We start from the raw sequence: 141,889 nt of genomic DNA, 5'->3' as shown, positions 1-141,889 counted from the left end.
AGAGTTTACCCTCCATGTTGCAAATTAAACTGCAAATACCCCAATAACCTTTTAAAGTAATAGCCTACTTCATTTCAAAATGCAATGTCTCCTAATAATGACGATTTAATTTGCCAATTAAATGCATTCCCCATTTTGCACTTTGAAAAAATAGCACATGGCTCATGCACATGGGGAAAAAACATGTAATGGGTTTGCTAATAACAATCAAGCAAAAATTCACTTTCAAATAGCAACAGCATTCCTGTCTTAAACATATTGCACAAAATATACCTTGGGTTTAACAAGCTGCATACTGGAGCAGTCTTGTAATTCATTGTTGAGTACATATCTTGTGTCATGCTATTCTCTTTGCAATTATGGTAAGCAATTATGTAGGAAATCTTATGAGAAAGTCACAGCAGGTAAGATTTGACACTGGATAAATGTACAGACTGTTCAGCATGCCTTACAATTTCTCTGTTGAACTACCCAACTATCAGTGGCAGTAGAACTGAAATCATCATCATCAGGCAACAGATGAAGGCAGCTCCTCCCTGTAACACACCAATACCTCTGTAAAACCACTGTCTGACATCCTCAGATGTGAACAGAATGTTTTTTGCACGCTTAATGTAGTAGATCTAGAACTGCTCGTCATGTTTGACATCAATCAAGTGTTCTTGTTCGTGCAGTGTAGAAGATTGAAATTTTGCAGGGCTCACTTTAAAGTGAGTGTTAAAGCTCACTTGTAAGGGTGTGTTTAGGAGACCTATGCAGTGTTGAATACAAAAAAGTCTCATTACAGAAAAATGCAGGCTGAGTGTTAGAAACTACCCTGAGTTTGACATATTGAAACACTAGTGCCTACTTTGACAATTTGCACAAAACACTCTGCACAAAATAGTGCATAGTGTAATGTCACCTATATATTACAGAATGAGTTGTAAAATTCCGTTTCAACCTTCTTAGACCATTGCTGTGTGAAACTCAGTAGGCATTTACAGGCATCTACCACACAAATGTAAAAGGAACTCTTGCAGCAGTTGTCTGGGTTTCAGGAGAACTCCCAGAAAAGAGGAAATAGTAGGTACACAAACAAAACAGCAGACTTAGAAGGCCACTGATACACTTCATCTACACTTTTTACTTCTGGGTAGATATTTATCAGTTTTCATCCAAATTAAGTAATTAGAGACTATAATTATCCCTGTTCAAGAAAACTGCTAGTCATTGATAAAAAAAAATACATAATATAAGCAATGAGAATAAATGTTGCGTTACTGCAAAGAAGTAGAGAACCAGGTTCTGCATTTGGTACTTTAAATCCCTCTAAACTGTAATACTAAATTTATTTATTTTATTTTTAAAAGGTCTATGATATAATGATGATCATGTTTGTTGAAAAGATTAGGTAGTAATGTTTGATGTAATTTTTGTTTTTTGTAACTGTTCATTTCACCTTGCTAAAAGGCTGATTTAAAATTTTTCGATGCAGTAACTGAAGACAATTTATTGAAATCACACACTTAACAATAAAAACCATCACTCAGGTCACCCAGTCCAGGGTGACACACTGGCCACTTGACTATGACAAATGGCTTGTTTAGCACAAAGGTTCAAGACAGGATTTGGTGATTTCATTAGTGCAGGTTGGTATTGCTGTGACATCTTTGTTATGTTCTTGGAGACATTTCTTACTTGGGTGGCACTTTTTGCAATCCAGCGCTGAAAGCAAACTGCTGACTTCCCTTTGTTGGAACTAAGGGGCTCAAACTGGTGCACCTATGCAGACCTCAACAGTGAAGCTTGCTCCATCTTTCTCTTTACTCACAGTCGAGTGACAGTTCTGGATTTCCCGTCATTGCAGCAGACATGGGTAAAGCTGGCACTGAGACAGCCATTTGCAGATTCATTCCCACAAGCAATCCAAGTCAAAGTCAAAGGCACAGGCAAGACATCAAAAGAGGAAAACCAACAGGACCAAAAACACACAGAGCATAAACCAAAAAGCAATGTCAAGCAGAGTGCAAAAAAAAAGCCTCTTGAGAGACTACCACATTTGTGAGACTACAATGTCTCACAAATGCATACCTGAGTTGGCAAGACTTCATAAATATAGCTTGCAAACAGGTGTTGAGGAAACCAGTCAGTATTCCAGGGATGATGACCTCTGAGGGTGAGAGCTGGAAGTGCACCTGGATGCTTGCACAGGGCACACCTGACTGCATGCTGATACCAATGGTAGACACTTCTGATGATAAGGTGTAAATAGTTTGGCATTGATCCTTCTGGTAGAGGATTTGGGGCTTTTATTAAGTTATTATGCCAGTCTTTTTATGTGACTGTTTTTATGTGACTACACATTTCTACTTACATGATTTAGGCTCAGACCGGATGGGCCCCCTGCTCCCTGCACTTTATCCAAGACCATATACGCTCCTGAATTCTGGGACTCCTGTGACAGATTCAACCTGTCATGTACAAGAAGAAAGAGTCTTAAGAATACTTTTATTCTACTTTTCATTGGTTACTAATGTATTCAGAATGAGTACAGAAGTAAATCTCACTTCTGTTAACCACACCCTTAACCTATTGTTTATTAGGAATGAAAGACTAATATTTTATCTACTAGTGTAACCACATATTAATTTATATATGTATATGAATGTGGGTGTGTATGTGGCCTGTGATCTTTTACCCTGTTTGTGATATTTAGTTGTTAGTGAAGTAGTGAATAATAGGTGAGCGAATAGTAATGAATACCTTTTTGCCTTGTTTTGATGGGAGGGTTTTGGTGTTTTTTGGTGTTTGTTTGTTTTTGATAAAGGGCTAAATGATGACAATGATGGAGATGTCACGTGTAGAGCACATGACAGGCTGAGGATATGCAGGGATGATAAACTGAGGTCATGCAGGGGTGATAGCACTACTCTTTACATGCTACTTTGCTACGATGGGGATCATGAAGAGGGTCTCTCTCAGCAGATCGCTTGTACAGTCACAGCATGTCTGTGACTTCACAAAATTGATACTGACTGCAGTATCACTGTTGAAAAATATCACAGATCGAAGTGTTCAACTCGTGTAGGTGGACATAAGAGCAGACTTTAATAACAAGGCAGAGAAATACACAATCACAATTCACAAAATCCACAATAAAGTGCAGGGACAACTCACAAATAGAAATATAGGCAACCAACTGCAAATTCATAAACCCAGACAGAAAAATCCAGAAATGAGCCACAGAATAAGTAGCACATGTGACAGCAGTGCTTAAAGTCTATTCAGGCGAGAGTATAAAATTGTGCTCGAAGTGGGCCAGTACTCACCAGTACTCGTACAGGGGCTTCTACATTTTATTCTTTGGCATGCCCTGACTTTTTCTTCTCACAAACTTCACATACTCTCCACCCCCCCCCCCCCCTCCCCACCCCACTCTGGCACTGCATGAGGCACTACATACTACCTCTTCCTGTTCTCTCTACAAGTCTAGTACAAAACAAGTCATGTTAATGCTAAATAACGGTCTTGGTCTGGCTTCAAAGGGGCACAAAGAGTCAAAGACACAACAGAGCTTCAACCAGAACCAGTACTAAATATGGGCCGGGAGGAGAATGCTAATGTTAGCACCATCCTAGCAGCAAGGAGCGTGTTGACGTAGCATCAGCAAAAACACCTGAAGCTACAACTACCACTACTAAATACGACGTTAACAATAAAATCAAAGGGTCAAATGATGTGTCTTTGTACACACACACACACACACTGTAGTATTTACATTTACATATTATTCTGTATTACTGTACATGATAAAAATGAATAGTTTGGCAACTCATTATCAATTTGTGCAAATAAATTAATGTTGCATCAGTGATATGGCCTGCAAACCAAGTTGCCATTTTTAAAATAATGTTTGAAACAGTTTTACTGTTTAAGTATTATTATGTATTATTATGAAATTATATATAGGCAGTCAACATATTGACCACATCAGGAGTTCTGAAGTCCTGTCCTGGAGATCTACTGCTCTGCAGAGTTTAGTTCCAACACTAATCTAATATGTCTGATTCAGTCTAAATGCTGACCTTTTCATTTTGTGATTGTAAAGATGATACCCATAGATGATATGGGGGGGGGGGGGGGGGGGGGGGGGGGGTTATGCAGGGATGTGGTTCTGTGAATGGGAGTTCATTCACCCTTTCACAGAAACACAGTGATCTGATAGCCACGGACTAAGCAGTGCTACAGCTGCACGTGTCTGGCCCTGATGATCCAAAGCTGAAGATCTAATGAAGCATGAAGATCCAACCCTAATATCTAGCACACCTTACTCCTACGTTAAGATGCTACTGAAGGTCTTGATTATCTGGATCAGGAATGTTAGTTTAGGACTGGAGTTAAACTCTGCTTGGTGGTAGCTCTCTTTGGTATGATTTCAGATACAGACCACTGACATGTGCATACACAGTGGAAGGGTTGGTATAACGCTAAATGAACGTTGTGTTCTGGGAGCATGCAGATGTCATTAGACTCTTGTTGAGTAACTCCTTTATAGATGGATATGAAGTTTAGGATATTATTTGTTATTCAAAATAATGAATTGTAAGCTATTGCCTAAAAGCTTTGCTTTACATCCTCTTCAAGCAGAGCAAGACTGAGCAGTGATGACAGAGGGCTCCAGCTTGCCCCGAGATAAGAGAAGGAGAACAAGTTAGGGATCCATGTTCTCTGGAGTCCACATCTGTTCCACCTGACAGTTGAACCATGGAAACAGGAGGAAAATGTGAGCAGATTAGGCATCTTTTCTTACCATTAAATGAGGGCCCTCAGTTGAAGCCTGTGTATCAATACCCTTGTACAGGAGCACTAGTTGGTCCTTAGGAAGAACACCCTACTACATACTAGAGGAATAGAACAATAACTTCCTCCTCAGGGAACCTCCCAGATTGTATATAAGGATGTATTACTCCCAGCCCTTATCATGAGCCTGGGCATAACTTTGGATAACCAGTTGTCATTCAAACTCATGTTTCATACCTGACCCAGTCTTGCAGATTTCTCTTTTGTAACATACCAAGGATTCGGCCCTTTCTCTCACAGGAAGTTGCCCGGGTGCTTGTGCAGTCTCTTGTGATCTCAAAGCTAGGCTATTGCAACTAACTACTTGCTGGTCTTCCTCTAAGAGTTATCAGACCTCTACAACTTATCCAGAATACAGCAGCATGACTGGTATTCAGTCTTCCAAAGTTCACACCACTGCTGCACTCCATTCATTGGCTTCAAGTAGCTGTCCACATCAGATTTAACGAGTACTTCAAACCTCGATTACAGCTTGGCTTGAAACACCATGCTGTCTCTTGAAAGTTTAGGGCTGGAGCTAAACTCTGCTTGGTGGTAGCTCTCTTTGGTATGATTTCAGATACAGACCACTGACATGTGGATACAGAGTGGAAGGGTTGGTATAATGTTAAATGAACATTGTGTTCTGGGAGCATGCAGATGTCACTAGACTCTTGTTGACTCTTACAGCACTCCCTCCCCATGCTGAGAAGAACTTCCCTCCCTCATCATCTTACATGCGGTATCACTGCTGCTGCCTGCCTCCTGTCTTACACAGAGAAACCCTACTCAACTTCCTTTATATATATATATATATATATATATATATATATATATATATATATATATATATATATATATATATATGTTAAGACCTAAACATTATATATGGTTAATAAATATTAAAAGATGTTGACAGAAAAGTTCCTGAGATATTTAATTGGCTTGTATGGGTTTAATATGAGAAAACCCACAACCTGTCATCAACTGCTTGAGGTGAGTGATTACAGCTTGCAAAGTCTGAAATGTATCTGAAGGCCTGGAACACTCTGACATATGGCTCACTGTCAGGACTACTTAGTCTGTGAGGGTGAGCTTTAAAAAGACACCTGATATTTTATATAGTACAACATGTTCATTCAGAAATAATGTTCAGTGTAATCAACCCCATGGGAAACTCTAGTAAATTTGAAGTCCTACCTAAATGTCATCAGAACACATCATTTAATGTAACAGACTGTATTATAGCATATAAGTGCCCTTCTATGCCTACTTTGACCCAACAAGTTATTATTGTTTTATACTTCAGGAAATATACACAAAAATGATGCATATCTTCTGAAATCTAAGCTCAGTGATTACATAGCCTAAGCTTTTAACACTTCTGCTATATTCTACACTTCAGAGAGTTCACCTGCTCTCGGTTTTACTCTATTATCTGTTACATAACACTTTAGATTGTAATCATAGTGTAAAGCCTGCCATTTATAATAAATTATAATAATAAATAATAATAAGTCCAGACTGAACCGGGGCTGTAGTGATACCAGTCAGGATACAACAAGGGTGACGTCTCATCAGCATTTACTGCATGACATGGTAACGTCCCACGTTGAATCTGCCCTGATAAAATATTTCAAGCTTTCCTAGTATCTATGTCAAGAAGCTCTGCCCACACGGCTACTGGATTTCCTCTCGGGCTGCCTTGCTCCCAGGCTAGTCCAAACCAGTTTTTGTTTATCACGGGAACAGTAGCTCGTCTTGAATAAACAGAAGGAAGGGAGTGTTCTCAATTGGACCTCCAAAACCTCAGCCAAGCCCTGCTAAAATTAAATAAATAAATGATGGATTGTGTGTGGTGTATTTCAGGGTAAGGCACACAAGACAAGCTATTATACCATTCTGCCTGTTCCTTATCTTATCAGTCAGATCCCTTAAAGTTGCATGAGAATAAATACACAAATGACACTAGCTATAAAAATATAGGAAGCAACACATTTTTGGGGCCATAAGAAATATTGTTATGCACCATTAGTATGAAATTTAAAATTATGAAACTCCCACAGTCCACAAAAGTCCAGCCAAAGACGTCATGCAGAGGCTGATTTGCTTTTGGTTGGGGTGTGACTCTGATGAGGCATGCCTCTGATGAGGCATGGCTCTGAGGAGGTATGAGTCGAAGGTAGTGTGGCTCTGAGGAGGTGTGACTCTCATGGCACACTGACTCATCTGAAAGGTAGACAAGGAGTATCAAGTGCATCAATTTTGTCCCTTTTAATAGCACAGCAATGGACAGGTGTTAAAGGGCTTGAACGGTCAAACCTTGAACGGAATCATGCTCTCCCCTTACTACCCCTCATGCTCCCAGCTAGGGTTATCATTAAGAAAGTGTCCTGGAGCTCCACATCCATTTTTAGATGATTACATAAGCTCAGAAAAGATAATACAATCTCTGTCTGGAACGGTGGCTTAGGGAATATGAAAGATGATATGTCCAATTTTTCTTGCAGTACACTGCTACAAAATTCCACTTACATTTTTCTTTCATGTTTGGATGTTTAAATCAAGTGCATGTTCCTACAGTATACATGCCTACATTCATAAGAACATAATGCAGTTAACATAAACATAAAGACTTCATGAGAATACATATAGTGTGTGGTTTTCTAAGATGAGTGAAATGCTGCATGACATAGAGACACTAGGAACACTTAAACTTATTTAACATGTTTGTTTTAAAAGTAGGGATGACATCCTGGTCTTATCTTTCTTCTTTTGGTCAGCTTCATATATCATAGAAAATACAGGGAGTAACTCCTTTATAGATGGATATGAAGTATAGGATATTATTTGTTATTCAAAATAATGAGTTGTAAGCTATTGCCTAAAAGCTTTGCTTTTACATCCTCTTCAAGCAGAGCAAGACTGAGCAGTGATGACAGAGGGCTCCAGCTTGCCACGAGATAAGAGAAGGAGAACAGGTTAGGGATCCATGCTCTCTAGAGTCCACATCTGTTCCACCTGATAGTTGAACCATGAAAACAGGAGGAAAATGTGAGCAGATTAGGCATCTTTTCTCAGCATTAAATGAGGGCCCTCAGTTGAAGCCTGTGTATTCAAGAACATCAATACCCTTGTACAGGAGCACTAGTTGGTCCTTAGGAAGAATACCCTACTACATACTAGAGGAATAGAACAATAACTTCCTCCTCAGGGAACCTCCCAGATTGTATATAAGGATGTATTACTCCCAGCCCTTATCATGAGCCTGGGTATAACTTTGGATAACCAGTTGTCATTCAAACTCATGTTTCATACCTGACCCAGTCTTGCAGATTTCTCTTTTGTAACATACCAAGGATTCGGCCCTTTCTCTCACAGGAAGTTGCCCGGGTGCTTGTGCAGTCTCTTGTGATCTCAAAGCTAGGCTATTGCAACTAACTACTTGCTGGTCTTCCTCTAAGAGTTATCAGACCTCTACAACTTATCCAGAATACAGCAGCATGACTGGTATTCAGTCTTCCAAAGTTCACACCACTGCTGCACTCCATTCATTGGCTTCAAGTAGCTGTCCACATCAGATTTAACGAGTACTTCAAACCTCGATTACAGCTTGGCTTGAAACACCATGCTGTCTCTTGAAAGTTTAGGGCTGGAGCTAAACTCTGCTTGGTGGTAGCTCTCTTTGGTATGATTTCAGATACAGACCACTGACATGTGGATACAGAGTGGAAGGGTTGGTATAATGTTAAATGAACATTGTGTTCTGGGAGCATGCAGATGTCACTAGACTCTTGTTGACCCTTACAGCACTCCCTCCCCATGCTGAGAAGAACTTCCCTCCCTCATCATCTTACATGCGGTATCACTGCTGCTGCCTGCCTCCTGTCTTACACAGAGAAACCCTACTCAACTTCCTTTATATATATATATATATATATATATATATATATATATATATATATATATATATATATATATATATATATATGTTAAGACCTAAACATTATATATGGTTAATAAATATTAAAAGATGTTGACAGAAAAGTTCCTGAGATATTTAATTGGCTTGTATGGGTTTAATATGAGAAAACCCACAACCTGTCATCAACTGCTTGAGGTGAGTGATTACAGCTTGCAAAGTCTGAAATGTATCTGAAGGCCTGGAACACTCTGACATATGGCTCACTGTCAGGACTACTTAGTCTGTGAGGGTGAGCTTTAAAAAGACACCTGATATTTTATATAGTACAACATGTTCATTCAGAAATAATGTTCAGTGTAATCAACCCCATGGGAAACTCTAGTAAATTTGAAGTCCTACCTAAATGTCATCAGAACACATCATTTAATGTAACAGACTGTATTATGGCATATAAGTGCCCTTCTATGCCTACTTTGACCCAACAAGTTATTATTGTTTTATACTTCAGGAAATATACACAAAAATGATGCATATCTTCTGAAATCTAAGCTCAGTGATTACATAGCCTAAGCTTTTAACACTTCTGCTATATTCTACACTTCAGAGAGTTCACCTGCTCTCGGTTTTACTCTATTATCTGTTACATAACACTTTAGATTGTAATCATAGTGTAAAGCCTGCCATTTATAATAAATTATAATAATAAATAATAATAAGTCCAGACTGAACCGGGGCTGTAGTGATACCATTCAGGATACAATAAGGTTGAGTGTCATCAGTATTTACTGCATGACATGGTAATGTCCCACATTGCATCTGCCCTGATAAAATATTTCAAGCTTTCCTAGTATCTATGTATGTGATTTAACGAGTACTTCAAACCTCAATTACAGCTTGACTTGAAACACCATGCTGTCTCTTGAAAACAAGCATGGAGACTCTTCTGTGTCCTGGACAGCTGAGTCCCTTGCAGTCTTCAAACACAGACTGAAGACCTATATATTTGCGGAATATTTAAATGACCATTGATCTTCCACTTATGTTGGGTAACTGAAACTCTAGTACTTATTATAGGGTATTGTTTGTTATTGCTCTTATCATTGTATGAGAGTGTGTATATGTGTTTTGCACTTCTAGGCATCAGCACTGATTCCTGTGTTTCAACAGTTCAATTGTATCTTGAACTCTAATCTACTGTACTGTCCAGGATACATTCTATGAGTAAATGACAAAGCACTTTAGTAATTTTGGAAAAGAGCATCTGCCAAATGCTGTAAATGTAAACGTAGATGTTTTAGGAATTAATCTTGCAAATGATAGACCCCTCCGGTCCCCAACAACAGAAGCAACAGCTTACACAATTAGGCACTTGGAACAGTGACAACAAAACTGGAGCCCAATAAGCAGATACCCCCAATTCATGAAGTTTCTATTTTTGTGAAACTCTAAACTCTTGCCTGATCACTGTTTTTACAGCATTTTCTTAAATCCTTTGTAGAGACTTGTAAGAAACTTATTCATGTATTCATTAGATGTGCTTGGAAAATGTCACCTACCTTTGAGTGTAAATGTATCAAATCAGACAACCGTTAAGCCATTAGAAGAAATAAACAAAACAGTGCCCCATCCACATCCATCAATTTAGTGGAAGAAAAAAAAAAAAAAAAAAAACATGGAGGGGAAAAAAGAAAAATGCCTTTTTTGTAGAAAACACCTTATTTATTTATCTGTTGAAGACAACAAATAACAAACATTCACTGTGGCATAATATACATATTCTACAAAATCATGATACAAAAGTGAGCAACATGCCAAGATACAAAACTGTAAAAAGACACAAACAAACAAAAATATATTGCACCTTTTATCTAACTTTAGGAGAAGCTTCAGTTAGTTCAGACCCCTCAGTCTGTGAAATCCAACATAAGGTAACATGGAGATGGAAGTCAGAATCGATAGCTATGGACCTGCCAAACTGAAATGCATATCTTACTTCAACACCATCTTTCAGCGGATTGTAATTACCTGGAAGTACATTTAAAAGAATTCGGAAACAAGGAGCAATACTTATGCAACTGAACACTAACTCATCTTGATCAAACACAACTGCAAAATAAAGGACACTCATTTTGGTGTACATTTAACACCGCATAACATTCCCTTCTCAACCAGGTAAATACAAGCACACAGTGTATGAAAATAAATGTGGAAATATCATGAAAACTGCTATAACAAAATGAATGTTGATCATTTTTACCAAGGCCACAGAACTATGTTCTATCACTCAGAATAAATAAGCATTGGGAGTTCCCTCATTGGGAGTTCCCTCATCCCTCATATGCAGTACATCTGTAAACGTCTTTGCATACAATTTGTCCAACTTCTTTTTTCTGCTTTTTCCACCATCATAACTGCTAATTTATTAAAATCGATTATGTTGCTTTGCTCTTTAAACCTCAATTGTCATTCACTGAAAAGTGCTACTTGTAATTAGGCCAATCATACTAAAACAGGCCATCAAAATTAAATGAGTTTGAAAACAAATGTGACACTCATTTAAATTGTTATAAGTTAAATTGACAAAAGAGGTCTGGGGTGCTGATTGCCAGCTCCACTGACTTGGGGGGGAACCAAAAAGGAATGTAATGCCTCACATATCTGCATGGATTCTTCAGTCTTTTCTGGTGATCTTTTTCTCACCACTTCAAATATTGCAGTTGTATGACAGAGAGACTAAAAGACCACCTGAATGTAAGCCCTCCACAGCCAGTAGATGATCCACTCATGTTACCTGCATGTTTTGTGCTAACCAATCTCACCACATACTGCCGGCTTTGTCAGGTTCACCTCACCACCAGTATTTGAAAACTGAAAACAGAATGACATTAAAGCAACCTATCCACCTTGCCATTGAGAAGACCCATAAAGCATCAATTAATACTCTACAGTTATGCCTTTGTTTCTGTACAGCATTATTCATAACTTTTAGTAATGGAATTATGACATATAAAGCCAGTAATCTTGTTTCAGCATATATGGGCACAATACATTATCATGCTGATTGGTAATATATCTCAAAGAGCAAAAAGGGAGGATCAGGGCCTAATATTTTGGGGCACTGATTTTGAGCACTCTTGGATTATTTTCAGTTCATCTTGATTTTCCAAACTCTGTCGATGATCCAAAACCATGGATAGACAAGAAGATCGCTTGAGACCTTCAGAACTTGTAATAGGTCATTGGGCTTGATCTGATCAGGAGGACAACCTCCACACTCTGCCACATCTCCTTGAAGCCAAACTTCTACAGTGCAAATTAGTCTGGTTCTCCAAGTCTCTTTATGGAGGAAGATCAAACCCCAGTAGTGGGACAGCTACAAAACCCCTGACAAACCAGGTCAAGTTCTGATCTTCCTTCATCGAGAGGGACAAGCATCAGACCTTCTGTCCTGAGTGATGGTCTCCTGCTCTGGATTGGGGTCGATCTAAAAAATAAATAAATAATCATGGTGTATCTCTGTCTTCATTCAAAGCATTCTGGTGAATCTTTAGTTAGATTAGACCTCTTCCATACCTCAGAGTACAGGGGAGGAGGATGGAAACGGAACTCTTGGATGTAAGCATACAGTGGTCCTTCCAGTTCATCCCTGCTGGCAGCTCGTGTTCTGTTCTGCCGTTGCTCGTTTGTCACTATTTCTGAGTAGCTTGGAGGAGCTGAAGGGAAAGAAACAAAGAAACATTAAATCAGAATGAAAATGGTAAGATGTTTGATCCAAAGCCTAGCTTATAGTTTCTTATAAATCATGCATAGTATAATTTTCCATTTCCAGTACAAACCCCTAGGTCCTACTGACCTACAATTTAATTCATGTGGAGTAATGTATACCCCCAGGAGGTTCTGAGCTGAGAGATGTATATCTGTGTCTTACCCTCCGGCCTTTCTGGTATGGCCATATTCAGCCAGCTCATGGCCATGCTGCATTGGCTACTAACAGAAGAGGTACGACTACCAAAATGGTGGAGAGGTATGGTACCAATCACTAGGGGCAGAGTTAGGGTCAAGTTCACAGCACGTGGGATGTCCACATATACCTGTGTAGCAGACAAAATTAGCCAAGAATATCTTTGACTTTATTCTTACCAGTAAGTAATTGTAGTCATATTAAATTTTACATTTTGAGCCAAGTACTCACCATGAGGGAATATTCCACACGGATAATACCACAGTCCAGTATGGAAGGGGAGATGGGTGGGATCTTCAGCAACTTGCCATCCCATGTCTCAGTTTTGCCAGATGGTAATGAATCCCCACGGAGGTTAGCAATGAGCTGTTTGACCTCCTTTACCTTTCCTTTGGCATAGAAGGTTTGGGTTTGGTAGATGGCGGCTTTGGGTACCACTACTCGAGAGGAGCAGTTCTCAATCTCAGCAAAGATCTGGATGGATTCTCCTGTATGAAACCAAACAGATTTATATAAACTGATAGTGTCTTTCAGTTAAAATAAAGCACACAGAACAACTGATTGATAAGAATTTTGCATCTTACCTGGAGTGTAGCCTTTCCTCTCAATTTTAGCACTTAGTGAAACAGGCCCTGAGGTGCAGAACCAGCAGCAAAGCATTTTGTCTTTTGTGCCAGCCTGGGGTGACTGTAAATAAAATAAAGAAAGAAATTAGGAAAGAGCAGTATATAAGTCTTTAAACCATATTACCATGCCAAACTCCCTCAACTGTATTTCACTTTCTAGAGATGGTGTAGTGAATTCCTCTCACCAGCAACAGTGGGGTGTTGATGTCGATGTGCTCGAAGACAGTGAACTCCTTCTTGACTTTCATGGGCAGGAGCCAGGGTCTATGCAGTTCAGCCTTTACCCAGTAGCGCACACTTCCATGCTTTCCTTCAAATGATGTAGCCAGAGGCCTGGGAAGGAAAAGACATTAGTGATACACGTGAGCATCTCACCATATACAAAATATGTATATACTGCATTTGATAGTAATATTGAGGCTCTTTTTGGTAATTTGGCCCAAATAATAAAATTATACACATTATAATTATACATCATTATACACATACAAGGAAGCAGGTCAGTTAATAAGAACTGAAGCAATAATTACATCTGAGGGAGTTCAAAGCTGAAGGGATACTCGTGTCGCCCTGAGTGAAGTACATCTGAGCCCTCTTCACAGTTGTCATCATCTACAACAAAAGAACATCACATTCTATATACCAAACCAGGAACATTCCTAATTCCTAAGCACAAAGCATACAGGGGAAAATAAAAAATAAAAAATTATATATAGACAGCAATCAAAAAAGGCATCACATGAACCCTGAGAGTAAAGAAAAAACTGTTCAAAACAAACAAAATGGGTAGTTTCAATCAGAGCCAAGTATTCAAAAAGTAAACCAGTTCAGAGAATAATTGTGTGAGTGATTCCTAAAATTATGAACATTTGTGACATTGTATTATCAGTTATTTCTATATGCATAATAGAATTTGTTTATTTGTGTAACTAATTTAATCTTATTCATACACTACAAATTTCTTATTTTTTATAAACATTTTTTTCTTAACTATTTTTCCTGCCAACTCAGCAATCCAGGACAACCCAAAGAGCAGCAGTATTGCAGTAAGCAGCCACCAGGCCGATACTCAAAGACAGCCAAGAGCTAGAAGAGACCGGACTAAACCGGCGCGAGCAGCCGCCCTCAGCCGGATTTCCTCGCCAATATATTACAAGGCAGCATTCAGAACAGGTTTACAGCGCCCTCATAAGGAACAAGCATATGTACTGCAAAATGCCTTCAAAGAAAAGCTTGTGTTGGCAAATACGAGCACAAATCACACCAGGTTCTACACACTTAAATAATTACACAGAGAAAATATATTTCAGTTTACTTTTATTGGTAAATGCTTAATTACAGAGCTACATATTCAAATGTTTGTTACATAGAGAAAATGTATTTAAAGCATAGATGATGAGGCAAAATCAGACCACGTTAATTATTACAACGTCCTTGAAAAGATTTCAATTGTAAATTATTAAATTTACTTTTTTAAAAATGTGAAATTTGTGGCATTCGAATGTTTTATAGGTTGCCTAAATAAACTGTGGCACGTCACTGAATCTGACATTATGTCAAAAGTTTATTTTTGGTCTCTTATAATAGAAAGACATTCAAATGTGCCTTTAACAGAGGTACACAGCTGCAACTAAGTTGTAATACAGTCTTGACACTAATGCAAAGGTATGAGGTCATTCGACACACACGAGTACTTCCACCAATCCGAAAGAAAGGCTTGTCCGCACAACCCCCCTCTCCACATCCAGTTTCTGAACAGGTTTAAACCGCTTCTAACAAAGGGTAGAAACTTACTGGAATGCCCCAAATATTAAAGTAATATAACTAATTTGGAATTTTTCTACATTTAAGTCTCTTTTATTAAAGAAAGATAATCAAGAATCGAATACCTCCAAGTACTAGCATTAAAACAGTAAACGGTTTAGAAGTAGGCTAATGATTTTCAGGATGGTGTTTTGTACACTAACCTATCACCACCCCCGCAGTAAATTTGGGGGAAAGGCATTTCAGTATCGATGTGGTTTTAATCGAACTGTAGAAAAAATATTTGTATCCATGGCCATATTTTAAGCATTTCGAATAATTCTGTACAACAGCCTACTGGCTCTACTCTTTTGGGAGTATCCATTCATTGGACCAAACATCACGTCTCTGCATGGGTTGTTTTGGAAACCTTTTAATTCCGTTGGTCATTTTCACATTCAACCAAAACATGAATTTTAACAAGGATTTCAATAACAGATATGATGACTATGTTCGCTATTCACATCAAAAAGAGAACTAACCAAACAAGCCCACGCAAAAGCACAATAAGGAGCATCTGTCATTGCAGCGCTATGAGCATCGTTCTGACAGCCCATTCGCTTCAAAAAGTGCACAAGTCGAAATGCTCCTTACCTCTGTAATGTCCGATTAAGACGTCTCTATGGTTTAAATACTCCACTTCTTCTGTATAATTTTGTGTATAAGCAGTGTTGGATCCAGCATTGCGTGATTCAGTCCACCGAACTTTCGCTAGACCTTTGGCGTGAATGTTCAAAGATTTCACACGAATTTCTCCAGTGACTTCGATGATCACTCTTCCTGAGACATAATCCCCACTGGCAAAGACAGGGACATTGCTGTCATTGAGACAGTCATAGCTGACGAAGAAGTTCTTCACCTTTCCTAGCACCATAGTCTACGACTGCCTCAAACGAAAAAATAAGATAAATGAAAATTTCACTAGTTAAGAATGATCTTTATGCACTGACCAGTTATTTTGCCATGCAGAAATGCTGCAGGCTGGTTCAGTGCTACAGCCGCAAGACACTCATCGAGATATCAAGTCTTCAATAACAGCACTTCAGGCTGTTACGAGTTGCTGGCAAACGCAGCTGCCTGTGCTCGTGCAGATCCTCGGTCCCGAGCCAGCTCTTATACCAGTTTGGTGAAAAACAACCTTCTGAGCATGTGCAGTTGGTTAGGCTGCTGCGTCTTCCGCCTTTATACTTCTCATTAATTGTTGCAGTACACAGTGGAAATGGATAAAAGCTACACATTCACAGTCATTGATCGTCGAACTTTACTAAGAAATCTGAAATACCGCTATGCAGATAAATTAATTCCATTTGAAATTAACATCTACTTTATCATAACTGTATTTAAGATGTTAGCCTATTGATTCCGAAATGATCAGATGCAAAAGAACATTTGCCTGTTTTAAATTACTAACAGTTTGGAATTAAAGAAAGCAACTGTCGATGGGTATATATGTAACTTTAATAGCAAAATAAATATAAATTTATTAGGGCTACTAGCCTCTAAATAATAATCGCAATACGTTTTTATGATGGATCAGCTCTAAGCAAGCTATCATACTGATTAAAGGAAATGTGTGCAATTTTATAAAATTATTTTATGTATATTTACTTGATACGAGACTAACCCCCTTAAATGGAGTTTAAAGATATTTGTGAAAGTATCGAACTATGGGACTAATGTAAGCATGATCAAAGAGTGCTAGGATAAACTGCAGTATAGTATAGTTTTGTTCAATTACAAGACAAATACGAAAAATGTCAAAAGTCTAGTAACACTACCAAGTGAACACCAACAATGAACCGTCACACCTTACAATATAAAATGCACCTTAGAATATTTTACAAACATCCTTGAAAGTTATCTCCCCGACAGATTAGGTCCACATTCCAGGACTACAGTAATGGTCCACTGGAGATGTCCTCTAAAGAATACTTAATTTATGGCACATAACTGCCATCTGCCTGTTGATAGTGGTAATTACATTATTTGAAATATCATGAATTAAATATTCTTTCATTCCATAGTAATTCGAAATGTACACACTCACCGGCCACTTTATTAGGTACACCTGCTCAACCGCTCGTTAACGCAAATATCTAATCAGCCAATCACATGGCAGCATCTCAACGCGTTTAGGCATGTAGACATGCTCAAGATGACCTGCTGAAGTTCAATCTGAATGCTGAAAAAAGGTGATTTATGTGACTTTGAGCATGGCATGTTTGTTGATGCTTGACAGACTGGTCTGAGTCTTTCAGAAACTGTTGATCTAGTCTGGTTTTCACATTCAACCATCTCCAAGGTTTACAGAGAATGGTCTGAAAAAGAGAAAATATCCAATGGGCAGCAGTTCTCTTGGTGAAAATACCTTGTCTGGGGAGAATGGCCGGACTAGTACAAGCTGACAGAAAGGAAACAGTAGCTCAAATAAGAATTTCAACCATAACATGCAGAAGAGCATCTCTGAATGCACATGTCTTATTTTGAAACAGATGGGCTATAGTAGCAGAAGACCATGCCGGGTGCCTCTCCTGTTAACTATGAATAACTAATTAATTTAAACCAGCCTACCTGAGTATTGTTGTTGACCATGTCCATCCCAGTGTACCCATCTTCAGATGTTACTTCCAGCAGGATATCGAGCACTAGGCTCAAACTGGTTTCTTGAACATGACAGTGACTTCACTGTACTCAAATGGCCTCCACATTCACCAGCTCTCAATCCAACAGAGCAGCTTTGGGATGTGATGAAACAGGATATTCATGTCATGGTTGTGCAGCTGACAAATCTGCAGCAACTGTGTGATGCCGTCATGTTAAAATGGACCAACATCTCTAAGAAATGTTTCCAGCACCTTGTAAATTCTGTCATGAAGAATTAAGGCAGTTTTGAAAGCATTGGGGGGTCCAACCCAGCACAGATGTATGTGTGTGTATTTGGAGAATTTTTAAAATAAATAAATACTCACCCTCCCCTGGGTAGTCTTGTTTTCCTTTCAAGCTCAGGTCCTCTCCCAAAGGCCTGGGAACTTAAGGGTCCTGTGTAGTATCCCAGCTGTTCCCAGGACTGCATGCTTCTGGATAGAGATCTCAGTTGTTGTTCCTAGGATCTGCTGGAGTCATTCTCCCAGTTTTAGCATCCTGATTACCACAGGAACCACAGTTGCCTTCACCTTCCATATCTTTTCTAGCTCTTTTTGTGTTCCTTCTTCCTGGTGTTGCTATCACTTGGGATTGCCACATTTATCACTATGGCCCTCTTCTGCTGTTTATCCTTCACTACTATGTCCAGTTGGTTAGCCATTACCATTTGTCAGTCTGTATCTGGAAGTCCCACAGGTGCTTAGCTTGGTCATTCTCCACCATCTTTGAGACTGTTTTCCACTTTGACCTTGGAACTTCCAGGCTGTACTCATCACAAATGTTTGTGTACACTGTGCCAACCACTTGGCTATGGTGTGCCATGTACTCTCTGCCTGCGAGTATCCTGTTATGTCTCAGATAGTCTTGCCTGGTGTGGTAGATCCCAGCCTCTATTGACCTTTTATTCAGATCTTGTTCCTTCCTTAATTAATGCCTCCATTCTGTTTTTCAATCCAGCCTTTTCCAGCCATTTGGTAAGAGTTTTCATTATCAGCCACTTCCATTATCTGCCGGTGGTACATACCATGCAGGGTTTTTTCCTACCATGATGGTTCCTGTTCCTCCTCAGGTTTCTGCTGTGTGATGTACTCACTAAGCACTTCACCACTTGGGGACATCTTCCTGGTGTACTCTTGGATCTTGATCGTTTCATCCTGGATAGTGGCTTTGACACTCACTAGTCTTCAGCACCTCTACTTCTGCTTTAGTGTACAGCCCCCGAGTACTGGATTTGGGATGAAACCTTCCATGCATTGTGAGGAGTTTCCTTGTCTTGATGTCAGTGGCTTCTATCTCCTCCTTAGGCCATGTTACTATGCCAGTGGGGTATCTGATGACTAAAGTGTACGTGCTGATAGCCCAGATCTTGCTCTTCCCATTCAGCTGACTTCTCAGGACTTGCCTCACTCTTTGTAGATATTTGGCTGTAGCTGCACTCCTTATGACCTGTTCATGATTCCCGTTTGCATGTGTAGGTATTTGTAGCTGCTCTCAGCATCTGTTATGTTATCTTCTAGTAGTACAATTCCCTCTGTTCTAGCTACCTTTCCTCTCCTTCATCAGTGCAGAGCAGCAGTGGGTACGGGGCATCTCCTTGGTAAATCTTACATTTGATGGTGACTGATCAGGCATACCTGATGTGGAGTATAGATAAGTCTGTTCAAATATTAGTCATAACGCAAAATGAATACTAAACAAACCCGCAAAGCGGCCATACTAAAGGTTTCAAGACAACTTGTAGTCTTAAGAAATCTTACAAATCCAGATTTCTGAAGGAAATACAATCACTGAAGGTCTGATAATAGCAGCAGAGGGCAGTATTAGCTTGCTCAGAGATTTACCTGAATGGCATTTTCAGTGCACTCAGATCCACAGTATGGTTTATGAATTCAATAAATAAACATGCTGAAGATAATAACATGGGTTCTTTGCATTTCTGCATGCAATTTTAAAATTTTGCTTTGCCAAGAATCCAAAACTCCACTGTTGTAATGTTTGCTGGTGGTTTTTCTAGAGTAAATTGGTTCATCTGATAGATCTCTCTTTTTTTTTTTAACTTTGTATTATTTGTATTGACACATGTTTTCAGTCCTGTTTTTCTATTAATTGGTTCTTGACCCATTGGATAATGATTAAAGTCAAATGCTCTTTATAATGGGAGCCAGGGGAGGGTGGGGTCAAAGTGATGGCCATGACTGTTGTGCTGGATCAATTGCCTCCTCTTATGCAATTAAATTTGAACAGTCTTATGAATTCAATCCAGCAGAGTGGAAACTCTTTCTCTCTGTCAGGGCAGAGGTCATGAGTCCTAGTTCAAAGGTCAAATTTTGTACTGAAATGTCTCCCTTATGAAATTTTGATGTGGAGATTCCCTATTATGCTAGCAAGATTCCAGATCAATGCAAAATGCTGATGTATCATGATTTTCCCTCATCCACGAGTTTGTTCTATGAGATCTTCTCCCCTATTCACACACTAAACCAGCATTTCCTTCGTCTGCTGCTTCAGGGGTGTTCTAAAGAGATTGTTGGAGAAGAACAATGGAGGAGTGAGAAAGCTGATATTGTTCCCACATTTAGAGGCTGCTGACAGCCTGGGAAAGCCACAGCTTCCATCTGTCAAAGCGGGAATAAGGGGGTCACATGACCTGATGCTCATTTATCTCTCTATAAACATGTAAGACAAAATTGGTGATACAAATAAAGTAAACCATGTCTGTGCTGCTCTCATACAATGCTCTGTGACATGATTATACAGATTATTTTTTCTGGATTAAACAGATCAGACTGATGTCATTTTAAAGAAGTGACTATAACACAATGAAGGTAAATGTGCTGCATTAACTCCATTAATTTCTTTCATTTCAATCAGTCTTTCAGGGCATTTTTTATTTCCACATTTCAGTGATGTTCTGAATTGGCTAATACATAAAAAGATCTGTTTGCTGACAGGGTACTGGACTTACCAGTGATTTATTGTTTTACAGCACCCATATTACAAGGGCTAATACTGCTTAATAGTACTGAATAGAGGTCCTGACCCTGACCTGACCCTTCCTGCTAAACATAGCAGTCAGAGACACTGACCAATGTTCTGGAAAGCTACATAAATATTTGGCAGTTGTTATAGCCACTCAAATGATTGGTCATTTCATATGACTACTATGTGTTAAATAAATACAGGGGTTGGAATGACTAATGGGTATATAAGAGCTGACAATGACTAATCTTAGTACATATCAGATATCATTATTTCAGTATAAGGTGTTAGGGTTAGAAATAGTGTGTGTGTGTTCTGTCACATCTCAAATTTTCATGAGCAGAAAAGCTTTAAACAAGCTGGTAAGAAAATAGTTTGATTAATAGATGAGGGTTTCCAAGACCAGGAGCCTTCAATAAAAAGACTGTGTCTAATAAACAGGCATATAAAAGGGGGTGATGGTGATAATGATCCAGATGACATCATAAATGATCCCAGTATCAAACTATCTGTAAACATACACCTGCTATGTATTATTTGGCACTAGCACTCGTACATCTCCTCAGAGAGCCATCTGTTTGAGGTTGGATTCCAAAGAAGTCTGGACCTTGCATGGGTCATAAAGGTCACACATCTGCATGTGAAATGTGACACCCTTTGACACTGCTAGGCTGCCCCATCGCTGCAGTGACCCTTTGTCACATGAAACATCAGTAGCAGGCACAAAGGAACTTAAATGCTAAAATGCTATAGATTTATGCACTGTTGTAAACATAACTTCAGGTTAATGCCAATAATAGAGGCGATTCATGAAAGATTTAGCAGCATAGTCATGTAATCTGACTAAATGTTGTCTTTTGTGTTCTTTTTTAATTTTATTTCAGTCATCTTTATTTATTTTTTAGTATAATTGTCTATGACTGAATACAATAACAAAGATGGACATAGAAACAAAAAACATAGGAATGGAAATTAGTCTATTAAACACTGGGTGGCAGAAACTTACAAAATTACATGTTCCAACTTACCTGGAAATCTTTTTCACACAATGTATGTAACAATGAACATACCGGATAGTAATCTTAGATTTATAAGTGTTAAACTAAATATGTAAAGTCTAATTCAGACTCACCGGTAAATTACTTTGGCTGTTTGCATTTTACAATATACATACATTATTTTAATTTATATCATATTTTAAGTCATACTCATATTGTCAACAGCAGTACTCCCCTAATCTGACCTTTCACCTAGGATTTAGGAGCTACTTGTTTGTGCCTATTGTATCTCTTGAACCTTCTGCAACCTGTTCACAGACATGTCACCTACTCCTCCCATGTCACGTGACCTGGGTTCATTACTGAAGCCTTGAGATTCATTAAGATTTGACCTCACTGAAATTTTCCATGACTCATGGCAAACAATACATATGCTAAATATTTTAGAAATAGGATAATTCTGCTTTGCACATCTACTTATGTGTTTGTTTTTTGGTTGTTGATAGTAGTTCATAATTGCTTGTCTTAAGCAAATTACAATGTCACTTAACAGCACACACTTCTGCTTTATGAGGAGCATATCCCTAGTATACTTTATTCTTCCTCTGTACTCTGTACACTAGATGGCGGTCTCCTCCGTTTTTCTCAATTTGCGTTACTCAGAATGTTTTTCTGAAAGTATCACCCTCTTCTAGAAAGGTTTAGTCATTAATAGGAAAAAAAAATATTTTCAAATTATCTTTAAATGTCTTAAACGCTGAAGCAACTGGAAAAACGCATAGGGCTGTACTGATGTCATTCAGCCTAAGGCTGTATTAATTAATTGACACTTCGAACCAGTCATTTGTTATGAGTTTTCTACTTTTTTCAAACTTTTTTCATCCCCAAAATTAAAAATGAAATATTGTACACACATCAACAACAATTAGCTTTGTGAACTACGAGACAAGAGATGTAAGTTAAACGGCCAATCAAACTGTGCGTTCAAGCTTGAAGGAGCCTCCCACTTCGCGATTACTACCTGACGGGGTCCACACTCAGTCCTCCATAGCCACAGTCAATGTTTCCTGACCACAGAGCAAGGTGTGGTCATTTCAATAGAGACACCCCCATTTCGACTATCATGTCAAAGTTCATCCATTCTTTATTTTCGGATGCGCGTTTCGAAGGCACTGTTTCTTTCTAATACGTTAGTTTTGAGGGAATGTCGAGTGAAAGATTTTTTGCTACATCTGTACTGATGTCATTCATTTTGTTTGAAGGCTGCGATGCATCTTGATGTTACATCCAACGAGTCTAAGGACGTACATTAGGTTTTTTGATCTTGGTGTTTACCCGTGTAGCCTACGACTGGACGCACTATTTACTACGGAGTTCCTTCAGACTTTTTCACTTGACTTGATTATTGATCTACAGTATCTGTAACAGTCGACAGGAGTGAATCGCAGATTTTATAGCGTGTATTCGCTGGTGTTTTATTTGGTCGTCTGAATGGATAGAAATCGATTGTTCCTCATTTCTATTCTAAATGCCAATCTTCTGTATTCCTATGTAGAGTAAATCCTACGGTCTGAAAAATCCTCAGTCCTTTACAGCCATCAGTAAAGACATGGCAATGTTAGTCAGTGTGTGGAGAGATCCACAAGAGGACTTAGCAGGGGGATCTCTGAATGGCTCAAACACGCGTGATCAGCCAGGCAGAGAGCTTCGCCTGGCATCGGCAGCGTCTCACACCGTACATACAGGAGATCCCTTAACGCAAGGATCAGCGGAGGACAAAGGACACAGCCAGACCTCCGGGCAAAATCAGCACATAGAATGCGTGGTCTGTGGAGACAAATCTAGTGGAAAGCACTACGGACAGTTTACCTGCGAGGGATGCAAGAGTTTTTTCAAAAGGAGTGTCCGTCGCAACTTAACATATACATGCCGCGCTAACAGAGCATGTCCGGTGGACCAGCATCACAGGAACCAGTGTCAGTACTGCCGGCTCAAGAAATGTTTGAAAGTGGGCATGCGACGAGAAGGTAAGTCAGTCAGATATTAAGCAAATAACAAAATGTCTCGTCCACAGTAACGCATTCATCTTCAAATTAATAATGGGCTATTTTTGGTTATGGTTTGTTTGCTCCTATGAGAAAAGCCTAATTTAAATAGCCTATTGACCGTTAAATGGTCGAGCTAACAGTTATTAGAATACAATCCTGCATTAAATATGGATGAATGTTTATTTTCCTCTGATTTTCCTTTTTTTTTAAATAGCGGTTCAGAGAGGAAGAATGGCTCCGACCCAGGCGAACCCGGGCCATTATGGACTGACCAATGTAGATCCACTGAATAGTCACTGTTTTCTGTCTGGGTTCATATCACTCCTGCTTCGAGCAGAGCCGTACCCAGCGTCTCGCTATGGTAATCAATGTATGCAAGCTAGTAACGTCATGGGGATTGAGAATATATGTGAGTTGGCAGCCCGTTTACTCTTCAGCGCCGTGGAGTGGGCCAGGAACATTCCCTTCTTCCCCGATCTTCAAATAACGGACCAAGTTTCTCTCCTAAGGCTGACGTGGAGCGAGCTGTTCGTCCTAAACGCTGCTCAATGCTCCATGCCTCTGCACGTGGCTCCGCTGTTAGCGGCGGCGGGACTTCATGTCTCTCCAATGTCCGCGGATCGAGTTGTGGCTTTCATGGACCACATACGCTTTTTCCAGGAGCAAGTTGAAAAATTAAAGGCTTTGAATGTCGACTCAGCTGAGTTCAGCTGTGCCAAAGCAATCGTGCTTTTTACATCAGGTAAATAGATGTATATCTGTGTCACTTCATTTACTTCACAGAATACAAACATATACGTAGAAAGATCGATAATCAGGTTGAGTCAGTTCTGTAAAATCGACATATTTAAGGACAAATCTGTCAAAAGCAGTCTTTTTCGGAAGAAAGGCCGAGACTCCAACAGGAACGTTTTAAATTAATATAAATAAATAAATATATATATATATATATATATATATATATATATATATATATATATATATATATATATATATATATATATATATATATATATATATATATAAAAATTTGTTATAAAGTGAACTTGCAGGAAGGAACCTAGAAAGTGCTCAACGTGAGATTCACTTTTACCGTCTTTCAGCTGTGAGCTTGCAGGAAAGATGTGACCTGAGGTCCCGGTCTCAGAACTTTTATGCGAAATTCCCAATTTGTTTATTTACAATATAACAATAAAATCACGAAAGGCATAGTTTAATATAACAGGTTAATTAAACTGGACCTAATTTAAAAGCCACCTGCAAATTAATTATAGTTAATTTGCTTGTAATTATACATTTTACATTTACGTTAAATCTTTCAGCATCAATCTTTCCCTAAATTAATCTGGCTACATTTACTGGTTAGCCAAATTGATTTAGGGAAATATTGATTCTGAAAGATTTATCTTATACCTTACCAATAGAGAATGAAAAAGATGTATTTAATCACGTCATGTCTTGGAATGGGGACGCTGTTGTTTCTTTTTCCAACTTTCAATAGCCTGTAACTTAACTCACATTCATAAGTGGTGCGTAAACCTAGTGCATTCTCTTTTCTACTTCTTTAAAATATTAAAATTGTTGAACAAAAATGCATCATATATATATATATATATATATATATATATATATATATATATATATATATATATATATATATCTCGCAAGGTTAAAATGATTTCATTGTATCCTAACCATTTCAACGATCGTGCTGCGATCTGTTTTACTGTCTACACCTGTCATTCATAGTTAATGTCCGAAGTGTTCGTGCACATCTTGATAAACGTGCTAATATTTAATGTTTCGGACTTAATCTTTGCGTGCTTTTGTTGCTTGTACAGATGCATGTGGTCTGTCAGATGTGCCTCACATAGAGGGTCTGCAGGAGAAGTCGCAATCTGCCCTTGAGGAATATGTTAGGAGTCAGTACCCAAACCAGCCCACGCGCTTTGGAAAACTTCTTCTGAGGCTTCCCGCGCTTCGTATGGTGTCATCCTCTGTAATCGAACAACTCTTTTTCGTCCGGTTGGTAGGTAAAACCCCAATTGAAACGCTAATCAGGGATATGTTATTGTCGGGGAGTAGCTTCAATTGGCCATACATGACGATTCAGTGAAGTCCCACAGGAAGATACCAAGGACGGATTCACCTGCGCTAATGGGAGACAATTTAATGAGCAAAACCATGATAATCGCACGTGGAAGGTGAAAACATACAGCAATCTGACCGCATACTCTGTCAGTGTGGATTTAGACCTTTAAACAGAATAAAACTTCATCAACCTCATCAAGAGTTTAAGAGTGGTAGTTTCACTCGTATCTATTATGTAAAAATGTCTAACTTTTACCCTCTTTTTGTGTGTCATATTTGTCTAAACTTTCACTTCTAAATAATTGCAGTGTCAATTATGCCAATTTAAAGTGTTATGTGAAAAGAATATGTTTATTTAGACGAAATATTTGAGGTGCTTAAATGAAAGACGTTGCCAAAAGATTGCGGTCTTATTTCTAAATATCCAACGATCCAAAATGTTCTCAATTGTAATGTACTTTTATATGATATTTGATGATAATCTGGATTATAATCCATTATATTCATGTTTCTTCATTAACGCTGAATCTATCGAATTATTTATTTCTTAGTAAATATTTATTTTTATTTTGTTTCGTGTATTTTAGTCATGCATAGTCTAAATAATCAACCACAGCACTTAGGCCTAAGGTAGCAGTTACTTTAAATAGCGTGCCACTTTCGAATAAAATTTTTGTTAAGTGATTTGTGGTAAATCCCAGTACAAACTGTCTTGCCTAAAATCCAGTTCTATTTGTTGATATCTTAGGTTACCTAAAACGATCAGGCGAATGCGAGACCTTTTTGAATTTATGTATAGTACAGCATTTGATTAAAATACTTTAATAAATGATGACCTGAAAATGTTCCGTTCTTTTTCTTGTCTCTTCCTTTTTCAGTGAATAAATGTAAATTGTCTACGTATGGTTTTGCGACATAAAAGTTTATGGCATCTGTATATTAAAGGAAAATATTCTGCTAATGCTCTAATTAGAAGCCTACTGCTTCTAACAGCTAAAATCTGTTCTTCTTACTATACAGACACTCTGGAAACTGGGGTTGTACCATCTTTTTTTGGTCACCCAGGTTCCTTTATGATAAGCAGTAGCATATTCACCAGTAGCAATTCACCTCGAAGTTATACAGTGTAGACATGCAAATTTACCATGTGAGCTAGTTCAGAGTGACGACTGTTAGTTTACTGCATCTACCCCCTCCCTTAACATCTCTTCGCTAGCCCACCCTGAAAGTGTTTTTGCTAGATTAAAACATGCTCGTCCCACTTGAATTCTATCAACGAGCTCAGTTTTTAGGACCCAACCACTCACTTTATTCACAGTACATTCACTGTAGGTCTCAGGCTCCATTCCGTGATACCCTGAAACAAAATTTATTCACACACACACACACACACACACACACACACACACACACACACACACACACACACACACACAAATAAATTATATTATTTTAGCAGGATAACTTGTTTAACTGCCTTAATTAAATTATTTTTGTACTTTGGAGACTTATGAATTAAAGTTACAAAACCGGACTAAAATGTAAACGTTTATGATTCTGTCTTCAGTTTCACAGAGGGCTGAATATGTGCAAAGCACAGTCACAATTTAAACGAGTTGTTAATATTTTAGCTTTATTTTAATAAAATTCTTAATATAATTCTTTAAATTCTTAAACCTATAATTTACGTTTTTTTCTAAAATCACATTATTAAATGTCATGAAACTGCAGTAGTCTTCATTTTCCAAAATTCCGTCATAGAACTGTGTAAGAAAAGAGGGGATTTGGAAAGAAGCAGGACTCGTGGCGGTGGGAATATGTTGATTAATACACGTCTTGGTTTTGGTCAACAGTTCTAGCACATACTGACTACACAGCTAGCTCTGGCGTCATCAATTTAATTTCAATTTAGGCAATTAAGAAATGAAGGCTATAGAGTTCTAAAGGCTGCGAACGGCCGTGAACGCCGCAGCATGCAAGAATGTGGTGAGAATTGAATGATCAACTCCTGATTTCTAAAAACAAGTCCAGAAAATGTCAGTCAGGTATTGTGTTCTCATTTCTAAATGTTTTCAGATCAGAGGTCACAAAAGCGCTGTCCATGGTCCTGTCCATGGTCATGCGCTTTTATCAAGTACAACAGAAACTCGGAACACTGGGTAAACTGACTCAGAGGTTCGTCAACTTGGAGATCGGCATGTTAAGTTTTTAATAATTTAATATTATTATTATTATTATTATTAATAATAATAATAATAATAATAATAACAATAATATTCATAGTAATCATAATAATAATAAGAATTCATAATTCATAAACACGGCAAACATCTGTTACTCTAATGTATTCATATATATAATATATATATATGTGTGTGTGTGTGTGTGTGTGTGTGTGTGTGTGTGTGTGTGTGTGTGTGTGTGTGTGTGTGTGTGTGTGTGAGAATATTTTAAGAAGTTACTGCAGTGCACTATACAAAAAATCTGAAACCTTGTATTGTTTGTGTTGACTGTCTAATGCTGTGGTTACTAAACATTTTAAGTTTGTATTTACTCGTTTCATATAAAAAAACATCTACATCAATTAGACCAATAATAATAGAATGAAGATTTTTGGTGTTAGGTTTTGCATTTCCAGAACTAGTTTTGCATTTATACAAGTAAAAAACAGGCATTTACACAGGTATTGGACATGATTACTGTATTTAATTTAAAATGAAATATTTCTTAAATACATTTTAATTTGCTTGTAATTATAAATCATAAATTGAGTCAAATATGTACACAGACTAATGGTTAGTATGGACAAAACAATATTTTTGTTTATTTATGTAACTGAGATATAAACAGATGTCAGTAGAGTCCCATGTTCTATTCTTTCGATTAAAAAAGTTTTATTTTTAAATTCGATTGAATATAATAATTTGTTGTAAGCTTTCACACTTTTTAAAAGATACTTCAATTTATGTTTCCTTTTTGTTTGTCCTAGTTGATTTTCTGTTCAAACAGATCAGGGCCCCTTGCACCCAAAACCGTAGTGTTCAGATTATCCTGAATGAGATCGACAGCATTCAGGGTTCTACGATAACGTTTGTGTTACAATGTTCCTGAAAAATCTGGCCTATAGTATTTTGGTATAGTATTTGTTTCTTACAGTAGTATGTCGATTAGCTATCATAAGTAGTTTAATTTGAAATAACGCTTCAGATATACTTTAATTTTAATAGAAATAACCATGTATTATTATGAAAACCCAGAATAATCTTCAAACCTTACAGAGAACAATCTGTGAACTAATGTACAGGATACTGTAAAACACTTCTAGCCATCTATGCTGTGTGTGTGTGTGTGTGTGTGTGTGTGTGTGTGTGTGTGTGTGTGTGTGTGTGTGTGTGTGTGTGTGTGTGGTTTCATTCCTTTGTGTCTTGCCTGCCATCTTGACTCTGTAGTCATCACTACCCTGTGTGAACTCCCTGACCTCTTCACTCTTGCATCATGTGAGATTCTTTTAGTTCATCCACACAGTGGACACAGACAGATCATGAACTCCAGCTCTCGTATGACAAGGAGTAGTCAGCACCAGTGACAACCTGCTTGGCCTAGCCATGACCCAAGAATACCTGAAGAGGGGTAAAGAATCCATGACTTTGATGGCCACATTTCAATATTGCATTTTTATAGGGCAAGAGGATTTTCATTGCAGTAGTATGTGCTTAAATGTGTTGATATTCCAATTATGGGTGATAAATATGACCCAGTTACATGTTGTATAATAACCTCCCTATTTTTTCATTAAATAAACACAAATTGTTTCATGATTTACTATCCAAGAGGCCATCCTAGCCACCGGTGGCTGGGTGAGACAGCAGTCGATACAGAGGACAAATTCAAGATGATACACATGCAGGAACAGCTGCAGACTTCTGGGTAAGTTTATGTTTGTACCTTTGTGACATTCACCAAAAGTAACAAGAGATTTAATCTCTTGCAAGCAAGATTACCTGTGCAACCTTTATCTGCGGGCAGAGGTAATAGGTAAGTTAAAAAAAAAGATGCTGCACCCATAGAGGCAAACACCACATTTACTACCTGACTGTAAATAGCACACAGGTGAGCCACTCATAGTAATAAGAGATGACAGAATCCATTGGGGAAGATGGCTGAGATAGACCATTGTCAACCTTCGGTTTGCACTAGTGAATAATATTAGATTAGAGCATGGCAGTACACTGACAGGACATGTTCTGAAGTTAAGTGAACTGCACCCAGCCACAGTGGATCAATGTAAACCAAAGAAATGGCCTGACACCAGGTGCTTTCATATTTTTATTCTGCTATAGTGCTCAAATCATTCAGTCATCAAAACACCAACAAGATGCTTGAGTAACATAATTTCATATTCATGTCAAAATTTTTAAGTAGTGCTTTGTACAACAGGTATGATCACAAAATAACTTTACAGATATCTGGGTCCAGAACCCCAAATTAAGACAAAGGCAACAGTGGCAAGGAAAAATTGCCTAAGAGCATGAGGAAGAAACCTTGAGGGGAACCAAGACTCACAGGGGGGGCATCCTCCTCTGGTTGACAACAGACTGCTCAACAGAACATATTAAACAATAAGTGCAAAATGAGCAATAGAATTCTATTCTAGATTCCTAAAATTCCTAGTCCTAGGATTAAGGAACATAGGTGTGTCCAAAATTCATCTGACACAGGAACAAATCAGGAATAGCTGGCCAATATTCACCTTAGATCCTAGATCCTGCTCCATGTTCTAGGAAGGGGAGGGAACCAAGGCAGCAGAGAAGTGTGTGTGTTTGTGTGTTTTAATACCAGGCACCAGTCAATAATTGAATCTTGGTTCTTCTCAAGGTTTCTTCCTCTTGCTCTAGGGAGTTTTTCTTTGCCACTGTCACCCTTGGCTTGTTCACTGCGGCCTTGAACTTGGACATCTGTAAAGCTGCTTTGTGACAACAGCTGTTGTAAAAAGTGCTGTATGAATAAATTTGACTTTGACGTTGACTTTGACTCAGATACTACAATGTGTAAAATATGGGTACATAATGTGCAAGGGTGGACACTAACTATGGTAGCTCAACCAAAACTGTAGAGCTAGAATGTTGCGAATAGAAGGTAACACAGGAACGAGGGTTCCCTGGAACATCAGCACCCTGCCGCTCCCAGACAACAAATTTGAGTGAAATGAAGGAGGTGAAGTGACAGCATAAAACATCCCAGTTCACCATAGCTCTAAATACCCATCAACATTCTACCCATTTAATTAAGATGAAAAGTATTTAACAAAATGCCAGAGTAAACAAATAAATTTTCAGCCTAACCTTAAGTACTAAATAAATTACAGTAGTCCAATCTGGAAGTGATACATGCATAGACTAGCTTTTCTTTGTCATGTAATGATAATATATTCACCCAGAACTAGCATCTATAAAGAAAAAAGCAGGGGCCCTAGATCCAAACTTTGAGGGACCAAAACTAAACTTAGTGGATGCTGAAAAGTCAACATTTATGTATACAAACTCAAAATGGACAGTTAAGTAAATTCTAAACCAGAAGTGGGCTATTGTCTTAATCCCAACATTTTCAATCCCATCTATCAAAATGTTGTAATCTATAGTATCAAACACTGCACTGAGATCAAGCAATGCAAGCAAAAATACACAACTCTGATTGGAAGCCCACAATATCATTAATTATTGTAACCAATTATTGTAACCCTGACTGAAAGCCTTCATGCAACAGGTTCTGATGCAGGTATGATCTTAGATGCTGAGCTACAGCTTTTTCTAGAATCTTAGAAACAAGAGGAAAATTTGAAATTGGCCTATAATTTGTCTTGGTTCTGGCACGAGGCTGGCTTTCTGGAGTGGTTTGATAACTGCTAGTTTGATTTAAGCACATGGCCAATATTGTGGGAGGATCTTATTATATTTAATATAGGTTCTATTATTAGTAATAATAGCAGTAGCTTTAGTAGTAGAAGTAATAGTTCTTCAAGTAGGAGCAGGAAGCATGATACACTATTGCCTGTCCTGGTGTCCTTTCACAGGCTTGACGTTAAGATTGTCCTGTTGTTTTTTAAAGCTGTGAAGGGGTTGGCACCATCATACTGTGCAGAGATTCTGCAAGTTTAAATTCCACTGAAGGTTCCTAATATTTTTAGAGTCTCCCAGGTCTGAACTCAAGCGCAGAGGTGATTGAACCGCAGAGACTGCCCTGACCATTTGGAACGACTTGCTTTCCCAAATTAGGACATTTCATAAGACACATCTCTCTACTTTGGAATTTAACACTATTAAAATGGTGTAGTGATTTTAACTGTTTTACTGTGTGTTATATGTTTTTAAAATGTAGCTTTTACTGTATGACTCTGTTTTACCTTGATATGATAAGTTTAACATACAGCAATACAGTACAGCACTTTGGTCAACAATGGTTATGTGAAATGTGCTATATAAATAATTTTAGCCTTGCCTTGCTTTGCCTGTGAATGTAGTGTGTTCTTGTACTAATATGTGAAAGTGGAAGTTGCCATAAGCTCTGAACAGTGATCTGAAAACGTGTGTGTGTGTGTTCATGTGTACAGTCAGTATAATTTGATATACACATATAAAATGCCATGTAACCTATATAACAGATCAATTTTGCTTTTGTATGACCAGTGTTCACCACGCTCCCTGCCCCTCCTCCCTCTGATAGGCAGTGATGTTCACATGCTCATATCTATAATGTCAGAAATGAACTCCACATGGCAGCATCTATGGGAGAGCTGCAAGTGAGCACACTTTGAGGAGCAAATCAATGTCAGGAGGCAACCTTGCCCTGGGCTATGTTAATACAACACCATCAAACAGCATAAAATGAAGTACTGACATGTATCATTCATAAACAGCATACAATGAAGCACTGACATGTATCTTTCATAAACAGTGACTATAAGAGTGGTCATGTACAAAAGGCTTATACTTTAAAAGTCCAATGTCCATATGAATAGTAAAAATAACAATAGTGATAATAATAATTACATAATAAAGTGATAATTAGTTTGAAATAGCCATACAAAGTTTGATACAAAATTACTATTAAAATATAGAAATTAATGTAAAAAGAACAATTTGAAAAGTCCCTTGCTTACATTAAAACAGAGAGGCAAAAAGACTCTTCACTAAGGAGTAAGAGAAGGAGCCTGCAGACTAAACCAAAAAGTTGGCTGATGGTTTCATGGCATTATTCCACAGAAATGTGCTGTGATCTGGCATTTGAATTGGAACAAAGGAACAGTATTCTTACTCTTAACAACTAGACAGAGGAGGGTTTTGCAAGTAAGGTATGAAGGAGATCACAGTAAAACTAACTAATCACAATCTAGTCACATGTAGTAGATTTGATAGACTCCATAAAAGCATATTAATGACATTACATTTTTTATATTGAGATATATTGATATAATTAAAGTAACATTTTATGCATGAATATAACCTCCAATAATCCCATAGAGGGAAGTTCTATGACAGACTCACTAATCAGAGGTCTGTGTCTTTTCAGTAAGGCCACACACACGTTTCCAGTTTCAGAGCTAAGCAGGTAAATATAATTTTTTATTTAATTTTAAAAAGATGTTGAAATGCTAATTTTACACTCAATTAACTGAAAATTGTTTTGCCATTTAAAAGCATAAGCTTAAATAATTAATATTACTTGGTTTATTTTATACCAAATATAAAAGTTACATCTTAAAAAGTAAGAAAAATATTAAAGAGAAAATATGAGTATGTAGAACAAGAAAATTAATTATTACAAGATAGATAGATAGATAGATAGATAGATAGATAGATAGATAGATAGATAGATAGATAGATAGATAGATAGATATTCAAAATTGCTTCCAGAGAAGCAGTACATTTTGACAGAGGTCTTTCATCAGCTGTGTTTCTGAATTAGTGGTAGGAGGAGCCAGTTTATATATGAAAAAAGTAGATGTTTAAATCATAACATTCATTCCATGGGGTTCTAAAGTTCAAAGAGTGTAGATCAGTTCTTTTTGCTTTGAGTTTCCTAATTTAATTTCTGCCATAGCAACAACTGGCAATGCAAACAGATATATCATTAATGCAGCATCCATTAGTATTAGTATTAAAAATGCTTTGACACTGGAAATGACAAAATGACAAATCCTTAATTCTGATGGTCTGAAGGTGTTAAACTATATATATATATATATATATATATATATATATATATATATATATATATATATATATATATATGATAAATAAGTAAATTATTTGTAATTACATTCATTTGTTTGTTTTTTTGAAAAGGCAGTTTTCAATCTAATCCCAGATGATAAATCACAATTAAGTACATTTATGCTTTTTCTTTAACACAAGTATATTTCTTTGAATTCTGTTAACTCCCAAGAGAATTTATTATGAGGCTCCAGTGTGATGTCAGCAGGCTTATTAATGGTGAGGAACTTTCTTAAGTACATACAGAGAAAGGAAATCGATCGGGTCACACATTTTTCATCACAGTGGTCTCCTCAACATTAAATAATTAGATAAGTTAAACATATATGGTCCGTGTATAAGAAAAGATCAAATGTATCATAGTTTTTAAGTTTTTTTCCTTCCATAAGGCATGATATGAGAACACGTTTGTCATTGTCCTCATTCTGTGTTATGACCTTTATTGCAACAAAACTTTGTCATGTGCTTGATGTTCACACATTCTCACCCAGCCATGTCCTTGAGAACCACCTGTTGCCCATTATTTGAAAATATTTCTTACCCATGAATCATTGAAGTGAGTAATTAATCAAACTGTCAGGTGGAGTGCAGAGGTCATGTGCGAGGTGAACAGTCACATGTGGGCTTGGGTCAAGTTAGTTCTCCATTCTGCATTATCAAACTAAGATGAGAGAGTGAAAGAGAGAAAAACAAATGTAAAAGCAGATGATATGGGGTATATTTCAAAGAGATGAGAGAAACCTGCAGGAAATGGCAGACAGAGGTAAGCCAAAGTCCAAGCAAACAGCCCTAATATGAATGAGCATCTCAGTTTTTATTACATGCCTTCACAGCACATTACTGATACATCAAGGACTTTACTCACCTGTCCTGTGGTATATGATGTCTAGGCTCTTTGCTCTTCCATGCTCTGGATATTGTCTTGTCTCATCTTCTCAGGGTATTTTTAATTTTTGATGCATTAGGATCCGTTGCTAAAAAGTCCCAGCAAGAATTGTTAATCTATAGAATCTAATTAAATACTATAGTTAATATGCAATTGGGGTTTATGCAATGATGCAACTATTTAGATCACTGCTGCTAATCCACACATTTAGCATGCATGAGAGCGCTGTAGGTGAACTGTATGCCTGTGTTTTTTCCTCTCCCCAAACCTGTCCTCTGCTGCCCCCTGGCAGAATGGGCTCTATTCTAATCATGCAGAAGCTACAGAATACAGTGTAAAGCATATGCAGCATAATTGCCATTTAGTTTTATTCATCACTGAAATAGTTGAAAAGTAGAAACATAATGAATGGTCTTCATAGTGGACACTATTTGTCGTGCTGGAAGGTTTAGAATGATAGTTAGGACCTGAGCTCACACCAGAACTCAGTCACGCTTCTTTTTCTTTATCTATTCTTCAGGTTCTAAAACGTGTTATAACAGGTTTCAGAACTATTCAACACCACCTGGTAGCTGAAGTTAGAGGTCCATCTCCTCCTCACACAAACAGATGGACCGATAGATAGATAGATAGATAGATAGATAGATAGATAGATAGATAGATAGATAGATAGATAGATAGATAGATAGATAGATAGATAGATAGATAGATAGATAGATAGATAGATAGATAGATAGATAGATAGATGGGGGATAGGGGGATAAAAATGGAATCTCATTTGTAGGATCACTGAAGAATATTCTCTTCTAGATAGAGAAAGACTCCAGGTATGCCTTATGCCAATGGCTAAAACACATTTATTTAGGGGGAAAACACATGAAAAAGCAAATACTAGCTATAATGCTGCAATCCCAGTATTAAATATAAGGGGCTTTTGTTGAAGGGGGTGATTCTTATAAAAGTAACACTGTGTTCTGTAGACAAAATTAAGTTACATTAAATTAGAATTCCAAAGAAAATTTAGCCAAGACAAAAAGGCAGAAAAAAGAAAATGCTCTCTACTCACCCTTTGTTGTCACATCTCAACAGGGCCATGTCAGTGAAACAGCAATGCTTTGAGCAAGCAATCACTTCACCAGAGATGAGGAAAGCCGAGAGAAGGCAAGGGGGAGGGGCAACTGCTTAATTAGCCACCGGCATGTTCTCTTTAATAATGCAGCATAAAATATCAGCGTATAACCTCATATAGCAAAATACACCCCACACTTGGGTTCACACACAGACACACATGTACACACATGCGCTTGAGTTTTTCAGCATGTACTGTCAGCAGCGCCCCCCCCAAAAAAAATGGAAATGACATAATCAGGAGGAGTCTGGATAAGACCAACCCACAGTTTGACAAATGACAGGAACAAGACACACATACAGACATGAAATTGAAGAATCCATAACTGAAGATCTGGGGGGAACAAAGAAGATATGTCCACAAATATTGGATTTGTCTCCTTTAATAATTGACATGTAGCACAGATTTTAATTTCTAAAGAAACTTAGAGGATTTTCATTTTCATCATATCTGATTTTAAAACAAACATAAAGGTTCCAAAATCTTCCCCAATGTTTTCAGGGCTGTTGTGTTTACCACTTGTTGCCAGAAGAGTGAAGTTTTCTATTTGATGTCGCCACTGCTGCTGTACATGTACACTCACTGAACCCAGACTAAAACGTCTTGAAAACCAAAACCAAAACCATTTTTTTAATGTTCTCTCACTACTTATTTTGCTCTTTATTGTTTATATTGTTGCTATTTTGTTGTCCGTTGTCAGCCAGAGGAGGATGGGCCTCCCCTTTGAGTCTTGGTTCCTCTCAAGGTTTTTCCTCATTCTCTAGGGAGTTTTTTCTTGCCACTGTCAGCACTGGTTTGCTCACTGCTGGCTTGGACTCGGGACAGCTTTAAAGCTGTTTTGTGACAGCGGTTGTTGTAAAAAGCTCCATATAAATAAATTAGACTTTGACAAATCAATAGAGACAGTGCCATAGATCATAAATTGAACAGCCCTGAACATGCTGTACAATGGTGTTACACTTATGAAATCAAGTAGTTTTACTTCATTTCTTTCCTAGACAGCATTTATGTGGCCATTATGATGTTGCAGATTTTTCATGACAAATCATAAACTTCTATTAGCCTAAAAGTCTTTTAAAAAGTAGAACACTTATAATCTTTATTATGTTTACATAATGTTCCCTTAATTCAACAACTGAAAATTGCCAGTATTAGAATATGCATAATTTGTAACTACTGCTAAAATACAATAAAACTTTTTTTTTTGGGTGTGGGGGGCGGTGTTTTTTGAGGGGTGTTAGGAGATTGTGTCCCCCCCCAAAACTCAATGGAGAAAATCCCTTCCTGTTGTGGTGAAAGTTTGCACACAGTTGTCAACACGCAGCCATCAGATAAGCATTGTGTGTGTGTGTGTGTGTGTGTGTGTGTGTGTGTCTGTGTGTGTGTGTGTGTGTGTGTGTGTGTGTGTGGTGTGTGTGTGTGTGTGTGTGTGTGTGTGTGTGTGTGTGTGTGTATGTAGGCAGTGCAGAACTTACAGAAGGTCTCATGGGGCTGGCAGCTGTGTGCTGGCAGCTGTGGGCTGGCGGCTCTGTGCTGGCGGCTGGCCCAGAGTTCAAGAGAAGCATGCACTATCACACCCTCAGAACTGCATGACTGAACACACCAACACACAGCAGACATGGGAAATTTGAATCTCCTGGGTGAGGACTTTTGTTTAGTATTTGTTTGCTGAGGTTTAATAAAACATATGTAGGTTTTTCAAGATGTAATTGAGGTTCAGAAATTTAATAATAATACTGATGGACAACAAAGGATATATCAATAATACATATAATGAATTTACATTAACTTAAGAAGCACTGAACATGACAATAAATGGGTAAGGCTGATACATATCCACACTCTTACAAGCACATGAGAGAGTTACAGAGTACAATTAGTGCTCATAACATCAGCTATGGCTGCTGATATTATTTTACATATAGCATCTTAGAATCTTATACACAGTGGACAACACTACTTGCTGGAACAAAACTGTCAGGTGTTCTGGGGTGAACTCTGACAAAACAGAAGGTTGTTTGGTAACACCTACAGTACTGACCTTCCAAAGCTTTACCCCTGTAATCACTGTTTAATTTCCTAGTGTTTCATTCTGCATTCGTTTCATTGCCATGCTCATGAATATTTAATTACTCCTCTACATTATGAATAAAAGATGAAAAAGGAGAAGGACAGAGCTTGAGTAAGTGGCACTATATGGAACACTAGGAGTTTGCACAAGATGAGTTTCACCAAGACTATAATTGTCCTTAAAAGGATGTCAGTAGCTTTATGGAAATAACAAGAACAGATTCTTCAACATTTTTCAAAGAAGTCATGCGGATTGTAGTTTCAGAAGGAAGCAAACATTTATGTGTACAGAAGCCATTGTATGGCAGTTTGCAAATGTAACTAATACAGGAACTGAAAATAAGCAGTAAAACAATTATAACACAAAACACTTTAAGAAAAAAAAATGGTACAAAATGCAATTGCTGTTGCAAAATGGACCATAACATTTAATTTTACAATTTTGCAGCAATGTCTGTTTTATGTGTAATCATATTAAATGATTGTCATCATCACTACAAAGCAATTTATTAGCTATTAAAATAGTTGTTGAACATCTTGCTTTGCATGCCCTGATTATCATGTCTGATGGCATTCCTCAGACTCTGCCAGAACCAAATCTCAGCTGAAGGGTTCCTGGGCCATTCGAGAACACTATTTCCACACAAGCACCGGCGCAGCTGCAAGATTCGAGAATGCTTGAGCACAGGTTGCAACAAGATTAACACCATCACATCCATACCTTCCTCCAGAAGCCTCTGCTGAGCAAGGTAAGCTGCTACCTTAAAAATTGCACTGACTACAAAGCCTTCTGTTAGCACAAACACCGTCTTCCTGCTCCATCGAACACTTTGGTTAAGGTTCTCCAGGATGGATGACCCAGGGGTCCAGTCCCGTTCTTCCAGACACAGGGGCCGGACTCTCTCGCCCCTGTCCTCCAGTTCAACTCGCAGGTGATTCAGGACCCAGTCAGAAGCCCATGGGTCTTTGGTGTCATACATAACAAATGCATCGTAAATGCACTCTGTTATCTTCAGGTTGTGGCTCCTCAGTTTGGCTTTACAGAGCATAATGACATAGGACACATCCCAGTAGAATTGGTGTAATGTGATGGCAGCAAACATTGTGACAAGAATGAGTGTAGTTGAGAAAATATAGAGTATTTGTGCAGTTCTGTCATCGTTGCAGGCATCTTTAAGATCATGGTTGATCATGGGCTGCCCTTTATTGGAGACTGGTAAGTTGCATAAGACCCCTGTTGCAAGATGTGGAATCACTACCTCACTGCTCTCCAACCATAGAACAAAGTCCAGTAGGTCACATGTACAACTGAAAGGATTATTCTCCAGGTACAGTGTTTTTATATAATTTCCATTATATAACCGCAACATAGTCTCGCTGATCATTTCCAGTCTATTAAAACTGAGATCCAGAGTCCAGAGGCTTGTGGCATTCCTGAGGAAGTTGACTCCTAGTGTAGAGATCATGTTATGGCTCAAGTCTAAGATTTTCAGAGAACTTGTTTGAACTGATAGTCTTTCGTTTGTAAAGTGCAACTTGTTCTTGCTTAAATCCAGTATTTCCAAATTAGGTAAAGATTGAAGATTTTCAAAATAAAAACAAGCAAGTTGATTTCTGTTCATGTTGAGGTATATTAGGTTTGGGGGAAAATAGCTCAATATGTCATTTGGGATTTGTTTGAGTTTGTTGAGTGATATATCAAGATGTGTTAGGTTTGTAAGAAATGTGAAAATCCTTTTGAAACCTTTGTCCTTCTTCCACATAATGTCGAGTCGATTCCCTTGAAATTGTAACTCGTTAAGAGAGCTGCTATTCAGGGTCTTGTTACTTAGTGTATTTATTTCATTCCAACTGAGATTGAGCACTTTTAGGTGCTCAAGGTTATTCAAGAATTCTAGAGTGTGACTTACCCCAGCTATCTCAAAGTAATGTTTGTTGTGACTTAAATCCAAAACTTCCAACTCCTTTAATTCACTAAATGCAGATTTTAAGCATAGGTAGACTCGATTATATGACAAGTCCAAGTATTTTAGTTTTGAGAACTGAATAAACTCAGTGCCATTGAAAAATGAACTAATGACATTATTGGAAAGATTAAGACATGTAATATTTCCCACAGCTTGAAATCCCTCTGAACTGATGTGGTATATGTTGTTCCTGCTGAGGTCCAACACTGTCCCTGTTGCCAGACACTCGGGTTTTATGAAGGGAGGATAATACCGGAAGTCTGTGTCTCTGTGAATATAGGGATTAGGCCTGTGATGTTCTTCCTCAGAGTCTTCATCGCTAATACATATTCCATCCTGTTTGCTGGCTTTCATCCCTGTGAATGTAAGCCTATTCTCAATCAAAGAAATGACAGATAAATTTTGAAAATTTTCAAAAAGAGAAAGATTGATCTGCTGGACAAAGTTTACCCCCAGATTTAGAACTGATAGGTTTTTTAAACTAAAGAGAGGTTTCAGGTCTCTTTCACAAAGAGTGTAGAACACGTAGCCCTCAAGATGCAAGGTTTTCAGTGACGTAAGTTGTGAAAAACCTTCTGAGAGTTTTAGTCTTCTAGAAAATGTTTGTAGTGGGTTATTGTATGATAGATCAATGACTTCCACATGGGGTAAAACAGAAAAGAACCCACCACTTTCGATTTCACTAATCAGAAAGTTGAAGGAAAGATATAAGTATTTTAAACTTGCAAGATTCTTAAACCATGATGGATTCAGTGATTGTAATGAATTTCCTGATAATCGTAGCTCTTCCAGTTGGGAGAGATGACAAAAAGCTTGTGCATCAATCTGCATTGCATTATTTTTTGTTTTACAGGGACTACATGGAAAAGGAGCATTGTAACAAATAGGACAGTTTCCAGATAAATCAAGAATTCTTAGCTTTGTTAAGTGTTTCAGCTTGGATTCTTCAACATGCTCAATCATGTTCAGGTGTAAATAAAGTTTTAGGAGAGATTTGGGTAAATATGGTGGTATCTTTTGCAGTCTGTTTTCTAACAAACTAAGGTTTGTCAGATTATTTAAATCAGAAAATGTTCCATTCTGAATATTTAAGGACCCTTGACAACGTCTTTCATGATAGCAGTTATTACTCAAATTAAATTCTGTGATATTTTTCATTTTTGCAAAGTCTGAAATTCCAACCTTCTTAATGTTATTTCCATTTAGGCTTAGACATTGTAATCCAGGTGGAACATCTGTTGGAACAGTTGTGATGCGATTACTGTCAAGTAGCAATACTTGAAGTCTGTCTAAACCAGAAAAAAAGAGTTTGTCTTTATCAATAACATTCTGTATTACATTGCCCTTGAGGTTGATGAATGTTACATTGGGGAGATTGCAGAAGGAGTTCTTTGTCACTATCCTTATTTTATTATTACTCAGGTTGAGATGAGTGGTGTTCCACAGACAGATTTGTGGAACTATGTTTAGTTTTCTTCTTGAACAGTCTAAATAAACAGAGGTGTTAGATAATGTAATATCACAGGGTATACTCTTCCAAGAGCAACTAAGACCATGTGAAGAATAAACACAGAAAATCAAAATTAAGGTGAACATCATTTTTCTGGAGATGTAATGACCATGACCTGTGGATAGGGGGGAGAAATCTAAAATAAGATTTGCAACTCTACATTGCCTGTTAAATACACACAGATACCTCACAGAGATAAACATGTCAGCCTGGAAATTAATTCAGATATATTGTTAAATACATGATTCATAAATACTTATTTCATTACCATTACTAAAGGGCCAATTTTAGAATAAATCCTTCATGACACTTGACAAACATTTATAAATGCTTATTCCAAAAACATGTCAAATCGGTCAAAAACATCACTAAAATATCTTACACAGCAGTTTTCCATGTCATTATTATGACAGTACAGTAGATACAAAACATCTTTTTAAGCCCTCACTTTTGTTACATTTTACCAACAGCTTCACTTGACAAGATGTCTCATATCATCTTTATGTCACCCTGACATACCAACAAACACAGATGCAAAGTCAGTTGTCAAAATGCTCACACAAACTGTCTTGACATCATATGTCACCAAAAATCTGTGACAACATTATTATGAGAACTTGACACCAAAGTTGACAAAAGCATCTTTTATGACAGCTTATGCATGTTGGAATAAGTATTTATAAATGCTTTTGTATGTTCACATCAATTGTCATGAAGGGCTTATGTACATCTACATCATGCATTTCAGTAATGTTACCCATATGTCTTTGCCAAAATTAGCACATATTTTGATGATGATAACCCTTATTTCCCAGAAAAGAAAAACATGAAACAACATGACTTTTGAGCTCGATCAGTTACAAAACATCTGTAATTTTTGTATTATAAGCAAAATTGAATGCTTACCTTGGCAGCCTTTCCACATTGTAAAATTAAAGTATGACTATTAGCCAATTTAAACTCTCTCTTTAACAGAACCTGAACTTCTCTTTTCCAGTTTCGGAAGGCAACTTTCAGTATGAGTAAAGCGGATATTGTGTATGAAATGCTGGCAGAAAGGTGCCACTTGCCACTTACACTTGCCAGGTGTAAAGAAGTACTGGGGAGTGAACAGGACCAAAATCACATTCCCAAGACAAAAACCAAAAGAACAGGCTAAGGTTACAAACCGAAGGAAGAGAGAATAAAGGTTCCAAAATGCCAAAATCCTCCTGAGAAACAAAACAAGAAGAGAAAACTGGCAAGATCAAAGAGAAATCAAGATTTTTACCAAGCTTGATCAGTGTGGGCGTGACTGATCTGTGTGGGAGTGGCTGATTGGTATGGGCATAGCTGATCAGTATGGGTGTGGCTGATTGGTGTGGGTGTGGCTTACCGTTATGGGAATGGCTGATTGGTGTGGGTGTGGCTGATCAGTGTGGGTATGGTGATTGATAGTCAACGATGGAGCTGCTTGATGATGTGAAATATTGTTTTGATATTGATATTCTTCTTTTCTTCACACTACATCAGCAAATATACAAATGGACTTTATTTAAAATAAGTCAGTGTTATTTTTCACTTCCCTTAAACAAACAGCACGAAGTAGGCTGTTGTCGACCTTGTGGTCTCGAACTGTGAATTTCCCCTAATATTCCTGTTACATGTGAAAACTGTCACTGAACGAACAATGTAACTGAGCACTGTCCAAACAGATGTTAGCAAACCCAGACATGCTGTAAACCTATTGCTTAATAATAAGAACATGTAGTTTTTAATCAAGGTGTGGTGGACTTGCATTTCCACAATAGTTAATTTCTCTCCTCACAAGTCCAAGCACCCTAACACAATGAGTATTGTAGTCATTTTCTAAGCTTATACAAATGAAAAGTAAAAAGAACACAACAACCAAAACCAAAAACAGACAAACAATCAAAAAAGATTCATTTAACATATGTCAATTTGTTGACGTAGTAATTTTCTAAAAAAGAAAAATTTCCCAAATCACTGTTAACAGAGCCAGCTATGTTCAGGCCATCTGCAGCAGTGACTTCTCAGCACTCACATCTCAAAGCTGCTGTCGTATTAGTATGCAACAGAGAACTGGTGACTGCAAGTGGACACTCCAGCAATTAGATGCATAGCACTCTGGCTGAACCCACAGTGGTGCCGGAGCTCATCTTCTCTGCACCTGGGGGCAGCTTTCATGTATCGCTTTTCAGCTGCTGCTACGTGTTTCACATGCGGATTGGACAGCTATTAATTTTAAACGTGTTGTATCCACGCAGCCAAGTCTACTCCTGCACTTAGCAAAGATAAGAGATAAAGAGGCCCCTCGGTTTGCCACTGAAACTTTTTTTTCTTAAAGCCTCAGTCATTCACTTTTCCAGTGTGTCTACATTAAAGTGTTATATTTTATAGGAATGAGACTATCGTGAGCTCATCATACCTCAAAAGCCATCCTTGTTATCGTCTGGTGAACTGATCTGCTCTGGATTATTTCACTTCACTCTGTCCTGTGAGTGGGAGTTTTGCGCTTGAGCAGAAAAGTGTTTGAGGATTGAGAGTCCATGTTGAGAATCAGTTCAAAGTATCAGGCTATTTTTTGTTGTGTGTAATGCCTACAAGGATTTCACACCTGGTTCTCAACCCAAATAAAACCCAGGAGGGTGTTTGGCTCTTATGTGTGCTTTGAAATCTCAACATCAAAACATGTAGCTTATTAGAACTTGCTGCCGGTAAGCAACCCAAACAAACAGACTGCAAACAGACTGCTTCTTCAGAGTTGGCATCTGATGTTTAGAGTCACATGTAGTGAATACTCAGGCTTTTGATCCCATGGTCTTTGTAGAATTGGGCTACGGCTGTGTAGTAGAAACTCAAACAGTGAAACAGGAAGCCCTTCTGTTCTGGCATGTTCTGCTCATTCCTAAAGTACTGTGTGGGAACAGCAAGGGTAAGGGTCTGGATCAGTTCTGCCAGGACACTGGGGGAGAGTGACGTTTTGCTTGCTTTACTGCATTTTTGCACCTTTTCATGTCTAGCAACATTTTATATGAAATACGTTTCTCTAAACGCTAAAATGCAGAGTGCCCCAGCCTTTATCTGCTTTGTGCTGGATGAGATCATGTGATCTTTCTTTTTGTCCAGTGCAGTGGACTGCACTGTCCATTTATGCTTTTGGAGTGCTATAGCTGTTGAAGATACAAATGAGCCAGGGTTAATACCTGACTTTTTAGCAAATACAACACCTTCTATAAAAGTCCTCTACTACTCTTTAGAAATATCCTGTTTAAAGTGTCATGATTACAGTTTTTACATTTAATACTTTATATATTTCAGATATTATGTTAATTACTTAATTGAATCACATCGACATAAATTGGTCTTTCTTAGTAAATTTTGCTTGATGCATGAATTTCAGCAGATATAAGTATTAATGAATGGAAATGTAAAGAACTTGGAAGAGTGTCAAAAGAGAGGAACCTTATATCATTTTATATGCTTGTTAAGCTCAGGCCATAAGACAGCCTGCTCTTTCACGCCTTTAAAAAGATGTCCTTCATAGCTCAATTAGTCTGCCCTGATTCCCAGAGAAGCATTTATTTAATAATGCTCAGGAATAAAGAGGCTAATTATAAGCCTTTCTTTTGTAACAGGGAGCCCTTGTTTCTTTCCCTTGGTAACATTGTGGGGTGTTGGATGTTCTCACAAAGCCCATTCTGTACAGTGCTTCATCTATTATCTGGTGCCTCTACTACCCCAAAACTACCCAAATATGGCAGACATCCCTGCAGAGTGTCACATGCAACTTACATGAATGCTCTCACTGGAAGCACTGAGGGTTTGCAGTAAAGAAAAACTGGAAAAATGTGTAATTAATTAAAAATGATGTGCCAATTGCTAGGATTCAAAACAGTGATTTAATAGTCAATATTCAAATTAGGCCTTTTTGTTTTACATTTAGATTCTTGAATGTGTCCAGTACACTGAGTCATGAACTGTTTGTCTTGCTTGATACTGAGTTTGAACTTTCATTTAATAAGAAATAGGTACAAAAAGCCTTAAGAGATATTAGCTTATATCATAACTCAAGTGACAGAAGTTTCTGTGTAACAATAGTGATAGTTTGACAGCATAATTATTCCCCCCAATTTGAATAAATCTGAATATTTTAACCTTAGGGAGATGACAGCTCAGTACCGTATTCTTATTCCAAGAGTTACTGAATGACATTAACAGTGACCATGACAAGTATTCCATTGAAAATGATTCTGTCCTAAACTTTGTTCTCATAGGCATTAAGTTGTTGTCATTCACAAACAAAAGACACTTGTTTGAACATTGTATAGAAGCAGTATACTGAAATCCCATGCACACACAAGTTCATATATAGATGCATAAATAGTATATATAAATATTTGTATATTATAAACATATAGTCAATGACATGATTCCCTTAAATCCATGATTCCGTTAAATGTGCTTCAGATAAAATTTAATTTCTCAATATTATAAGTATATTATGGGAACTGTACACTTGAATGTATGTCAAAATAATAAACTCTCCTATTATATAGGTGTAGGCAAAATGCACTAAATAAAATATTACAGCAATTCAGTTCTAGCTCTTGTTTTAATTTTCACAACAGTGGACTGACTAAACACTAACCTGGGTACCTAGAGCCAGAAGGCAAAGCTGAAAACAGACAGATGAAAGAGTGGCAAAAACATTTTTGACACTTAAATAATAAATAAAATTTGGAAGACTTGGAAGCAAAAGAACAAATATGACTAATCCATGACATTAAAGGTCAAAATCTTAGTTGGCAGTGCTTTTTTTCAACAGTGGAAAACATGCACACTTAGCCCCAATTACTCTCTCTTACACAGTCCATGGTTTGACCTTCGCTTGCTGGGGCTTTGTCCAGGTTCCACCTTCAGCTCTTTGTACTGAAGCTGGAAAGGACAGATGACATACAAAGTTAGAGGAGACCTGATGTTGGCACTGCTGGACTTTCAATCCTTTTGTCAGTTTGTTTATGCACAGGTGCACGGTGAGCAGAGGGTCACTAACCACTTGCATGTCCGATGGAACTCTGGAGAGGAAGTCCAGCAGTTCGTTGTTATCAATGAGGTAGGGGTCACGAAGTTTCTTGGTGAATTTATTGACACCTGCATGAAATGTGTTGGTTTGGTTACAGACAGCACTGAGCCTCTGTGTGGATGCCCAAACTCTGGTTAATAGTTTAAAAAAAGGCATGTTGCATTTTACTCCAAGCTAACCAAAACAGTCAGTAAACAGTGTAGTGACAGAACGCTTACCCCAGACTAACACAATGTACCTGAGAGGAATCAAGTACATTAAGAAAGAGGCGACACACAGTGCTGCTATGGCTAACCAGCTAAGGAAAGGCACGGTCCAGTTAAACGTACTGCAGAGAGAAACAGAGGAAAAGAGTGATCCACACTACAAAGCACATCTCCAACCTGCACTGCCTTAAATGAAGAACACCTACCATAACAGATCCAATCAGCCAAAGACCAAACTGTGCAAAAGTGATAACTTACTTCTTTATCCTTTCTCCACAGGAGGCCACCTCATCTAGGACTGTCTGGACACTGATGCAGATATCTTGAATGGCATACAGCTTGTCCAGTAAGCCCTTTTTATCACAGTGGCATTCAGTTAAACAATCATTTAGAATATTATGTTCTCCAAAATGAAATTAAATCTTAATTAATAAACAATATATAGTCCACTTATCTCTCTACCAATTCTTTTGACCAAGTGCCATTTTATGAAAGAAATGTAACTGTATTAGTTTAATTTGACAATCAAGATGAAAAAAAAACAATAGCTTTCAGAAAAAATGTAAAACAACAGACTAGACCTGGTCTTTCTAAGTGACATAGGTCCAACAGAAACCTGCAGAAATCCAAAATAAAAAGAAAATGACGGAGACAATGAGCGGCAAAGAAAGTGAGATGTGATTATAAACATCCTGTTGGGATGTTTCCAATCACCCCACCAGTGGGGTGGTTCCCTGTGTGAGCTCTCATGCCTCTTCTGGGAAGGAGTCATATGCTCTGATATATTACACAATAGCACCACATCTCTGGCAGCAGCAGTAATGTCAATTTTATCTCATAGGTTTAATCAAGTGCAATGTTTCTCAAAATACAAGATTAGTCAAGAGAACAGAGTTTGAACAATGTGCATCCGAGGAAGTTCTTGCTTATATCTTCTACCACTGAATTAAGTAAAACTGTAGTTCTTTTAAATGCACAGCTCAAATTTAAGGTTGATTTTCTTAGCCATATAAGCACTGTGCTGGCTGGTTGTGGTCATAGGGAATGCTGTGACATATTGCCTGGTTTGACCTTTTGCCTTTATCTATGATGACAGCAATGGAGAAAATGAGGGCAAAGGAATGAGGTTATGTTATTCTTCCCCCCGGCAACAAGTGAATCGTCCCCTATATATTAACAGGGGCAATTTATGGAGGCTAAGAGAGTGATATCTACCCTTGGCCCATTTTCCTAACCAGCCAGCAGTTTAAGTACAAACACATGCCAGGACTAACTCAGTGACTGTGTGGACTCCCAGTTAATCAGAAACAGGTGCTTGTGTCATTCAGGCCAAAACAGTCCCATTAGCCCCAAGGGCCAAAGGCTTACCAGCTAATGGCTGCCTTGTGGTAGACAAAGGGTTACTGGAATTAGGATGCAACAGCTGGGGTTAAACATCTGAGATACGTTGAGCATAGCATAATCCACAGGTGCAATTAAAAGATAGCACTGACAGATATATTATGGGATGTTTTGTTCCTTTTGGCACTTCCTTGGAGCCAGCTGCTGAGTAAAAATGAAATGATAACGATGTAGGCTGAACAAGGTGTCCTTTTGATCAGCATTAAGTATATTGCTGTATTATACAGTATAATATCCATGAAAGATAAACTACAATTTTTTTCTAGCAGGTCTTCTTGGGGTGATTCCATGAGAAGTAAAATGAGCATTGAGGAAGCGCGTACTGAGAATTTTAATGTCTGCCATGTCCTTGGCCTTTGCCCTTCTCACAGTCAAGATGTTGTTTGACAGAGACTGAATTGGATAAAACACATAACAGCATAATATATAACACGTACTGTGACCTATAATACATTCTCACAAGCTTTATCATACCTTATCATCTTTATCAAATTCGTCATCTTCATTTTCAAAAATGTCCTCGATTGCTTGCTGTTGGGTACAATTTTTTTTAAATGATCAGATATTATTCAAGCAGTCTTAAAGAATGTTTACAAAAACCTGAATCTGAATGCACAATAGATGAGTTTTCATTCATTTAAATATCAGCATCAAAATCAAGTAAATATACTCTGTGTAGTTAATACTGACATTAGTTGATATTTAGGAAAAATACATTGTAGTAGACCTAGTACATAAGATGACAAAACAGTGACTCCTAAATTCTTACTGTGATACAGCACCACTTCTATTTGCAAATATGTATCTATATTTAACAAGGGTACTATAATAATTAAGAAACACAAAGAGCTCTTGAATAATAAAAAAAAATGTGTAAGAACTACAAAGGCTCTCTATTTCAGCTAAAAACGTTTAATTTTGTAGTGAAGAAATATTATTTTATTGTTTTGTGCCTTATCTGAAGCATAACATATCCAAGTTCTTTAGCTGGGGGTTTCTGAATAAAAATGTAATAAACATTTTGATGGTGTAGTGTAATTGGCAAGTGGACAACCTCTCCAATAAGGGTGCTTATTAAAATGAATTAGGACTCATTCTATGTCTCTACAATTAAACCAGAATCAGTTTTCATATATACTTGCCTTGGCCACATTCACCAAGGCATGAAATTACTTTGACAAATTTAATTGGAAGAAAAAGTAAATAAACTTGGTAAATGGAATGACGCTTTTAAATGCAAGTATCTCTTCTCCCTTTTTTAATTATCTGAAGTAAATGGAATAAAATATTATTATACAAGTACACTTTTGAAAAGTACCCATTCCAGTTATAAGATGACTTCTTTATTAACTGGAAATGACTGACTTTCCAAGTATTGCTTTCCAAATGGTCAAATTATGTATTGAAAAATAAGTTTTAAAAAATAGTAAATAATAATCTTCTATGGCAATTTTACACAATGTCAACTGCAATATATAGCAACTTATTTGAAGACATTTGAGGATGTTTTCTATGCATTGTAATGAATGTGAAATGAATGCACCAAGACATTTTGCACTGTAAGACTGATTAGCTGTTGTTTCTGTTCAGTAGTAGCATACATAAGGTCCCACTTTACGGCTGATTTGCTCACCATGTTTCTTTCAGTTTCCCTCCCAGAGGCCAGCATGTAGTGGCCCCAGCCAAGGAGCACTAGCAGGGACAGTGGAACCATGTAGAACTCAAAGTTCCACACCACCAACACAAATGCCTGCACAGCACACAGTAGTACACAGTCTCAGAGAGCACACATCACACTTTAAACATTTGAAACAATGTGCTACTTTCGGTTTTGAACAGGGTTCTTACTATTAATACATAAATTGTGAATATAATCGTGTGTAAAAAAAAAAATATGGTGATTATTATAGTGTGCTTGTATTCTGTAATATTTAATTTCCATATTCCAAGTACATATGACAGCTAGCCTGAGGAGGGATGTTGTGAGGAATGGAAAGTGCAGACAGCTTAGGAAGACAGGTACATTACTGGAGCTCAGTGTGTGCACAAAAGCCACAGAAAGAGAACTGTGGGCATTGAACTGTAGTGGGCTGTGGAGCTCGGCCTGTGGGCCGGATCGAGAGGTCAACGGCGGGTCACACCCAATCTGAGCAGCACAGATCAGCCCCATTCTGCTCGGCCCAAAGCTGAGAGTACTCCCATCAACCCCCAACCAGAAGAGCATTCCCATCCCCACCAAACAGCCTTAATGTTATGCAATTTGCCCACAGCCATACACAATACCCCCCTCTATTGCTGAAGTAGCTTGGCTGTGAGAATGTATATTTGTGTAATTGTGCATACATATGTGTGCATGTGTGCAGTCATGTTACATACCAGGAAAGCACAAATGCTCCTCTGGGTCGACTCCCACTCAACACAGCTGTTGATGTATGAACCCACAGTAATGAGAAACATGATGCAGCGCTTTACTCTATTAAAGTTCCGCTGCAGCACCTGTGAAGACGGGAGGGGAGAGGAAGAGGAAGATCTGAATATAAAACTGTAATGTTAATGTTATGCTGCTGTTCTAGATTTTAAAAGTGAGGCATTCTGGGATGATTATTTAAAAATATTCACAGTGAAGGATAAAGAAAAAGTCCCCACATGGATCAGTCAGACTCCACTATCCTCCCCACCCAGAGAGAACTTCAGTTGACACCATGTGGCACAGCTGGGACTCGATCCCAAATCGCGCCTCTAGTAGTATGCTGAACTGCTTATTCCATTTCAGATAAATGAATTTAAAGAAAGGCTCTCAAGCTAGGCTTTCAACAAGTTAAAGAGACAACATGCAAATTCCGGGCAGTGGCAATACTAAAATCATCAGCAGAGTCTGCCGTCCTCATTTCGGTACACATGTGGAATTTGTGGGCCATGGTATTGTGAGGACTCTCAGCACTGAGCCCAGCAGGCAAGCCGTGAAGTTTGCCTGTTCGCCTGAAAAGCTGCCTTTGGGGCAAGGCTGCTTCAGCCCAGCCCCTCCAATTCAGGCCCTTTTGTTGTGCAGGCACATTGAGATGGTGGACAATGGGCGCACTCCGCAGTGGTGCCACCGGCCGCCCTTCTGGGGTGGCCCTCTCTTCTCGCACCAGCCGGCTTGACATTTCTATTGAACGGCCAGAGCGGGTGAGGGCGAGGGGCTCCCCCGCCGCAGCGCTGTCTCGAACGGTCCACACCATTGTGTGATCGCATGGGCCTCACTGACCCCCATTGGAGGAATTCTCCCAAACCTTCGCGCTTTGATTTGAGCCATCATGACAGCCTGTTGGATTAGGAGAACGCTCAATGCAGGGTTCAAGTATCCCTACCTGCTTCGACACTTTGCATTCATCTTCTATATACTTCTGTTCGAGCGGCACAAAGGTGCGCAAGCTGGCTTTCACCTGAGAGACCAACATAAGCGAACACATGCAATTAGTTACAATTTGCACTGGAATATTATTGTACTCTCTCCACATAATTAATTAGCATTTATTAGTGCATGACAGTGCCATGGAAACGAAAGAGAGCGTGTGTGTGAGAGCGAGGGTTGTGGCAGGGAGTGTGCAGAGGAGCACTCACACTGTTGAAGATAACGTCTGCTTCAAGGAAGATGACCCCCTTTGTTGGCCCTGTCAGCTCCTTGTTTTTCAAGACGTAGGCCTTCTGTTCGCCACTGTGAATCTGCAGGAAGAAGACGTGACAGCCTGCTGTCTGGCAGAACCCCAGAGGACCCCCCCCATCCTGACCCTTGCCCCGCCAACCGCGGCAACATCAAACAACCACCCCCACCCAGCCCAACTCCTCCCCCTCCCTAGTCACTCCACCACATCTCTCCCCAAACTCTGACAAGTACCATCTCATTACCAACAATCCTCTGTCACTGAGACATTACCCAACTGCCAGGAGGGTTCTGCCACCCAGCTGTGGGCTGTTTACAAGTGTGATTGGACGGGTAATCAGTCCCAGGCTGCAGTGTTAATGTTAAGCTTTGAACATGCAGAACTGCTGAGCACTGCTGAGACTTACATTTAATAATGGAATGGCCACTTTGCCCAGAAAATCAGCACTTCGGTCTCTGTCCTCATCATATACAGAGACCTCCAACACTGAGTGGATGTCTTTCACATTCCTGTGTTAAGAGCAAATTCAATAATATGTTGTCAGAGGCTTAATTATCAACTGCTCTCACTACAAGTACACTCTTACAAAACGGCTCTTAAAAGGCTGATAACAGGGTTGTTGGGATTTTTGGATACAGATATAAAAAGAATCTTTCTCAGAAAAAAAGAATTGTTGAAAAAAGTGTATTGATGCATAGGGATAAGACAGTGACATAACCATGACAAAAGATCAGAGTTTATTCTTCTGTTAGGCTTCTTCATATATCATGGAAGACGATACTCCAAAATAGACAATACTCCAAAAAAGCTATAATAAAAAAGATAAAGAGAAATTTCTAACAGGGCTTCTAGCAAAACCTAGAAGGTTCTTTATAGGACCTCCAGGCAAAAGCTTACCTGACAGCATAAGCATTTCCCTTACAGGGGAAGTCTGTATGAAGCCCATAACAGATTTACAAGCATTTTTTATGAGTGTAGTTTTTGGAAGAGATTAAACCATTCCATCATAGTTATATTAACACTGAAGATGACAATTCACATATTTGATTAATGTCATTTGAAATAGCTGTGCAGTTTTCCTAGTCACTTACAAAGTAAAGACTTTATTCCACTTAGGGTTTAGATTTTTGTATACTGTATGTGTCTGCAGACGATCATTACATAGCTCCACTACACAGAATGGATCACTTTTCCCTGTAACACAGACAAACATATTTTGTGGTTTTAAAGGTCTGCACAAATGTACAATAATTACAGTAATGAGAGAAGTATGTTCATTAAAACAGAAAAACACTTCACTGCATTTCTTGAATGCCTTGACAAATATGGGGACTCTGATCATAGCTAAAGTAAATGTTGGTTTTTTTAACTATTACAGTTGTGCACAGAAAAAAACATTAAAAACACTCTATCATACACCTGAATTTTATTTTATTTTTGTTTGTGTTTTCATGTTTGTGTATGCATGCATTACTGTGCAAGTGTGCGTGTGTGTGCACGTATGTGCATTTTTAAAAGGCCTTTGTCCATCTTTGCTGGAGTAGCACTAAGAGGGGAGTGTGAAATCAGAACCCAGGAGGTGGGCTCCTCCAATGAGAGACCTCCAGTAAGCCCAGGGTGAGTGAGGCAGCACTCCCAGTGGAGGAAACTCTCATCTCAGGGTCTTGCAAGCTAAAGTATTCCAAAAGGATTTTTGCATCATGATTTTAAAGGAATACTCTTTTAAAACATTTTTCAACATTCTCCACCTACTGCATCTGTAGCCTACAATTGATTACCATAAAAAATACATTTGATGTGTTTCTCTGTGAAATACCCTTAGGTCTCACTCATAAGTGTGCTTTTCCAAATTTAGTGAAACTAACAGAAAATATTGTCTGTGGTAATTGATAATGAAAAAATATGTTGGAGTATAAGTCTCAAATTGCATGTCATAATACTTACCATTTTGTCACTGTAATTAAAACTTTTAAGTTAATGAAAAACCTTTGTTTTAGTTATTAGTGGACCTCAGACACTGTTCACATATAGAGAGTTACACAAGTTAAATATAAAAAAGCTACTCTCCTCATGAGAACTGGCAGTGTGCACAACTCTCAGTGGTGGCAATACTAAAACCATCTTGCCTTCTTGTATCAGCACTTAGAAACAAGCTTTCAACCGTTATGCTTGGATCTGAAGGTAAAATGTGGCCGATACATCTCAGCAAGACTTTAGTGAGGTTATGCATGTGTGCCCCTCTTCCACTTTTTACCTGTGATGTCAGCAGCCATCAGACCCTCTGCTCGTAAGATCTTTACTTGAACAATTCCAATATCATTCAGATTACAGAAAGACCTCAGCAGTCTCTGAAAAGGAAAGAAAGGAGAAAAGCAAGAAATAAGAGCAATGGTGGAATTGTAGCCTGCCAGCCACACCTGAGCAAGGTCAGGAACCTCTTTGAAACTCTAGCAGGTCCTGGAGACAGATGCCAACCAAGTGTGAACCTTGTGGGAGAAACCATACAGGGACAAACGTCTGTGCTGTGGGTACCTACAATGAACATTGTGCTGCCACTTCAGATTATCTGTGGGCTCTTAGCAATACGTCTTCATTGGACTCACTTTTTCTCAAAGAGGGTCAGTATGCAGTGGTGATGAGCATTCTGTAAAGCATACACTGACTGGCTCTCCAGGGAGACGGGCAGAACAATGGCTTGCGGTGAATAGAGCTCCAGCGAGGCTTAGCATCGGCTGAGATATCGTTCTCTTTGTTCAGCACAGCCGCAGCCCCCACCATAATCCTTTTCCAGTGGAAAGCATGATGAGCTCAGACCACACTCATCTGTCAATAATCTAGCTCCCCCATCTGGACATTTAGATGAACTGCGTGGTAGGGATCTCCAAAGGAAGTATGCATCCAGTGAAGTGTAGCATTTAGTTTCAGGTTCATTTTATTAAAAGCTTTGTTTAGTTATAAACAATTTTTTTACAAAATAAAAAAGAGCCAGATTAGTGTTGAAAATAAATGGTGCAGGAAAGGACTAGTGATTGACAGTGTTCAGCAGTTTAAGGGACTGTGCCACATAGTCATGGAAAATAACATTTAGAATTAGAAATATTGTGATAATGTATGCTAGAAGCAAATGTGTGCATTTATTGGCAAAAGACCAAACAGACATTATTTAAATATTTCATGATAATAATATCTTAAGAGCACTGGAAGAGACAGGAGTCACTGTGAAAGGTGTCCTCCACTCACATATCTGTTGAGAATCTGTCTGCGACTGTGGGGGTCATCGAGCAAGCAGACAGACAGATCGGAGATGGAAACGGCAGCAGTGGCTGTGAGAGTCACAAGAAGCACCAGCTGTCCTTTCCCACCTTCCAGGTCCAGCTCCAACTTATGAGTCTTTTCCTTACTCAGGGTGCACAGATCCAGGTGACACCTACAGAGCACACACCCACACACACCCACACACACCCACACACACCTGGCATGTATCTGTGAACTGAGGCAGGCTTCCCTCACATAACCACACAGGTCGCCCAGCTCTTAGATCTGAGCTCACCGGCCAATGAAGTCGTCCCTCTTGCCCGTGTCTTTGTCCCAGACAGAGATGTCAAGGATTCCCCCTTCCTCATCAAACACATGCAGATCAAACTGTTCCCTCCACTGAGGGTTAAGGCTCTTGGCTATGGTCTGCTTTCACATGAGACAGGAGCAAACATATGCTGCATTCAAGCTTCTGCTTCTGGTTTAAATTGGCTAGTTCATGTCAGCAAGAGTGTGATATATATATATATATATATATATATATATATATATATATATATATATATATATATATATATATATATATATATATATATATCTTATATATGTCTTATATATATACTTATATATGTCTTATTTATATATATATATATATATATATATATATATATATATATATATATATATATATATATATATATATATATCTTTAAACATGGAACAAGTTGTTATTCTGGTGAAGGATATTCTAAAATATCCTAGATGTAAGTTAGTAAATATAATAAAGAATTTACCACTGAATATAGCAGAATCAGAATTAATACCATTAATACCTTGCTCCTGTACTTCTCATTGCCAAGTCTGAATTTGACATAGGGGTCACTAAGGCCATTCTGGTCCATAGGAACAAGGTCACGACCCTCGATGAGACTGATACTCAGCATACTCCTCCAGAGCTGATATTTCTTGTGCAGGTCAGACGGCCACTGGCTCACCTGCTGTTGCTGTTTTAACACAAGTAGTCCATCAGAGACACACATACACACACACACACACACACACAATAACACAAAAATGCACACACATGAATGCATCCACTCCCAAGCCCAGAGGTGCACACACACACAAAAACGAAGGATTGAACATGCATGAAACCATACAGATATGTAACATCGACCTGAAAAATGACGTTTCTGAAAGTGATCCCAATGTTGATATGATGACTGGCCCTGCAACATGGACTCCAATTTGAGATTTTAACTTATAACTGAGGGTTCCCACAGAGCATATGACCATATAAATAATAAGATCATATTACCTGCAGTGGTGCTGAGAGCTCTATTTCTTCATTGACTAGACTTTGCCCATAACATCATTCCCAGTCCAATAATTAGGACTGCATTCAGAACATCAAATCAATACAAGTTTCCTTAGCTACAATAAGCACAAAACCCCTCATTCCCTGGTAAATCTCTACCATTCCCTGGTAAATGACTAGATTTAGAACGCAAGAAGTTAGGCAAATCATTCCAAACATTTTATATCTTTCACATGTACAGTCAGATTAGGCCATGGACAGAAGGAAGTATTCTTAGGGCCTGTATGGCACTTACATACAGAACCATGTCAGTGAACAAACGGCGGATGTACCTACTAGAATGAACACAGACATAATGTCAATGGACAAGACAAACATGCCTTTCTGCACAGAAGAACTACTGTCCCATTTTACCTTAACAGATCTCTTCAAGCTCGTTGTCAGTAGTGTGGTCTAGAAATAACACACATTTTTAATAAGCACTCGCCATTGTGACAGAAACGCAAGGGGCCAAGTGAACAATATTGTTCTACAACCAGAACATCAGACACTGTGAGGATAAAAAATATCTGATTTTTCCAGTTCTGAGGAAGCATGTTAAGTTAGAATGATCCATGCTCATCTTCCCCATGTGTTGTCTAGTACTGTGTCCAAACTGTCTGGGTTTCCCAGTGTTCACTGGTAAGAGGAGTTTAAACTGTTCCCTCATGTGTAATTCAGAGGTGCTCTGGGTATTATGAAGACCACACTAATGTGCTGTCCAGCCCTGTGTTTCCCTCAGAACAGGACAGCGTGTGTGCAAGAACAGTAAAAGACCTCTGATTTATACAACTAGAGGTACCACAAGGGGAACTACAGTACAGAGGAAGAGGTGGGTATACCTGAAATTAAATCTAATTTCAAAACTTTGGAGACAATTTAAAGGAATTTGTAGGAATTTAAGCCAATACAGCTGGCATGAATTCCTACAGTTAAGAGAGTTAGGACTTTAGCAGTCATAGCTTTTCTTACAGCCACATTCAAATGAAATCCAACAATACACTGCTAGTAGAATTTCTATGAAATCTGCATGCCAGTACATTTACATTTAGTAGACACTCTTATCCAGAGCAACTTACAAAAGTGCTTTGTCATTTACTCATAGAATATATCCAAGTACAGTACAGTAGGTTAGAATTAAACATACCAATGAACTAGAATACTGTAGAATACAGGGATGAATGCTGATACCTAGAAGTGCAAAATACATAAGGTGTATCTTAAACAATGATAAGTGCTATAAAGTAATGGGGAAGATACATGACAGATCTCTGTGACCACATGTACTTTACACTCTCCTTACCTACATATGGCTTCCTTTGTTGATTTGTTTTAAGCTTTTTAATTTGTGGAAGAATACATCAAGACCATTCACACTTTATCAATTCATGCATATTATGTGTCAGGATAAAATCATTTGCAATTTTTGAAGCAGCTATCATTATTTATGTATAACACAAAAGGAAAATAGGATCCACACAGGAAGTTGGTTGTCAGGTAGTATTAGCAGACATTCATTTTTTATACTAAATAGAAATTGAATTTCAATAGGAGACACATTTGTGTGCATAGTGTAAATGTATGTTCCATATCTTGTAGAAAAGCATATCAGATACAAGACTCCTGAAAAGAAGACGATTAACATGGTGGTAGAATATCTATCCTAAATCATCCGTGTTTTACAGAGTTCCTTAAAAAGTGGTTTTGTGTAACAATATTCACACAAATTCTGTGAATACAAAATTCAAAAAAGATATTACATATAAAACAAATGTGACTTGGCCTTTTTCCTAGAGCTATTTTTTACTCTACAAACAAATAATTTAAAACTTTTAAGTAAATATAATACTGAATGATTTATATTGATTATTTAATAAAAGTATAAAGAACACATATATGTACAAAGTTGCAAACTCTAATCTGTATTGTTGTTACAGCTACCATGAAGTCCAACACTACAGAGATGGTCTAATGTTAATATAGTGATTAGCATTGATCACGTAACTTGGAAAACTACAAACATTGGCCTGTTTTGTTGCTCATTGCTGCTCATATTTAATTTTTCATAAAACTTATACATTAACAAGAAAAAGGCAAAGCCATAATTGTAGGATGAGACACTCTTACCATCTCTCCATCTGCTACATCTGTAGGGGTCAGGGTGACTGCAAGCTCGAGAGTACCCAGGTCCTGATCAGGATACTGGGAGTCCCGGAGCTGCACTCTGACATGGAGAGGTCTGGCACAAAAACACAAACTCATTCTGGAATGTGCACAGAAAAAGTTTTTAAAATGCATCATTCAAAGTTTAGCTTAAAGTAGAACTCCAACAATTTTGCAAAATGTCTTCATGTTTCAAAAGGTTTAGATGTAATCAACGTAATTAAGAGTGTTTTGGTGTGAAATGCACCTTTCTAGATACATTTCCCAAGTCAGAATTGTTTACAACTGTAGTACCAGGAAGCAGGCATTGTGATATCTAACCAAAACCTTATAACAAAACCATCACAAACCATTGTATCGGGAATCAAGCAACATATTCGTAATCATTTTGTGGCATAGCTTAACTGAATGTAGTTTTTAGAGCCATTAACTGCTTTGGACATCTGGTTTCTTCTGCTACAATAGTGAACAATTATGACTCAGTACATTTCTCTAGTTATAAAGGAACATTTCACACATTTAACACTCTTAAACACTCTTAAGTAATGTTTACATCTAAATCATTGAAACATAAAGAAATTTTGAAAAATTGGTGGAGTTCCTCTTTACCATGAAAGACCAAATGTGACTAAGTGTGCAGTCATGAAACTGCCGATGTGACCACCTGCACTGCTCTATTGAGTCCAGGTACAAATACGTTGACCCCATGAAGTCATCTGGGCGACCAAAGTCATAGTCAAACACCTGCAGTGAAATCAGCAAAGATCATTTAAGATTAAGTACTCTGTAGCTTCATACATTTAATATGAAGTGACATACATTATGAGGTACTCAAATCACTGCCCTCAGAATTGGGCCACTACAGATTTTGTACCTGCTTTGGCCTAACATTAACTGTTCAGTTAACTACAAGATTTAAATTCAGAGCCTATCAAATTTGATGCACAGCCCTTATGCTTTTGGAGAGAGGACTAGTTCTGGCCTAACTCATATGATGGTCTTTTTGTGTACTGTACTCAGAGCTGCATTTGGAGGGCTGCTGAGCTTTAATTTGGATTCTAAACAATAATGTAAGGTTGTCTGCCATCTGACAGGAGGTTGTGCAGGGTTTATTCAAGGACTGCAAGACAGGATGACAACACACACACCCCCCCGACACACATACACACACACACACACACACACCTTTACTTGGTGAACTTTACAGCACAAAGACACTTTTGATTGATGTGACTCAGTCACAGTGGTGCAAAGTTACTCTTAAATTTTATTCTTCACTCATAAGGAGTATTTATACTAAGTTAAATGTATTTGGTGTATGGATTATTTATACTAAAGTGCTCCTTGCTCCTGTTGTACTTTATGTACTTTCAGCACTCTGTGTTTCATACATGTATGCATATATCTAGCTCCAGGAGAAGCATTATTTTATTTCACTAAAGTCAAGATCTACTTCACTTGACTTTAGCTTTGTACAGTACATGGACTACCATGCCACCAGATAACAGCACATAACACATATATATTTAGAATTCACACAATTATATATATATATATATATATATATATATATATATATATATATATATTATATATATAGTATTTGCTTGGTGCTTATGGAGTTCTTAATCATGTGGTTGAGCAGTGGTGAGTAGCACAGTGTGACACTATCCATCACCTTTATATAGAGAGGCTCATGTAGATTGTCTACCATCAGGCAAATTTGTTCATCCCACACCGGATTAAGGCTCTTGTGGACAGTTTTGCTGCGAAAAACTTCTTTCCTGCATATTTTGAACTTTACATATGGGTCACTTGTTCCTAAAGATGAAGCAATAACAGGTGATTACAAATCTTTCAGGTTTCAAAATGTGCTCATTACAATATGAAGCATTGTCCAGACTTTTTGGGAGGGACAGCTCAGAGGCAAGCCTTACCTGTTCTGTCCCTAACTGCTAGATTATGACCCCTCCTCAATACAATGTCCAGCTTGTACATTCCTGAACTAGGCACCTCAGGATGCGTGATGCCATGTTCATCTGTATTAACTTCCTGCACAAAGAAGCAACATTACAAAATAATGTACAAGAGAAAAACTACATAAATGTTAGAAAAGGGGGATAGATCATATATCTTGATTGTAACATGACTAAGGGCGACTCTTTAATGTCTGTCTATATGTCTTTAATTTCCACATTCCCTCCCCTCCGCTTGCTACAATTGTAATGGTGAGCGGTAAGGAGGCGGACGCATGTGCGGAGAAGAGCGAGATTTATTCAGGGAAAATCCAGAATCAGAGTCGGTATAATGGTCCAGAGTCAAACTACCAATGCGGAGAATACGGGGATACATGATTAACAAACAAACACACGTAGGCAAACAGGAAGCAGACTATAACAAAAGACACAAGGAAAACTCGGGGCTAAGAAACACAAAGGCACGGAGTACAAACTTAACAAGCACAATGATTCAAATGTAAATGCACACACGGAGTCAACAAACAACCACAATGAGCAGCAAAAACTAAGGGAACAAGGCAGAGCTTAAATACAATCAACTAAACGAGAGACAGGTGTTGAAAATCAAACGAGGGGCGGAGAAAACAAAACTATGGAACGGAGAATAAAAGACAAGGAAAACACAGAACATGGAAGGTGAGAGGGACTGATCATGACAACAATACTCTCAACACGCTCTCAAAAAACACTATTACTAATTTAGAACCTGTTCAGAAAGCACCAAACAGAGGCCTCAAGTACCAGAATAATGGATTTCATTACATCACTTTTTAAAAATCCCTTTATTGCCAATCCATATCTTTCAGAATTGATTATAAAATTATTTAATTAGGTTTTAAATAGTCTTACCCTGTCTATCTTGGCAAAATCATTACCAGATATGTTCCAGCTAGATCACTTAGGTCCTCTTATAGTAATTTGCTGATCATCCCACACCTCTGGATGTTACTTTATTGTTTAATATTAGACTGATTTTGCCAAAGCACCTTTCCTTCCATGGCCTCTTATTTTTACTAATACCACAATACCATTTTACCACCATATGACATTTCTATTCATTTGTCATTCATTTCTATTATTTGTCTTTTGTTAACTTTGTCAAATGTTATCTTTTTATTTAGAAGTTTTCTTTCACTTTATTTTGTTCTGTATTTAAAATATTTGTATTATAAATTGTTTGATTCACTTTGTAAATGACTTTGTGAACTTAATCATCATCATCATCATCATCATCATCATCATCTTAATCACTTATTCATTTCATTTAGCAAATAGGGTGAGCAAAGAAGTACAGGTGTCTGTGTCCTCAACCATTTCCTTCAGGTGTTCCTTGGGGATCCCCCGGTATTCCCAGGCCATAATCATAGGTGAGGGATGGGACATAAATCAACTGGTAAACTGAGAGCTTCACTTTATATATCAGCTCCCTTTTCACCATTACAGAGAAGTACAGCAACTACACCAGTGCAGCCGCTACACCCGACCTGCACCTATTGTCAGTCTTATGATCCCTCTTTTCATCACTTGTAAACAAGACCCAGAGATAATTAAACTCTTCCATTTGGGGGAAGTTCTCAGATATCATGAACAGGAGTGGAAACGAGGCATATTCATGGCAGAGTTCAACACCCAGACTGAACAAGCTTGACCTGCTGAAGATGTGAACTCAGCTCTTACTCTGAGGTTACAAATATCAAATGGCCCACATTCGCTGCCTGACACCTTGTACACCCAGAGCACCTCCCACAGAACATGTGGTGCACAGTCACACAGTCATATGCTTTTTCTAGATCCACAAAGACATAAATGTATACTTGTATACTGGAGTGGCTAACTCCCATGCCACCTCCCTCACTTGTCTGGGAGAGGGTAAACAGCAAACACAGCCGGCATGGAATCGGCTTTGTAATCTTTAAAAAATAATGTCTCCCCAGGACCAGTCCCGGAGCATCGTAAATGTCATCTGCAAAAAGTGGTGGGTGGAGTCTTCAAAAAGAAAGAATGAAATTCAGTAAGTCCTTGAGTTGAGAGCAAAATTCTACTCACTAGGACACTTAACTCAGAAGAACTTGCTTCAGGTTCTAGAATGCCAAGCCCACACATACAGCATACAGGTTCTAGAATACCCAGTTGGACCAAGAGTCAAAATGCTCATGTTGGTCCCCATGTGGAGCTCCAAATTACAGAGAGGCAGCCCCTATTGCTCTGGCATGAGGGAGGTGTCACCAGAGGTTCCCAAAACCCTCAATCCCACTCCAGGAATGGTTGTCCGCAGCCTCCTGCATCATTACCTTACACAAAAAGAAAGTGGTTCAGAGTGGGTTCAGGGTTGTGTTCAACACGGGGGTAATTGTGGAGTTATACAGTGACTGGTGCAGTCCCATTGATGGCACCAATTGCTTCTGTGTTGAATATAGAAAAGTCAATGGAATGCCTGAATCTGAAGCCAATGCTGCATACTGTACCTAACTATTCAGATGTCTGCAGGACTGGCTCCCTGGACTGAGTCATGCAGAAGAGGTATAAGGCAGCAGGGCCATGGCTGAGCAACGTCTGCAGGGTGTATGTGTGTTAAAATCCGGGCCATGGAAGTGCCTGATCTGCTCACCTGCTGGAATCATCATTCAGTGCATTGCTGAGGCCTCGTCTTGAAGGTCTCTGCACTGTTATCTGCCAGCTTCAAATTTAAGGAGCTGAGTCCTGTCAATATCAACACATGGCTTTTATTCATAGTATCACTTTCACTGACAGCCATTATCTAATGACCTGCCACTCAGTGACTGAACAGTAAACACAGGTAAAGGTGGACAGCTGGCATCAAAGCATGCTAGGTGTCTTTCACAATGACCACATCTGCTGCTATGTGAGAAGATTAGACATGACACTGATTGCCAAAGGAGTAAATTTACCTTGAAAACTATTCCATAAGTAAGCCAGACATATGTAAGTAAAAACATGAACACACATTCCTACATACAGAAGCTCATAATTGTTAAACAAGCTATTATAATGGATGATTGAACAAATGAGCTAAAAGTATTCTCTCTATCTGTTTCTCTCTCTCTCTTTCTCTCTCTCTCTCTCTCTCTCTCTTTGTCTCTCCTTGTTTCTGTACATATGTTTCTCTCTGTCCTCTCCCTTTCTCTCAGTCCCTCTCTGTCACTCTTTTAACGCACCTCCCTGTGGTTTTAGGTCACTTCTTTTACTGTGAGGAAAGTGGTTTCCTGCCATTGCTTCACAGTTTCAGCTTCTAAGAACTGCTTGGGTCAGCCTCTTTCATACAGCACTCCACAACAAGAGATATAACATGTTTAAGAACATCGTGCTAGGGGCATATTTTATTACTGCAGCATTCTGAGCTGTAGAGTAGACACACAGAGGAAGATCTAAGGCCCATACAGGGTAATCCCTGTAGGCAGTGACATACACACCACATATTAAATGTTTAATGGGACCATAAAATAATTCATTTCATACACTATAAGTCAAAATGTTTGTAGACACCCTTCCTAATGACCGAGTTCAGGTGTTTCAGCCAGAGCCACTACTAACAGGTGTGTAGCTAACATGCACATCGCCATGCAGTCTCCATAGACAACTACTGGCAATAAAATTTTACTCATACTCAGAATCTAAGTGATGTAAATGTGGTACTGTCATAGGATGCCACCCTTGCCACAAGTCAGTAAAATTTCCGCCATGCTATATCTGCCTCAGTCAACTGTAAGTGGTATTATTGTAAGTGGAAGTACAACAGACGCACTGGAAGTCCTAGTAGCAACCACAACAGCTCAGCAGTACTGAGAACAGGGCCACTGAATACTTAAGCATGTAAGAACTGCCTGTACTTTGACTGCACAGTTCAAAAGTTTCACTGTAAGCAGAATAGCACAGTTTTGAGACACAAGCAGGAGGTCCCACTCTATGCTTTATTCCTGAAAATGAGACCAATTTAAAATGACCCAAATTTCTTTCTGGGGTTGAAGTGACACCCAATATAAGAGTTCAGTACAGCTCCGGATTTCCTGACACTTACTGGAGGCAAAATGGATTATACGTTGGTGTTTATTTTTAAATAACAGTCATTGTTTTTATTTGACACCAACCCAGACCCCCGTAACCATCCCAGATCCCTCATTATCTTAGTTCTCAATGCTTCATAAACTCAAAGGAAGGAACACAACTTCAGACTCCAAACCAAGGCTCTCCACATATCCTTGTGTCTATGGTTACAATAAGTGAATGCAAGTTATCCTATGAACCATAGAACTGTAAATCAAACCTTCTGCCAGAGTTGCTGTCTTGGTATAGACCGGACAAGACTTTGTCTGTGACTTGGCCAGACCAAGCTTTTTTAAAAGGTACTATATGCTGCATTTAATAATGTTATATAGCTAGAACATGGTCTAATTAAACATTATGGTTAAACAAACATAATCATTATCTTACACTGTTGATTTAATGTTATTAATTATTTTTTTTAAATTCTGTCTGTCTAAGTCAACTTTGGTTGTCCACTGTATTTTCCTGATAGACTGTCTTCAGATCAAAAAGCCAATAAAAATTAAAAGGATATTATATTTTTTTCAGATTCTCTGTTATTTCTGCTGAGGTAAAATGTTTAGCAAGTCAGTATCTGGAACTTTGTCTTGTTCATCCTGGATCCTGAAAAAAATTTGATTATGCAAACATATTATTTTACACAGTGTGCATGTCTGCTTTCTGCCAGACATAAATTACAATTCATTTATTTTAAGCCCTGAACTGTCACAGGGTAGTGCTTGCTACTGGCCTGTCTACATTTAGGACTTTTTGCTTTTGGTCAGTCAGGAAAGTGACAACAGTTTTAGCACAGGAAGTGCACCAAAGGAAAATGACTATAGCATTATTTTTTGTAGAGACTTCCCTGTTATTGTCTTGCATCTACAACACTGCTGATTTGCAATTCAAAGCCCTGTATGGAAGATGATATGTTCTCCATTTATTTCTCCATGGTGACAGCAAGTCTAATGAGATACATTCTGACCTGGGATTCGTTCCCAGTCCGGATAACAGTTTCCATGTTTTTCCATACCTGAACAATAAGATTCGTAACTTCATGAGTTCAGTCAGGCAAGCAAAAGCAAAGAGAATACTAAACTGTGTAGCGTGGGGGCACTGGACTGTATTAGTGTGTTTTTGTCTGATCTGTCTTTGACTAGAAGCACTTTGTGTTTTTGGAAACTGCTTGCCAGAGACACAGAGGGTGAGCAGAAGGAGGAGTGTGAGCTCTTGGTACACCTGCCCATGGAAGAGATGTCCATGAAAGATAAAAGCAGAGATGGATGGTGTGAGTAAGTGATTTCCCCAGTTTTTTTTTTTCTCAGATGTGCCCAGCATATAACAAACATCGATGGAGACCTTGGAGGCCATTATGTATTTAAAATGTCATTAAATTGCAAGCATATACATAGACCTACATTCTGCCACAATACTCGTGTCACTTCATCTTTACATAGTACCACTGTAAATGCAAAACCCTGGTGGTCCCACAAAGTACAGTAGCTTTGTACTCACTGAAATCTCATGTTTTATGCTGTTTAAGACATACAGTTGCGCACAGTGTCGCATGGCTTTATCTGTATCCGTATTATTCAATTCTCCAATGGCTTAGTGGACACTCAGCTCTCTTCAATGAATTCATTGCCGCTATGCATCAATCAGGCTGCCATAGACCGCGTGAGGGATGTGCAGCTCGTCTTAATCGACTTACCTTGTTATTCTCCTCCAGCAGTATCTGCTCAATGTCCATGACACTCTGAAAGCATGGTGCCTCGTGAGAAAACTCCTGGTGATGCAATGGTACCAAATGTGAAATTGTGGACTTCGCGCAGTCAGTTGTTTTCATCTGGCCCGCTGTGCGTACCATCTCTGTGTTAGATGCACCAGGCAACGGTGTCACTCGTATTTGGCTCGGTCCCAGGTCCCGCGTGCCGCAGCGGCTCTCGTCCTCGCGGTCCGCCTCCAGGGCGCTGTTGAACAGATTTGGCTGGGAGTAAGACATCCCTCGCACAAGATCATGCTGTTTTTTCTTTCTAAAAAGCGATATAGCGTCTTTTTTCACCTCCTTTTTAGATAGTTTGGGGCTTAGAAATGCCTTATATTTAACTTGAAATGATCTCCGTAAGCTTCTCTGCTGGGACTGAGCATCATCTTTGCCAGACTCAGTGGGTTGTCGATCCATGCTTAGCTGTCAACCGCTTATTAACTAAGAGTTAAGAAGGTCGAGGCAGCTTATTACAGCCTATGTACAGCAGCGTTTGTCTCAGCAGGTAGCGTTTTCCTTATTTTATTTCTCATCCAAAATACAATGCTATATCCTAAACGTAGCCTACATGTTTTCGAATTAAAATTATTTTCTGGTGATCATCTAAGATAAAATCTATTGCACTTCAGTTTGAGTGCACACGGGTTTATACGTTAGGACCGCACACGCCTTTCAGACGGTTGCGGTCCGCGCCCATTACATCTGACACCAGGGCTTGCCTATACCTTCCTGTTCACACAGCAGCGCTATCGGAAATCATAGGACCGTAAGTTACTGAAATCATATGTAAAATCCATTACAGGAACAATATACACGTGGTTTACTACCCATATATGGTTAGTACATTCTAGTACATGTTGTATTACAGCATCTAAGTACGAAATAGGCAACGCTGAGATGGAGACAATGCTATAAAATATAAAGTTTACGGGAAGCGAACAAAACCCGGTTAAGAAAAAAGGGTTTTATTTTTTTTATTAAGAACAGTCGCTGCTTACCATGCAGATAAAATGACCTAAAATACGTAACATAAAATGTAGTTTTATATTCTAATAGAAGTATGTGATTATGTAGTCTTCAATCTAAAACAATCATGACCATACATGTGCCCATATGTTCAAGTAGCCTGGCATTCTGTCAATGGACCAGACTCTCGTGCAAAAGAAAAATTTTTAAATGGGTCTTTGCAATATTTTTGTAGTATCACCATCAGAGAAAAATACAAATAGTGACAAAATGTCTGTATAAAAGAGAAAGACAAATGTCTCTATATGGGCGAATTCTTATAACATCAGTTAGTAATTAGCTAAACAAGCGCAGCATACATTTAAGCTTAAACTTATAAAAAGTTTACAAACAAAATAGAACATATACTCTTAAAATATTTACAGTATACATTTAAATGACAGAAATAAATAACGTAATAGAACTAGTGGTAATACTATTAGGAAATACTATTATTACTTTCTAAAACATCTGGTAACACAATAAATCTTATACTGCGCTACTATTATTATAATAAATGGGTTAGAGGAAAAAAAAGCAATTTTGTTTCTTGTTCAACACACACACACACACACACACATTCACACACACACTCACACACACACACACACACACACACACTGTTTCTCTGACTCTTCCCCTCTTTCATACCTGTGCATAAAGTAAACTGCCTCACAAAAAAATGTTAATTTATTAAATCAACAACGTTCACTATAAACAAAACCATATAGTGATATTGTTAAATAAATTAAAATGTAAACAAAATCACTAAACATTTATTCACCATGTATACATGTGTAATAGTAATGATACATTGTTTTTCACTGTCTAAAATAAGAAGTGCAATCAGACTATAAATACTCAGATTTGGCAGTGATTTGGAGCCCAGGCTAAGATGGGCTAGATAATGTTACCTTCACCTTAAAGACATCAGGTTAACAGTGAACAGTGAATACTAAAATCCATATGCAGATGTTGGCATTGTGACCAGGTGTGAAGGGAAATGCAGACGGGGTGGGTTCACCACTGCTTGTTTTCTACAAGCATGGAGGTGCTGGTGTCCATGTGTCTTGTGCTCATTCACACATCATGATCATGCATTTGCTGCTGCATTTTCTGCAGCATTTCTTGCATCCTTCTCAGCTGTGAATGTTTGGAGAGAGAAAGTGAGAGGGTGAGCGAGAGCGTGCGAGAGTGAGAGCGCACAAGAGTGAGAGAAAGAGTAAAAGTGCGAGAGAGTGTAAGTGAGAATGTGAGTGAGACAGCGAGAGTGAGACAACGAGCGAGAGTTGAGAGAGCGAGAGAGAGTGCAAGCGAGAGAGTTTGGAGAGAGAAAGCGAGAGAGTGAGAGTGATAGAGTGACAGAATGAGCATGAGAGAGTGACAGAGAGAGCAAGAGTTTCAGACAGCTTTCACCTGTGTCCAGGTAGCTCTTATGTGCTTGTATTTGTTACTCAGATCTGTGTTGGACTTTTGTACAGCATAGTCATTTAAATCTCTTACATTTAATTTAGTGCAAGAACAAGAAAGACAGAATAATGTCAGTTTTCTCACCTCCTCATCCTTCTTTTTAATCAACTTTTCTGTTTCCACATCAGGGGTAGGCAGTTGGAGAATAGGGATTGGGCTCTCCACACGATTGTCCTGAGTCAGTTTGCTAAGGAAGACATAACAGCTTATATTCATCCATTACAAATGACTTTAATGGATATTTGTCTGTATTTCAAAACTTCTACCTGTTGATCAATCAACTACAAAAAAATGCAAAGGCTAATGTTATTAACAATTAATGTATTAATTAGCATTATGTGAAAACAGTACAAAGCACATGCACCTTGTCATTTGCTGAATGCACTGGGCTCTGTAGTTTTCATAATGAACGTCACATGTGATGTCCTTCAGGTCATGCATGTGTGTGCAGATCAGCATGTTTCTCAGCTTGACAAAGTCAGAGTGTGACTGGTTCTCCACTGCAGGAAAACGCATCCAAACACAGAAAAGCAAGGGAGAAACACCAAGGAGCAGAACAAGGGTTATTACAATTCGTCCTACAACACAACAAAATCAATTAAGCAACACACATTGCTGTCTGGATGAATAATATGGCTACAATGATTCCCAATGGCTGCTAAATGCTGTAAATATAAACATGACATGAGAAGAATATGTCATATGCTATGTTTTGCTTGGTGTTGCTCAGCTGACCTTCGACAACACCCCACGGGTAAAGTCTTCCTCTTACACGCTGACCTTTGGCCTCTACCACAGTGTTACTCCCAATCACAGCAAATGGCGTGCTGTCCTGAGTCACACAGCACAGAACTTCAGAGGGCACAACTTTAACTGCTGTCAGTGTTCAAGAAGCAGAACATCTGACAAAACAACATTTTGTTCACCACCTCCAGCCTCTCACATGAGCTGTAATTATTTCATTTCACTGAACAGAACACTGGTAGACTACAGAAAGGAATGTCATATGAACTGAAAGGTTTTCTAAAACCAAGGCTTTAATGAAAAGTTGGATTAACTTGAGCATTGTATTGTTAAATAGTTCAGATTTATGTGGGAAATGTTAACATTTCAGATGTAATAATCTTGTCAGTTGTTGTGCTTAGTCACTGTTATTGGCCTTCATCTCCCCACATTGCTGACAAACCCAACTTTCAAATTTGGAAATGTGTGCATGTACTGTATAATACATCAGCAAATGAGCATGTCATAACACTGACCTTCAACTCTTGGTCTTGCTGCTTGAACTCTTCATCCTCGTCAGAATCGCAGTCCGGGAACTGATACACTTTGATTCCGAACTTGTCAATCTCCTCTCTTATCTTGAGCAGAAGTATGCACCATGCAAGTAAACCCACTGAATCACATGGCAGTGACCGTGACACTGACTTCACTACTGCACAAGGACATGAAAGCATGTGTGGGTGCAGGCACACGATCTGCTTGTGGCGTGGGAGGTGCCTCGCCCTCTTACCCTGTCCTTCATCTTCCTCATCTCTGCCGGCACCAGGCAGTCAGCCTTGGAGATAAGGGGAACCACATTGACCTTGTCCTGAAGCGCCTTCATGAACTCCACATCCACTGGCCGCAGACTAAGAGGCAGGAGAGATGCATTAAAGCAGAATTATAAGATGGATATCCAACATCTGATACTTCACTCTTAATTTTTGATTGCAACTTTTATTTTGTACATAAAATTGACTTTTAATATAAAACATTATTTAGAATCCAATGAGAGGACATTAAAAGTGCTATACTTTAGTCCAGATAAGTGTTAATGGCTTTGCTTGTGCAGATCCTGTGGTTTACCCATGTCCAAACGGAGAGATGAAATACAGGCAGCAGTGAACACGGTTATCCTGAATGTTCTTCCTGTTCAGGCCGCTTTCATCGCGAAAGTACTGCTCAAACTGATGCTCAATGTAATCAGTGATGGTCTTCCAGCTAGAGTGTGAAAGCAGCCATTACGCATCCTGATCCAACATGCCAAATAACAGAATCGTTTAGCAAGACATCCAATAGGTTACATCAAGACATGCAGGCAAGAAAGTGTGCTAAGGGTCCAGTTTACAAAAAGAACATTGCAAGCTTAACACATTCGTACAATATCTGACACATTTTTCTAATTTGCAGATTTTGGTGTTGTTTTTGTCCTCAGTCTGAGGAATATATCAGTTTACATGTGGCAGTGGACCTGATACTCAGTTACAGCCACCCAAACTCATAACGTCAGACTAAATGAACTTTTCTAGGAGACAAGCAACATAAGATGTTAGAAAAGAGCAGATTTCACCTGCGGTTTTATTATGCTACTATATATATATATATATATATATATATATATATATATATATATATATATATATAGAGAGAGAGAGAGAGAGAGAGAGAGAGAGAGAGAGAGAGAGAGAGAGAGAGAGAGAGAGAGAGAGAGAGAGAGGACCTGTTTGGACAAGGTGGGGTAATGTAATTATTAGCAGTCTTTCTCTTTGATACACACCACTCTGTGTTGTTGATGGCATCACCAAACCCTGGCGTGTCCACTATGGTCAACTTCAGTTTCACCCCTTTCTCCTCAATGTCCACTGTGTGTTTAGTTATCTCCACAGTCTGGCTGATCCGCTCTAAACGTCACAATTTACAAGATTTTGTCACACCTTTTAAGAACGTACGCCCACGTGATACTAAGGGGCTCTAATTTCGTGGTTGCGCTGGGACGCTAAAGCCGACAAACGCGGCATTTGGCTGGTTTCGTAGGCCGCGTCACCGTTTAATTTGGTGTACAGATTTAAACGTGCCTGCAATAAGGTTGGTGGTGTCGCGCATCACGGGGTGTAACATTTAAAATCCGTCGATGCAACAATATTTTTGAACCCATTTTACCTGAATACAGAGTTTGCACTCTTATCTTCCTCGGACCTGGTCTTAGCGCAACCGCAAGTGCAACACGATATTTTCCACACTTCAAGAAAGCACATAAAGATGTGCACAAATTCTCACTACGGGATGTTGATCACCAACATCACCCTACTAAAATATATCTGAGTTATTGATTAAATACGACTTACTTAATTTTTTAACTAAAACAATTCTAGTCACTACTAAATGTGAATTAGACAGCTGGTGTGTCATTACGCACGGAAAGTTATATAATTTAAATGATTCGTTATATCACAATTATGTAAATATTCCATGTATTCTCACTATAGTGAATAACAATAAAAATGCTTCGAGTGCCAAATTGTGTGGTGCGGTGAGTTTGTACTTCCCTGACATGCATGCCTGTTTCCTCTTCCGTGAGTTTTCGTTCGAGGTGCCGTTCCTGCACGTTCGCTGCTATTACGGCTTTTAAAGGGAACGAAGGGTGTTAACCAGCGCCTGCGCTGTGTCCACGAAAATAGAGCCCTAAATGATGTTACGTTGTCTGATGTCAGATTCTTACATTTGATTTACTGGAGAAAGTGATATGTTACATTATTTATAGACAGAGTGCTACATGTTTTAAAGAGATTAGAAGAAATATGCTGTTGAAGCTCCAATGTCTATGAACAAGTTTAAGGAATGTACACAACAGAATCATGCACTTTGTTCATAATGGGCTACTCTAGCTGCTCTGGGTTCCTGGAACTGGAATTCCAGACATGGTTTAAACATAGTCTTGGACTAAAGTGCAGATTCAGTGATGAATCACCACTGGGAGTCTTATTTTAGGATTAATCTGGGTGTGGAGAAGCGGAATATTCTTTTAAATTAATTGCATATATCTACTTGATATAAACTGAAATTAATTGATATATTTTGAAGAGGACTTTATGTTGAATCCACAACAAACCTTCAGCATTCAGCAGCTTGCGATCCTTGTGCAGGTCTGTAAGGAATAAGCTATTCACCAATGTGGACTTCCCCAGACCTGACTCACCTAAAACATACATAGCAACAGTCTCACAAGAGTAGTGAATATCTGTACATTTGTGTACAGCAAACAGGAACCTCTCAGATAGGCCTCTCTCAGGAAGGCAACTATAGGAGTCTCACCAGCCACCATCAGGGTGAAGTCAAACCCCTTCTTCACAGACTTCCTGTGAACTTGGTTTGGGAGCGTGGCAAATCCCACATACTCTTTTTCCTACAAAAAAGAGCTCCATCTTATATTGAAATAATACACACAGCACACACACCTCACCCCGACTCCCCGATGCTACATAAAAACACATCCAAGCAGGCAAGACGTTAAGAGATGCTGCTCCGATAGCAATGCACTGCTCTCAGACCAAGAAGATTGGGACGGGAAAGGCTGCCGCTCCCTGCCAGGCAATAGTGGCAACCATAACCATGCAGACTCCATTAGTTGGACATTCCCAGAATTCCTGCAACATTTGATCACGACGAATGATGAGAAAGTCTGCTTTTAAGGGGGGGTTGGTAGTTCATGCTGGAGGATGTTAAAGATGACAAAATCGTACAAGCTGTCCACATCTATAAAATTACATAATTCAGTCCCTTACACTAAACTATGCTCATCTCTACTATATCTTCAGGCCTTTGCTGTATGATAAATGTACAATAGGTTCTACTCTACCATCATAGTGTCACCATTTGCAGATCAGTATCAACTGTGATTAATCAAAAGACTTTATAAAGCATACATAGCAGTTAAATAAACACACTGTCAGTGTTTGAGATCATTCATTCTTATATTTGCTCATGTTGTTACAATGAGTGACAGTAAACACTGAGAAGTTCCGGTCCCAGATGATATATCCATTTGTAATACAAATTAAACAAGTGCCCTATTAGTAATTGCAGTGTATATTTTTGTAATATGATGAAGGCTCAGGGCAACAAACATATCCAGACTTAAACCCAGGTCTTCAAGAGGGTAAACATAGACAGACCAGCCAAAACACACATTTACCTTCCAGAGTGATGGTCTCCATCACAAAGACACTAGGACAGTTTGCTTTCTCAGTGAAATGTAGCATGCATGTACCATGTCAGTATGGGCTCATACATGAGGGCTTAATTGTGGAGCCCTCCCCACACCTTGTCAAATCCATCAAATACCCCAGCCCCTCGCATACATACATTAATCCTATATAGGGTGCAAATATTTAGTTTTGCTGCAGACTCCCACCAGCCTGTCACCAGAGTGAGCATTAAGGAAGAAGAGGAAAAATATCAGAGATCCTTTTGCCATATAAGAATTTCCAATAGAAACCATATTGGTTATATACAGAATATGCAAAATGTGCACGCAGGTGGCTCAAGTGTACATGCTAATTTTTTCCAAGCCTATGCACACATGCAAATGTCATCAACCAGTTTGGCCTGGCATGAAAGAGACGTCCAATTTTTCGTTCAAACCATACCAAGAGACTACTGTACAAGGCATGAATGTTATAATCCTGTTGTCACTTCATCGTGTTATTACAGCCCTGGTGTGGCACTATTTTATGCAGACCTTCCATAGTTCATCCACCCACAAAAGCTGTAGCTCCAGGGCATTGGGATTAATAAACTGTTTTATTCATGCAGTTTTTCTGTGAAGAGAAATAAAAAGATATCAAGTGTCTGAGGACTGGATGAGATTAGCTTTGTTTTAAAGATCATCTGAACAGATGGATCATATAGATACAGGTTTCTGGAAGTTTAGTGTTTTAATGGCTAGATTATGTTCCATTTCAGCAGCAACATATCATTATAAACACCTTTTCTTAAGTAGCCAAAGGTGACGTTTAATTCTTGAATGGGCGATAGTCATATAAAATACAGTTACATGTATGTATTTAACATTTATTATTTCTGTGGAACTAAATCCACAGTAAGTAGAAAACCAGACGATTAGCGGACAATTTACCGTAAAACAGAGTTGTTATTTCTATTGACATCTGCATCACAGGGTAATGATGTGGATCACTGATGGCGACCATGAGATCAGCCTAACAATCATTTAAATGCGTTTGTTTGATGCGTTTATGATACATAAATAGCTACAGGAGCTTACCTCCCCGTCTTCTGCCGTAGCGGCCGCAGCAGGGATTCAAAAATGGTGCACAGGGCAGGTGGAAAACGGAGACACCCGAATTTCATGCCCGATGGGAAGACAAGACAATAATCGTTAGGCGGCTGATAGAAATGTTTTATATAAACAAGACAATAAGTTCCAAAACATCCCTGTTATGTGCGCCGCAACCAAACGTAGTCGTTTACCTGATTTAACCGCCCGGCTTTTGTATCTAGTGCTGGTCGTCATATTCCTGTCTGAGCAGCGGAAACAGTCGGCGCTGTTCGTGCACTAGCAGTGGGAGGACCTAAACACATCCATCGCGGCCTACTACCGCGGCCAAGAGGAATTTCTGAAAATATTATGCAAAAATGTACGCTTCGCATCGAATTGTATCGAATCGAATACTGGTGAATCCAAACAGGGCTATTTGGCCGAATATGTTCACTAGTTTATTATTATTATTGTTGTTGTTGTTATTATTAGTGCTGTCGTTGTCGTTTGTGTTGTTGTTGTTGTTGTTGTTAATGGTATTATAATAATAATTACCGTAAATGTAATAATAATAATGATAATAATAACGCATTAAACCACTTAGTACATATAGGGTTGGTCATCTGGTAAAAACTATAGTCAGATGAATAATAAAACACATGTCTGTTTAACTTCAAACACACTGTCCATTTTGCAGCTCGCTGCAAAATAGCTTATGTGAAAAGACATTATTCAATTGCCAGGTCAACGCTAGGTGGCAGTATAACGCTAAACAATATTTTGTGTGGAACTTGCTTGTTTCCTCTAAGTTTATTGCTGTTTTAACACATTAATATAGGGGAAATACGTCTTCAACGTGGCTTTTGTTTGTGTTTACGCGCGCGTAAAAGAGCGTTCAGGTCAGTTGTTGGTTCACAGAAAGAAATAATGTTATTCAACGAAACTGTAAGAATTGTCCCTCTGGTCTACCTTGATACCCTCACGAAAAACTTATGCTAAGTTTGACTCTAGGTCATTGTTCGATTCTTTTATGTCAGGGGATGGTGCGTTAACATCAAAGCGCGGTTTATCTTCACATCAAAGCAATGTTCATTTAGAAGCCTACAATAACAAAGTCTCTGAACCCCGTCTTAGTTCCTGTACTTTAGGCCTCGTTTAGGAACCAGGAAAACCTCGTTTCCGTACTTACAGAAACGTACAAATCCTACGTAGGTTACTTCCCCCCCACTTTTAAGTTTTCCAGTCCGGTTATCTGGTTGAATTTGTTCCTTGTGAAACTTAGTTCTAAAGAATTTTTAGTGCTGGTAGGGACAGAACAAGTACTTGGCATCCTGTGCGTTTTGTACTAATATTTGAAGCGTACCATTTTATTGCCTGTCGTGTGTACCGTATTCTAAGCTATTATCACTATAACCTGCTGCTATAACGTAGCCTCATTTCAATGTTTGAAAATTCCCTCCTGAATTTGCATTTATTGTTCCTTGCGTGTTTTATTGTTTGTTTGTTTTATTCTTTCTGTTTAGTTTTTGTCTGTACGTCTAATTCTCTGTTTCAGAATTGGGGAGGTGTGTTTAGCACATGCTTTCTCCTGCCCACGCAGAGCAGGGCACAAACACGGAGAGGGGTTCGCCATCCTCAGAGGTTTCTATAAAGAAATGTCAGTGGATTACTATGGATATTAAACCAACAACTCCAAAAATGCTGACATCTTACTATATAAACATTTATGAAACTCTAATTTGGGAGGTGTTCTGACCCTCCCGATTCCCAACAACTTCATACTCTTTATAATTAATGGATTCCAGCCTTAGGAGGGTTTTCTTATCCACAGATTACATGAAATATATGATGGATGGTTCATTATGTCTTGGGGAGGTATGCACTGCTCTCCTCCTCGATCACATTCCAGGTGGTTGTATATGGGCTTAATGGTTTTCCATCATGCTAACTTTAGTTTGGTAACATATTTGTTAGCAAGTTTGTTTTATGGAAAGTTAGCAAATTTGTCATCTCTCTAATGGTAATGAATTCAGATACTGGTTTATCACCAGTCATATTATTCCATGGAAATGAACAGTCATATTTTCTCCAAAAATTTTCACTTCCATTTTCACTAAGTTGTGTGATTCATTGTGCAAGCATGTTTAATTTTCCACATGGACATGAGTAATTGCTAGGTGGCTCATAGCTTCTTAACAATGTCAGGTGATTTCTTTCCAGTTCTTAAAACTGTCCTTCATCAGCCACCGAGCTGTTCTTTTGTTGGCCAAGGAAAACCGGAGGTTGTAAACAGCGGCACAACAAAACAGCACAAAACACTCTGCCGCACGCTGGGGCCGACATGTAACTCAGCTCAGGAGAAAACAGGAGGGAAACAATGATGGGAAAATCCTGTAGCAACACACTGAAGTAACCCAGATGCAGGTTCTGGCCAGTTTCCCGTGGCCCAGCGCTGATCAGCAATGAACAATTAAATCTCCATGTGGAAATGACCACGTAGCTTGAGCTCTCTTCTGACTCTGGTGTGCAGTTCGACCTTCTCCTTCAAAGTAGAACACTATGCACACTCCCGCTATTGTTGCCTTTCCTTCTCCAAAACTTTTTGTGAAGTCTTCGAGCAATTTGTGCGGTGATGCCGGTCATGCTGATGTCACAGATCTCCCCTCCGTGTTTCCTCCCAAAGCTGGTGATGGTGTAAACACCTGTGCAGCTTCTCACAGCTGACTGTGATGCCAGTCACATGGGTTTACTGCGAGGTGCAGTGAAAATGCAGAAAAGAAGAGACAGACTAAATAAACAAACACTTTCTCACTCAGCCTGTGCCTTTTTAATAGTAAAAATCTGCCATTTGCTTAAACACTATGTCCAGTTTTTACCTTTAGCAGAATAGAGTCTACATGAATTCATTTTACTGGCTTACATAAACCAGAACCAAGATTGCCTTTGCAGTGTTACATCTCACTGAGTTGGCAGGTCAGGCCTTGGAGAGTTTCCTTCATTGGGCAGAGTCACTGCTCGGGGTCATAATAGCTTTGGCTGCATGGGAACGTGGCACCTCAGGAAACCATGAGGTTCACGTCGTTCATCCATACAATGACTCATTAAACGTCGGTTGTGCTCATTGGAGCCATCACTTCAACATTGCCCATTACATTGCAGGAAACATTTATTGTTCTATACAAGCCTTTTCCCTGGTTCTCAGTAGGTAATGAACAATTGAAACCAGTTGGGTGGGGATTGCTGACTCTCTTTCTTTTCCTTAGAATCAATACCTTAAACGAGGTGTCTAGAAACTTTGTTTTGGATCCTTGTGTTTAATAGTAAATATGAATCTTTTGATTATTTCTTTCATTTTCTTTAAACTGTTCTTGAACTTAAGTTAATTAGAATTAACAAGGCTCTATAAATGGTTTCCAACTGTCTAAGATTATCAGCATTTTGAGCATTGTAAAAACTAGATTTAAAAAGACATTTGGTTGTAAAAGCTCTACAAACCTGAAAATATTAGAACCACAGCATATTAAAACCAAAAAATAACCTCTTTATGGAAATACACACAAAGCTATTCTGTTACATTTCAAATGTCACATGGTATTCATTTAAAAATGATTTGTCAAATAAATGTAAGTGCCCTTACATTTAACTGATTCATTATTGATGCAAGCAGGATGGCTCAGCCTGTAATTACTGTTCTTGATGATGCTTGATGAGCTCAGGAAATGGTCTCATTCTAAACAGAGAGGTTGATCTAGTGATTGAAGGACAAAATGACTCAGGAAATTAAAAAGTAAACACAGTGAATTACTAGATTGAATGTAAAGGATATTGCACTATGGCAAACAAAGTTACAAATGTTTATCAGGATAAATAAAGAGAATAGCTTTTTTCTCACTCAATGTGTGACAGACTAGTACTGATACTTTGATTTAAGTGTGCATATTTGTAATGCATTAGTATGTAGTGCATCACTTGACCAACATTTTTCCCCATGATTCTCTCTGATGACAAATATAACAAAACATAATTACACAAAAACGTTAGTTACGTGTGCTTCCTGGTGATAAGTCTCTCCGGAAAAACACCCCATTAGTCAAACCGCAAACAGCATCATCACAATAACTGAAATAATCTATCATCTAATCTAAAGTCATTAAAGTGTTTAGTTGACATGGCCAGGAAGAAAGGGCTTAACCCTAAAAGAAATGAAACCTTCCGTATGACTTGTAATGTCATCAAAGAAAGTTGATATACACTTAAGGTACGTAAGGAGTAAATATTCAGTGTCTCATGTTTTGGTCATACTAATCATTAAATTAATCATCAGTTTCTTCATTAGAAGTGTTCTGTACCCTTGTCTTGTACTTTGTGACTTCAGCCGTCCAACCATTTTTGTATACAAAGTAAATTTTGAGGTTTTACTCATGTCAAGACATTTAGGCAGCAGGTAGTTATCATAGACACTCGAGTCATTAAAAGAATTGAAGAAAATTATATAAAAAGGCTTAAATTGGTTAAATTGTTAGATTTGCCATCTTACTAGAACAATAGTCTAAGGGAAATAATAAGACATGGCAGGATATCCTCAGCATTCAGCGCCATCCTACATGACAGCAAGCAATGCTCCTCACTGTGTGCCCAACAACAAGGAAGCTCAGCCTGGTCAGGTCCAGAGAACAGAGCCAATGATGGGGAAGCTCAACCTGGTCAGGTCTAGAGAACAGAGCCAATGAGAGGGAAGCTCAGCCTGGTCAGGTCCAGAGAACAGAGCCAATGATGGGGAAGCTCAGCCTGGTCAGGTCCAGAGAACAGAGCCAATGATGGGGAAGCTCAGCCTGGTCAGGTCCAGAGAACAGAGCCAATGACGGGGAAGCTCAGCCTGGTCAGGTCCAGAGAACAGAGCCAAAGATGGGGAAGCTCAGCCTGGTCAGGTCTAGAGAACAGAGCCAATGACGGGGAAGCTCAGCCTGGTCAGGTCTAGAGAACAGCCAATGGCGGGGAAACTCAGCCTGGTCAGGTCTAGAGAACAGAGCCTTGAAGTGTGTTTGTTAAGGCAGTGCAATCATCGTATTGATATTAGTGACAGGATCTGTTAGATGTTCGCTTAGTCAAGACCACCTGGATCTGCTCAATGACCAGTACAGAGGAAACATCTGGACCAGACAATTACACATGCACATGCACACACACATTTCTGTGTATTTTTACCACTTCTTGTACTTGGGACCATTGTCTGTCTGGTAATCAAACAAGCTGAAATTGACTGGACATCCCACCATTTCTGCATGCCGTGTGGTCAACACACAACACGCTGATATCAACCTGAGATTGCCATGCTGTTGTTTCTTCTGAAGCTGCTGATTGTATTTCTATGTGGATGTGTGATTGAATTGTTCCAGTGTTTTTGCAATCCAAGTGTTTTTAAATTGTCATTTTTGTGCTTTTACGTTTACATTTATGTCATTTAGCTGGCACTTTTATCCAAAGCTGCGTGACTTTGTCTGGCCAACTTAGATTTTGTTTTCCACCTAATTCACAATTTCATTTCAAACTGAAAAATAAACAACAAACCAGAATGCCTGTCCCAAGCTCTTTGGCCCGGTTGGTCATTAGTTACTGTGGAACGCTCCCTTTCCTTACAGTGTTTATTTGTTTTTTGGACATTGTCCAATTAAATCAGGGCAGGGGTAAGACTGACTCAACTGTGATCGCCATGGTTCTGCTATACACGGATGCAGCTGTAAACAAGGAGCCTGGCACAGCAGCAAACATGTTGGCAAGACCTCTAGGGCAGATTTAGCACAGCTTCCCACATTATAATTTAGCAGTTTGGTGTTGTCTATCTCATGATCAACTCATAACAGTTCCTGTTGTTGTAAACCTGGCATGAAAACTAGCCAAATTGCAATCCTCCCATGAGAACTGGCCAGTGGATAATTGGTCATTAGAAAAACTGTAATTGAAGAAAATGTGTGGAGGCAAAAAAGCAAAAAACAGTAAATGGAAAACTGGATAATGTTGACAAATGCAAAAGCAATATGATCATTTAAGAGGATTCTTAACATATCATAATTTATATCTTTAACCTGCTTTGTTGGTCCTTGTGGCCTTATTGCATGAGCTATACAAGGTTACTTAAAGAAATATTACCCAAAATAATCAAACATCTTGAATATTTACTAATTTCCTTATAGTACACTATTCTGTCAGTCATGGCTACTTTGGAAAGCTCTTAAGATAGCAGCAGTCAAGCCTCTTATAAAGAAACTTCTCTACCCTCCATGAGCTTTCAGACTTTGTTATAGACTTATTTCATTTTTATCTCAGATTCTGGGGACAGATCTTGCACAACAGCTAAGCTTGCACATGCATAAGGATCACATTAATGAAAAATCCAGAAAAAAGTAGAATATGGTGAATCTCAAGGCCCTCTGCTTGGACCCCTACTCTTTAAACTATACATGTTATTTCTTGATAGTTTTATTAGTAAACATGGCATTAATTTCCACTAGGTTTATAGGTATATATTGGTACCTAGAATTATGAAAGTTACTGCAGGGGCAAGTGTTTTCAAACAAATTTGCCATGGATTTGAAATAACCTTCCTGTCAGAGTTCAAGACTCAGACACAATCACAGTTTTCAAGTCTAGGATGGAAAATCTATTTGTTTAGTCAAATTAAATTTCATGTTAGATAAAAAGATTTATCTCCATATATTGGAGTTCATGGACATAGAGAATTAAGATAAACCGATATGTTGGTGCTGGTGTCCTACGGTTCTCACATGTTCACTCGGGTGTGCGGACAGTGCAGCATAAGGGTAGTGATGACTCAGGGAGTCCTCATGTTGTGCCACCTTCTGGCTCTCGCCACATAGCTAAGATGTTATAGCTAGTTCTGCTGAAGTCTCTGCTTTACTCTATTCATCAAATAGAACTGTGCAGTACATTCCAAACAAAGCTTCATGTTTCTTTTGCTTTTCCAAGCAGTACAAATACGCTTCTTGTCTCTTCTGAAGTTGATGCAGGCTTGAATTCCTGCTGTGTACCTTTCAGACCAGCTTTGCCATCATGGACCCTGTGGCTGTACCTAATGTACATATGCATGTGCCATATAATCTACTGATGTGATTAAAGTCTGTTCCTGGGTGTCATGGAGACTTTAGCCCATCACCACCTCCTTTGGTTCTTCTGCCAGACAGTATTTAGATGTTTCCTGTGTGAACTCTGACTAGAACTACTAAATGGATCTCACTGAATAATATGAATTCTATATATGTATACTAGAGTTTTTAAAAATCTTACCATGTTGTCATACGTTTATAACATGTTAAAGTTAAAAGCAAAAAGCAACTGTATTCATTATCTGTTGTTATTTTTGCCATTGTGTGGATCCCATGCCCTTCTGAGCCTTGGTTGCTCTCAAGGTTCCTTCCTCCTCCTCTCAGGGAGTTTCCATGGTTGCCTTGCTGATTAGTGACCTGGACCGGATTCTCTGTATAGATGATTTCTCTAAAGATGTTTTGTGATGTCATACAAAGGGCTATAGGAAATTAAAAAAAAATTAAAATTAAAAAAAAGATAATTTAATTTGAATTGTATATCTATTGATTCTTTTCAGTAATCCTTACCTCGCACAAAACCTAGGAGAATTAAAAATGTGAGGGAACACTAAAGTGCTGAGTCTGTTTCTGTTGCCAAACACAAACACCTCACTTAAGAGAGATAATCTCACATGTTCGTGCATGTCTACAGACAAAAAAGCACTGAAAGACCTTTCATGGAACAATAGCTTTTATCAATAGGGTCTTTTCCTTGGGAGAATATCCTGCTATAGGAAGGGTGTTGATTTATGGTCCAACACAAGGGGAGATGTGGAATGTGTTAGTCAGCATTTCTTTTGGACTTTGGCAAAGCTATAGAATGTCAGTTTAATTTTTCTGATTGTTCTGTATAATTAGGCATTGATCGTTAGTATTTTTAAAGTTTAAAAGTTGTAATTAACATAAAACATTTATTACTAAATATATAAATGTCCAGTAACTGGAACCAGTCACTTGGTTATAAATGTTGAGTAAATAATGAGGATATTACATAATTTTCTGTTCAGTAGTTTCAGCAGTAAAGCAGAACAGTTAAGCATCAAATCCAACTGAACCCTTGCAAGGTGAATATCACCCCAGACTTTTGATGAGAGTATCTTCAGAATTAAAACTTAGTTAACATGTAATGTGTAAATTGTCCTGCTGATAAAGCTGTTTAAACATTACTGCCTGCGTGCAACACAGTTGTTTCTGTTTAGTCTCTGAGTATGTTGTGTTCCACCTTTCCACCTCGGCCTTCCCCTTTCTGAACAGCTGTGCGGGACAATGCAGCACAAATGTGACATAGCTCACCCTTTTTCCTGTATTTTTCCTTTATGCTTCCTACTGCGCACGCAAAAGCAGAGGAAGTCACATAAGGTGTACTGTAGTAGCTGTAACGCCATATTGTGTCACGATAATCGGGAACATAGCATTTACATTTGGATAAAATAATTATTCAGAAACATTTACATTTTTACCATTCTAGTCATGTTCTAACCAGGTTTTTCACAAAATCGTGAAACTGATTAAGTATTTTGACTGATTCGCCCATTCAGTAATGTAAATATATACATACTACCCGCTGTATAAAACATGTTTTGTAATTTACTTTACTTTTATAACCGTTATTAAACCGATATTAAAGCATCTTATTGTATAGCCTAGCATTTCCTAATAGTTACTATTTAACCAATAAAATATTTATCATTTGTAATCTTAAGCAATTTGCAGTCTTATGCATATTAGCCTAGTCTATGTTTGAACGATTCTTTTAAGTCTTCATAAGAAATTGCGCCTTTTCCCCTCAGTGAGAAAGAATTGCAGGAAGACTGTTAAATAGCATGTCTATTGTCTTCCTGCAGCTATCTACCTCACCTCATGATAAATCTCTTCTCACAGAGTGCACTTTCCCGTTGTCTGTTTTCGTCCAGCTTCTCTGCCTTTTCATTGGCCAGTAGAAATCGCTGTGCAATTTCATTGGCCAGAGACGGACCTCTTTGTTGAAGTAGAGTATAATTACCTGGCCCCAAACGTCGCCACGCAAATGTGTCATGGTGTTCAAATGGTCTCGACCGCTCCAAAATTACTTTGTTGAGACGACGAACAGTGTAGACCTTTTCTGTTGAATAGCAAAGTTTGGGATCTCCGGATATTTGAAGACTAATACCCGTCAGTGCAAAGGTCACTTTTTTGTTTAAAGGAGTTAAGAACACTGCAGAGATGATTTCGATTTGTCTCGAATTTCTTGGAATGGGTCTGAGCATCATCGGAACGCTGCTGGTGATGGTGGCATGTGGCATCCCTACATGGAAAGTGTCGGCATTTATTGAGGGGAACATCGTCGTGGCGCAGACCATCTGGGACGGGCTGTGGATGTCCTGTGTTGTCCAAAGCACGGGACAGATGCAGTGCAAGTTGCACGATTCGGTGCTGGCCCTGTCCCAAGATCTACAGACCGCGCGCGCCCTCACCGTTATCTCCGCTGTGACGGGAGTCCTGGGATTGATGTTAACCATTGCTGGCGCGCAGTGCACCAACTGCATCAAAACAGAATCCACCAAAGCCAAAGTTGTCAACGCCGGCGGGGTGATCTACGTGATCTCCGGTCTTTTTGTTTTAGTGCCCGTGTGCTGGATGGCCAACAACATCATTTCGGATTTTTATAACCCTCAAGTTCCCTCCTCGAATAAGAAGGAGATTGGGTCCGCGTTGTACATCGGCTGGGCCGCGTCCGCGCTGCTGTTCATCGGTGGAGCGATACTGTGCTGCTCGTGCCTAAATGATGGGAAAGCCTCGTATCCCGTCAAATACGCACCCACAAAAAGTCTGACACAAAATGGAGACTATGATAAGCGAAATTACGTGTGATGACAAGACATTTTGATGAACTTTTATGGCAAGCAAAATGGCAAAAGTAGCCTCATATCGAGGCATCATGAAGTAAAAGTAAATATAAGACGAGATATTGTAAAAGTTGCCAATGGTCCAGTTTGCGTGAGATGGCACAAGGTCCTCAGAGGCCGGGAGACGGTTAAGGCCACTAATTAGACACGGTGTGCAGTTCAACAGTCTCAGTCAATACTGGCTTTTGCTTTGTTTATTCATCTACAGACTGTACAGTGCCTTAGCAATAAAACAAACTTTAACTGTTTTAATAATATAGACATCCTCATTTTACATTTTAAATTTGTTAAACGTCCTTCATACGCGAGTGCACATTCACTCTAAATAAAAAGGATTGTACAAATTGCAATTGTAATCCCTTTCTAAATAAAGCATTGTAAGCATATCTATCTATGGGTGAACTATGTATGTATTTGAATGAATTTCTTTTGTAATAAAACTCTTGTAACTTTTGTAATAAAACACTTGACCTGACCGTGTCTTATTACACATCTATCAACCTGAGATGCAATTTTTCGATAAAGCAGAAATATTCCCTTGTTTTGGTAAACCACTGGGCTACTGTTTAGGAAACCTGGCCAGTTAAAACCAGAGCAGTAATCAAGGTTTTTCCCACGACTTTAAAATGATCGTAACTTCGAGAAAGGAAATAACCTAAGTCGATTCTGAGCGGTGCTGCAGCCACACGAGCTTGCGTTACTTACCGCGAGTGGGTGGCTCAGCAGTCAAGACTCGCGCGCTCTGCTCGAGAACGTTTGCCGCCTGAAGGATGAGATATTTCACGTGGAGAAAGCGCGCGAGCAATCCTAAACTGGTAGACCGATGGGGTAAACCTCCATAGCGCGTGTGAACACTGCATGTGACTTACTTCAGTGACATTGGTGCAGTGACTTCTACCCTCGTTCCACTAACAATTCGATACGTTTAACCCAGTGACTGTTAAAAGTTATGGCGCCTCTTCCCAATTTGCAGACATTAGCAAGCACGCCAATGAACAAATTTCCGCACGGAATAAAAAGAAACAGGTTTTCGCATACAAGAAAAACCTTTTCCTCTCCCTTTGTAGTGGCAAAGTGAAGCAGCTCGTTATATACGACTAGCTTTGAGAGTATTAACTTACAACCCACGAGATTTTCACATTACAGATCTGTTTATCAGCACCATTATAACAATTTCCCTAATATTTAGTAACCACGATAGTTATCATTTTTAGTGATTTTAATTAACTATAACCTTTATTTGGCTGTAGAGGTATTTTACCATTCAGACCAAGTACAAGTCATTTCAGTTAAAGTATCAAGACATGTTTGTGGGCAACGTTTGTTGTACTCCAAAAAACTCACCTCCGCGAAGTGATTCTGACTAGTGTTTTTAAAGTCACATTACCTTTTAAGGGCTATAAACAATGGATAACGGATATAATAACGGATGCGAAACTCTTCATGGACAGCAGCAAGCCATTTTAAATGACATTCTACATATATTCACTTGAAAATAGCCTTGTTTTTTATATAAAATCCAAATGACAAATGTGGAATTAGTCCCTGTGAAAAAAGCAAAGGCCATAAGCTGTGATTTATTAAAATCAGTTTCTTAATGTATTCATGTATTAATGAACAAACATTTTTTGAGCTAGCCATAGCAACAGTCCTTCGGCTTTCTCAGTATTCAGTAATATCCTGGTGAGGTAATCTTCAGCTCCAACGATCCAAGGCATGGGGCACAGGTACTTTGCTGCCCTCTTGTGGTAAGAACACCACCACCTATATGAAACTTAAACAGGATCCCGTGACTCCTCTTCTGGCACTTGATCAGTCAACCTCCACATCAGTCAAATCTCCAAAAAACAACATTGACAATCTGGGCAACCCAGGAAGAAAGTAACCTTGAAGCTTGTGCCTCTAGTAACCAATAGCGTACTAGAGTCACTTGTCATTTGAAGGTCCAAGGCATTAAATTGTTGTTATCTAAGGACATTTACGAGTTGCTATGCTGATGTAATCATTAGGTTTAGGGTGATTTTGTCATCAGCTTCTACTACTGATATTCCTTCAAAACCTGATTTGCAATGACTAGTCTCTGAATCTCACTGGTTCCCTCGTAGATCTCGGTGATACGGGCATCACGGTAGTGTCTCTCAGCAGGCATGTCTGTTACATAACCCATTCCCCCCAGTACCTGGATGGCCTTTGTATTGACAAGAAAGAAGGATGAGATCACTTCATATGCAATGACATGCTATTAAACGTGTCAGCCTGTAGAGAGCGCTGCCAATATGTGCAAGTGACCATGCCAGTGTGGTGCTCTTACCTGATGGGACACAAACGTTGCTGCTTCAGAGGCAGAAAGCTTTGCCATTGCAGCCTCCTGCAACAGAGAGAATTAAGGAAAATGAGACAGGAAGTCCAGGCACAAATAGTTCTCATCATACTGTCTCATATGAGTACACACACACGTCCTCTTCATACAGTCCCCCAAGTGTACACACACTGTCCTTATCATACTGTCCTGTATGTGTACACACACATTCTCATCATACAGTCTACTATGTGTAGACGCACGCACACACACACACACACACACACACACCCTCATTATACAGTCCCGTATGTGTACACACAGGCACATACAGGGAGGGAGTAGCTGTTAAAAGGAATGTAATGGCATGTGATGGCAGAGCAGCTAATGAACTGGCCTTGGTGTAAGGTTGCTTCGCGTCTCGTAAAAGAGCAGCTCTCCAGGTAAGAAGTCGAGCGCTTTCTATCGCCACTGCCATGTCTGCCAATTTGAACTGGAGAACAGTGTTAAAAACAGATTTGCCTCTTCACACTTCATCTGGTGCTGCAGTTGCTGACTGGGAGGTGTAAGATTGCAGTGAACTAAGGTGAGTTAGCTCAGTTCAAGAAAACACTGCCTGCGTCATGATTTCTTTGTGTACTTAAAACTGAACAATGGATTAATCTCAATTTCTAAATTTGACAGAACTTTACATTTGATAAAGGTTACTTAAGGCTTTAAAACTACATTTGGTTTATTGAAGGTTCATTTTTCAGGCCACCCACGTTGCTAGGGAGATTTTTCCAGGTTTCCCATAGCAACTGCATCATTTTGATCTCATAAGTACTGATGCCGGTCTCTAAATATTGAGTAGGGTGGCACTGGATACTGCAATGTCAAAAGCTTTAACAAATGAAGCAGATCTTTGGAATGGACGCCATGCACCTGTATGGCTTGCATCTTTGCAATTGGTGCTCCGAAAGCAGACCTCTTGTGAGCATAGTCAGCAGCACAGTCCAGAGATGCCTGGGCAATACCAAGAGCCTGTGATGCTATCCCAATACGCCCACTGTCCAGAGTTTGCTGTGGGAAAAACCAGGACAGCTCTCATAAAAGAGCAGTTACAACAACACACACACATACACAAACAGCCACTGTATGCTACATACATACATACATACATACATACATCTGTATATATGGAATTTATAGCACAGCTAATGAAGGACATGTGTCTCAAATCCTTTTACTCTGAAAACCTTCTGTACTACAATACACTACACTGTACTACACTTCAGTTAGTCCCTTGAATCTTACACACACACAAACAGGAAAAGTGGATTGTTTTTATTCTATTCTTATTTCTGAAATACCAGTTGAATAATAAGGGGAAGATTAGTGTGAATCACCATGGCGATTTTAAAGCCCATCCCACACTGGCCTAGTAAGTTGCCATGTGGGATGCGGCAGTCGTCCAGAATGAGGTTGGCTGTGGAGGAGGCTCTGATTCCGAGCTTATCCTCCCTCTTCCCCAGAGATAATCCTGGATGAGGCATAGGCAACAGGAATGCACTGATTCCCTGAGGAGACAGAACACAAGGAGTATTTCAATAAAAACAACAAATTATTAAAATATGTATTTAAAAAAAAAGTTGATTAAAAGAGAGACACATTAAAGTCAGTTGACAGCATCCTTAGCCATGTCTCCTAGGCATGTTTTGTGTAATTTTGTTTCACTTATACATGTATTGGTCTTTTCCTTTGACTGTTGCTATTTCAGTTTGAGTTTTATATATAACCACTTCCAATGTATGCTATTCCTTGTGGCACAGAACCCACTACAGATGATGCCCTGTGCTCATATTTCTTAGAAAGTTATTGCTGATACTGGACCAGCCTCTCTTTCAATATAGTTTGTTTATTTAGAAACTAAATGCACAGAAACATTTACACCACCACTTTCACAGCAAAAGCTGATAATAGACTTCTGAACTAAAATCCATAATTTTTTAGAAAGCAAAAACACTCCTAAAGTGAAACTGCTGTCCGCTACTTCTACCTTGTGTTTTAAGGTCTTGTCTGTCGTGGCTAAGACGACAGCGGCAGACGCATCATAGCTGTTGGTGATCCAGGCCTTGGTCCCGTTCAGCACCCAACAGTCACCCTCCTGCCGTGCCATCGTGGAAGCCGCCCCCGCGTCACTGCCATTTCCTTACGCAGAAACAAAGAACAAACACACGTGGAAGAGAGTGGTACATTCAGAGTTTTCAGTAGTTCTAAAAGGTGCTGGTTTTAAAATGTGAAACCTCCATTTACACTCTGCCAAATGGAACACAAAAAGACCCTGCAGAAAGACAAACAGGCCTTCGAGATCTTTGACTGCTGGGTTTTACATTATTAAGCTGCTCATTCAGTTTAGGGTTGCCAGACTGTTTTCCAATTTTCCTTCTCCTTTCTCTCAGTAGAGAAACTGATGCAGAAGAGTATACCAATCAAACACCTGCAGTCCCATCAGAACCAAGGCACTTGCTGTGATGGTGTGATTACCAATAATCACACTTAGGTATAGCAACGACCACCATTCTGTATCTCTGTTAGTATATTTTCTAAATCATGGATATTTAGATTTGCTTACCTGGCTCACTCAGGGCAAAGCACCCTACCCTCTCCCCCGTGGTGAAGGGTGTTATCCACTGTTTCTTCTGTTCGTCTGTGCCAAACTTCAGAACTGGGCCCAGGTATAATGACTGAAACACATCAGCTTGAATGAGCTCCACAGCATAAACCATTACTAATGGTTGTTGGCAACAAACAAATTTAGTATTTGGTGTCTGTTCGACTCATTTCATGAGTATAAACAATGCAAATCTTTTTTGAGGTTATGTTTGATTAGATTTTGTCTAAAAGTAAGGAAGCAGGTTCCTGCATCTCTGACAGGTATCACGTGCATGTCCTACTCTACAGGAGGGCCTGTTCTGATTACAATAAATACAGTTTAGCAGAAAATAGAACATTTCTGTTTCTGTTCAAATTGCTGTTCTCTCTCTCTCTCATTATATATATATATATATATATATATATATATATATATATATATAAAATCATACAGGATTTGTTTTTGACATGGAGAGGCTGGTTAATATACTTATTACACTTGTTCCTTTTAGACCCATCTGAATCCACCATATGTGAGTCAGTTTTAAGGACTGTGCACTCCCATGTCTGTAATGATTCTAGTGCATTTTACCTACTACAAAATGAACAGTAGAAACATTTTGCACAGAAAATGTGTGTGTGACTACAGACAAGTTACTGATGAATTTAGACCAAATCTAAGGTTCCTGGTTCAAAATAGTCCTGGATAGATAATGTTCATTCATATTTTATATAGCAATATTGTTTTACAGGTTAACCAGTGAAAACTACATATGGTACATGGAATTAGCAACAGCAGTCAACCCAAGTACCCCCGGCTCAGCCTGGGCCCCGTACTTTGACTCACATTATTGACACTGACGATGACCCCAGTAGACGCACAGCCTCTGCTAAGCTCCTCAACAGCCAGGCTGTAGGCAAGGTAATCCATTCCAGCACCCCCAAGACTCTCTGGTACCTCCACCGCCATCACACCCATTGCTCCAAGCTCCCGGATCTGCAAAAAAACATAAATAAATAAATAAAATAAAATAAAACAATAATAATAAATAAAGCTAAGTAAATCTGAAGAAAGTGAACATACATACTGCATGTTCATAGATACGACTTTCTTTGCTTTTCCTCCAAAATGTGAACTTTTCCTACTTTAGCACTTTTTGTACATGAACGCAACATAAATAAAGCCTTTATATTGATACATGATGGGGAGAATAACGTGTCTGAAGGCATCTGGAAAGAGCTGTCTTCACGAGTAAACGCCTACATAAAATGAGGTTGATGTAAAGCCTGATACCTGCTTGGCTGGAAAGGTGTGGGTTTTGTCCAGCTGTCCAGCAATTGGGGCGAGTTCCTTGTCTGCGTAGTCGCGACACGTCTGCCGCAGCATCTGATGTAACTCGGGCAGCGCTGCAAGCTGAGTGAGGGAGCGAGTGGCACAGCCCACAGCTATGCCCAGTGCCGAACACACTAACACCAGCAAGCAACACGGGCAACGTTAAGGTATGATTACAGTGGCTGCTCTGTGTGTGTGTATGTATAAAATCAGAATTAATAGTTACATGTCATATAAAGTATAGTTCGGTACTATAATATGTATGATTTCAATCAGTACAGTTTGGTTATGTACTACTACAGAAGTAGGTGAAAGGTTGCCACAAACTGAACTTCTACTTGTGGCCGAGAGAGAGAGCGTGCGATCCCAACAGGGAAATAATGTTCAAAATATTTTTAAAATATAGCTACAAAACGTTAAAAAAGCGTTGCATAAACAACTTGGCAAGCTAGCATTTAATTCCATGAGGTTTTGGTTTAAAAACCAACAAACTAAACAAAATCACTCGCAAGCTAACACGCAATACTTGTAGACAGCTGCTAAGCTACTGCAGTTATCTAACAACAGAACAGTTAGAGAATAATTACACATTTATCAGCCAAGTGCTGTAAAACACGATTAACCGACTGATTCTGCTGCGAGTGTCCATTTAATACAACTGACGTTATCATGTAGACTACGTACCGCTTTCAATCACAACTATGTATTAAGTTTAATTTACTATTGATACTATTAGCTTTAAGTGTAACCGTGCAGCAGATGACCAACACGTTACCCTTTTTTACCGTTTATTACTGACCTTTCCGAGCTTTGAAAAGTGCTGCCATGTTCGGACCAATCTTCTTCGTCCCTCTTCGAGGCGTGTAAGGCAACATCGCTGCCCCCTACTGGACATATGTGTGTAGCGCACGACTACACGGCCACTAGGAAGGAGACTAAACGGCAGCCTATGCAATGCAGAGGCGACCAATTAGTTTAAATTAGGTTTAGGGTTATGGTCACCCCAACCATACCCAAAGAAATCTGTCAAAATGAACCACCAAAAAATTGTTATATACCAAATTTGCTTATTTATATTTGTAAGAAACATAATACTCTCTAACCAGACAATTATGCCATCCAGAAAAAAGATGGTAATTGCATTTTTGTTTGATGCACATTAACTTTATCTTCCAGAACACCATTTCTTAAGGTGGAACAATTTTTGATTGTTCTTTATATTTGACAGATGGAAAGATAATTTAAGGCATACTTTATATATAATATTTTACTTTGGTGATATTGATTACTTCCAGAAATGTACAACTCTGGAAATGCAAGATACAATAGAACACTACTCAAGTGTATTGTGATGCCATTTGTTGATGTGTATGCGTAAAGCCCTGCTCTGAGTACAAGGACTTTCACATTTGTTGACAAGGATAAACCTAATGAACCCTTGTTTAAAACAAAAGAAATTCATCTTAGAAAGTCAGTTTTCCAAAACGTTTATTACTGAAACCATAAAAGTGAGTGAGATGTCTGATACAATTTTTTTGCCAATCTGTTCTGAGAGAGAGGGAGAGTTGGAAGAGGGAGTTAAAGGTGGCATGAGAGGGTTAACTGCGCTCCCACAGACTTTCACTGCGTAGCTCCAGCAGAGGGACTGGAGGAGAAGCAGCCATGCTGGTGAAACTGCATGTCCCTCACACGGCGGATGGACTGAATCTGAGGCTGGAAGGCACAAAAGTCATTGTAGTGTCTGTAGTCACCGCATTCAAACAGGTACTGGTAGCCTCTGTATCCGGGATACTGGTATCCCACCCAACTGCAGAAGAAAAAGAGATTAAGAAAGAGGTTAGTTAAGAGGTTTAACATTAAGAATTAAAATTATTCTGTTAGTATTATTAATTATTGTACTACAATCTGTAGGCCTCAAACTCTTGAAAAAGACTCTTTTTATTCAGAGTATTATAAATATTTATTATTTAGAGCTAAATCAGTAATCAGCCTCTGCTTCTAATAATTGGTGAATCCCTTTGTCTTCCCTCTTTTATGTTACATTCATGCACTCATTTTATTTTACACTGATTCTGACTTCTATTTTGTAATCAGTTGCTCGCTGGTCAACACTTGGCTCTTGGTGATACTCACGCTCCACTGGGCACTTTCACGCTGCCCACTCTGTTACAGAAACCATGTGCCCAGAGGGTGGGGCAGTCATTTTCCTGGATCTCCATCTTGTTGCCCTGGAAGTCGCACAGCTCATACAAGCAGATCTTGTGCTCCACGGTGTCCTGCAGCACAAAGGCAAAGTGCTGAAAGGTAAAGCCTGTTAGAAGCGACGCAGGGCCCATGCTACGCGTGCCGCAGCGCAGCCCTCAGTGTTACCATGTGTACGGGTCTGAAGGACACGAGGCAGTCACTGCGGTAGCTACTGGTCCAGGAGTCCCAGCGAGGATATGCCCCCTTCTCCAGGATGAACATCTCTCCACGGTAGTTCGCCTGCTCAAAGGCCACAAAGCTGGAGACAAGGAAAAGGTGATTACAAGATCAAAACAGCAGGGAGGTAAAAAAAAAAAAACTAAAAAAAACCCAAAACACATTATTACATGAGCAATCATATCGTCAACCAGACTCAGAAGAGGAGAAGAGGAAGAAACTTTAAGAATGAGGAATTCTGCTGCCTAACCAACCATATTCAATGCTGTTACCATCTGCTTTATACTATAGGAGAACTTTTATAAATCCATTTTTAATAATAATCTTCTAGACAATAACTTACGGGCCACACTCCACAATGATACTGCGGACTCTGTCCATGCCACAATCACAAATGTTAGTGCACTCATTTTGGACCTCCATCATCTTGCCCTGGAAGTTCTCCTTGCTGAAGAGCTTCATCTGTGGGAGATGGAAAGTGTAAATAATTTATTTGATAAGGGTCCATTTTCATTTGTTTCACTTTTTAAAGTTAAAGTACTGCTGACATGTTTTTATGAGAATTTTATCTAAACAGCAGATGTCTCTCCCTACAGTGTGGTGAACTCAGCAGTACTGTAATGCCCTTTTTAAAAGTTAGTGTAAAAATAATAATTCTGGTTATTACTCTGGTTGGGGAAGTGTTCAAGCCAAAGCACTTACTCTGTAATTGCCCATAGTGGTTTCTCCAGTCTTGGTTTTCTTGCTGGAGGTAGCCGCAGAGCCAGAAGTTCCCTTCTCTTTGGCATCAGTGGCCTGGCTGGTGGTGAACTTGGCAGTCTGAGACATGGTAAAGGGGTTGAAGAGTGTCTGTGGGAGAGAATAAAGGTTGTGGGACTTTGTGCATGCCCTCCTAACATGCACAGTGGGCCAGTATGAGGTCAGAGCCATGTGAGGACCTGGTAAATTGTGATGGAGTTGGTATGGGTCATCACTGGATTTGGGCTTCATTTTGGAAATGGTACTTTCCATTGCACAAATAAAAAATAAATAAAATTAAAAAGTTCATTCAGAACAACTAAATCATCTATTACTTCCATAAATGAATGAGACCAAGAGTGACTAGACCCCCAACTATATAATGACTGGGAACAGTGTTTTGTTTTGTTTTGTTTTGTTTTTCATTTTCTGGCCTCTTACCTGCTGGAGTACAGCTGTGCTGTGACGAGTTAGCTGGTTCCTGATGCTCCCTTATTCCAGTGTCCCACCTTTTATACCCTGGCACGGGGAGTATAGAGAGGCTTGACATACAATAAAAACACCCCCGTCATCAGAGTTGGTTGTGCTAAAGCCATGGAGTCGGCCCACTACCCAGCATGTAAGCACTTTACTGAGAATGAAAAGCTCTGACAATGGCACTTTCCTGTGTGCTAGTGCTGTATGCCACAGGTTGGACTGGTGGATTGTAGAATCTTGATTGTAAAAATCCTGTGTATATCTCAAAGGGAAATAATGACCTGCCTCCTAACAAGGTTACTACAATAACAGAAACATACCACTAACAAAAATTATAATTTGATTGTTCTTTTCAGAGAAGAGTATGATGTTTAAACAGATGTATGAGGTCTAAATAGATGTTCATTACATTCTGAATTGTTTTGGCCTGGTGTTGTACATGTGAAGGATGGTGAACACCTTGAGCACTTGTTGTGACCAGATATACTCACAGAAATGAATGCTGCAGGGGAGAGTGTCAGAACAGAATTTAAACACTTATAGCAACAGTATTAGTAATAATACTGCACACATCCTGCATTTACAAACATATATATAAATGCAACTAATAATAATAATAATAATAAAATCTCACTGAATCATCTCACAGTTTATATTTGTTGTCTTCAGTATTATGCCAACTGCCTGTTGTGTGCTGGGTTTTTTTTGTTTTGTTTTTTAATTATTGGTAAAAGCTGTTGAGAAGTGTCTGCTTTTAGGCAGTTTTAATACAGTAAGATCACTGCAAGCACTGGCGTGCACTGAGCAAACCCCAATGTGATGTGGCCTGTGGAGTGCTGGGTGGAGTGCCAACATGACCCATGTCCCCATGGGTCCCCACCCCAGTGCTCCACCATCACACGCCTTCATGCGGACCTTACGAGGCAGTTCACTCTCTCAACATGCATGCATGCCCCTTGTCCAGGCTAGCATGGAGGCTCCGGCCTGAGTGTAGGGTGGTTTTGCACTTTTGCCACTGTGCAGGTCAAACCCCACCTTTGTCATGCACGTGCAGCCTGCCCCTCCCTCGCTGCTGAGCTGGGGCTTTTGACCAGGCCCTTTGCCAAAGGAGGCTTTAAAAAGGTTTGTGCGCGCGCCAGCTTTCACTCTCTCATCAGGACGTCCCAAGGGCAGCGAAACGAGGTGAGCTCCACCCAGCTCTCTGCTCCACTCCCCTGGTGTGTAGCCACTGTCCGTCCGCCTCACACATATGTGCATTATGCAGCCCAGGACCTACACCCAGATGGAGTGAGTGACGAGCAGAGTCTAATGCCTTTAGTCTCACTTTGACTTTGTGTAGTTCCTGTTTGGATCTTTAAACAGCTCGCAAACACTTCCAAACATGCAAAATCCCCACTGTTGAATTAACACTTCCAGTGTTTACTGGTGTCCAGCTGGACTTAAGCAGACACTGCAGGTGTTGTTCTACACCGAGGACGTTCATTTAGGAACTTGTTCTTGTTTAGCTATTGAGGTTTTCGACATCAAAATCAAGCTAAACTGCTTTGTCATGCATGTTCATACTCAACTGAAGTACTGATTAATTGGTGACCTACATGTATATTGGTATCAAAGTATAATTTAGAAAGTATGGGTAATTTCTAAATCTTTCTGCTTGTTTGGCATTCATGTTATTGGGAGCATCCTATTTGTAATGTGTACATACTGCTGCTCTCTACTATTGTGGAACCATTTTTTTGGGTCAAGCTATCCACATTTGAGCATGAAATGGTGCTATCTGGTAATTTATGTTGGAATATTCCTTAGTAGTGATGAGATCACTGACATAGCAAGAACATTTTCCATTACTTGTTTACTCTCTTTGCTTGCATTACTAAATTACATGCTTCTTTAATACAGGCAAGATGACTCACCACTGCACCAAGTTTTCGGGCCATTGGAAGGTACGACCCGATTAACACACAGATTATAAATGCTACATTTGTGATACCTCTGTGGAATATCTGACCACTCTTTTCCTAACTGAGCATAAAGTAAAACTTACTGTTTCAATCTAAATTAAAGATGTAATTCTTCATGCTGTGATCCATTTATTTCACATCTGATTAGTCATAGCCAAAATGTGTCTTCATCCCAACCACTGTCTTCCAGATTATTGTGTATGATGAAGAGTGCTTTCAAGGCCGGCACCATGAGTTTACCTCTGAGTGTTGCAACGTAATGGACTTTGGTTTTGAGAGTGTCCGCTCACTGAGGGTACACAGTGGAGCGTAAGTACATGGCTCATCTGTTCAAGGGGCAATGAGTCATTTAGCCATTTATGGTTGGGTCTACCACCACATTAGGAAACTACCTCTTTGACTACAGAGATGGTAATTTCCTACACCATAAACTCATAATAGCAGCATAATAGAGGTATACAGTAAAATATAAAAAGCATGCATCCAAATGTTTACATCTACAATGTGTTTTGTTATTAGGGAGTTATGCAAGCATGACTTGGGAGTTAAAATGCAAGAACAGTACATTACAATTTCTAGCTTGCATATACTGATGGTTTTAAAGCATCGGCTTGGTTTTCTCCTAATTAGTACCTATCCACAGGTGGGTGGGCTATGAGCACCCATTGTATCAGGGCCAGCAGTTGGTGCTGGAGTGTGGGGACTACCCTCAGTGTGATGCCTTTGGAGGAAACAATGCTTACCACATTGAGAGGATGACTTCCTTCAGGCCAATTTCCTGTGCTGTAAGTTTTCTAAACGCAGCCACCGTTTGCTTTCAAGCTATCAGATACACAAACATTTCATCTTCGCAAGCCATATGAACCATGTGAACAGTTAGAGGAATTTGGAGGATGTTTTCTCTTCTAATCACTCTTCTGCCCACTAGAGTTGAATGGAATATTCCTGTAAATATACAATATTTCTTTGACAAACAACAAATATTTATTTTTACCAATGCAGAACCATAGGGAGAGTAGGATGACAATCTATGAGAAGGAAAACTACCTGGGATGCAAGGGGGAGCTTAGTGATGACTACCCCTCGCTGCAGGCCATGGGCTGGGGCAACACTGAAGTGGGCTCCATGCGTGTTCACTCTGGAGCGTGAGTTCCCCAGTCCTTCACCTATAAACTGTCCTTCTTCTCAGCTTCTTCCAAAAATAACAATTTTTCTTTAGATAATATGAAACTAGCACTGCTTACTTTCTCCTTTTCTCTCACCCTCCCAATTTTACTATACTCTACTCTCCACACCTTACTCATAAATGCAGGTCATAATTTGCCTTTTACTAATAGGTTTTAACACACTACCTGGCCAAAAAAAAAGTCACCACCTGGATTTAAGTAAGCAAATAGCTAAGAGCCTCTCATTGGATAATTACTGCAGGGGTGATTATGTTTCAGCTGGCAACAAGTTATTTAACCCTAACTGATGCAGTGAGTAGCTTCTTATTTGTTAAACAACCATGTCGAAAGACACATCCTGTGGTCATAGAAAAGCTGTTCATGTTTCAGAAGGGTCAAATTATTGGCATGCATCAAGCAGAGAAAACATCTAAGGAAATTGCTGAAACTACTAAAATCGGGTTAAGAACTGTCCAACGCATTATTAAAAAATGGAAGGACAGTGAGGAACCATCATCTTTGAGGAAGGAATGTGGTCAGAAAAAAATCTTGAATGATCGTGATCGGCGATCACTTAAATGTGTGGTAAAGTCAAATCATAGAAAAACAAAAGTAGAACTCAGGGATATGTTTAATAGTGAAAGTAAGAGCATTTCCACACGCACAATGCAAAGGGAACTCAAGGGATTGGGACTAAACAGCTGTGTAGCCTTAAGAAAACCACTTGTCAGTGAGGCTAACTGGCAAAAACAGCTTCAATTTGCTAGAGAGCATAAAGATTGGACTCTGGAGCAATGGAAGGAGGTCATGTGGTCATGAGTGAAGAAGAAGTCATCAGTCCAGATTTACCCTGTTCCAGAGTGATGGGCTCATCAGGGTAAGAAAGGAGGCGGCGGAAGTGGTGCACCCATCATGCCTAGTGCCTACTGTACAAGCCTGTGGGGACAGTATTATGATCTGGGGTTGCTGCAGTTGGTCAGGTCTAGGTTCAGCAATGTTATGCACCCAAAGAACGAGGTCAGCTGACTACCTGAATATACTGAACGACCAGGTTATTCCATCAATGGATTTTTTTTTTCCCGATGGCACTGGCATATTCCAAGATGACAATGCTAGGATTCATCAGGCTCAAATTGTGAAAAAGTGGTTCAGGGACCATGAGACATCATTTTCACACATAGATTGGCCACAAGAGTCCAGACCTGACCCCCACTGAGTATCTTTGGGATGTGCTGGAGAAGACTTTGCACAGTGGTCCAAATCTCCCATCAATACAAGATCAAGATCTTGAAAAATTAATGCAACTCTGGACAGAAATAAATGTTGTGACATTGCAGAAGCTTGTGGAAACGATGCCACAGCGAATGCATGTTGTAATCAAAGCTAAAGGCGGTCCAACGAAATATTTGGCCAGGCAGTATATTTCATACTGGGTTTGTAATTCTAACCTTTCTTTTTTGTTGTTGTTTTTTATCATTATTACCACATGATAGATTTGTCTGCTACCAGTACCCTGGCTTCCATGGATTTCAGTACATCATGGAGTGTGACCGACATGCTGGAGAGTACAAATACTTTAGGGAATTCGGTTCCCATTGTCAAACTCCTCAGATCCAGTCCATTCGTCGTATCCAGCAGTAACTTACCGCCACTCAACTCTCATCTTACACATCATTGCCCAAATCTCAATAAACTGTTTTTCATAAACTTAACTGTTTACACAACTGGATTTAACAATAACATTAAATTTTTGTTTATAACATTCCATTTCGCTACTTGATTTCAGCTTGATAACTGAAATTCTACTTTTATCATAACCTAAATAAAATTCAAAAACAATAAAAGTACAGAAACTGTTCAAAAGCAATGTCTGAGACTTCTTATTTCAATCTTTTTTTTAAATAAATGTTGAAGGAAGAATGCAGACAACCTCTAGTAGCGTCCGCTGTAGTATATCCACGGACGTGTGCTGTAGAGGACAGTGAAACAAAGTACGTTTTAAAATCATCCGTCAGGGGGAGCCATGTCACCAAAAGAAAGGCCCACCATAGTCTGTAAAATAGGCCTACAGTCCGTTTATAAATTAGCATGTAGACATCAAAGAACAACGTGTCAATAATAATAATAATAATAATAATAATAATAATAAACAGCATAATATGTATTTCACCAAAAGGGATTAAAGTATTTTCTGAGGTGAGATGATTTCAACCAAGACCTAATTAGGACGGTAACAAAATCTAAAATAACATGAATGCGTTCCAGTTATATCGTCTTCAGTGAAACACGGTGCTGTAAAGATTTACTGGGTCGATATGGCGCTGGTAATTGGTGTGCTCCTACTCTACAGCGTTCCAGTGCCGTGTTTTACAGCACAATGACGCTGAGAGGAAGTGGAGAACCCAGGGTCTGCAGGCAGTCGTAAAACCTACTTCACCGCGAAGGGAGGTTTAAGATAGATCTTCTAAAAACTTATACGAAAGTGAAGTCTTAAGATACCCTCGTCTGGGTAAGGAGGCCGAATATCGAGGGGCACTTCTTATTAGAAACCTAATAATCGGGCTCAACGAACCGCGTGTGAGATCGGACAGATTTTGTAAACCGCTGGACTTTTTCAGCCCAAATGCGGATGCGTTATGCTAACGACAGACTCGGGGATTTCGCCAAGATGAGACGCAAGAATACGAAAAGTCTATTTTTGTTTTTTGATGAACATGCACTGAAAGCTGGATGTGTCGTAGTATAACGTGTTATATCATCGCAGAACTTAATTTAATCGCGTATTCAGCCAACAACGAGAACATAATTTAGTTAAGCTAAGCTAAGATAGCTACTTAGCCAGCTAAGTGGCGGGTATCGTTTTTTAACCTAACCGTGCCATGAAAATGAAGTTCCGCAGGAACTTGTGGCTTTAGACTACTCAGAGTTCGGCCATCCCGGGTTTTAGGCACTGTTGACCACGCTTATTATTATTTTTTTAAATGTAGTCGATTAGTCGGTTTTACATGTGCTGACACTCGAGTTTGTTAGCTAGCAAGCAAACGGCAGCTCGCGGCGGCTCGGTCGCTGTAAGGCTGAAGCTCGCGGAGCGTCGCGCTTGCTGTCTCGCGGTCTCGCTCGCTTGCCTGCCAGTTTCCTTTTTCAGCGCGCCCTCCTCTTCCTCAGGTAGCCGCGCAGCAGTCATTTAAACCCATACCTGTAGCTAGTTTGGTACCATTTTGTGGAAAAGACTTTGCAAAACTGTTACTGCAAAATATTGTACATTTAGGTACTAGGGTGTCAGGGCAAGACGGATTTCCAGCTCGTGTGGTCGCTGATTTTAACCGGTCACCTCAGGGAACGACACCGTGTGGTAAACGAGCAGCGAGTTTGTCTGTCCACTGTCACCAGTTAATTCGGTTTTTAGTGGCAACACCGTCCTTTTCACAGTCAAGAAAATGGAGAATTGGTAGCCGGTTTGCTATTGTAGATGTTTTAGATGAAACGGCTAATTAGTCCGATTTGGGGAAAGTTTAGTTGGTGACTGCTGAATACTCAACTCGCTCGTCTCTCAGGATATAGTTAAGCAGGTCGTTTCGCATCGATGGCCGATATCGTTATGCTTACTAGATCTGGTTGGTAGCCCACAGAAATCGACCATTCGCTTCATTTTTTCCAGAGATGTGCTCCAGGCGGTAAGAGAACAGTTACTGGTAGGTTGGCTGATAAATTTGTGTCTTTAAAAAATCGCTGGAAAATATTTCTAAATTATCTTGGCTCGTAGTGGTCGTTCGTTTATATTTTCCAAGTCCCTGTAACGAGCTGGCTTGCTCTTAATTCTAATCACGGGACTTCACACGGATTTTATTTCGTCTGTCAAATTTCAATTTATTGTGCGTTATTTTGCACATCTGTTTGATTTTTTATGAGGAGAGCCGGACGTTAATGGAGGGCTAGCTGATGCTGAGTTTATGACGGTTACTTCGGCTAACTAACAGGATATTCATGTGTGAATGTACGTTTGCCCACTTAGCTGGATTCTGACAGTCATAACCAGCAGGTGGGTCCTCGAAATTAGCTCACTGAACGGAGGTAGGGAGCCAAGCAGAAAATAATCCAATCAATATTTCTACCCTCATATCCAGCTACAATCGGTTATGAAATTTACTCTCGTGTTCATGCTGGCTACAGTTTTTATTCTTGAAAAGAAGCCGATAACCAGCCGCCGCTGGCCGTAGATACGCGGTTTCGTCTTCGTAACTGTAAATCTTGGTTTATCACGATGGCTGTTTTTTGAGATTTGAAAATCGAGAGGAAGAAGGCTCGACTGGATGCTCGCCCCAGACTCCCGCATCGCCGCCGTTGTGCTGTTTTTGTGTTGATTCCTCTGTCTCCGCCTGTCCGGACCTTCCCGCTGGTTCTATATCGGCTCGGTCGACCCGGGGCTGAAGATGGCGGACCTAGAGGCAGTGCTCGCCGATGTCAGCTATTTGATGGCGATGGAGAAGAGTAAATCTACTCCAGCGGCCCGGGCGAGCAAGAAAATCATCCTTCCTGAACCCAGGTAACCAAGATTTACTCGACGTCCACTGTCCATTACGCTTCCCGTTTACTTTCAACCCCCCACACTGTGTTTTGTCTACACATAGTTAGCTTTGGCTGGCACTATAATGATTGGCTTAACAAATAGGATGTACCGTTGAAATGAAGCTCGCTGCACGCTAAACCGATGATTCAACCTATTCGCTGCCTCTATGCATTCAGGTTCATACTTGAGCTCAGACCAACGCGAAGGCCTATTGCACGATGAAAGGAAGACAGCGCTTGCTTGACAGGATTAATGATTGTCGCCAATTTGCACGGTTACTTTTAAAAGTGCGCATTTGGATGCGACATTGGCCTAGTAACGGCCTAGTGACCCTTTGAGTAATAATTATATCACCTGTAGATGTCTTACAGTACGGGTTGATATCGTTTCTCACTGTGTAGATACATTAATTTTCTTATGCATAGGGAACACGGTCTGCTTATACATCCTGGTACGAGAGGATAGCTTTATATGCATTTCATTCTCGTGAAATGTCCTAGCCATGTCAAACAGTGATTGTATTAATTTGACTTTATTTACCTTCAGGCCCACTGAAGCGAATGTTAGATCGTGTGCTTAAAAAATGGTTGTGCACTTTGGAAGGAAGTGTCAAAAACATCGCTGCATACTAGGGGTGGGAATGACAGTTTTAATGAAGGAGTACGTATCAACACAAGTGTGGGGATGCAATACACCAGTGATATAATCAGATTTAGAGGAAGTATGATGTAGCCTAAAAATATACAAGGAACTGCAAGACGATACATGAACTGTTGCTACCAAAAATGTATAGCAAGCTAAATTTCACCTAAATCCCTAAGCTGTTTCTCATTTTCATAAAGTCTAAGGTACACTTTGTAAAATTCAGATTTTTACAGACAAAACCAAAGATGGGGCATTACAAACCCAGAGATTCTGATATCTAAAGATTTTAGTTAGTATTACTCTAAAGTGTTGTTTTGGTGTTGTGTAAAACCTGAAAGGGGGGGGGGGATTTGTCACTGTGATCATGTACCACTGCACTTCTTCCCTCAGTAGAGGGTTCTGCAGCATTGAGACCATCGTACACGTGGTTTCTCCGGAACTACGGCCCCCGTGCCTAATTTATGGTGTCTTACAGGATGTGCTGACAGATTAGGGGAGGTTACAAGATTGTTTTTGCTTTGTAGATTTTACAAATTGCCAAAGGATTATCAGTGGCATGATGCAATGCAAACTGATTCCACATGTCCGATTTAAAGCTGCTTAGTGCCCTGACTGGTCTGGTCTGTACAGCTCGATGGTTCGCATCCTCCATCTCTGACTGCTTTAGCAAATCGCCATCACATTGCAGTATGCAGTATGCAATATGCAATAAAAATCTACAAAATATAAAAAAAAATGGTTTGCCTCCTGGCTGTAGTCTGCACAGGTACTGTTTAAAGTTCACCTTTAGTCATTTAATTAGTCAGCATTTTCTAGCTTGCTTGTCTGTATGGCATTGTCAATATAAATCATTGCTGAACAGTTTCCTTTTAGGAAATCTTAAGAGTCCTAACATGTATTACCAGTGTGTTGGCAATGTATAGTAGTAATGTATAGATAGTCCAAATTGGCCCCTTGGATGTTGGAAGAATTGAGTACAATTAATTGTTTGGTTAGTGATATTGTGGATAATTTGATCTAAAGTGGTGACCAAGTCTAATATACAGTACAAGGGAATTACTCTAACAATGCATATGTTCATACCATAAATCTTTACAGAATTGTTGCTGTCACGACAGACACCACCGAATGATGAATTCTATTTATTTCTAGATCTACAGTCCTATCGCTAACAATATACTCTCATTTCTCCAAATGTATTTGTGTACATCAGACTAAGTTAGAAAATGATTGTTCTGTGAACTTATAGAACAGTATTTTCCCTGAGCTGATTCTTTCTAAAAGCTGTTCATGGTTCTGTCCTAAAACTGCCTCAATTTGTAATTCAGATTGAGACCTGCTCAACAGTCAGCGTTAAGTGACATCCACACATTAGGTAGTAGGTTTGGTATGGGGAGCTAGCGTGGACGTCACGGGCTGTATGGGGCCTGTGTATTTGCCACTTCTGTCACTGGAGCTCGATCTACCACTACCTCTTGTTAACTATTTAAAATGTTTCAGTGCCACAAGTTCTTCATTTGTCACCTCGATAGCAGCTGGTATACAAACACACGAGTAAAATAAAGGACTAATCGGACTTGATGTATCCAATACCAATAAATTCAGACTTGCCAAAATTGGCTCAGGGCCTCCCTAGTCCAAACTGACCCATTGACTTTTGCTTCTCTACTTGCCTCTGGTTGCAGAAGCCTGCACTCCTCTGCATTTTGGACAGCCCCTCATAACTGTGTGTTGTGTGTCCTGTATCATGTCCGCATGCTGATTCATTTCAAACTTAAGCAAGGCCTTTCACTCCAGTTTGCTTCCTGGGAATTGTCTCTGCTATTGGTTAATCTAACTTGCTTTTGCCAAGATCATTACCAGCCTAATGGGTATAATAAAAACACTAATGCTATTAAGCTATGCACTTGTTTACGTGTCACTGGTTATACATTTAACAGGCCCGGATATGTTCTAGCTTAAAAAGACTTGTTACAGCTTCTCATTGTAAGCTGGGGGCATTGTTGACACAATTTTGTCAAACATCCTGTGGATAAGTAGTCCCTTTTGTGTCCAAGTCATCCAGACTCCTGCTACATACTATAGATTTTCTTACATTACGTTGCTTCTGGATAGCTACAGACTGACAAACATTTTCTAAAAACATTGTCAGTATGTTTTAACAAAAATACTGTGCATTTTCTATGATGTTAAATTTAGTAAAAATTGACCATACACAATTTGTTTGAGGCTAGTTCTTGTTGGTATCTTTAAGCGCAACCCCAACAACAGTTGGTCATAGTGAGAACACATGAAAAGTCACTAAAGGTGGCCATGTTCAGCTGTAGTTAGAAATGAAGTGAATGCAGGCTTGACGTTACCACCTGTAGCTTGTAACCTGTAAAGGTAGCGTTACTCTTTTTTTTACTTTCTAGGTTTATTCACACTGCTTTTCATGTAGAGGTTTGTCTAAGTTCATTTTTATTATTGTCATTTTTAATAATGGAGCCTACAAATTAGAGTTTAATAATGAATAAATATTTCCCAATAATCCACAAAATCTAGAAAAGTGTTTTATTAATTTTCTTGTATATTGTACATCTGTTTAATCTCGGAACACTCAGGACATTTTAAAAGCTACTTTGATTGGAAGGGTTCAGACTGGAAATGCCACTTGTTAAATCCTTGGTGGCTTGTAATCAACTGAAAAAATCAATTTTTTCTTAAGGGTCCATTTGCGATTAGCATTTGAAATGAGCTGTGATGGATTAGATCTCGCATTTCTTGCAGATTTTGTGTGTGTGTGTGTGTGTGTGTGTGTGTGTGTGTGTGTGTAAGTAAAAAAACAAAACGGGCACACACAAGATCCAGTCCGTCATGAGATCACATGTGGGAGAGAAACTGATTGTCGTTATCTCACAGTTGTTAGATTTGATGATACACTTTTGATGGACATTAATCCAACCATTATAATTATAACCTTTGTACATAGTTGCTTAAAAAGTGGGGTGTTTAAAATCATTGCCCTATGTTGTTCCTTTAAATAGCTAAATTTCTCTTATCTTAAAACTATAGTAAGATTAGCTGTTGCAACACTAATCTTTGTCTTCTTTTTGTGATTGGACTGCTTCAGTGATTCAGTTCTGGTAGACTGCTGTAAAGCCTGATGGCCAGCTTTAGTACAGGCTGAGTAAAGAGTTTAGCCAGTGGTGGCTACGTTCTCAGCAGTGTTGCAGGGTTTTTTTCCCAATGACAGATTTTAAGAAAAACATTTCACATCATTCAGTATGAATGTCATTCTGGTATTTGTTATAATTTTTAAGGAATTGAATTAATCTCTTTTGGATCAAGCAGCAAGGAAGCTACTGATCAAGACTGAGTATGCTAAATTTAAGTATACATATTTTACAGTATTCTGTGCAGAGCCAACTAGTGGATCAGATTAAGGCATCATATCATTAAACACTGCTCAAATCTTGATCTGTTCTTAATTCAAATGTGAGAATCTGTTCTTTAAAATTATTCTGCTGCAGATAGTTACCATTGCTAGTGATGATATAACGACAGAAACTTTGAAAAAGTCAAGACGCTGGGGGGCGACGACAATAATAAATAGAAGCAGCTTTGTCATCTGAAGGCAGATGAGTGAACGCAGGGTTGTGAAGCTCACGCACCTCTGCGACATTCTCCTCGGGCGGAGGCTAAGCACGCCAGCAGAGAGGTGAGACTTTGACGGCATGCCTGAAAGTGTTTGAGGGGCTTGGAGGAGCTGCCGGTATTGTTTGAGAGTGAAATGAGTGAAAGAGGCTGGAAATGGGGTGGGGGGGGGGGGAGATGTAATTGCAGTAGGAGCAAAGTGGATGGAGAGATGAACTGTAGGTGGCCAGCGGTTTTGGATAAGGATCTTGAGTAGAGTGAACAAACGTTTGCTGGAAGATCAAGGATGAATTCCAAATGTCGGACACTGGGCTTGAGACCTAGATTCCTAGTTAGGAAGGCTAAACTAATACTAATGAAGTTCTAAGCAAATAACAGCACTTTGTGATGTAGTCACCATCTTTATAGTTCTATATTCATAGTTATTCACTGTAATTGTGATTTACTTAAACAAGAGTCTCCTGATCAAATTGTTACATCACTGTCCAGATCTCTTGGGCATTGTCATCCTTGTGTGTTTGGTAGTAGAGTTGTATTACTCGAGTTGTAACATTTGAGACCAGTCTTAAGTGTCTTGGACTTGGTACGCACTTGGATGAAATTTTCAATCTTGACTTTCTTGATCTTGAGTACCATGGACTCGAGACTAGCTGAGACCATAAAACATCTCACCCATGATCAAAACATTACAGAAATTTTAAAACATGTTTTGCACTGTTTGGTCAAGGTCATGATCTATACGTGGTCTCACACAAGAGGGTCGGGTCTCGAGCAACTTTAGTTGGCAGTAACAGTTTCCACATTTTAAGTTTAAGTTTACTACAGAGATTTCTTTTGTGATCTTAAGTTGTCGTGATCTACCTGTTTTCTTGAAACTGAAAAGGTAAGCTACAGCTAATGTAATATTGACATGCTCTGAGCCAAGCACAAATTCCTAATTGATTTAAGAATGGTAACATAATGAGTTTACATAAACTCAATAAGTAAAGCTTAAATGATTGATTTTAGCCCACCCTCTCTTCCACAAAACTATGGAATTTGTCACGTACATCATATGAGTAATATTGATGGTGGGCATGCAGAAACCTACACAAACTTAACTGAGCTTATGTACCCATGCAATTGTTCCTGTGTTTCGTATGTTTAATTGTTTATTAATGATGTTTTGCATCAATCTTTGAATTTTTGGTTGACAAATCAGGCTTCTCAGTCAGCTGCATTTAGCCATTAGTGAGTTTTTCGGCCATTCAACCGACAAGCTAAACATGCAAACCTCTACAATAGTAAAACATGGTATGAAATGTTCCAGGAGCTGTTGCTCATTCTGTAACAGCGGGTTCGTACGTGGAAGTATGAGTATTACCAGTCCTTCTTTAATATTTAAAGCAGGAGTTCCTGCTCCATTTCATAAATGGCTTGTGATCCCTGTTTTCACAGCTGGGGTTTCAATGGCTCCTGCTTGCCTGAGCCAAGCGCACAGCCATGCAAACATGTGAGGGATGCCTCTCCCTTGACCTGCGTCCTGCTTCCCATTGGGACTGTAGCTGTGTGATAATAAGCCCTTGGAGGGGGTGCTAATTGATTCATTCACCCAAACGTGGTGCTAATTAACACCTTTTCCCAGGGCAGCTTGGCGATGCCTTCCACTGGGATCAAATCTGGAGGAGATGGAGGGGAGAGTTAAAGAACAAGTATGAAAGTCCAGCTAGGTCCAGGACTGATGTGGAAGAGTAGTGTTTGTGCTGACTTCACTAGAACAGCTTTTGGTTTGTTTAGGTGTCCATTTCTAAACCAGAAAACAAGATATGGCTAAATAATTTGACTAACTGGGCTGTGGCCGTCTTCTGAGCTCATCTTTTGGTAACCCTTTCATCTCTTTTCATTTTGCCAGTATTCGGAGTGTAATGCAGAAGTATTTGGAAGAGAGAGATGAGCTCACCTTTGACAAAATCTTCAACCAGAAGATTGGTAAGTTTCAATTAACTTTATTGTGTTGCCATATTTTTAGACTAATTGTTTTCCAAACTAGGAAGTTATTCCTTTGAATATGATTTATATTATTGGCTGGTGCAAAGATGATGCTATGAATAAATATGTAGAATGGGGATGGCCTGTTCCAGTCTTCAGGAGACCTGAACAGCTTCTGGTCTCAGTTTTAGCTTACCATGCACATTATGAAGTACGTCACAGGTTTACTGTTGTAATTGCACCAAACTGTGCAGTGCTATTGATATACAAGATTTTTAAATTGTATGACCCGTTGATGAGAGAAACCCACAAACCTGTACAAGACCAAGCTGAGTCATCAGAGTGAGCGAAGAAGGTCTAATTGCGTCCGTTACAGTTCATTAGTCTGTTGCACTCAGGCACCTTTGTTCTTTTTAACCACAGGCAGTTTCCTCATTTGTCTTTCTCCATTTTGTGACCTAACCAGTCAAAGACAGCTCAACTATTTGTGGAATCTTCAGGTGACTTTCTTTATGATCACTCTAAACCTGAGCGTGAAGTACACAGGGCTTCCATTTCTTTTCCTGAATTAAAAAAGACTCGTTTTGTGAATTAAGTATTAGCTGTTAATGTCCCATGAGAGTACATCGGCCCTGCAGCCCTGGTGTAACTTTACTTACATCTAGGCCAGAAGTCCCTAGTGAAATTAGATTGCTGCGGAATCCTTTTCCCCTCACATGCTCACTTGGATATTTCTGTGTAGGTAGTGTTCTGGTTCACAATTGGTTATTTAACATCTCATTTTCTCTCTGGTGTAACCCAGATATTTCATTCTCATGTCATTTTTCATGCGGCTATGATGGTAGTCTTTTTCCTAAACTTTGTTGCCGTTTAATTTTGTTTAATTTAATGAGCACCACAAATGACCAGTCAGTTTACCTGAGAGGATTGGTTTCGTAGACTTGTTTAGTTTTACCAAAAGCACAGTCACAATTTTAGATTTGATAGATCAGACTGTAAGTAGTCCTGCTACCAGTAAGTTGGCCCTGATTCTTATCTTGTTTCCTGATTTGAAATTTTAGGTCATGATTGTTCAGGGAATACCACATGATATAGTGATGGTAAAGGTTTGTAGAGAACCTACACCTAGAAAACAGAACCCCTTCTATAAACATGTTCAAATGGATCATTTAAGTAGTTTCCCAAACCCATCAATACTAATGAACTTTTAATCTTTATTTACCTTTTTCAAAAATATTTTGCCCAGTTAATTCTCCTTCTCTCCATTTTACATTAGCAACATCAATCAGAGATTAACGTCTGCGTGGAGATTAAAGTCTGTGGCTTATAAATTCTTAACGTCCTTCTTCTCCAGCAGTACTTCACTGGAATATCAGTGACTATGATGCAGGTGGTCAGGTTGTGTTCATGCATATACAATGAATAATTGGGCAGTTATATTTGACTGAAGACTGTTTGTAACTTGTATTTAAATGCTCTGACCTCTGTTTTATCTGAACAGTTACTGACCTTTTCTGTGAACGTAGTTAAGTCAGAAGCCTGCCTATACATTATGAATCTGATTTAGGACGAGCATTAAATGTGAATGTGACAGGATTATCACCATGTATATGAAAGTGGTAATGAAATTAAACCATGCTTTTTGAAAAAGGCCCTGACCCATCAAGTCTACCCAGTCAACTTGAGTTGTCACTTTTTAGGAAGTTCTTTGGGTTGGATCAAGCTGGGTCACTGGACTAACGTCAATGACGAAGTCTCGGTTAGGCATAGCCTGTTTTTAGAAAGCTAGTTGTAGTGTTGCAGAGTCATGTTTGCATTGAGACCTGAATCACCACTACTTCATGCTCCTTGATTTGCTTGACAAATGTATGTAAGTTGTATGCTACAGTTCGTACCCAGTAAATAATGCTTAATTTTTGCTTTTTTTGTGTGTGTGGTGTTTAGTCTCCTTTTTTGCTCTCCTTGGTGTGTCTCTAGACCCCGTTTTGATGTTAGATGTGTAGTGAATGAAGGACGGGCATTGCATTGGTCATCTGGGATAAAGAGGTCTTTGCCATTGTGTATTAGATTCAATGACATGGTTTGACAGACCAGCGCTTGTTTATAATGCATTCTTTAAAATGAATATCTTTGTAGTTCTCAGTGAATCACTACCCAGTTTTATTACTTTGCTAAGTAGTTTTAATTTAGGAATGAATGTTTTATCAACCTCTGAATAAATTTGGCTTAATTAGTGAGCATTTGATTGGCTGCTGTAATGGTTGTGTACAGAGACTGGGAGAAGCCATGTTAATGATCCTATAGGACTTAGATTGCCGGTCCTTTAAATGTAGAGGACAGTAACTGTTGTAATGAGCATTTACTTGATGCTGTAAGGCATTCATGTTTGAAATTACCATGCAGGTCTCTGCTGTTCCTTGCATAAACGTGTACAGTTAACAGCCTGGCCCAATTAGGCGCCGCTGAGGTCTGTAGTGGTTCACCATATGTCTGCAAGGTCTGGTACAGCTGCTTGTGCTCTGCAACAAAGTCTGAAAACCACACAAGCTCACCCTCTTTCAGAAACAAGGCAGCCCAGTCTGACCAGTGTAATTAGATGAACAATGATGCTGGTCTTTACATCCATATCTGGATCCGAGTTGCATTTCATTTCCAAGTGTAGGTGTGAGTGTTTTCATAGGTGGTCATTTCCCAGCCCCATCATCCTTCTGCTGGCGTTTGCATGTTGGGAGCAGTAAATGTCCTTTGGGGGGGGGGGTCCTACACGTGCTCTCTCCTGTCACTAGCGCAGCGTGTCGGCAGCATCTTGATGGGCTCTCCATGCCATGTCTGTTCCACTCCTGGCATTGAGCTGGTTGTCCCTCACCTCTAGGTCAGGTTTCAGTGTGTGCGCCATGTACATCACAGCAGAGGGTCGATGCCTTGCAGCTCCCATGCCGGCCTAGCCCAGCTCCCACACTTCCTAAGATAGGTTGCTCCTTTTGTTTTAAGAAGCTGCAAAGCAGGTGAAACATAGCTGGAAACCACACAGGTCATGGTTTAAAACGCTGTTACTGCTCTGATATCTCAGACATCTGTCTCAGTTTCACTTTTGCTTTATGTTCTAGCTCCTTATCAACCTCTGTGGTAGACTAGTAACAAAAGTAATGCATAAGAGAAACTGCTGACCACCTCCCTCCCCCATACACATGGTTTTCTCTTTTACTATCAAAGGTGCAGTTCAGAGAAGTCACAGATCAGAAGATCAGGTTCTGTAGTATCTTGTTTCTACACTGACCATCCTGATGGCCTGAACTCCAAGTGGTACCTACATGCAAACACTTATGTTGAATGGTATCTCTTAAGTTGAGCACTGCGTTCTTGGTCGGTGCTGCTCAGATGTTGAATAGACTTGAGATCTTTGAGGAATTATTTTTGACTTCTGTGCGAGAAACTGGACAGATCACCGTTTCGTCTTTTTCGGGCGATTAACTTCAGCACAACTGAACCCTCATCGCCAAGTGAGAGTTCCTGATGATGTGGTGACGCTGTGTACTCTGCCGTGCGGGTGAATTCATGCAAAGGGACTTGTCTTGTTTATGATTATACAAATAGATGAGCTCCCTGCTCATTTCCTCCCCCTTTATTTCCCCTGCTGCCTCCACTGGTCTCAGTCCTGCCCCAGCCTGCCTCCTGCTTGCACGCCCCACCCCTCCTTTATGGAGGGAAATAGTAGCATCACCATGAGCCAGAGATGGCATAGGCAGGCTAAGACTCTCTCTCTCTCTCTCTCTCTCTCTCACACACTCACACACACACACACACACACACACACACACACACACCTGCTCACTTTCACTTGCGTACACATGTACGTGATTGTGTGCCCTCCCTCTCCCTTAGTCAGGGCTCTCTGTCCCTGGATCAGTGCCCAGTCATTCCACTCTTTTTGCGTTGCTGGCGGGGAGGTGTCAGGAGAGCAGACACCTGAAAGAGCAGCATTGCTCCGTAATGTTCACCCGCTCCCTCTCGCCAGCTCCTTGGATGTGCTGGACGTCGTCTCTCCCCCCCCCCCCCCCCCACGTCTCCTTCTCCTTCCATCTGTCAGAGTTCTGGAATGGATGTTGGAGAGTTTTGTGTTGCTTAGCAACTGAGGTTGCCATGGGAACCCCTGAAGAAATCCCTTGTTTGCTTGACGACCGGGAAAATGAAATTAATTAGGATGAATAAAAACTGAGCTGGAAATGAGGAGCTACATGTCAAAATGCAGTGAGCACAATGATCTAGTTCTAATTGCATTAGCCTCGCTCTTACCTTGAGTAGGCACTGTTTTTGTAGATTCATTTATGACAATGATTTAGACTACTCTGTGCAGAAGCATTGCACATGTTGAGTCTGTGTCTCTGTACGAGCATTTGCTAGCATGTGCTTCCAGCTCAGGTTAAAAATATTGATGTTTACCTTATTAGTGCTCAGATCGTTTGTGTTTAGATCCGTTTGTGAGACTGCATACTATGTGTGTACGCGGTTAATTGACGGTTGTTTGATCGGCCAGACGGCCATAATTGCTGTGGGACTGGGTGGATTAACTGACCAGTCAGTGTTGGCTCCCTCGTCTCCTTTCCTGTCCAGATTCCCCTCCTCTTTCTGGCCTGCACTGGGCCTGTTCATAGACCAGAGGCAGTTACATAAACATCGCTCGGAACAAACACACTCGCCTGCTGCTCCCAAGCACCGCTTTCCATAGCAGTATGTGGGTGGGGCTTAGGAGAGCCCATCAGACTGGCAGACGAGACCCAGGATTGGGGGGGGTGGTTCATGTCCGGATGACTCCATTTGGACCTGCTTCTTGTAAACATTCAGAATGAGTCTGTATGAACCTTGGCTGCAGCGGCAGCATTTCATAACCCCCATCTCAGTCACTCACTGTAGTGTGGAGCTTTGGATATTTTTCCCAAACACTTTTCCACTGCTAAATTCTCACGTCACATTACTGGCTCCATTTCTCTTTTGTCACTGGTGTGGGGTTTTGTGGTGGTGGGGTTGTTTGTTCTTAGCAAATCAAGTACCCCTCTGTTTTCCAACCATACATTTAGTTTTCCCATCAGTTTTTCATATTGGACTGTATATCACGCATCGTAGTGTATAATCAAGGCTGTCTTTAAAATGTGAAATTACTGTTTTAATCTTTTTGAGGTCATCTGTGAGCTACTACCTCTGGATTAGCTGTTAAATCACATTGCACATGAGATTATTTCCTCAGTTGGAGATTTTACAGGTAAAATGATTGTGTTCAAACTCTACACATGAATCAGTCAGCTGTGCCCGTGATGTTTATGTACAGTTCCACTGAAAGGGATTCTTACCAAGCAATTAGATTTATAGATATTTTGAATGTCATCCCTGGTTTTTCCAAGTTTATATTTTATGAAGCATTAAGAGACTAATCAGAGTGAGCTATGAGGAGATGGATTTTGTCCGTTATGCGTCCACTCTTGAGCACCTGGTCTAGTGTGGGCGTCCTCACGTTTGATTAGGACTGTTTAGCGGAGCTCTCACTACTTGTTTTTGATGCATAATACACAGTCTGCCCTTTTTGCTCTGTGGTGCTGTAGAATAAATGGCAGCCCACTGCATGTGTGCGTCAACAGCTCCTGCTCCGCTGGGGTCTGGCTGGTGGGGGGCAGGCGGGCTCCGCTCCTGGTCGCCTGGACTGCTGACTCACGGAGCGTGCTCAGGAGCCCTCGAACACCTCGGCAGCCGGCCCACAATGACTGCGATAGGCAGGAACACCAGTCCCCTTTTTTTTTGCAAGCTGGTGTGTTCCCAGGCTCCTCCCACTCCTGCTTCACGGCTGTGCTCTCAGGCTTTCCCTCCTCCCTGTTTACAGCTGCAGCCAGCACTGGCCGATTGATACTGAAACTGCGAGAGGAAGAAGTGGGTTTGAAGCAGAGTAAAACTGAGAGGGGGGATTGTGTGGGCAGGAGCCATGAAAATTTGTGGCTAAAATAAACGCTGTTTGCAGAGAGTCTCATGTGCATGCACACTTGTCTCCAGTTGCATTACTGGCTCCTTTCATCATGCGAGTGTACTGCATGAATTTGAATGCCATACAGAGTGCTGATATTTGAACCCTGTCCCTGTAGACACATCTCTCCCTGGTGATAAGTGAGCTGAGTGGCACTCTGTCTGAAGGCAGTAGCCTGCAGGGCTAGTTCAGTTCTGTGTTATGCGCATGTTCACATCGAGTGCGTAGGTGGTGTGTGGGTGTGGGTGTGGTGCTTCTCTTTGGATGGGGGTGTTCTCACACTTTCGCTACTCTGATTACCTACAGGGTGGTAAAAGTGACAGAATTTGCTCAGTTGAGCCATCGTGTATTCAGTCTGTGTCTTCTCTCCATCCCAAAATGTTTTATCAAATGCACCTCCTCCTGCCCCGGATCAGTCCTCTGTGCACTATAGGAAGACAATTGCAGTGTACTGTAGGCAAAGATGTAGAGGTAGTTAAAATTGCAGCATAGTTCACAAGGCTTCCCGAGGAACAGAACGTTTTGTTCAGATGTTCTTCAGCGTTTGCATACATGTATAAAATTAAGCTGTTGCGCAGGTTTCGTACAGGCCTGTGCTGAAGTTGAATGCTTTTTATTGCCTATCTCTCATCGTGGCTAACGCACTATAAGCTGAGTGGGATGTGCTGGGCTCAGCCGTAGACGTTTCTCAGTGGCGATGCTGTAGTGGTTTGAAATGTGATTTTGAGGATCTAATACATTGTTCAATGCTGGAATGCAGTGATGCTACATCAGACCTTCTGGCCAGCAGTCAGAGTTCGTAACATGATACAGCACTGCGCGTAGTGAGGCACCTCGCCAGTTTAAGGTGTACTTTGGAATTTCATGTGTTTATCAGCCAAAGGGAAGAAAAAGAAGAAAAAAAAACTTTTGACCTTTGAGCTCCACAAGTTGCCACCAGCACTTAGTTCCCTCACAAAGCCGAATACGCTTTGTTTAGACTGTATGTACAATATTAGGATTCATTAACTTTTTTTAGCCACTGTATAATTTATATGGCTTTTCTCTCTACAGAGTAAATGTTCCATTTTTGAAGTAAGTCACAAGGTTAGTCATCTTCAAATGCATTTATGATGATCCAGACTAAAGAGTCCTCAGCTGTCCCAGGCTGTCAGTCAGTGTCTGTGTGTGTCTCTCACTCTCTCTCTCACATCTAGTCTCATGTGGATGCATTCTGTGGAGAGACAGATTCTTGTGGTTCCTTCAGTGTGAATAAATTTTTACATTTTAAGGTCACGTAATTTGTCCACGTCGGAGTGCAATTAAGGTTAATTGTTAGCATGGTGCTGTAAGATATGTAGTTTCCCTGCTCTTCCAGTTCTTTCAGCAGTCTCTGTAGCCCCCACAAATATCACCCTGTTGTCTGGAGTTGGGCTAGCAAGGGTATTCTGTTATTTTGAAGGCCCTTCAGTAGTAAATACAGGTAAGGTTTTTTGCAAGCCTTTGCTGTTGAGCAGAGCATGGTTTCAATTTGAACAAGACATGGGGCACCTAATGAATCCAGTGGGCTTTTCTTAGAGTTAGTTTGGCCTACATCACCATGAACATACCACTCAATATTCAGACTTCCACCAGCGCTTACCCTCCCAGTTTAGGCGTAGCGTGCTGAAAACACCATCGTCACTCGAAACAGCAGACAGCCCTGTGTACAGTAGCATCCAGGAAGTCAGCACTAGCACGTGGAAAGGCCTCGGCCAGAGAGGAGATGAGTGGCAGAGAGATAAGACACAAGAGGAAGAGAGAGCATGGCTGATAGAAACCCCCTCCCCCCCAAACACTGTACTGGTGAAAGGCCGACTGGCTGGACTGTTATGTAGGGAGTGCATGTCAGTACTGGTACGATGTCCATGGATAATGGCTTATCCACAGACCCAGTACTGATTGTTAACACTGATGTGTTGACTCTCTGTACTCACACCAGTGCCCTGTTTAGGCCAGAATACTTTAGACCATCCACCCGCTGTTTGGTCAAGTTTATTTATTAAATTGTTCTCCTAGACAAATATCAGAATCATATATTTTTTTTTAAATCATAAGACTTTTATAACCCCTTTTTCAAGAGGTTTTTGAACTACCAATCTTGAAAACAAAACAGCAGTTGTAGTTTGGCATTTGTTAACTGGTACCTGTTACTCCCCTCTGTGTTCTATTCACATTCCCCTCAGAAGGTACTGTCTCGAGCTGTCCAAGTCCCTTTAACTGGCCACGTCCTCTTCATCTGGACTGATTGAAGTAGACTTTTGGCTAAAACCAGGCAGGCATCCTGAGTTGCACCTGGCTTCACTTCAGTCTCTTTCAGGATGTTGAAAAAACTGAACAGAAGTTGTGTTGGGACAGGAACCACTGCATGTGTGAAGATGGCTGTGCTATGCTGCTTCTATTCTAATCAGATTTATAAACCTGCTGGCTAGTTGGCTAACTCTGTTAACAGCATGAAGATATTCGAGCACTCAGTCAGCCTGTCATTGATTTGTATGGATGGCTTACACAAAACTGGAGCTTCAGAAACACACAGGGCAGCTTTTAATGCTGTAATAGTCATTTGTGATCATTGTGTGTTGCTGGAAACGACCTATTTTTATATGACTGCATATTTTTGATGCCCAAAAGAAGGGGGAAAAAAAGGTGGCTTTCATTTGGTGCATAAGTTTGTCTATTGGTTTAGATTATTCATTCACTTGTGCTAAAAGTTGCAAAATGTCTTCCCATGCCGAGACCTCTGGCCTTCCTGTTGGTGTTCGTGATTACAGCTGGTAACTGCTCTGGGAACACACAAAGGGCTTGTTTGACAGCACTCACTGCACTGACCAACACAGTCCAGAGAGCTGAGTATAGCTCTGAGATGGGGCTGTTTTACTGCCAGTGGAGCTGGTACATTATACAAATGAAGGATAACTATCTTAGAACTCTACAGCAGATGCTCAAACGACCATACTTTGCTGAAACTTGGAAACTAAGGGACATTTACATTTATCTGATGCTTTTCTCCAACTTCTTGGACTTTATGACTGAACACAACTTGAGCAACTGAGGGTTGCTCAGGGGCCCAACAGTGGCAACTTGGTGGTGGTGGGACTTGAACTGGCAACCTTCCGATTACAAGTCAAGTACCATAACCATTGAGCCACCACACTCCAAAAAACACAACAAAGATGACTAGGTGCCATTTAGGGATGTGTGACTTAGTAGGAAAAGGATGGGTGCCCACCACAGTGTGTGAGGTTTGCTCTTTCATACCAGTTGAACATACACTCTCGTTGGAAATGGCCTGCTAGCTTGCGCTTGTCTGAATAGGGAAGTGCCTCACCCTGCCTTTGAGCCACGTGAAAAGACGCTTCATGTATTGAAAAAGGCCATTAGATTCCTATGAAAGTCATTAATTTGCACTGAGAAGAAGAAAGTGTTTTGTAGACCCAGACATTCTAATGATTCATTTGTTTAATGCTCTGCATCTATGGGTAGAGTGTACATGTGTATTGATTGCAGGACCAATTGAAATGTGCTGTTCTGTCAATGAAAGATGCAAAATGCTGCTTAAAAAGACAAACGTATGGAAAGAGCAGAGTGGGTTGGGAATAAATGTGGTATAGTTTACATGTTTTTCATCCCCTTCTGGGTTCTTCCCCAGATCTATTTGGTGCTCATTTGATCTCCCCATTTTAACAGCAGTAATCGGGTTGTACTAAGCGGGGCAGGGCAGGGGGCCCTTACCTGTTTTAATCTCCCTGTTATGATGGACCAGTCATCTAACAACAACATGCATTATTTTACCCTTTTAAATATAACAAATGGTAAGTGCCAGTGAAATTGGTAAGTTCCAGGCACCAGCACCTTGGTGCCTGTTGCGTTCGAAGTGTCCTTAAAGCAGGGTGGCTGGGGTTCTGAGGAAGTGGGCCGGGTCGGCCTTCTCCAGGAAGTGCTGAAATTAAAGGTCATGGCAGCTTTGTGATGGTGGATCTGTTGAATTAGCCTGAGGTGTGGCCCTCTCCTAATTGAGGCAAACCCTCTCCACAGTGCTGCTGCCCTCGTCCTGCTGAGGTCTGCTCTGTAGCATCTCGGGGTTTTCTGTGCACTTTATTCTAGTAAAAATAATGATTTTTATGCTTCGCCAGAGGCCTTTGTTTAGCCTCAACTTCAGTCTGTTTAGCCTAGACAGCTTTAGGCCCCATATAAAGCCAGTGACAAATATTCCTAGCATGACCTGTCCAATAAGTGTTTCGTAGGTGTTTCTGCAAATGTTTTGTATTGCAGCAAGTAAGTTGTTCCTATTATTTAGTTGTTTTTCTTCTAAATAATTGAAATATTCCTTTTATCTATGTATCCTGGAATTTCAGTTGTGTTCGTTTGTTGAATTTATTGTAGATTGGTTCATATTTTTCATCGTTCTCTATGCTTTTAATAATTTCCAACTGACAGGGTCAGTTCCTCTGTTTCCAGAGGAAACCAGCATTGTGTAATGAAGTCATGTGCAGGCAGTTTGAGCACTTTGCCAACCACTGTAGTGTTTTGTTTGAATCTCTTGGTCAATGATGTACTGGCCATCAGTACTTAAATGTCCTTATTTGTCAAAGGTTAAGGCCCAGTTTTTTATACCCAGGGGGCTCACCACTGGGGCTGCAGTTAATTCAGACGCCGGGTTGCTCCATGTGCAGGACATTGCAGGGCATTCTGACGGGCATGCAGTTTTGTTCTTCCTTTTTTAATTCCTGTCCCTGAGTTCTTAACACGGTCTTTCAGAGCACATCTAACCACCTTTCATCTGTCCCTTTTTCAATAGGGTTCCTCCTGTTCAAGGATTACTGCATGAATGAGATCGACGAGGCAGTTCCCCAGCTGAAGTTCTACGAAGAGGTATGACATGACCTCGCGTTTCCCTTCGTCCAACCAGAGAACCTCATTCCTCTTCTCTTAAGAGGGAGTCTGTGTTTTTTCTTTACCTTCTCTACAGTAGCCAGTTCTCGTGTCCATGTGCCGTACTAACAGCAGTACAGTCTGAAGACCTCCACAGTGCTTTTATTCTCATCCTTCTTCCACCAGTGGAACCCGAGACTGTGTCTCGCATTGCTGCAATCTCGGTTTCTCTTCTATAGATTAAAGAGTACGAGAAGCTGGACTCGGAGGAGGAGAGACTGAGTCGCAGCCGGCAGATTTATGACGGCTACATAATGAAGGAGCTTCTGTCGTGTTCACACGTAAGCACAACATCACTCATAGGAGCCGTTAGTGAGAACAGTCCCGTGTTGGTGTCGGTGCACACCCCAGCCGTGTTCTAACAGTGTACCCTGGCCTGTGTGTGTGTTGCAGCCCTTCTCTAAAAATGCGGTGGACCATGTCCAATCTCATCTGGCTAAGAAACAGGTGCCTCCAACCCTTTTTCAGGTGAGACACCAAATGCAGCTAACCTGTATATTGTTTTAATCCAGCTCTGCGACTTCCAATTACAAATTGAGCAATTGAGGGTTAAGGGTTTTGCACAGGAACCCAACATTGGCAACTTGGCAGTGGTGGGGCTTGAACTAGCAACCTTCCGAAGGCCCTGCTGTGTATACAAATAAATTTTAAGTATGATACTTACTCTTTTAATTTGTTTTAAACTTCTATAAAATTATAGAAAAATTTGCTTTTCTTCTTTTTTTTTTAATACTAGCCAGAGAAAATGATATTGATGTGTAATAAAGAAGCAGATCTCTCCACATGGATCCCTGCCTGTACTAGAATAATGTGGTGTTTTATAAACCAGCCTGCTGTCTAGGCTAGGTCTAATGTATGGCTCTTCATGCGCTTTTCCTCCTCCGTCTGTCTCCGTAGCCATACATTGTGGAAATCTGTGACAGTCTGCGGGGGAAGATCTTTCAAAAATTTATCGAAAGGTGCAACTTGCACAGCATTCTGGTTTCCACAGTTTTCTTATTGATCTAAATGTTGTGCCATTGCCTCTTTGCTTGTTTAATTATACTACGATGCTTCTCTCCTCCTATAGCGATAAGTTCACTCGTTTTTGCCAGTGGAAGAATGTGGAGTTGAATATCCATGTGAGTTTCTCCTCCATGTATGTCTGAAATACAACGAGGAAAAGAACCTTGAGCCTGTAGCCTCACAGTGAGAAAGCACATAAAATATTTAAAGATTTTCCATAAGAAAACCTTTGTTAGCTTTTGCTTCTTTTTACTTGATTGCTTTAATGGAGGCATTAAGTGTTCAATCTAGTTCTGCCTCGGTCCCAGTGTGGTTTAGACCAGAGGTTTGTTAGCCTTTACGCTGGAGTGTGTTAATACTACCCGCTGCATTCTCGCACAGTTAACCATGAACGACTTCAGCGTCCATCGGATCATCGGCCGAGGCGGCTTTGGCGAGGTGTACGGCTGCAGAAAGGCAGACACGGGCAAAATGTGAGTTCACAACTGAGAGGCTACCTTCTGAGGATGAAGGATTGAGGATGACGGCGGTGGTCTTACTTCACTGTGCTGCTTCCATCAGGTACGCCATGAAGTGTCTGGACAAGAAACGTATTAAAATGAAGCAGGGCGAGACCCTGGCGCTCAACGAGAGGATTATGCTGTCCCTGGTCAGCACCGGGGTGAGTGATTCAAGACACTCAGGACGAGCTTCACTCCCGCCCTGCTGGGTGGCCTGGGCTCCACTGCTAGTATGGACAGGTCAAAGGTGTCGATGTGTCTGCTCTGAAGACTGCACAAATCAGTCAGCTTAATACACTGCAGTACTGCAGGCTGTGATGCAGCCAACAGGATTCTCAGTGGAAGACCTTAATTACGGCCTCTTTCCCATCATCCAATTTTGAGTTAATGTATAAAGTGTTTCAGTGACGTATTGCTCTCTCCTCTCTTTCCAGGACTGTCCGTTTATTGTGTGTATGACCTATGCCTTCCACACCCCTGATAAGCTCTGTTTTATCCTGGATCTGATGAATGGTAAGAGCTGCTCACACTCTGCATACTCTGCTCCCTGTGGCCAGGATGCTGCTTCCCAGCAGGGTTTCACTAATAAAGGTCTCTCACGTAACATCACACAAGTCATACATACTGAACACACGAACTGGTGTTTCAGGCGGAGACCTCCACTATCATCTGTCCCAGCATGGAGTCTTCAGTGAGAAAGAAATGCGCTTTTATGCAGCGGAAATTATCTTGGGCTTGGAGCACATGCACAATCGATTTGTTGTGTACAGAGACCTGAAGGTAAGCGCCATCATTTTACCCACTGTGTGTGTAGCTTTTCCTTTTCACATAAAAAACTCTTTGATCAGCAGTGAACAGACAGGATTCTTCATCTAAACACTGGGTTTTAACGCTAAACGGCATGGTACCATTTGGGGGAAAACGCGTCTCATTAAATTACGACCAGATTTAGGAAGAAAATATTATTAATCATGGTATTCATTATTCATAGCAATAGGAAGTGTAACACCGTGAGTCAGGGTACGTGTGACGTGTTAAGCCAGCAAAATGCTGTATATTCCTCGTATCCAGTTCAGAAGCTTCATGTGTAGGCAGGCCTCTGGATACTTGTACAGGGTAGTGCACAGGTAATGTATGGGTCTGCATGTAGCACTGTGACACGATGACTTGGGCTTAGTTTCAGGCCTTCACTTAAGGATGATGGGTAGAGACATGGATATGTGGATAATGAGTCATTTAAACTGGTACATGCTTATTATAATGGTCATGGAATTTCTAATAAGATGCTTAAATGTTAATGTATGTAAATTACAGAGGGGAGAGATGGGGGAGGAGGGAGAGAGGAAGGGGAGAGATGGGGGAGGAGGGAGAGAGGAAGGGGAGAGATGGGGGAGAGGAGGGAGAGAAGAAGGGGAGAGACGGGAGAGATGGAGGCGGGGAGGAGGGGGGGAGAGAGGAAAGGGAGAGATGGGAGGAAGGGGAGAGATGGGGGAGGAGGGAGAGAAGAAGGGGAGAGACGGGGGGAGGAGGGAGAGAAGAAGGGGAGAGACGGGGGGGAGGAGGGAGAGAAGAAGGGGAGAGACGGGGGGAGGAGGGAGAGAAGAAGGGGAGAGACGGGAGAGATGGAGGCGTGGAGGAGGGGGGAGAGAGGAAAGGGAGAGATGGGGGAGGAGGGAGAGAGATGGAGGCAGGGGGGGAGAGGAAGGGGGGAGGAGGGAGAGATGGAGGCGGGGAGGAGGGGAGAGATGGGGGGAGGAGGGAGAGAGGAAGGGGGGAGGAGGGAGAGAGGAAGGGGGAGGAGGGAGAGGAAGGGGAGAGGAGGGGGAGAGATCGAGAGATGGAGGCAGGGAGGAGGGGAGAGATGGAGGCAGGGGGAGAGATGGAGGCAGGGAGGAGGGGGAGAGATGGGGGAGGAGGGAGAGAGGAAGGGGGAGGAGGGAGAGAGATGGGGAGACATGGGAGGAGGGGGAGAGATCGAGAGATGGAGGCAGGAAGGAGGGGGAGAGATGGAGGCAGGGAGGAGGGGGAGAGATGGGGAGGAGGGAGAGAAGAAGGGGAGAGACGGGGGGAGGAGGGAGAGAAGAAGGGGAGAGACGGGAGAGATGGAGGCGTGGAGGAGGGGGGAGAGAGGAAAGGGAGAGATGGGGAGGAGGGAGAGAGATGGAGGCGGGGGGGGAGAGGAAGGGGGGAGGAGGGAGAGATGGAGGCGGGGAGGAGGGGAGAGATGGGGGGAGGAGGGAGAGAGGAAGGGGGGAGGAGGGAGAGGAAGGGGAGAGGGGGGGAGGAGGGGAGAGATGGAGGCAGGGAGGAGGGGAGAGATGGAGGCAGGGGGAGAGATGGAGGCAGGGAGGAGGGGAGAGATGGAGGCAGGGGGAGAGATGGAGGCAGGGAGGAGGGGGAGAGATGGAGGCAGGGAGGAGGGGGAGAGATGGAGGCAGGGAGGAAGGGGAGAGATGGAGGCAGGGAGGAGGGGAGAGATGGAGGCAGGGAGAGAGGAAGGGGAGAGATGGGGAGAGAGGAAAGGGAGAGATGGGGTGAGGAGGGAGAGATGGAGGCAGGGAGGAGGGGGAGAGATGGGGAGGAGGGAGAGAAGAAGGGGAGAGACGGGGGGAGGAGGGAGAGAAGAAGGGGAGAGACGGGAGAGATGGAGGCGTGGAGGAGGGGGGAGAGAGGAAAGGGAGAGATGGGGAGGAGGGAGAGAGATGGAGGCGGGGGGGGGGAGGAAGGGGGGAGGAGGGAGAGATGGAGGCGGGGAGGAGGGGAGAGATGGGGGGAGGAGGGAGAGAGGAAGGGGGGAGGAGGGAGAGGAAGGGGGAGAGGGGGGGAGGAGGGGAGAGATGGAGGCAGGAGGAGGGGAGAGATGGGTGGGGGAGAGATGAGGGAGAGAGGAGGGGGGAGATGGAGGCAGGGAGGAGGGGGAGAGATGGAGGCAGGGAGGAGGGGGAGAGATGGAGGCAGGGAGGAGGGGGGGAGATGGAGGCAGGGAGGAGGGGGAGAGATGGAGGCAGGGAGAGAGGAGGGGGAGAGATGGGGAGAGAGGAAAGGGAGAGATGGGGTGAGGAGGGAGAGAGGAGAGGGAGAGATGGAGGCGGAGAGGAAGGGGGGAGGAGGGAGAGATGGAGGCAGGGAGGAGGGGGAGAGAGGAAGGGGGGGAGGAGGGGGAGAGATGGGGAGACATGGGAGGAGGGGGAGAGATCGAGAGATGAGGCAGGGAGGAGGGGGGAGAGATGGAGGCAGGGAGGAGGGGGAGAGATGGAGGCAGGGAGGAGGGGGAGAGATGGAGGCAGGGAGAGAGGAAGGGGAGAGATGGGGAGAGAGGAAAGGGAGAGATGGGGTGAGGAGGGAGAGATGGAGGCGGAGAGGAAGGGGGGAGGAGGGAGAGATGGAGGCAGGGAGAGAGGAAGGGGGGAGGAGGGAGAGAGGAAGGGGGGAGGAGGGGGAGAGATGGGGAGACATGGGAGGAGGGGGAGAGATCGAGAGATGGAGGCAGGGAGGAGGGGGAGAGATGGAGGCAGGGAGGAGGGGGAGAGATGGGGAGAGAGGAAAGGGAGAGATGGAGGCGGGGAGGAGGGGAGAGATGGAGGCGGGGAGGAGGGAGAGATGGAGGCGGGAGGAGGGGGGGAGAGGAAAGGGAGAGATGGGAGGAAGGGGAGAGATGGGGGGAGGAGGGGGAGAGATCGAGAGATGGAGGCAGGGAGGAGGGAGAGATGGAGGAGGGGGAGAGATGGAGGCAGGGAGGAGGGGGAGAGGGGAAAGGGAGAGATGGGGGAGGAGGGAGAGAGGAAGGGGGGAGGAGGGAGAGATGGAGGCGGAGAGGAAGGGGGGGAGGGAGAGAGGGAGGAGGGGGGGAGAGGAAAGGGAGAGATGGGAGGAAGGGGAGAGATGGGGAGGAGGGAGAGAGGAAGGGGGGAGAGATGGGGAGATGGAGGCAGGGAGGAGGGGGAGAGATGGAGGCAGGGAGGAGGGGGAGAGATGGAGGCAGGGAGGAGGGGGGAGAGGAAAGGGAGAGATGGGAGGAAGGGGAGAGATGGGGGGAGGAGGGGGAGAGATCGAGAGATGGAGGCAGGGAGGAGGGGAAGGGGGGAGGAGGGAGAGAGATGGAGGCAGGGAGGAGGGAGAGAGGAAAGGGAGAGATGGGGAGGAGGGAGAGAGGAAGGGGGGAGGAGGGAGAGAGGAGGCGGAGAGGAAGGGGGGGGAGGAGAGAGGGAGGAGGGGGGGGAGAGGAAAGGGAGGATGGAGGAAGGGGAGAATGGGGGGGGAGGGGAGAGAGATGGGGAGACATGGGAGGAGGGGGAGAGATCGAGAGATGGAGGCAGGGAGGATGGGAGATTAGGGAGAGATGGGTGGGGGGGATAGGAGGGTGGGATGGAGAGGGGAAGAGAGGAGAGGGGGAGAGAGGGGGAGAGATGGGTGGGGGAGAGAGGAGGGGGGATGGGAGATTGGGGAGAGATGGGTGGGGGGGATGGGAGATTGGGGAGAGATGGGTGGGGGGATAGGAGGGCGGGATGGGAGGGGAAGAGAGGAGAGGGGGAGAGAGGGGGAGAGATGGGTGGGGGAGAGAGGAGGGGGATGGGAGATTGGGGAGAGATGGGTGGGGGGGATGGGAGATTGGGGAGAGATGGGTGGGGGGGATGGGAGATTAGGGAGAGATGGGTGGGGGGATAGGAGGGCGGGATGGGAGGGGAAGAGAGGAGAGGGAGAGAGGGGGAGAGATGGGTGGGGGAGAGAGGAGGGGGGATGGGAGATTGGGGAGAGATGGGTGGGGGGGATAGGAGGGTGGGATGGAGAGGGGGAGAGATGGGTGGGGGGGATAGGAGGGGGGAAGAGAGAGAGAGAACCGGGAGATAGAGAATGGGGGAGATATGGGGGGAGAGAGAATGGGTGAGTTGGAGGGAGATGAAAAATGGATGAATGGGTGGGCATGTGGGTACATATGTGTATACAATATGTGAGGTTTGGCATATACAATAGCCATCCTGATGAAAGTGGTGTGTCTGTACTTCAGACTCTGTCCAGCTGTGTCTCTGATCTCACCTCTTATGTTCCCTCCCAGCCTGCAAACATCCTCTTAGATGAGCACGGCCACGTCCGCATCTCGGACCTGGGCTTGGCTTGTGACTTCTCCAAGAAAAAACCACATGCCAGCGTGTGAGTACCCTCTGTTTGTCTTCCTCGTCCAGCGTGTGTGAACCTGCCATTTGTCTTCCTCACACTCAGCATCTGCCTTGTAGCTGAGAGCGTTCAGATCCTGAGAGTGATGCCCAGCGGTCAGACGGCACCTCGCCTGCCTCTCCTTACGTAATGAAGGCTCTGCTCTGAGGCAGCTCAACGTTGCTCTGTGTGGGTGGGTGTGTGTGTGGATACTGATAAATTGTCTGAGTGCTGTTCTGGAGGCTTGTTTCCGGGGTTCAGCTGTGTCCCTCACTGCTCTTTCTGCCTCTGGGCCAATGCTGGTGCCGGGTTCCCCACGTTCAATTGGCTTCACGCCGTAGGAAACAAATAGATCAGGTTGGATGGAAGCGATCGATCCACTGTGTAAAATCAAAGCCCTTTTATTTGTGCGTTTGAGTCGTGTCCAGGTGGTGTTAATGTGCCGTTCAGGTTGGCGCAGCTCAGGTCCTACTCTCTGAACGAAAGCAAGCCTCATCCAGTGTCCATGTGGACCATTTCGCCTGCGCTGGGGACCAAGTCGTGCTGGGAAGTCAGCATTGTGCTGCTTTTGCAGGGGGACCCATGGCTACATGGCACCGGAGGTCCTGCAGAAGGGAACCGCGTACGACAGCAGCGCTGACTGGTTCTCCCTCGGCTGCATGCTGTTCAAACTTCTGCGCGGGTGAGAAATTTTACCCTGTATCTGCCTGTCTGTGTGAGCGCGAGTGTGCGACCGCGTGAGTGTGTGAGGGCTATCCTCTCCGTTCCATTCTGTCACACACACACACACACACACACACACACACACACACACACACACCTGTTTGATGTGGAGAGTAAATTTGAAATGCCAGGGGTCGCAACCCAGGAGGTCAGCTCACAGACATCACAGAGGCATGAAGGAAGCATGGGGCCTGCCTCAGACAGTTACACTCGTACAGAGAGGCAGAGGTAGATAGTGGAAGCGAGGGGGCAGGCTGACGTGGTTCTCCATTCATGTGCGTTTGAAAATTTCAAAGCAACGGAAGACCAGGGTCACAGCAGCTAGGGATGACTTCACTAGAAAACATCTTCACTACCCATAATCCTGTACAGCTAAACCCCCCCCCCCCCCCATCGCAACACACCTCACGCCCCACTAACATGAACTTTGACTCCTGTCCTCTCAGACACAGTCCATTCCGGCAGCACAAGACCAAAGATAAACACGAGATTGACCGTATGACTCTCACTATGGTAAGCCGTGAAACCACACCCCTTTTTCCTTTACTTCTTTCTTTTTCTCTTTGACCTTTTTGCATGTGTCTGCATACAAATGTGCCATGATGAGTTCAGTTTACTTTATATAGCAAAGTGACACAAGCACACTCTTGCCTTGTATTGAGGTGTCCAATTTAAAGACTGATAGCACTGCTGCTTTCCAGTGAAAAAAGGAACCTGTCTTTTTCTGAGCACATCCATTTAAACCTCTATACACACAGAAAAGGGAAATGTGTCTGTATTTGCATCCTGCCTTTGCATTTTACAGTTTTGTTGTCAGGGACATGGTTAGCTCACCTGTGCAGGACTGCCTTAGTCCAGCGTCCTATGCCCTCAGTGAGCGGCTAACGTGAGACCAGCCTTCCGGTAGCTTTGCCAGGTTCCCACCTTGGAGGCTGAGTTAGGAAGTCAGCTCTAGTCCAGCTTCAGGGAGCTGAGCCAGATCCTACAGGACGGTTGAGTGGGTGGAGCCCAGCTGTGTGCTCCAAGATTCCTGCTACACCCACTTCTAAATGAGCCCCTCCAACCCTCTGAGGGGGAGAGTGCAGACGCCTCCATCACTGTGCTTTAGCAGTCATGCGGTGCAGGGGCTTGAGCACATGATCATTGTTTTTGGTCATGATGTTGGGGTGGAAATTGTGTCCAGAGGCATCGTGATCTCCCACTGGGCCTGTCCTACTGCTTTAACATTTCACTTACACAACTACTCTCCCATCGGAGCGCAGCATGTGAACTGTGATACGATAGTGCCGACTGGATGTGTCATCTACAAGACTGCCAAATGTCAGAACACAGTGGATTTCAACCAGTGTGGCATGGGGCAATATTTTGTGATTGGGCAAACGTGGATGGCATTTTTGATATATAAAGGAGGTTGCAAAGGGGACTATATCTCTGGAATTGAATAACAGAATATAATGGAGCGAGTGTTCCCTGAATGTTTCCCATAGGGTGCTGTAACTTGGTGTTCCATCACCTCTGATGACCTTGATAACTGGCTAGTGAAGAAATAAAAGCTATTACACTACTTAATATTTCTACTGAAATGGGGTTTTTTTTTTTTAACAATGATCACAGAAGGGCCCGTTATTCTGAGCCCATTCAGTGTAATTGGGCCTAACACAATGTGGCATGCTCCTCTTGTTCCAGAATGTGGAGTTGCCAGACTCGTTCTCTCCAGAGCTGAAGGCTCTTTTGGAAGGTCTGTTACAGCGAGACGTGGCCAAGAGGCTTGGTTGCCAGGGCAGCGGGTAGGTTCCCCCCTCAGCCCAACCCCCAGCCTTTTCTCCCCCGACCAGCCGTCATAACGATGGATCAGAACCGCCAGGTGGTCAGGGATGCTGCTCACCGCGTCACACTACCTGCCACTCTCTGCTCAGGCCAGGCGTGTATTTGTCCTTCAGTGGAGATTTGTTCCACCTGAACTGATGGAAAATGCTTGTGCTTACAGCCACTCTAGTGAGAATTGTGTTGTGAAGGTGGTCGTTGACTGAAGCACTGCCACCTGCTGGTTAGAGGTGGTGGTGTCTCACAGGTTTCATTTTTCTCCTCCATGACATCTCATATAGCGCTTCAGAGGTGAAGGAACATTTGTTCTTCAAAGGAATCGACTGGCAGCAGGTCTATCTCCAGAAGGTAAGCCCACAAACGTCCACAGCGGCTGGTGTTGCCATTTAGACGTGTGCTACGCATGGTCTGTTTTTATTTATGATGTCAAACACGAAATTATGTGCAATATTTTTTTCATTCACCACATCAAAAAGAACCAGTTTTTATTTTCACTAGTATGAATGTATTTCAGTAGAATATTGTGTTTTTTAATTACTATTGTGTAGAGCTGCACAGTTCTAGAAGTGTGTGTAAGCACATCCCTCTGTGGTGTTTGGTTTCAGTATTCGCCGCCTCTCATCCCACCCCGGGGAGAGGTCAATGCAGCCGACGCCTTTGACATTGGCTCCTTCGACGAGGAGGACACCAAAGGCATAAAGGTGCAGCCTCGGACCCCCCACCAGACAAGACCTCAATGTCAAAGTGGCTGCCTCCCTGTTGTGAAACTCTTTCCTGTTGATTCAGAACTTTACCTTTATGGCTAGAATTAACCTTCCAGAGTGACTTACCTCCTTTGCACTTTAAGTGGAGCATTGGTGAGGTTCAGGCTCTAGTTGTGGCCAAGCTTGATTAGAACAACTGTGAGTTTGTCCCACTCGGCACAGGTGACGAATGTGCCTGGTGACACAGGCCTGTTTGCTAGTGGTTGTTGCCTGTATAACCAGAGATCTGTGTTCTGAACAAGAACAAGTGGAGTCTCGCTCCTGTCTCACACCATCTCAGCCACACACACTAAAAATTGAAATGCGTCTGGAGATGTTTGTTACACTTCACTTGTGCACTGGGTTCTTCAGGTGTAGTCACACTCGAAGATCGCTGCTGAAGAAAAGTCTCAGATGGACGTGTCCAAAACCACCTGCTTATATCACACACACTCGCTTTGTGCTCACGCTCGCTCTTTCCCTCTCTCTCTCTCTCTCTCTCTCTCTCTCTCTCTTCCTCCGTGTGTGTGTGTGTGTGTGTGTGGGTGTGGGTGTGTGTGTGTGTGGGTGTGGGTGTGTGGGTGTGGGTGTGTGGGTGTGGGTGTGGGTGTGTGTGTGTGTGTGGGTGTGTGTGTGTGTGTGGGTGTGTGTGCTGTGCTGTCTCCCCGACCTGTAGCTGCTAGACAGTGACCAGGAGCTGTATAAGAACTTCCCCCTGGTGATCTCGGAGCGCTGGCAGCAGGAGGTGGCAGAGACGGTGTACGAGGCTGTGAACAATGACACCGACAAGAATGAGCTGAGGAAGAGAGCCAAGAACAAACAGCAGGGTCATGAGGAGGGTGAGCGGACTACACGCACGCGTGCGCACATTCTTTTTTTTTTTTTTTGTGTTTATATCATGTATTTTAGCCATTCCAGACATGTTCTTGGTTGTGTAGTAGTAGTAGTAGTAGTAGTAGTAGTAGGATTTGCTCTCTGCTCAGTCAGTGTTTCTCATAAACATCTGGTTATTTGGCTCAGTCAGTAGGTCACTGTGCCAGTGCTCAAACTCTGCAGCTCTTCCGAGTCCAAATTTAGTTTCTTCCCAGTAAGTAAAATGTGAAGTTTTCTAGCTGCATTAAGAACCGTGACCAAACGCACGACGGCAGCTGGAGGTGGAAGGCAAGAATGGGACGCAGGGGAGCATCACATGACTACTGCTGTGATGTCTGAAAGAGTCTTCTGACACTAGAACTGATGTCCAGACCCAGGGACAAACTCAGTCCTGTTAAAGGCTAATTATACAATCTGAGCCTACGCAAACACCAGAATTGTTTCTCTTTAAACTCATGTTTTGGGTTTTGTCTTTGTATATTTTTATTTTATTTGGTTTTATTGGTTGGTTTGTATTTTGCAAAAGTATTGTTTTTCGTGTCTGAGGAATTAAGTTTTCTCTCAGTGAGCTGGTCTTAGAGGAATGGGGGGTTGGGAAATCAGTTCCTGTTCTTTTATAATTCTTGTCTTAATTTCTCTGCTAGACTACGCGCTGGGGAAGGACTGTATCATGCACGGCTACATGCTGAAGCTGGGGAACCCCTTCCTGACGCAGTGGCAGCGCCGATACTTCTACCTATTCCCCAACCGTGTGGAGTGGAGAGGGGAGGGCGAGTCCAGGGTGAGGGGGGAGGGCGTCTCCATGCCTTCCGTGGCCATCACCTGTCTGTTTCCTGACCTCGCCTTGATCCAGTGGGAGAAAACGGTGGAGCGTCTTAAGAGCTAAGGCAGGGAGGTGTCGTAGAGAGGCAGATGTCTGTCCCAGAAAGCAGCTTTGGGTTGTGGGGTTGCCTTGTCCCAGAGTTCCAGTACCTCTGTAAATCAGGGCATTGTAGAAACCCATCCTCAGCCCTACTAACCTGGCCTCTCCGGCAAACCCTGCGTTACCCCTCAGGATGAGACCACTCGGTTAGACAGGAGCGTGGCACGGTGAGTTTCCCAGGAGCCAGTGGGCTTCAGGTGTGATCTGTAACAAAGCAACGGGAAGGTTTTGCCAGCTACCTGGATTTACATGACAAGCTCTCTTATGTGGAAGGAAGTAATCCACTTCTTTGTGTGTCTCTCCTCTCAGTGATTTCCAAAGAACCAAGTTGCACAGACACATCTTCTGCTCATCACTCTGTTTTTACTTCTTTGTCAGCATATAGGAAAGTTTCTCAGAGCTCATACTGAAATTCATTTTGATTGATTCACTTCACTCCCTTCATAACGATTAATGATGGCTGAACTCTTAATGTGCCAGGGTACACCCAGGCCTTTGGGACCTCCATCTGACTCATCTTCCCAGCAGCCACACATATCCCTTTAGCTGGGTGGGCAGGATCTCTGCAGTGGGCAGGGCATTTCTCCTCTGGGTCCTGTGAACTCTTGCTGTCCACTCTGATAGATGAGTGTTGGCAGCACTTGTTAGCACATTAGATGCATGTTTGAGTTTTACGCTCTGGTAGGAGTTCATTCACTGTTCTTACACCATCACATGGATAAGAATAAAACACAAAATTAAACACATGCATGCACACACCCCCAAGATCCATAAATAGTATCATATTATAATGTGTAAATGGAAATTACATCATCTCTGTGCCCACCTACTTAGTGTGTGATTTTTCCCCCTTTGTTCGTTAAATGTACTGTACTGCTGGTTAAAAACACATGGCAAGTTTTCAACTTGCACACACATGCTCACCAGCTTGGCCAGCACACCTGCAGTACCTGATGACCATATCAGTAGTTACATTAGATCCCCAAAAACGAGGAGCGGTTTATGTAAGAGTGAGTGCACACCAGGATATGGGAGGAGTTCCCCCGAAATGACCCGCTACCTGGTCTGTGTGTCCTTCAGCAAAACCTTTTGACGATGGAGCAGATCGTGACGGTGGAGGAGACACAGATCAAAGACAAGAAGTGCATCCTGCTCCGGATTAAAGGAGGGAAGCAGTTTGTCCTGCAATGCGAGGTAGGAGCCCCTCCCCTCCCAGGCCCCTGTCTTCAGGACCATGATGTTTGTCATTTCCTGATACTGGCCTGACTGTTGCGTGACTGTTGTTCTCGTCTCGCCCGGCCCCGTAGAGCGACCCAGAGTTTGTGCAGTGGAAGAAGGAGTTGACGGAGGCATTCACCGAGGCCCAGAAACTGCTGCGCCGCGCCCCCAAAGTCATTGGGAAGAGCCGAGGCGGCGTGGTGGAGCTGTCCAAGCCGCCACTCTCACACCGCAACAGCAACGGGCTGTGAGGCTCCGCCCCGCATTGCCCGGCCTCCGTCCAGAAACTCTCTTTCGCACATGCACAGAGTTGCATTCTCTCTCTCTCTCTCTCTCTCTCATACTTACTTACGTGTACACACACACACACACACACACACACACACACACACACATGCACACAGTTGTTTCCACCTCACTTCCCCCAACCACGACCACGAACCTGTTCAGTTATATAAACGTGAACCTCCACAGGGTCTGTCTGGAGAGTTCTGCTGGACCACACGCCCGCTGCACCTGCACTGTCTCTCACATACATACTTGCAACTTGACACGTCAGGGTGACTGTCACTCCATGTTAAAGAACCGATGATGTCACTGCTGAGCTTATATGTTGACTAGAACGAACACACGTGGGACAGGATGTCTGCTTTTCTGCCTTTTGTATAGACATCCTCCTCCTCTCCTCTCCCCTCCTCTCCCCTACCTGTGAAGCTCCTCCTGCTCCAGTACTTTCCCCCAGGCAGGGCCTGGCAGTAGTTCGACCCCGGTCAGGCACACGAGGACCCACGCATGTCGTGTCTGTGTCCTGTGTCCTGAACCATTCTTCCCTCTCCTGTGAACACATGGGCTGGAGTGACAGCGAACAAGACAAGTTCTCGATGTAAATACAGAGCAGGTGATGGACGTCCTGACATACAGGCGTGGTGAGCTGTGGTAGGATAGTGTCAATACCTCCACAGTGGACAACATCTTTGTCTGCCTTTGGTTCTCATTCAGAGTTGAATTGAGTTAAGAAAAGGAGATCAAATGAAAACATCTGGCGAAATGGCTTTTAAGATGCCACGTCAGTTATCTTGTCGTGGCCCTTTTAAAATAGCGAAGGCTGCTCTAAGTGGCCCATTCATTAAACATACACTGTCTGTCTCATTCTTTCTATATTGCTGACTCACAGCACAGCTGTATCGAACTAGTCTTGGAGGTTTTGTTGTCCAAAAATGGATCCTACAAATGGATACTAATGAGTGGTTTGTGGTGGTCACCCCCCCCCCAGACTGACTCCTCCCTTTTCATGTAACGGGGGTGGTCTGCACTGAGGAGAAGCAGAGATTTGACTCGTCAGTGGTTGTACTCTTCCAGGAGTGTGATTGATTTAGGTATTCAGGCCCTTTAGAGACCAAATTTGCATCGCTGTGTGTGTGTGTGACATGTGACCAGTTTCTTAAAGGCAGATTACCCGTGCAGGTGTCTGTACGAGGCATTCCCTTATTTCTAGACTTTTGTTTGATTTTTTTTTTTTTTTTTTTTTGATTTTTTTTTCTGGAGAGATTTGCTGCTTAATAATAGGAATGAAATGGTGGAATATTGGCCACACATTCTTCCCCTCCTGCCCTCGGAACCGGTCCTACGACCCAACCCTACATCCTGAAGTGCAAAAAGTGCCAATAAAAAAAAAACGTATAAGACACACAAGAATCTTCACAGGACACCTGCACCACTCTGGACTCTCCCCCCTGAACGGAGCAGCTCAGGTGTGTGAGGGCACTAATGCCCTGCAGGACGCCATACTCCAGCACCTCCTCTAGGAAGGGACTTCACACACAGGCTCCCTTAAAGACACTGATGTGCATGTGGTCATGTGAGCGATGGGGATGAGCAGTGCAGGAGTCCTGATCTTGACTGTATATAAGAACCAATCCTTTCTCTGTGCATCTACAGTATAATCTTCTTGAAAAATGGTTGCATATATGGGGATTTATGTCTGCCTGTCTGTGTTTGTCCCTGTGTCTCGCCTGGGTGGGGTGGGTTTGAGATGACCGCTTTCACTCGGTCAGCATGCATACCTCAGGATGAGACAAATACATCTGTGTGGAAGACCTAAAGGAGGAGCAAGGCACAGGGATCCCATCCCAGTGTCTCACCACAGACAGCTGTACACCTGATGCCCCGCATGTTTGTGTTGCCATGATCCATCTGACGGCAGACAGACTGTTAAAGACAGATGTGTTTGTGTCCTACACTGAGTGCGATCACACAGGTGATGAGAATGAGCTACATAGATGCTAGGGGGAAAACAACTTAAAATCATTTGTTGTAATGCTTGATTTCAGTATAGTTTTAATTTTTATATTATTTTGAATGTGAGAAAATGCAGATTTCTATAGATGACTTATTTTTGAAGTATATGTGCTTTTTTTGTCTGCCAGAAAAAAAGCACAGCAAAAAGTCATAAAAACAGTTTGGAAAGGGAGTTTAGCTTCTTTTTTCTGTTTGTAAATTTCAGGTTTCTCCATGCAGCAATTTTTTTAGAGTGGTTCTTGTCCATGCATTTCGAGAAGCAGCTTTGATTTGCATGTGACCCTCGGTTTTTGCAAAAATGTGCAGGTTTTGGGGTTGATCAGTTTTTGTAGCCTTTAAGTGTTTGGGAGGTGCCATCATGGAGGAAGTGGTTTTATAGCCCTTCGCGGGTTTATTTTGAAACCAAATTCGTTTGGATATTTCATTAATATCACTCCACTTTTGATGACCAGATTTCACTAGCTGACAGAAGTGTGCCAAACAACTATAAAAGAACCAATGAAGAACTTTAACTGCATGATCCTCACAGACCACAACTCACTGTCTCCATTCCCAGTGTCTCAAGGCCCAAACTGGGAACCTTATACAGGTGAACGAAGGTGACTGGAGGAAGGGTACAAAGTTGATGACCAAATGTAGGTCATCCAGTGGGCGGAGACATGGCTAGCTTCCAGTCAACCAGCAATCACTGGTACCTTCAAATTTTTACCAACTTGCCCAGTTTTCAAAGATGGTGGCACCTCCAGCAATCCCAAATATTCATGTTTTATTCAGGGGTTTTTATATTTTTATTTTAATGGTAGCGTTTCATTCACTATGTCAGTGCTTGCTTTCTTTCAAATGCTTGTGTGTCTAATCTGTAGAGGTGAATTTGTCTGGCAAACATGGATTTCAAATTTAATGAGAAAATAATGACAGCAGTGAATAGGAAAAAATAAAAATTAACAAATGTGTATATGAAATGACATGAGTTAGGTTTATTTAAAACAATGTAGAAACAAAAGATGGGACGGGATTGGGTTTGATGTAAGTTTCAAATATTTGTGGTGAAGAATCAGCTCAGATCTTGCACATAAGTTTAGATAGTGTACCTACAAGTTAGAGTCTTATTTTTGTCTGTTAATACAGGACTTTTGCTCTTTCATATTTATTGTCTGGTTGGGGAGCCCCTCTGTGCTAACCATGTAGGGTTCCTCTAGAGCACAGATGTAGAAGATTCCAGTTTACACTCCACCAGATGCTCCTCTTTTTTTTTCCCCTTCTTGTTGTTGTTGTCACAAACGCAAATACTACTGTCTGGGGTTATTGCAGTCAAATATTATTATTATTATTATTATTATTATTATTGATGCACCAAGAATGATTGATTATTTTTTCCTTCCCAGAGAAGCCTGGAACGAGTTGGGACTGCCCATTAAAAACAATTCAGAAATAAAGAGCCTTTTTGTGTTGCTTTTGTTGTGATGTTTTTCTGTTATGTTTTTTTCCTTCATTGAGGATATAGGTTAATCCACACCCATGTCTACCGATGCTCCAGCCACACGTCACCCCTCTCGACAGGCTGGGTTATGTCAGGACTCCAGGAGTGGTGGCAGGGGGAAAATGTTTTGTGTTGGTGTCTGATTTTAAACAATAGAATGTTCTGTTCCTGTACCACTGTCTGAACATTCCAACAAAAATCAGATTTAATTCAATCACAAAAACACTGCTTTGTCAGTTTTAGATACACATCTGTTTCCATGTTGAAAGGCTATCGGTTCTTTTCCAGTCAGCTCTATGTAGAGGAGAGAATTTGGGCAAAACCAGTTTCCATCCTTTATAGTGCCATTTTCCCAGTGGCTTTTAAAATGAGTGGTGCTTGTATTTATAATGATGCCCAGTCCTGTTCCTCAAATGTACTCCTACTTTGTTTTGGGTGTGCTCTTGCCCCTTGGGATTAAAAGGGGTAAAAGTGAAATCTCCCCTACAAAATAGGATGCCATTTCAAGAACCCCACGTCATTAGAAGTTGTAGATGGCTTTTATGTAAACAGACTGAGTTTTCGCCAGTGTAACGGTGTGACATGGAAATGTCTGCAGGATTGTCATGCACAAAACGGCGATAAGGATGTAACTGCTAGCTAACTGCAAAGATGTTGACATAATAGCAATTTCTTTATGATTATAAGGGTTTTATATGTTTATTAATGTAGAAAATGCTTACATTTATGGGTTTCTTTGGTCTCCTCAACTATCTTGCCATTTGTTCATAAGCCATGTTGAAAAACGTTTTGTGTTCAGAGTGCCTGATTGGAGGGCCTTGCCCTAATGTTAAACTCGACTTCTCTTAACTCCTGTGGCTCCACCCATCCCTGGATGACAACCTCATCCCTGACCGCTGTGGCTCCTCCCACCCCAGGTGCGCCTTCCTGGGGTTCCTCCCACCCCGGGTCTTCCCCTCCCTATGCTGTTGCTGCTCCTCCCCCCGGTAAATAATCGTTACTTTTTTTGCTCTTTTTTGTTTATATCGTTACTATTGTGGTGGCCGTTGTCAATTGGAGGAGTCTGAGCCCTGGTTCCTCTCAGGTGTCTTCCTCATAGCGAGTTGTCCACTGTTCCCTTGTCTTTTCTTGCTCACCGGGGCTTGGACTCGCACATCTCTAAAGCTGCTTTGGGACAGCGGCTGTTAAAAGCGCTGTGTGAGTTGGGTGACTACGGTGAAATGGATTTGAGACCAAGTCCAATTTTTTTTTGGACGTAACTAGTTTAGTGTTTTCATTTCTCTTCTCTGATAAACCTGTTACGGTCATTTTGCCACGATGTTAAACAACTAAACATTAGTTGATGGCTAGTAAGATAACCTTAGGACAACAGTGGCCTGTAGTAGGAAGGTGACCTGTAGTATTTCCGCAGGATTCCTGCTATGATCCTCCGTGTATTTGCTTTAACCTCTGTGTTTATAGTCAGTGTTGCTTATTTAAGCTTTTAATGTGGACGACAGCCATCGTGCCATTCGACCGTGTATCGCCTGTTGCTCAGGACTTAAGTGTACTAATGGACTATTTAACTTTACTAATAGACATACAGTTTGAACACGTAATATTTAACAGTCCATATTTAGTTATATAAACTTACAGAATATTGAATCAATGTCTAATATTAGCCAGCTAAATACAAAATTTCAAACATGTAGCCTGTGTCCTATGGCTTGTTATGGGAAAGACTAGTGCGCATTTCTGACATTGCGGTTTTGCTAATATTACAACCCGATCATCCATATTGTCTTGTCATGGCCATAGTAGCATATGTTTATGTAGGGTTGATTTCAGTAACACCAAAATTTGCGCAGATCTCTCCATTATAAACGATCGTGATCACTAAACTGTAACGTTGTGAGTGTGTGCACGGGGTCATCTTGGTAATACCTCCGGCCAGTAATTTCAGGGTATACAAGACCAGATTATATTTGAATGGGCAGAGACCTATATACTGGAAACTGGTCGCTGAAATATTGCATTTCTGTATATATTTCGAATCACAGGTACAAGCTGAAAATCTATGTATTGTTGCATTATGTATCTATTCCGAAAAAAACAAAGATTTTATAAGATGAGTAATGCGTAGAGAATGTTAAGTATCGTTCACACCCCAGCCAGCCAGCTAGGTTAGGGTTGGTTAGGGTTAGCTAGGTTAGGTACTGAACATCGTGTGCGTGGACGTAAATGAATTAGGTAGGTAGGTGGGTAGTTAGCTATGTTGGTTGGTGTTTTGGTCAGAAAGAGGGGTTTCTTTGTTATCCAAGATAGAGTAATTGCCAGCAACATATCTATTTGTTTGGTTAATGAAGGATGAAATGTCAAGATTTTGTATGTGCCAAAGGATTCAACCTTTATGCTTACACAAAGGTGATGCATACATGCAGGCATTTATATTTAAAAATGTCTTCCAAAATGGAGGTCTCAGTAATGACGGAATCAATATTAAATATCAGGATTGTATCAGTTATAAGAGCAAACTCACCCTAACAGGAGAAATCATCCCACATATCTATAGAAGATAATTATTTATCGAAATGACCTCCACTTCAGCAGCCACGTCTTTGGTAGTCTATTTCTACGTGCACCGCGGAATGGGCATAACTCTAAATTTAACAGTTATTGGGTTTTTAAAAATGATGTAGCGCATGTTTAATCACTCAATATGATCACCAAACGCATTCGAGTCTATTTCAGTGCGAACTGTAACTCAACATGCACAGCACGCCGTCTGTTAGCTCGCAGCTGCTTTGTTCTCCAACACTGAAACGGAACAGGTGGGGGAGAGGTTTTTATCAGAGAACAAAAAGACACTTCCTAGCGTCTTACTATCATGTAGTCGCTCGAGATCAAAATACACAAAATCAATGCATGGATTTAATTCCAACACGACATTGCAAACTGTTATGTGCTGGCTTTCACTGAACCACGGCTGCATACACCAGTGGGCTTTATCGTCTACTGTTGGGTCCAAACAGCATAGTGCAGAGACGAAGTCAGTTTTATGATTAATACGTGCTGGGGCACGAATGTTACATTAGCCAGCTGCTGCACTGTGGATCTAAAACTAATTTCTACCAAAGTTTGTCCCTTCTATCTACCTCAGTAATTCAGTGCTGTCATTATTGCATCTGTTTACATTCCACCTCAGGAAAACAACGCACATGCACTGCATGATCTATACCAGATTATCCACAGGCTAGAAAACTCACACCCAGATGATTCTGTTGTTGTTGGGGATTTTAATATGGCAAACATGAGGAACATTCTGCCTAAAGTCTACCAGTATATCAAGCTCCCTACACAAGGCAGCCAGTCCCTGGAACATTGTTATTACTTAAGGACCGTCACAAACCCTTCCCCCACTGGCCTTTTGGGTTAGGTTGATCACACCTCCATTCTGCTCCTGCCTGCATACAAAGAAACAAGATAAACCGGTTGTAAACGCCACCTACACGTTATCATCAAACTCCAAGAGTGCTTTGATATTACAGACTGGCAGATGTTCTGAGAGACAGCTTGAGGGGATATGAATGAATACATGGACACAGGCTACATTAGTACATGTAAATTAAAAATAATAATAATAATAAAATAAATTAAAAAAAAACATCTTTTTCTAACCAGAAACCATGGGTCAACACTGATGTGCATGCCAAACTGAAGGCACATACTGATGCATACATCTCTGGGGACTTGATTGCATAAAGGAAGTTCAGGTATGAGTTACAGAGAGCCATCAAGTTAGCCAAACAAGACAACAGGGACACCGTGGAGTGTAACTACCATGGCTCTAACCTCAGGCACATGTGGAATGGCCTACACTCTACAAAGACAGGAAACACTGTAGCATAGCACTGTCTGACTCATTACCCGATGAGCTCAACACTTATTGTGCTCAGTTTGAGGCAAATGGTATCTACCCTGCTATGAAACTCCACATATCCAAAAATGATGAAATAACATGTTTTGAAGCAGTAAACTTAAGTATGGTTCCAGGTCCTTAGAGCCTGTGCTGTCCAATTAGCAGAGATATTTAGCAACATCTTTAATCTTTCCCTAAGTGTCTGGGAACTCGCCAGGTGCTTCAAAAAGACCATAATTATCCCAGCGCCTAAGAAATCAGAATTCAATGGCCTGAACAACTACTGTCCTGTTACCAAAGTATTTTAGTACCAAAAAAGTGCTGTTTATCTCCTCTGCTTCTGGTCATGTTGATTCTGTGAGTGAAATCTGAGTTCAGTAAAGTGGACATACCTCTGAACTAATGCAATCACACAGCCTTCAGCACACATCTGTTTTAATATGATTCAACTACCAACCCAGCTGAAACAAAGGTAGTGCCTACTATAAATGCTAATATCAAAAGGGCAAAAGACTATTAAAATAAAATGAAAAACTATATTAAGGTTAAAATGTATCTCTATAACAACTAATCCTACCTTGTCTCACCGCCCATGTCAAAGCACCTGTGTTTGCTAACATTACATAATATGACATTTTATATTAGTTATGAAATGCTGAGCCAACACTGGAAATGAAGGGCATGATGCATCATGTATGATAAAGTGTTTATCCTTGATTAAGATTATGTTAAGATAACCAGGTTAAAATTATAATCACACCTCTAAAATAAAAATACAAGGGAAACAATAAACCTTCAAAATATTTATTTGCGACTCCATTGTACCCTTGGCCCCCTGACGTTTTCCACTTTCAATCCATTGTCCTCAAGCAATATCATTACAACACACTCCAGTTCTTTTCCTGTTGTTCTGGTCACAAACTTGTCAAAATCTCTCCTTACGTTCCATCTGATGGACAAAGCAAAATGCAAAGGTCACTTGTTAGACATGGGAAACATCAGTCGTGTCATCCAAGAGAATGGAAATATTTTTTGACTGATCCATTTCTTTGAGAATGACTATTTTGACATAAGTGACAAGGACACTGGTTATGTCATTCTGTGTGTCTTACAGGACAACAGTGATGTCTGTGAGGTTTTTTCTGTTGAGACTGGATTTGATTGATGTCATCAAGGTGCATTTTGATGGAGTCATATTTAGCAACTAGCTGAACAAGATCAAGGAAATTTCTTTTGATCTTGTTGAACACCCAGTCTTGCCATGCTAGATACAATGTGATGTCTGCCAGGAT

The 141,889-nt window shown here is 40.9% G+C and overlaps 10 protein-coding genes and 2 long non-coding RNA genes across 21 annotated transcripts; 5 read left to right on the top strand and 7 right to left on the bottom strand.

Annotated features, from left to right (window-relative positions):
• Nucleotides 1-10,443: 10,443 nt before the first annotated feature.
• Nucleotides 10,444-16,243, bottom strand: arrdc3b (arrestin domain containing 3b). The gene is made up of 8 exons (XM_027019434.2): nt 15,731-16,243; nt 13,864-13,945; nt 13,519-13,666; nt 13,292-13,394; nt 12,939-13,195; nt 12,675-12,837; nt 12,320-12,459; nt 10,444-12,230 (listed from the first exon to the last, which is right to left on the bottom strand). Exons 1-8 carry the CDS (start codon nt 16,008-16,010, stop codon nt 12,162-12,164), a joined length of 1,242 nt encoding a protein of 413 aa, XP_026875235.1. The 5' UTR covers nt 16,011-16,243; the 3' UTR covers nt 10,444-12,161.
• Nucleotides 16,244-23,365: 7,122 nt separating this feature from the next.
• Nucleotides 23,366-26,090, top strand: nr2f1b (nuclear receptor subfamily 2, group F, member 1b). Its single transcript, XM_027019435.2, has 3 exons — nt 23,366-23,783; nt 24,019-24,546; nt 25,646-26,090. The coding sequence occupies exons 1-3, from the start codon at nt 23,366-23,368 to the stop codon at nt 25,918-25,920; spliced, it is 1,221 nt and encodes a 406-aa protein (XP_026875236.1). The 3' UTR covers nt 25,921-26,090.
• Nucleotides 26,091-27,229: 1,139 nt separating this feature from the next.
• On the bottom strand, nt 27,230-36,774 carry LOC113583223. 2 transcript variants are annotated; one of them, XR_003411244.2, is made up of 3 exons: nt 36,118-36,774; nt 35,031-35,139; nt 27,230-27,252 (listed from the first exon to the last, which is right to left on the bottom strand). It is a non-coding gene; the product is annotated as an uncharacterized LOC113583223 (long non-coding RNA). The 2 variants fall into 2 exon arrangements; XR_003411245.2 differs by lacking the exon at nt 27,230-27,252 and adding an exon at nt 34,577-34,826.
• Nucleotides 36,775-37,886: 1,112 nt separating this feature from the next.
• Nucleotides 37,887-42,687, bottom strand: tlr8b (toll-like receptor 8b). Its single transcript, XM_027019403.2, has 2 exons — nt 42,634-42,687; nt 37,887-41,842 (listed from the first exon to the last, which is right to left on the bottom strand). The coding sequence occupies exons 1-2, from the start codon at nt 42,650-42,652 to the stop codon at nt 38,760-38,762; spliced, it is 3,102 nt and encodes a 1,033-aa protein (XP_026875204.2). The 5' UTR covers nt 42,653-42,687; the 3' UTR covers nt 37,887-38,759.
• Nucleotides 39,496-49,705, top strand: LOC113583211. 2 transcript variants are annotated; one of them, XR_003411242.2, is made up of 4 exons: nt 39,496-39,578; nt 46,742-46,843; nt 47,299-47,365; nt 48,687-49,705. It is a non-coding gene; the product is annotated as an uncharacterized LOC113583211 (long non-coding RNA). The 2 variants fall into 2 exon arrangements; XR_003411241.2 differs by lacking the exon at nt 48,687-49,705 and having other exon boundaries at nt 47,299-48,676.
• On the bottom strand, nt 45,629-69,294 carry mctp1b (multiple C2 domains, transmembrane 1b). Of its 4 annotated transcripts, XM_035535305.1 has the most exons (23): nt 69,223-69,294; nt 66,763-66,868; nt 66,610-66,684; nt 60,777-60,891; nt 60,518-60,660; nt 59,504-59,583; nt 58,804-58,915; nt 57,052-57,090; nt 56,153-56,323; nt 55,615-55,745; nt 55,305-55,491; nt 54,319-54,412; nt 53,156-53,258; nt 52,471-52,573; nt 52,024-52,125; nt 51,771-51,845; nt 50,797-50,916; nt 50,054-50,170; nt 48,895-48,951; nt 47,278-47,372; nt 47,032-47,141; nt 46,784-46,881; nt 45,629-46,665 (listed from the first exon to the last, which is right to left on the bottom strand). In XM_035535305.1, exons 1-23 carry the CDS (start codon nt 69,228-69,230, stop codon nt 46,582-46,584), a joined length of 2,325 nt encoding a protein of 774 aa, XP_035391198.1. In that variant the 5' UTR covers nt 69,231-69,294; the 3' UTR covers nt 45,629-46,581. The 4 variants fall into 4 exon arrangements, with proteins under 4 accessions (XP_035391198.1, XP_035391196.1, XP_035391197.1 ...); XM_035535303.1 differs by having other exon boundaries at nt 66,610-66,868; XM_035535304.1 differs by lacking the exon at nt 57,052-57,090 and having other exon boundaries at nt 66,610-66,868.
• On the bottom strand, nt 67,613-75,458 carry sept5b (septin 5b). Its single transcript, XM_027019411.2, has 12 exons — nt 75,388-75,458; nt 75,182-75,192; nt 73,213-73,303; nt 73,010-73,096; nt 71,678-71,801; nt 70,987-71,121; nt 70,652-70,769; nt 70,398-70,499; nt 69,874-69,970; nt 69,503-69,638; nt 69,223-69,325; nt 67,613-68,811 (listed from the first exon to the last, which is right to left on the bottom strand). The coding sequence occupies exons 1-12, from the start codon at nt 75,428-75,430 to the stop codon at nt 68,749-68,751; spliced, it is 1,110 nt and encodes a 369-aa protein (XP_026875212.1). The 5' UTR covers nt 75,431-75,458; the 3' UTR covers nt 67,613-68,748.
• Nucleotides 75,459-84,291: 8,833 nt separating this feature from the next.
• On the top strand, nt 84,292-85,630 carry cldn5b (claudin 5b). Its single transcript, XM_027019437.2, has one exon. The coding sequence runs from the start codon at nt 84,478-84,480 to the stop codon at nt 85,123-85,125; it is 648 nt and encodes a 215-aa protein (XP_026875238.1). The 5' UTR covers nt 84,292-84,477; the 3' UTR covers nt 85,126-85,630.
• A 976-nt stretch (nt 85,631-86,606) lies between these two features.
• Nucleotides 86,607-92,323, bottom strand: acads (acyl-CoA dehydrogenase short chain). 2 transcript variants are annotated; one of them, XM_027019428.2, is made up of 10 exons: nt 92,226-92,323; nt 91,388-91,560; nt 90,941-91,090; nt 90,074-90,185; nt 89,498-89,649; nt 88,848-89,018; nt 88,384-88,521; nt 87,857-87,952; nt 87,472-87,528; nt 86,607-87,348 (listed from the first exon to the last, which is right to left on the bottom strand). In XM_027019428.2, the coding sequence occupies exons 1-10, from the start codon at nt 92,299-92,301 to the stop codon at nt 87,199-87,201; spliced, it is 1,275 nt and encodes a 424-aa protein (XP_026875229.1). In that variant the 5' UTR covers nt 92,302-92,323; the 3' UTR covers nt 86,607-87,198. The 2 variants fall into 2 exon arrangements, with proteins under 2 accessions (XP_026875229.1, XP_026875230.1); XM_027019429.2 differs by lacking the exon at nt 87,857-87,952.
• On the top strand, nt 91,541-99,989 carry cryba4 (crystallin, beta A4). 3 transcript variants are annotated; one of them, XM_027019430.2, is made up of 8 exons: nt 91,541-91,593; nt 93,058-93,190; nt 93,599-93,730; nt 96,962-97,005; nt 97,214-97,332; nt 97,667-97,808; nt 98,026-98,168; nt 99,683-99,989. In XM_027019430.2, the coding sequence occupies exons 3-8, from the start codon at nt 93,604-93,606 to the stop codon at nt 99,828-99,830; spliced, it is 723 nt and encodes a 240-aa protein (XP_026875231.2). In that variant the 5' UTR covers nt 91,541-91,593; nt 93,058-93,190; nt 93,599-93,603; the 3' UTR covers nt 99,831-99,989. The 3 variants fall into 3 exon arrangements, with proteins under 3 accessions (XP_026875231.2, XP_026875232.2, XP_026875233.2); XM_027019431.2 differs by lacking the exon at nt 91,541-91,593 and having other exon boundaries at nt 93,146-93,262; XM_027019432.2 differs by lacking the exons at nt 91,541-91,593; nt 93,058-93,190; nt 93,599-93,730 and adding an exon at nt 93,861-93,946.
• On the bottom strand, nt 93,906-95,659 carry crybb1 (crystallin, beta B1). Its single transcript, XM_027019433.2, has 2 exons — nt 94,550-95,659; nt 93,906-94,309 (listed from the first exon to the last, which is right to left on the bottom strand). Exons 1-2 carry the CDS (start codon nt 94,856-94,858, stop codon nt 94,187-94,189), a joined length of 432 nt encoding a protein of 143 aa, XP_026875234.2. The 5' UTR covers nt 94,859-95,659; the 3' UTR covers nt 93,906-94,186.
• Nucleotides 99,990-100,588: 599 nt separating the features above from the next.
• Nucleotides 100,589-136,671, top strand: grk3 (G protein-coupled receptor kinase 3). 2 transcript variants are annotated; one of them, XM_035535533.1, is made up of 21 exons: nt 100,589-102,732; nt 108,929-109,005; nt 119,829-119,902; nt 120,142-120,243; nt 120,356-120,430; nt 120,860-120,921; nt 121,032-121,083; nt 121,349-121,440; nt 121,529-121,628; nt 121,902-121,980; nt 122,117-122,247; nt 126,521-126,615; nt 127,193-127,300; nt 127,788-127,854; nt 129,028-129,128; nt 129,447-129,513; nt 129,771-129,866; nt 130,585-130,747; nt 131,426-131,562; nt 132,784-132,897; nt 133,011-136,671. In XM_035535533.1, exons 1-21 carry the CDS (start codon nt 102,620-102,622, stop codon nt 133,170-133,172), a joined length of 2,067 nt encoding a protein of 688 aa, XP_035391426.1. In that variant the 5' UTR covers nt 100,589-102,619; the 3' UTR covers nt 133,173-136,671. The 2 variants fall into 2 exon arrangements, with proteins under 2 accessions (XP_035391426.1, XP_035391427.1); XM_035535534.1 differs by lacking the exons at nt 100,589-102,732; nt 108,929-109,005 and adding an exon at nt 109,428-109,505.
• The last annotated feature ends 5,218 nt before the right edge of the window (nt 136,672-141,889 follow it).

Source organism: Electrophorus electricus, chromosome 17, assembly GCF_013358815.1.
Source record: "Electrophorus electricus isolate fEleEle1 chromosome 17, fEleEle1.pri, whole genome shotgun sequence".
NCBI classification, from domain to species: domain Eukaryota; kingdom Metazoa; phylum Chordata; class Actinopteri; order Gymnotiformes; family Gymnotidae; genus Electrophorus; species Electrophorus electricus.
Note: the sequence above shows the minus strand (reverse complement) of the source record. Positions and strands in the feature narration are given on the sequence as shown.

Excerpts from the sequence above, each read along its gene's own strand:
- acads (XM_027019428.2), bottom strand. The coding sequence starts at position 92,301 with ATGTTGCCTTACACGCCTCGAAGAGGGACGAAGAAGATTGGTCCGAAC. Across the intron at positions 90,186-90,940 it reads TCATCGTCAGTGTCAATAAT|TCATTATACCTGGGCCCAGT; the intron begins GTGAGTCAAAGT and ends GATGTGTTTCAG. Across the intron at positions 87,953-88,383 it reads CAAAGATGCAAGCCATACAG|TTCAAATTGGCAGACATGGC; the intron begins GTGCATGGCGTC and ends ACTGTTCTCCAG.
- nr2f1b (XM_027019435.2), top strand. The coding sequence starts at position 23,366 with ATGGCAATGTTAGTCAGTGTGTGGAGAGATCCACAAGAGGACTTAGCA. Across the intron at positions 23,784-24,018 it reads AGTGGGCATGCGACGAGAAG|CGGTTCAGAGAGGAAGAATG; the intron begins GTAAGTCAGTCA and ends TTTTTTAAATAG. Across the intron at positions 24,547-25,645 it reads AATCGTGCTTTTTACATCAG|ATGCATGTGGTCTGTCAGAT; the intron begins GTAAATAGATGT and ends TTGCTTGTACAG.
- crybb1 (XM_027019433.2), bottom strand. The coding sequence starts at position 94,858 with ATGGAAAGTACCATTTCCAAAATGAAGCCCAAATCCAGTGATGACCCA. Across the intron at positions 94,310-94,549 it reads CCACTATGGGCAATTACAGA|ATGAAGCTCTTCAGCAAGGA; the intron begins GTAAGTGCTTTG and ends CATCTCCCACAG.
- sept5b (XM_027019411.2), bottom strand. The coding sequence starts at position 75,430 with ATGACGACCAGCACTAGATACAAAAGCCGGGCGGTTAAATCAG. Across the intron at positions 71,802-73,009 it reads CAAGCTGCTGAATGCTGAAG|AGCGGATCAGCCAGACTGTG; the intron begins GTTTGTTGTGGA and ends TGTGACGTTTAG. Across the intron at positions 69,639-69,873 it reads CCCGTGGGGTGTTGTCGAAG|TGGAGAACCAGTCACACTCT; the intron begins GTCAGCTGAGCA and ends GTTTTCCTGCAG.
- cryba4 (XM_027019430.2), top strand. The coding sequence starts at position 93,604 with ATGTGCCCAGAGGGTGGGGCAGTCATTTTCCTGGATCTCCATCTTGTT. Across the intron at positions 93,731-96,961 it reads CAAAGGCAAAGTGCTGAAAG|GCAAGATGACTCACCACTGC; the intron begins GTAAAGCCTGTT and ends TCTTTAATACAG. Across the intron at positions 97,809-98,025 it reads TCAGGCCAATTTCCTGTGCT|AACCATAGGGAGAGTAGGAT; the intron begins GTAAGTTTTCTA and ends TTACCAATGCAG.
- grk3 (XM_035535533.1), top strand. The coding sequence starts at position 102,620 with ATGGCGGACCTAGAGGCAGTGCTCGCCGATGTCAGCTATTTGATGGCG. Across the intron at positions 121,629-121,901 it reads TGTCCCTGGTCAGCACCGGG|GACTGTCCGTTTATTGTGTG; the intron begins GTGAGTGATTCA and ends CTCTCTTTCCAG. Across the intron at positions 121,981-122,116 it reads TATCCTGGATCTGATGAATG|GCGGAGACCTCCACTATCAT; the intron begins GTAAGAGCTGCT and ends CTGGTGTTTCAG.
- cldn5b (XM_027019437.2), top strand. The coding sequence starts at position 84,478 with ATGATTTCGATTTGTCTCGAATTTCTTGGAATGGGTCTGAGCATCATC.
- arrdc3b (XM_027019434.2), bottom strand. The coding sequence starts at position 16,010 with ATGGTGCTAGGAAAGGTGAAGAACTTCTTCGTCAGCTATGACTGTCTC. Across the intron at positions 13,667-13,863 it reads AGCTTTGAACTCCCTCAGAT|GCCTCTGGCTACATCATTTG; the intron begins GTAATTATTGCT and ends TTTCCTTCCCAG. Across the intron at positions 12,460-12,674 it reads CATACCAGAAAGGCCGGAGG|CTCCTCCAAGCTACTCAGAA; the intron begins GTAAGACACAGA and ends CTTTCCCTTCAG.
- mctp1b (XM_035535303.1), bottom strand. Across the intron at positions 60,892-66,609 it reads TGCTGGAGGAGAATAACAAG|GAAGTTAATACAGATGAACA; the intron begins GTAAGTCGATTA and ends TTCTTTGTGCAG. Across the intron at positions 58,916-59,503 it reads GACTCAATAGAGCAGTGCAG|ACCTCTCCATGTCAGAGTGC; the intron begins GTGGTCACATCG and ends TTTTTGTGCCAG.